Source organism: Perca flavescens, chromosome 18 (assembly GCF_004354835.1).
Source record: "Perca flavescens isolate YP-PL-M2 chromosome 18, PFLA_1.0, whole genome shotgun sequence".
Taxonomy (NCBI): domain Eukaryota; kingdom Metazoa; phylum Chordata; class Actinopteri; order Perciformes; family Percidae; genus Perca; species Perca flavescens.
In genome coordinates, this window is record NC_041348.1 from 2,879,831 (window position 1) to 3,024,009 (window position 144,179).

The following is a 144,179-nucleotide window of genomic DNA, read 5'->3' on the forward strand; positions in this document are numbered from 1 at the left end:
AAGCCTTGCAGAAGGAGAGCAGCAGAGCAGTCATCATGAAGCTACGTCTGCCCGCTCCGCTCGTCGCTCGCGTCGTTGCTAGGTTTCCTGCGTCAAAAGAGGAAGGCGATGGAGGAGTCTTATTTTTTTTTCTTCTTCTTTATTTTTTTTTCAGGATGCCAAAAAAAAAAAAAAAAATGTCGGGACTATCGGGGGAGGGAAGGGGTTTAAAAAAAAAAAAAAAAAAAAAAAAACAGCAAAGAATTTACAAACTGCCATCTTATCTGACAACTGGAATGTAGGTTTAATGTTTGGGGGACGACGACAACCTCAGTGCAAAGAGACTTTTCCAGTTCAATCAGGACGATCCTGGAACAGCCGATTGGGTTCAAAGTTCCCATGTTGCTGTGCGCCTGAATTGTTTTTTTGTTGTTGTTGTGAGGTAACAAAGTGAATATGTTTGTGTTTTAAAGTATTCCTATGATGTAGAAATATTCTTATGGGGTCACAAAAACATGACTGTCCACTTTGTATACTCTTATTTTTATTTGGCTCATTTCATCCTCCTAAGCTTTTATCGATGAGGGTGTCTCTAAAGTTTACTTCTTGTAATTAACTTACCTTAACTGTGGAGTAGTTTCTTTGTTTAGTTTTTTTCCACACTTGTGAAAATGTTGCCTTGCATCATCAGTGCCTTTTTAGAACTATTGAATTTGTATTGATACTCTATTCTGTCACATCCAAGTGCCATTTTTAAAACCTAAATCTTGGTATTGTTTAAACCCATTTAAAAATGAATTCTTGTCTCTTAAGCACTTACGCCATACTTTTTATTTTTTTTCTTCCAATCCAAAGAAATCCGTTTTCAGCTTGATCTGCACCTTGGTGTGAAGAGGCAGTTTATTCATGTTTTATTAAATGGAAACAAAATAATTTGGATATCTAAAGTGTTTTTTTTTTTTTTGATTTTAGCTGGGAAAACTGTCTTTGTAACAGATAAGTTATTTGTAAAAATAATTAAAAAAAAACTCTATTCAGACGTGTTGGGGGTTTGTCTTTGTAATGCTGATGTTTTTACCCACTAGATGGCAGAAGAGACCAACATATGTGGTGACATGGTGGTATTAACACTTAAATGTTCCCTAATCTTTACACTGGCATAATTTTAGTAAGGGATCCAAACTAATTGAGCATACATTTTGATGGTGTCCTAGCATGAAAACTGCAGCTGGAACGAATAGTTCCACTTCCATTTAGGTGTTATCAGTTGCAGGGCTGGCTCACTGGGACACAACAGAATTGTACAATTAATGTTATTCATTTTGCTTGTTTTTCCGTTTATACCAGTCAACATGTCTCCTGTGAACAAGTTATAATGTTAATAATAGATGAAAACACCTGCATCCTAAGAAGTTTGTTTTTTATTTGTTCCTAGGGGGATTTTTCTCTCCTTTTGGGTATTTTCTGCCTTTATTTATAGCTGCATAACAGTAGAGTGATGGAGGAAAAGCTGCAACTAAGATCTACCAGACAAGAAGCAGGGACGTTGAAGCTCATGTTCGGCACCGGGATTTTCGGGAAAGAGACTTCAGATACAGTATTAAAGGACCACTAAGGTCTATATAAAAGAGACTTCAGATACAGTATTAGAGGACCACTAAGGCCTATATAAAAGAGACTTCAGATACAGTATTAGGGGACCACTAAGGTCTATATAAAAGAGACTTCAGATACAGTATTAGGGGACCACTAAGGTCTATATAAAAGAGACTTCAGGTACAGTATTAGGGGACCAAGGTCTATATAAAAGGTCAGATATACTAAATAAAAGAGACTTCAGATACAGTATTAGGGGACCACTAAGGTCTATATAAAAGAGACTTCAGGTACAGTATTAGGGGACCACTAAGGTCTATATAAAAGAGACTTCAGGTACAGTATTAGGGGACCACTAAGGTCTATATAAAAGAGACTTCAGATACAGTATTAGGGGACCACTAAGGTCTATATAAAAGAGACTTCAGATACAGTATTAGGGGACCACTAAGGTCTATATAAAAGAGACTTCAGATACAGTATTAGGGGACCACTAAGGTCTATATAAAAGAGACTTCAGATACAGTATTAGGGGACCACTGAGGTCTATATAAAAGAGACTTCAGATACAGTATTAGGGGACCACTGAGGTCTATATAAAAGAGACTTCAGATACAGTATTAGAGGACCACTGAGGTCTATATAAAAGAGACTTCAGATACAGTATTAGGGGACCACTAAGGCCTATATAAAAGCAGCATGTCATAGGACCTTTAACTGAAATATCTCAAAAACCATCCAATACTGGGGACTAGGTGTCAGGCTATCTGCTGCTGTTTTAAAGTGACTTGCAACTCACGCAAGTCCCCCAAATGTATGCAGGAAAGGCAGTAATAAATCACTGGACTGCCCCTTTTAAATGTTACATAAAGAAACTGCTGCTCCACTGGCCCAGCGCTCCCAGCATGTTGCAGCAGGTTTTTGGTCGTGATAATGAAATACCTGCTGTGTCATTACTGAATGTGCAGAGTTCATCATTGACAAATATCCAGAATGATTTGAGTGCCTTTATTTCACAAGAACTGCAAAAACACAGAATTCATATAAAAACAGATCAATGACATTCAAGTACAGAATAGTATAATAGAGTTCCTCACTTTGAGGCAACATGAGAAAACAACACATGCTGCTTTAATAAAACATTTTCACTGCTACAATAAGTAGCATGTACGGAGCATAGTGCATTGCACTTTTATATTAAAGAAATAGCATTCAGTCTGCTTCAGTCTATGTTTAAGACTTCATCAGATCGAGTCACTTTTTTAATGATTCACGTTTAGGTTGAATTGTGTTCAAGCAAGACTGTTTTGCCACAGTATGATTCATAATAGTTAAGAGAAGTAGAAATGTTCACTATTTTTCACTTTGCCTCTGGGATGAGAAGATGTGGACTCAGTTTGAGTCAAAACTAAGCGTTCTTTCTTGTCTAGAAGGAGATCTGGCTTGTCCTGTAGCTCTGGATGAGCGAGATCAGTTCGGACATGTCTGAGACGTGTGGGTAAGCATTCATGACCTGCTCCACCGTGCTCTGAGGGAAGAGGGTGCTCAGCTGGCTCCTTAGGCCCTTCCTCCGCTCGCCGGATGGGCTATTGTCTCTTCTCTGCACCCACGGGTCCCTTGGTAAGCTGTGGCTCTGTCTGTTGGAGTGCTGTCTCAAGTACTGCTTCTCTGAAAAATGGCCAGGATGCTCCCTGTTATGTGGAGGCAGAGCTGGGCAGGAGTTCCATGCTGGCTGGAGGTGGTGGGACACCCTTGTGTCCTGGTGACCACACCTGCAGTGGCTGCACATGGGGCGTTCACAGGGCACTGAGCCGTTGTGGTGAGAGTAATAGCCTCCTCCGCCCAGGCAGGGCCTCTGGGTGTTCCCGCCAAAGGACCCTGAGAGGGAGTAGTCGTCGTGGCTCATGCTGCAGCTGGCCAATCCGCTGCTGTAGGTGTAGGGAGGACACTCCACGCTGTAGGGCGCATCCTGGATGTAGAGCCTGGACATGGTGCTCTCCATGGAGCCGAAGGCCTCGTCCACATCGGGGCTCGGGCAGAAGTGGAGGCTTGTGTTTGGTTGGCTTCTCGGGCTGCTGGTGTCTCTGTGATACATGAACTGCTCGTTGGGTGAAGCCCTGAGGGACTGGTCCTCTATGCTCAGAGGCGGGGGGGTGGAGGAAGTGTACCTGACCGCCGGCTGATACACAGCTGGGCTGCAGTGTGTGTCCTGCAGGCTCGGTTTGGGCGAGAAGTTCTTGGCTCTGTCTCTCAGAGCCCTCAGTTCATCGGCCACAGACAGCTGGGATTGGTTGGCCCGCTCTGGGTGGTAGAATTTGCACTTGACTCCATAAGTACACTTCTTTCCTAAAAGAAAGAAAGAAGAGGTTGTTGTTTAGCTGTAAACCTGTATCACCTGAAGAAAACTGTTAACTGTGTGGGTGCGATCCCCCTAACCTTAAACACACATATGAAGGCTAATAAATCACCGCTCAGCTGAGTGGCCTTCCGCACGTTTCAAAAAGTCAGGAGTCACCAAGGAGTAAGGGAGGACAAGAAATAAACAGCTACTCGCTCTCCTTTTCTCTGATACCCCGTTTACACGTACATGGTTATTTTAAAAAAACGCAGACATTTCCCTTCGTTTGTGCCCTTCGTTTACACGCAAATGGAGAATTCTCCCTCTGAAAACCATTCTTTTCTGAAAACTCCGGCCAGAGTGGAGATTTTGGAAAACTTCGGTTGCACGAGGTTTAGGCTGCCGAGAGAGAGAGCGAGAGGAAGTGATTCGTTGCTGTTGCTGCTATTTTTGGGATTCTGATTGGCTAACGTGGGCTTGAGCTTTTCGTTACACTGCCATATACAGGTTTGGTTTCTCTTGACGGCATATATACACGGGTTCGTGTTAATAAATGTGTTATGAAAATAGCCGGCCACGTGTAACCGTAGCCTGAGAGCGGCCGGCCTCAGGTCATTTCTCAATTGTCTGAATGCTCTCGACGTAAAGCAAGGACAGAACATCAGCCTCAGCTGTACTTCGTGTTTTGTGCTAATTAGCAAATGTTAGCATGCTAACATGCTAAACTAAGATGCTCATGGTGAACATTATACCTGCAAAACATCAGAATGTTCATTGCGAGCACGCTGACACAGCTGTGCTTTAGGCTGAAAGTGCAGCCTCGCGGGACCATCTCTATGTTCTTAGGGTCCTCATTGGAAAGGTTTGGTAAGGGCTATCTTCGCGAATAAAATTAAAAAAAAAGAACAAAGGGATATGGACGTTTCAAATTCAGTTTGAATGGCAAACATTTGTTCGGCCGCTTTTGTGATATCAACGTCTAAAGTCAAGAAAAGGTTTCAAGGAGCTTATCATCAGTAGGCTGTAGTAGTCTCGCATTGCCAGACCTATCTCCACAGCAACGTGTCAACACTGGAAAATGGTCTGGCTACACCGCTTATCTATTCAGGAATTGGGGGGGGGGTGAAACCGCTCTGGCTTGTTTACATTTGTTCACGATCACAATGTCCTGGGTGGCGCTAAGCCCTGGATGCAGCGACGGAGCTCATGCTAAATGGAGGGGAGGGACATCTGGTGCTGTTGAGCCAGACTAGGAGTCTATAAGCTGTAGGTGATTGTTAACAACTGACAGAGGGAAACATAGACACAAACAAACATATTGAACATCTGACCTGAAAGCATTGCTGGGAACATTAAATCGTTTGAAAGGTGGTTCTCCTTAATGTGTCATATTAAGAGGATATATAGGGAACAAAGCCTCGCCAAGCTGCTATGGCTGTAGACTCTTCTTTCCAAATGGACCACAGGTAGATTAGTCTATATCGAAGGCGTTTCATTCGTTCCGGATGGTTCCGATAGATGTCCCCGCTTTCTTTGTGTTGGCATTCTAAACTCCGGTCGATTCGGAAAAGAAAACAGTCATCCTCCGAGCTAGAACCGACGTAGCACCGCCCAAGACGATTGTGATTGGTTTAAAGAAATGCCAATAAACCAGAGCACGTTTTTTCTCCCATCGAGGAATGTTGTGTGAACTAGCCAGACCCTCCCTCCGCAGCGCTCGTGGCCATACTGTAGGTCTAGCAATGCGAGACTACAGGTAGAGTCATCGGTATGTAAAATGCATTCAGGTGCTCCACCTACGCTGGCTGGTATTGTGCTGTTCTTATCCCACAGGAGAGGACAAGGAAGTGTAACCTGAGCAGCTGTATCGGTCGCTGGGTGAAACAATGAGAGTAAACCAACCGTAAGGACAATGCTGCAGCTTGTTGTCTGGAGTCCACGGCTTCTTCTGCAGAAAATCATCAATGGTGGGACCATTCCGACCCAGAGGATCGTCTGGAGGCATGAACCTGTACCAGCACAGAGACACAGTTAGGATCAGGTGTTAAATGCGTGGGGTTATGTTGGGGGGAAAGGGAACCTTCTCTCTAACTAAGGGCCCTATTTTAACGATCTAAGCGCATGGTGCAGCTGCGTTTAGGGCGTGTCCAAATCCACTTTTTGCTAGTTTGACGGCGGAAAAAAGGGTCCGTGCCCAAGGCGCATGGTTCAAAAGGGTTGTACATAGGTGTGTTTTGGGCGTAACATGCAATAAACCAATCAGAGATCATCACCCATTCCCTTTAAAAGCCAGGCGCGTTTGGACTTTGGAGCATTGCTGTTATGATGGAGGATTTGCACCGTCATATTTTTATTTGTAATCTCTTGCATGTGTGTGTGCTGCTGTGCGTCCGTAGAACAGGTTTTTGTTGGTCAATGGCGCAATCACTTCCTGCTGCCTCAAGATAGCAAAATGCCCAGAATGCACCTTAACGCACCTCCCTGTAAGACCAGCACGCCCATGGGCGCAGGTGCATCTGCCATTTAAACGACGCGGGTGCTGGACGGGAAATTGACAACTGCGTCGGTCTTAAACTAGCGAAGACGCTTGGGTCGGGCTTTGCGCCACGCCGGGTGCGAGATAGGGCCCTTAGGGTGCAGAAGAGGTTCCTCTTACACACTCTGTATGGTGGCCTACAGCCGCCACCGATCTTACTTGTCATTAGCGAAGGTGTACATCAGCAGCCTCTCCTCTATGAACTTCTTCCACTGGGGATTCTCCGTCTGCAGGTCGCGGTAGTTGTCGTTGGACACGATGATGCCGTCCGAGTCGAAGGCCAGCTTGACGATGTAGCGGTCGTCGTAGCACACCACCCTCTTACCGTTGACGCAGCGAGACGGCGTGTACACCAGGATCTTCCTCCTCTCCAGCTCATGGAGAATGTGTTGATCTAGGAAAACACATGGGAACAGCGTTGTTTTATCATTATTATAAGGCTTATTATCAGCCGAATTACCTGGTCCTCCGTGTGTCTAAAACAAATAAATGTCTACGCTTCAGTGTTATCAATCGCTTGTTGGAGCCATAGACTGTAAAAGGTCGGAGCTCATTTTGAGCTGATATCTTGTTAAAAAATGAGTTGGTGAGGGAGGGGGGACCCCCGGTCTATGGTGTTGGAGTGCATTAGGGGCCATATTTCCTTATGGCTGGCCTGGCTGTTGCACCAACACACAGATGGGCAGGTCTGAGGGTTGTGCTGCTATCTATCAGGTCTAGTTTTATTATACATATAAAAATCTTTTAATTGTTTTTAATGTGTATGTTATGTAAGATGTTTTATTGGGTTTTGGACATTGCTCTTGTTTAATTAAAATAGATTTGATTTCATTTTACTGTAAAATGACATCTCAACAATTGGGTAGAAAAACGAAATAATGTTCAAAACACAAATATTTTGCTGTGTGGAGCCATTAAAAGGTCGATGTATGAGTGTGTCCGAGCATCATGTTCCTTAACCAGAATGTAACAGTCAACACTATAACCATGGAAACGTTAATGTAAGAAAAACAAGTGTGCTGAAAGGTTTCCATTGTTCCTCGCCAGGGAACATGTTCCGAGGCCAGTGTGCATGTTGCAGCCCGTACTAACTTTTATTTTGATCTTACATCCTTGTTGAGATAGTGTGTGCTTTACACCATGATCATAAAAGGTATGAAACAAACGGCACTTGGCACCGAGGATGCTTCCTTGTAAACTGCTGATGATCACTTTCGGGGAAGAAACTATTTTAGGTTGAGTCGACCCAACGTGAACAAAAGACTGGATTTCAGTTTTGCTGGTAATACTTCCTTATTGTTTTATAAGTTACCATTAACAGTTTGAACCACTCAACGTGAATCCATGGATGAAGAGAACATGCCAGGTTTAATTATATGTTTAGGTTTATATATATTTTCATGTTTACAGTATATATAGTGTATATATATGTAAAAAATTATATATAATATGATTGATGTTGGTAATAGAAATAGTGTTAATGTTAATACTATGGGCTGATGGATTAACCCTTGTGTTGTCTTCCCGTCCACCATGAACTTGTTGTCTTTCCAGGTCAAAATTGAAAATGAACTTTTTCTGATGTATTTGTCACTTTTTTCATGCTTTTGGCGCTTTTTAAAAAAAGAGTTTCTGTCTCTGTCTTTGAAGATTTGAGTGTCAGCTGGCGCGTCCATAAATTCTGGTCGGTCCTGATCAGCAGTGCCTAAAATACACGAAAGCGTTTGTTGTGTGGCACTACTTCCTCGAGTCTTGTGACACCACATTGATTGGCACATTAATTCATGCCTGTCATAACACAATATGACATCACAGTTGGGTGAGGTACGACTTGAGTCTTACAGGGAAGAAGAACAAAAGTACCACAGGAATTCATCCAGTTGATGGCGTTTCCCTTCATCGGGGGTTTTTATCTCCTCTTTCATGTTTTATGTTGCTGAAATGTGCTGTACAAATAAAGCTGGCTTTTCAGGTCCTCGGGCGGAGACCTTCTAACTGCACCCAGACTAAGATCCAGGTCCAGTGTGGACCTGAGGTCCATCACAACTGTGTCTACATTCAATAGCAAATTCACAATCTTTTTATTTTCTCAGGCATTTGTTTAGTGTGTGTGTGTGTGTGTGTGTATGAATTTGTATGGTCGCACTTGTATGTCTTGTTTTTTATTTTGTTAAGATTATTTTTAGGGCATTTTAGGCCTTTATTTGATAGGACAGCTTGGACATGAAAGGGGAGAGAGAGAGAAGGAGAGAGAGAGAGAGAGAGGGGGGAATGACATGCAGCAAAGGGCCGCAGGGCGGAACCAAACCCACGGCCGCTGAGGTAAGGACCCAGCATCTGTATATGGGCGCATGCTCTACCAGGTGGGCTAACCAAAGAGCCCAGTCCTGTTTGTTTGATGAAAGGTGCTACGCAAATGACCTCACAGCATGTCAATGAATGAGTGGATGAGTGAATGAGTGGATGAGTGAATGAGTGGATGAGTGAATGAGTGGATGAGTGAATGAGTGGATGAGTGAATGAGTGGATGAGTGAATGAGTGGATGAGTGAATGAGTGAATGAGTGGATGAGTGCCCCCTCAGATCAGCCAGGTACCTGTGATGGGAGCCTCGGGCCGCGGCTGCTCCTTCCTCCAGAGGGGGATGAAGACGGTGATGTCTCGCAGCCCTTTGTCCCAGAACCAGTTCACCGCCAGCTGGAGCCCCTGGCACGAAAACACCTTCTTGTCGCCATGGCTACAGAGACACAGAAGCCAGAGTTAACAGTAAAAAAAACAGCTTCTTCTTCTTTAGTGTTTCCGTTCACACTATGCACACACACACACACACACACACACACGCCTCTTCTCCCTTTTTTTCAGGAAGTAGACGGTGTTGCAAGGCGAAATTGAGAGTTCTCTAAAAGCACAGAGAACCGAAACTGTTCACGTGCTCCTACGTCTCAAGGCGTGACCGTAAAACAGTGTTTTTTACTGTAAGTTATTGAGCATTGCAAAACAGCGGCAACATTTCTAAATTAAGAAATGAAATAAAGAAGAAACATTTGTTGGCGTCATCACACCTGAACCCTGATCATAACGTATCAAAGCTCCTGATCAGTGAACACTCACTCAAAGCTTGCTCAATATGTCCTGGATGGATGGTGTAAAAAATTAAATAAAAAAAGGCTTTAATACTACTTTTGAAAATGTCACATCCTGAAGGCAAGATTATTTCATACTGCAGTTTTACACATCATCCTTTATGTGATAAGATCGCGAAACCTCTGTTCATTTTCACCCTGAAACATTTCCCTAAACTATAGCGTGACAATTCAATTCAAGGAATAAATAAATGCGGTGGAAACCTAAAAAAAAATCATTAGCAGCAACAAAGATCTGTTATCTGTAACAGGTCCACCAGCTGTTCTCTGAAACTCAGACATACTATAACATTCCCAGGATGTACTCAAGAGCTACTTAAGTGAACTGGATTGTTTTGCCTACAGGAGAAAGTAAAATGTGTTTGTGTGTTTGTGTGTGTGTGTGTGTGTGTGTGTGTGTGTGTGTGTGTGTGTGTGTGTGCGTGTGACTGGGGGTTCCCCTTCTCTCTGCCAGCAGGAAGTGGTGAGCCACTTTGCATACAACAGGCTCCAAAGACAAAATACAAGAGTTAAGAGGGCTGGTTTATGGATTCTGAATACGTCTACGTGTCTTGCATAATGCTACTTTGAATGCTATTTCCTGGATCATTCACTCTTGCAGCCTTCAACTCTTTCCCGAATATCTACTCTAACAACTGTCCGAGAGTTAGCGTTCAGCAGCTGGTTCATTTGCAGACTTAATACTTCATTGCTTGTGGTCGTGTAGCCTGACTGTTGGCTCAATCAAAGCAGCAGCAGTAATAGCTTTTTTTATTTTATTTTATTTTATTTTTTTAGCCACTTGGGAGCAACACAACAAGCTGTAAACACTGACACATTCGTTGTTAAGTTAGCACATTGCTGCCTAGCTCCACATCCAGCAGTTACAGAGCATTCATTAGGAGTCTTTGGCTACATTCACACCGCAAATCTTAACGCTTAATGCTTAATTCAGATTTTTTTGGCTCAGGCTAACTCCCGCTGGCGCATAATTGTGACAAATATCGATGGAGGTTGACGTGAAAGTCACATCAAATCCGCCTCGGTCTGACCTGGGTCTGATTCAGGACCACATATGGAAGTGGTCTCAATCTGAGTTGAAAAAAAAACAGATCTGGGCAAGATTTGAGTGTTCACACTACTTCTGAAGAAGTCTGACCTGGTCACTTGACCCCCCAAAAAAAAAAAAAAAAAAAAATCAGATTTGGGCCACTTTTGCCTTAGGGCTGTGCAATTAACCGAAATTTTATCATGATTATGATTTTGGCTCTGAATGATCACAAAAACAGAATAATCAAGAAAAACAATTATTTAGCTCATTACGTTTTGCAAGTAAACTCTTACTTTCTCTCGTGTTCTGAATGAAAAAATTAAGTTTCGATAGGACAAGTATTAAGGCAAATTTCACAGCTGTATTTGTTTTTTTACTGTTGATTTATTTATCTTTTGCCACTGATTTTTTAAGTTCAATTAAATCAAAAGTAATTGCAACATCTTTCCAGAAGTCAATCGTGTTAAATTATTGTGATTTCAATATTGACCAAAAATAATCATGATTCTATTTTTTTCCATAATCGAGCAGCCTTATTTTGTTAGTCCAGTGCTCTCTCTCTTTCAGCTGTTGATCAGTCTCCACCAACTGCTGAGGGAAAGATGGGTCTGTTTAGCTGCTAAATGCGCCACCAGCTAGTCTCTAACTGTGTCAGTCTGCTGTTTGCTGCTGAGCGGGGGATGCACGGTGGGTTTGACAGCTTCCTGCCGAGAGACCGAACCCGACTGAATCGCTGTAAAACCAAAACAATGATCTAAAGAGGCCAAGTGCGTCACCGAGCTGAGAGGATGTTGCAAATGGAGCTCGTCGGTACCAGTGACATCTTTCACAGTACAGCGAGCCATTTGATCTGTCGTCACCAAAGATGGTTATTAGTGCAGCTTTAACCCTTAGTGTTGTCTTCCTGTCGACTCTGCAGCTTTCGGTTTTGTTTTGGTCGTCTTTTTTCAACACCTTTGTCGCTTTAACCCCGAGGTTTTTGTCAATTTTTTAAACGTTTGAGTCACTTTTCTCGATTTCAACGTTCTTTTATGATTTTTTTTTCTCCAAATGCTACTTAAATTAAATAAAACGCCCAAATTCAATGAAAGAAGTGAAGTGATCATTTGTTTTACTTGTGAAGAGCGTTGTATAGAACCATCCATGTTACCTTTTTTTTTTAAAGATTTGGTTAAAAGAAACCCAAATTTCTGATATAGAAACTTTCTGAAAATGGGTCCAGGGCACCAGGAGGGTTAAGCTCTCACTTTACGCTCTTATGAACTATTTTAGTCTCTGACCCTCCAGCGTCATTAGTGACTTCAGCTGTCAGATAAATGCAGTGGAGTTAAAGGCAGGGTTGGTAACTATTTCAAATGTAAACTTTTTTTGTATATATTGTTTGAAATGGTCTTTACACCCTGTCAGCAATAAATAAGTTATGGGCTCTGAGAAAGAAGCGAAAAAGATCCGGCATCTGTAGCTGCTGTAATCATGTAAAAACTCCATCCAATCACTGCCTCGCAGTCCGCTTCGAATGAACCAATGAAATGCCTCCTGCTTAGTTGTCAGGAAATGTCTCTTGCACGTCTGTGTGTGGGGTCCTATGAGGAGATGCTACGTTCAACTCTTGCTAGCTTTTCAACAATACCAACCCTGCCTGTAATGTACCATATTTCACTCTTAAATGTTTTAAACAATAGCACAATTCTACAAAATTCTCAACTTCTACAGACATGAAAATTAATAGAAGAATTTGACATGAATCCACGATAATGATTAAGTTGTGTGTACATGCCATATACACACATAATAAATGTGTATTGGATATAAAGACTTACTTTTCTTGCATGTGTTTTTTCGCCCAGCACTTTTCCTCGAATTAGGGGTGGAACCTAAATCATGGTTGCAGCTGTCGCTGTGGGGGGGTTGAAAGATTTGGGCGCTTACCGGGCACGGAGGGGTCAACAAAAAATGATATTGACTTGCATTATGGGAAATGTAGGAGCCAACGTTTTTGGAGGTTGCGCTATACTAGGGCATTTAAGTCGGCATAGCTCAATGTTTTCATTTTCTCACTGGTCTCCCAACTTTATGCTGAATCACTGCAGTTCCCCTTCACCAGCGGAATAAACCAGCGGTGGTACACCGGGTCACAGCAGATGGTGAGCTAACTCTGACTAACTCTGACATACAGGGAAACAGAATAAACACACAGCCTCTGACTTTCATGCCTGAGGCTGGACTACAGTCTGTACTGTCGTAAGTCCTGCCTCACCTGGGAACAAAGGTGTGATCATAAATACTTTGCTCACTCGAACACTCACTGCATGTCCTTACTGGAATAAGGGTTGTGAAAGCATCGCTCTTTTGTTTTCCGTTCACATTGTGTGCTTTCCTCCTACCTGCCGTGTTATTTGTTGGAGTAAATTTTGACTCAGAACTTCCTTGTTACCAGTTTAGGTCGGGTAAAGGTGGTAACCTTGAGATCATACGATGCAGTAACACATATTGCAAGTCATGCTGTATAAGCGTATCGTCTTCAACTGATATAGTCTGATGGGAAATTAATAAATATGTCACTCTGCCCTTCTTGAATTGAGTGGATGAAAAACAAAAAAAGAGAAGACTGTGGGCACACATCACGTTTTCACTTCCCACATCTTTAAAAGAGGAAGTGTGCTGCAATCAATTCTGTGATGTGAAACAAGATTTGACAGAAATAGAGACGCTGCTATACAAACGAAAATTAAACAAAATAGTGCAGTTCTTTTTCGTTTTTTTTAAAGTCAAATATACTACGCATAAATGAACAAAAAAAAAAATAACATTGATGATTCCATACAACGCGCTTCACAAGTACAACAAAAGATCGGATCTCTAATTTCATTGAATTTAGGGTGTTTTTTTACTTTTTTTTTAGCATTTGAAAAAGAAATTGAAACAGTATCCCAACTGAACGTTGACATATACCAGTCTGTGATTGGCCTTCCTTTAATATTAGTCTAAATAGTTCATAATTTCTGCTTTTTTAACTGAAGGATTAGTTATACTTTCCTATAAATTTAAAAAAGGTTTATTGACCATGAATTCCAAAAATAAGTGTAAAACTAGTAATAAGTTGGTGTTATAGGTGTTATACATGGTAGTGAAAAGAAGTGTAAAACGGCAACAACAAAAAAGCGGCAAAAACATTGAAAAAAAAAGTTGAAAAAAGGGACAAAAATGTCCCAATTTTCTTTGTTTTGGCCTGGGAGGACAACAAGTGCATGGTCCAATGGAAGACAACACAAGGGTTAAGAGAGTCAAATCTTAAAGGACCTCAGAGTTAGCAAAGTCATATTGGTACTTTTACTTCTTTCAGCACTGCACCTGGATATAAACATACAAAAGCATTGTTAATGACAGAAGTACTAACTCACCTCATGGCCACGTTGCTTCCATCTATAACCACAGGTCTGAAGCCGGCGAGTGGCTCTCTGTCTGGTCCCGGTCTGGGTTGACTGGGACCAGGGCTGCAGCCCCTGGACACCAGCTTGGGACTGTTTGGGCCACTTGTGTTGCTGCGAGTGCTGCAGGTCTTTATCAGCTCCTCCAGGATGTCATTGGTCTGGGCGTCATGGCGGAGGCTCTCCAGCACCCTCAGGATGTCACTGTGCGAGTACCCCAGCTTGAGAAATCGCTCCACTTTGGCGTGCTGCTGCTGCTGCTGGTCCATCGTAGACGTGTGTTTCCTCTCTGGCTTCTCAGGGCTGTCTGGCTGGTCTGGGGGAATCCTCTTCGCCTCCTTATTCTGGCTGGTCAGCGTCTCCACGGCAACGCCCTGTGTTTAAGAGCGGTTGACAGGTGTCAAAAATGGGGATGGAGGCAGAGTCAACCTCCACTTGTAAACACAGCGAGCACAGCTGCGGTCACACAGGGGTTTTTCGGGACCAATCGGTTTGAGGTTTGGCGCCTCGCTGATAGAATCTGCTCTGGTTACCACAACCTCATGACTGCCAACGCAAGCACAACGGCGGCTGACGTCACGCTGGTGAAGAAAGCCCCCGTCACACACACACCAAGAGAGGAAGCTGAGGGTCACACTGATCCTGTTCTAACTTCACCTCCAGTGTCACTGAGGTCAGTTACCAAAAACAAACATGAATGGAACCGATTGGGAGTGTTATAATGCTGCGAGCCTCGCCCCATTCCACCCGTTTTTTTATTGCTCCTTGTGGAAACCCCCCCCAATGAACTTCACTGATGTAGTTTGACCGTGAAGACGGTTGAATGACTCAAACCCACTTCTTCCACTTTTGCTCCCACCCAGCAGATGAAAACTTGAACAAACGTCTCACACAGTATTACACCTGAAAGAATGAAAACCACGGTAACGGTGACTCAGAAGGTGTGCCGAGTTTAAAAAAATTAATTTAAAAAAAGCCCTGAGCTTCCTCCTTGATCACAGATAAAACATATCCACCATACTTCGTACAAGCTGTTCAATCATCGCTATGCATTTAATGTGTCAACTTGAAATTTGAAGTATGAGGAAAAGTTTTTTTTTTTTTTTTATCTGAGACATCCCCCGCTGTGCACGGGGCTTGGCTCTGCACAAGCTTGCTACAACCTGCACCGAACCACATCCTTTGCTGCCGAATTGACATTCAGTTTATTGACAAAGCCCCGAGACTTCAGTTTTCCTCTGAAACCAACAAGATTATCTATCCATCTCTGAGTGACTGTCCTTACAGACTCCAGCAAACTTTGCCCTTTGCAACGCTGTGTACTCAAGTCAGCACACAGTCTGACCCGTGGCACAGTGTGGAACACAACGAGTCTGAACAAGACAACAAGAATTCACATACAAACACAAACAGAAGAGATACATTGTCCCAGGACACCAAGTTGTCCCAGTCTGTACTTACACATTAAACCAGCGGTGGATCGGAGCCTGAGTCTCTGCTGCTTGTCGCTGTGTGTGAACTGCTCTCAGTCACTCAGCGCTCTTATTACTCACAGGAGGAAGTGTCTGCTCGCTGCTGAGAGAAGAAAAAAAGAACGCTCTGTAAATGTGTGATCACTACTTCCTCATCAGGAGTGAGGGCTGTGTGAAGCCTGAGGGATTCATTTCTCTTGTCTCGTGTGTCGAGCCATTCCTGTGGCGTGGTGAAAAATAAACGCTGACCGTCGGTGACGAAGCATATTAAGCTCCAGGAAGCAAGCCGAGGTCAGGCTGTTTCATTCAGTCAGAGATTTTGTTATAATTCCTATTTTAGTTCATACTGTCACAGCAGGGGAAACAGCTGCTTGGGTCAACATTTTATGACACTCCTGTTGTCCTTCAAAAAGTTTCTATACTAGAAATTTGGTTTCTTTCAACCAAATTGTCAAAGAAATAAAGTGGATGGTTCCATGCAACGCTCTTCACAAGTAAAATAAATGATTGATATTGAGATGAGAAAACATAAAAAAATTGACAAAACAATGCCAAAAAAACTTGTAATAAAGTGACAAAATTTACGTAAAAGCTGCACTTTTCAGATGTTGTCTATTTTGTTGTATTTCTATGAAGCTAAATGTATTCTATTGTATTTTCTCCTTTTATGCCCTCTTAAACATGTAAGATGTCCTTGTGTATCTAGAATGGCATCCACCAAATAAAATGTATTATTATTATTATTTATTATAAAAATGTCAGGGAAAATAACAAAAAACTTTGAATTGAAGGTGACAATCGACAAACATCGGAAATAGTTTAGAAATAATTTTTTATTTTTATTTTGACCCAGAAAAACTAAAAGTTGTATGGTCGTCAGGAAGACAATACAAGGGTTAGACAAGCGAGACGTGACATGTTAGTCAGAGAGCTTTAGAGGAGCTGGTATAGGTGGATGTTGTTACTGTTGGTCTAGTCTATATCCACGACGTTCCACTTCCAGGATTGCTCCGGTGCCGGCAAAAATTTCACGGGATGTCCCTCTTTTCGGTCGGATGTCCGTCACCTTCCTCTGTCTCTGTGTTGGCGTTCTAACCTCCGGTGGATTTGTGAGGACTATGGTTAACTGCTCCTCAGATCTCTGCAGGGTAAATCCAGACAGCTAGCTAGACTATCTGTCCAATCGGAGTTTTTTTCTACTTTTGAACGTACACATGTTCCACCGAAACCAGTTCCTTCCAGAGGCTATTTTGCAGACGCGCCGTGGCTCCGTCCTGGTGCTTAGCGCTGCCCAAGATGATTGTGATTGGTTTAAAGAAATGCCAATAAACCAGAGCACGTTTTTCTCCCGTCCCGGAATGCTGTGTGGACTAGCCAGGCCCTCCTCCGCAGCGCCGTGGAGAAAGTGGTATTGATCTTCACATCTACAGTAGCTGTCTGTCAGAAAGCAAACATAAGTGTATTTCCCAAAATGTCAACCTATTTCTTCAAGTGTGCAAAGATAGTCTAATTGCTGTTTTACACTAAAAACACGCATGCAGCTGATCCAACATGTTTAGATATTCAACATCAATGTGAAGTGTGAGCTATCTCCAGCTTCAGATAACACAACAACAACTTAACAGCAAATCCCAACGTATCAGCATTGATGTTGACGTTCACTAAACCACAAAGTGCCACATTGGAATCTTCACAATCTGAAGTGTGTGAGACATGTCGTTAACCCACTTACAGACATCTGAACGGTGTCAGCTGTCCAACACCTGAGCTCCGTGCAGCTGACTCAACAGGCCATCAACTGTTTGTTTCTACAAGTCCTGAGTTTTTCCCGGAAACATACTTCACTTATGATTCTTCTCTTTATAATAGGCTATTCATAATAGTATGATGGTTTGTGGCGTTTACGTTGATGTCATCATTGTTATGAATGGTAATCTGAAACCACAAACTGAAATAATGGGACCCAGTTTACCTGAACTGCCTTCTGCAGTGATCAAAGGGCACAGATCTCCATACATACACATTTACCAGCTTTTACGTATAAAAAGAGGATGACATCATGATGATATGGAAAGAAAAAGGAAAATATGAGTAAGACTAGGAACAGGAAAAGTTATTATTCCTCACAATGAAACAGCTTTTTGATGCTGCCTCTATTAGTAATGTTTGTCTTTTATCCAACACCAGGATAAACAAATTATAACATATTGCCACAGTATTACGACACAGGAAACTGTTCAGTTTGAACAGAACATATCACTTTATCTTGTTAAATCACAAAGCATTCTTTCTTGCATATTAAGTAAACCAATAATTGCCCAAAAATGTTGTTGTCATAACGTAAGTTGGCATTCAAGATTTGCAATTTTATTTGACATTTGTGCATACACCAAACAGTCCAGGCACATACTGTACGAATTCTTGTGCAGGTTCTTTTGAGTCAAGTAGAAACAGTTACGTTACATTACATGTCATTTAGCTGACGCTTTTATCCAAAGCGACTTACAATTGCTATATATGTCAGAGGTTTCACGCCTCTGGAGCAACTAGGGGTTAAGTGCCTTGCTCAAGGACACATTGGTTGATGTATCGCAGTGGGAATTGAACCCAGATCTCCCACACCAAAAGAATGTATCATATCCACTGCGCCATCACCACCCCATTCAGTTAAAGGTGCCGTAGGTAGGATTGTGAAGATCCAGGACTTTGAACTTCTCAACTTCCCCTTTCTGCTAAAGCCCAAAACGGTCTCCTAAGCCCCTCCCCCCACAAGGGAGAATGAATGTGTGGGCATGAGCAGTGATTGACATGCAGTTAGACACCCCCCCCTGGCCCTGATTGGTGCATCTGAACAGGGAGCGGTGGATTTTTGCAAATTTCACTACAGGCTGTAGCTGGTGACAGAGGAGCTGGATTTTTTTAAATGACCTGCTTCCATGTAGTTCTACTGGAACATAGGGCCAGTTTCAGCAGATATGACAGAAAGGTAGTTTTATAAGTCTTACCTACTGCACCTTCAATGGCAAAGAAAAGCACACTGACTAAAATAGAAAAAGATTATACAAGGGTAAATAAAGCAAAATAAAATAAGACAAAAACATGTAAATACTGTACAAAAGTGTTCCAAAAAATATAATAAATTATAAATTCTGACTTGTCTCTGACTCGGCCATTGGACTTGCCAAATATTCTAGTTGGTCTCGACCGAGTCCAGCACTTTATGCTTTTGTTCTAAAGTAACGTCCTCCTTCAAAACAAAACCATTGATGAAGCACGCTCATTCAGAAGACACGTGTTGGTTTAATTCAAAATCCATCCAGAACGGATGTTGTGATTGGTCGCCTGGTATACACCTGGCTGCATCATATACCTCAATCATCAGGTATCAGTCATTTTCATTCTGGCCACAGACACAATGTCAGCGAGCTTTTTGTACTATGAATTCTTGACGAGTAATAAGTTCAAGAATGGGAACATTTCTATTAAGTAAATAATAATATGGCCTAATTAGTGTGTTAATCTGCACTTTCTTTTTGATTATTGCAAATAATAAAGCAAAATTATCATCTTAAAGTAGACGATAAACTGTCTCTCACATCACGTGAATTATCAACAGGTAAGTAAGTGGTCTTGAAGAGGATTCTTTTTTTTCGGTCTCTCATTTGGACTCGGTTTCGATTATTCCTGGTCTTGGACTTGTCTTGGACTCGAAAAAGGTGGACTTGACTGGAGCCCTGCAACTATGGGGGATATTGCATTTGTAAGGAGAATAAATGTTGCAAATATTGCCCAATAGTTCTATTAGTTCTAGTAAGTATGCAGTCACTGCCAAGGACAAAGGCTGAGCAGGTGATTGGCTGGAATCTGCCGTCCCTCCAGGACCCGTACGACTCCAGGACCTTAAGGCGGGCAGGATTGTGGAAATACTGGGGAGGCTGCAAATCCATCAGGACCAAAACCTCTCTGTTATCCCCATTAACGCACATCTTGGACTATATCTATCTATACTGTGAACTTCTGCACATCTTGCACAAAACTGTACATCTTCCTATTCTATATCATATTCTGTTTATATTGTACATAATTGGTATAGTATTTTAACAGTAGCCTCTTTTTCATATTATTATGGTGTTTTTTTATGTTCTTGACTGTTGTCTATTTCCTTTAAATGTGTTCATTGTACACACCAAACATCAAGGGAAATTCCTTGGATGTGAATACCTGCTTGGTAATAAACTGTTGTTATAACAATAAACCATATATTGTCACGAGGCAAACATCCAGTCAATTGCAAGAGACAGACAGGACTCTGTAGCCTATCTTTGTTAGAAAAATGAACAATGACTGCTTTACATGGTTTGGTTACACTTTACTTGAAGGTATCTACATAAGAGTGACATGACACTGTCATGAACGTGTCGTGAACATTATAAACAAGTCATAAACGTTTATGACATAACGCTAGGGTTAGGGTTCATGTGTCATGACAGTGTCATGTGTTCATGACAGTCATGTCATTCTTATGTACCTTCAAGTAAAGTGTTACCCGTGGTTTTTAAAACTGCATAATTTGGTATGCAATACAAATGAAAAACCTAAAAAATATAGAATGGAAACGTCTTGTTTTAATGTGAAAAGAATCCAGTTATACTGATGAAGAGCTTTTGCCTCTGTAAACTGTAAGTTTATTTCATTTACTCCACTAAATAACAATGTTTAACTACCGGATGAGTCCTCCCCCCATGTTTCTTTTCTCTCTCTTAAGTTGCTCAGTTGCTAATTGCTAATATCAGTGCCCTGCTATGCCATGAACTATTACGACTACTATTTCTAGTCATAGTTCCATTATCTTTAATGTGACTATTATTGCCACTATTCATCACACCCCCAACCGGAAAAATCTGACACCGCCTACCAAGAGCCTGGGTCTGTCCCAGGTTTCTTCCTAAAAGGGAGTTTTTCCTCGCCACTAAATGCTTGCTCTTGGGGGGGAACTGTTGGGTCTTTGTATATTATAGAGTGTGGTTTAGACCTACTCTATCTGTAAATTGTATTGACATAGCTCTTGTTATTATTTGATTTGATTGAATTGAATTATAATATTGTGCATGCCAACACCAGGGTAACCAGAATGGGTGAAGGAAGTATTCAGATCCTCTACTTAAAGCTATAGTGCGTAGTTCCTGCAGCCCCCATGAGGAATTCTAAGTAATGACAACAACGCTGTTGGCGCGTCCACATAATACAAGCCTTCCTTCCGAATTTTTTTAATCTTTCACTCCAACGTAGTGACAGAGCCGGTCTACAGAGAGCCTGTTCACTCCCTATTCAGCCCCATTGTACAGAATTTGGTTGCAGTTCCACCAGAGTTCCACTGGGGGTGATCGCAGGTGAGTGCAAAATGAATGGGACTCTATCTAAATTTGTCTCTTTCGCCTGATTGCCGTTGAGAAATCTCAGATTTGATTGTAGTTTTTGCAAGTTCAACAGGGATTATAGGTCAAAAGTTGAATAAACGAGTACTTATATTCCTTTCGATTTCTTACAGGGTGAGTCGTTGTTGCCCTTAACACGCTAGCATTCTGCTAATGAATGCTGATTGGTCAGTGTATTGCACATTAGTGTATTGACAGGGAGAGCTTAACCTGTCAGCTGTGTTGTCGATGCCTCGAGAGAACAAAGGAAGTGACTCAGAGCTTGCCGTAAAGCAGTATCTCTGCCCATATGATGTGTATGACGTCATTGACATTTAAAAAAAATCTAACACCCAGCAGTGTGTATTTTCTTAGCCTCCCCTTTCGAATGCAACATTCGAATTACTAGACAAAAAATGATATCCTGAGAAAAGTGGATTTTGAGGGGTATAGCTCCATAGACCTCCATTCATTCTGCGGTATGAATATTTTATTTGGCAATACTGTATTGATTTTCAATAAGGAAATATTGATTTTTTTATTATTATTTAAAAAAAAAAAAATTCATGTAAGAAGTGGTTCATGTTTATGTTGTGTTTAAACCACCTACCGCTAGATGGCTACGCTGAGACGCACCACTAGTGTCCTCGCCTATAAGTGCCTATTAGCTTTTTGCTAGAAGCTAACAATGTACAGTCCCCTCCAAAAGTATTGGAAATGCAAGGCAAATTGCTTTTTTTTTTTGTTGTTCAGTGAAGACATTTGGGCTAAGACCAAAAGATGAGTATGAGATAAGGAGATTGGTATTTACACCTAGATGTGTTAAACAACTCAGGACATACCACCCTATGTTTGAACCCACCCATTTTTCAAGTGAGCAAAACTATTGGAACATGTGACTGACAGATGTTTCTTGTTGCCCAGGTGTTGCCTTTTAGGTTGATTGTTCAAACATTAAATAGCTCTGCATGACTAGTCTAAGTTTTTATCCTTGGTTTAAACCTATAAAGACTGCATTTCTTGTTGAAGAGGATAAACCAACATGAAGAGCTGTCTATGGGAGAAAAGCAAGCCATTTTAAGGCTGAGAAAAGAAGGAAAATCGACCAGAGCGATTGGACAAACATTGGGCATAGCAAGCACAACAAATTGGTATGTCCTGAAAAAGAAAGAAACTACTGGTGTACAGAGCAACAGACGTCGAACAGGTCGACCAAGGAAAACGACAGTAGTTGATGACAGAAATATTGTGAGAGCTGTGAAGAAAACATCAGTAAGTGACATCACCAACAACCTCCACAGTGCAAGGGTGAAAGTATCACAGTCCACTGTTCAAAGAAGACTCCGAGAGCAGAAATATAGAGGCCATACCACGAAGGTGCAAACCACTCATCAGCAGTAAGAATCGGAAGGCCAGATTGGAATTTGCAAAGAAGTACAGAGATGAGCTGCAAAAGTTCTGGAACACAATCTTATGGACTGATGAGACCAAGATGAATCTCTACCAAAGTGATGGAAAGGCCAAAGTGTGGAGAAAGAAAGGAACTACTTATGATCCGAAGCATACAAGCTCATCTGTGAAGCAAATGTCATGGCTTGGGCTGCTTCTGGAACAGGCTCATTAATATTTATTGATGATGTAACTGATGATGGTAGCAGCAGAATGAATTCAGAAGTGTACAGAAACATTTTGTCTGCCACTTTACGGAGAAATGCATTTAAACTAATCGGGAGGAAGTTTATCATGCAACAGGACAATGACACAAAGCACACTGCCAACAAAACAAAGGACTTCATGAGGGGGAAAAAGTGGAAGGTTTTAGACTGGCCAAGTCAATCACCTGACCTTAACCCAGTAGAGCATGGATTTCACCTCCTGAAGAGGAGACTGAAGGGAGGTACCCCCCGAAACAAACAAGAACTGAAAGAAGCTGCGGTAAAAGCCTGGAATAGCATCACAAATGAAGAATGCAACAGTTTGGTGATGTCGATGGGTCGCAGGCTTGAGGCAGTTATTGCAAGCAAGGGTTATGCCACCAAATATTAAATGTTATTTACTTTAAGATTATTTGTTCCTTTACTTTTGCTCACCTAAAAATGAGAGACGATCTTATGGAAAGTACCCCATGCCAATCTCTAGGTATGGTGAAGGGTATGTGATGATGTGGGGGGGCTATTTTAATTCCAAAGGCCAAGGGAACTTTATCAGGATGCATAGTATAAGCTTATGTTGACATATTGTACTCAGTATGTTTGATTACTGCAGTAATCAAACATACTGAGTACAATATGTCAACATAAGCTTATTCAATATGATCATATATACATTCAAATATGTGACGTAAATATAATTGCATGGAATGGTCATATATTATACTCTCATATGTAATGAACCTGACAGTTCTCACTGACTTCTACCTTCAGCCCCTTTCAGTGATCACAACGTGACTGACATGTCAAGGGCTTTTATTGTTTACATTTCAATGGACACTTCAAACCCTTTCAGTGCTTTAGTTCAACTGACACCTCGACTCCTTTGGGTGCTTCAGCTTCAGCTGGAACGCGTATGAATTTTACAAGCTGTACAACTACACTATGCATAACTGAATCTATATACTGTAACAATGTCGTAGGTATGTGCGCATGTCTTGGATCGGAATCTGGACCGACAGGAGTGTATGACACATAAGTGCTTCATGTAACCTTCTTGCATTCCTTAACCCTCCTTTTGTCCTCAGGGTCAAAGTTAAATAACTGATCAGTTCACTATTTTCATTGAATCTGGGTATTTTATTTAATTTTATAGCAATTGAAGAAAAAATAATTGATTAAAGAACACTGAAAAAAAGTGACAGAAATGTAGGGGAAAAAAACAACAAAATCGTCCAAAAAAACCGCAGAAAAAAATCGACAAAGACATTGGAAAAAAGTGACAAAGAACTTCGGGAAAAGTGAGATAACGTCAAAAAGTGACAAAAAAATGTTGTTGAAAGCTTCAAAAAAATGTCCAAAAACATCGACAAAGAACTTCGGGAAAAGTGACAAAAGTGTCTGGAGGTTTCAACTTGAAATTCTGACCGAGAAAAAACTAAAAGTTGCATGATCTACGGGAAGACGACCATGGGGGTTAAGTTAACATACTGATGGCATTAATAAGTGAGACAAGCAGCAGAGAACAATGCTGACCTGAGTAAACACGACGCTGCAGAGAAGGAAGTTTGCTTGGGTAAAACGAGTTCCGCTCCCTCAGCCATAACACTTAAATTCTCAGAATCTTTACAAGTCTAATGTCATAGGAAAGAATTGGCAAACACCATAGCATGTGATTGTGCTGAAGGTTAAAGGGGACCTGCAGCGTAGGCGGCTGGGGAAGTCTCTACCCGTGGTTCCACTTGGGGGAGTGAAGCTGTGCAAGCCTTTTTTTCCACGCTGCTGCTCAGTGCTGTCAGCTTTCAGTTTATTCAGCTTCACTCCGGAATACTTATTTCCACTTCTGCTCACCACACATAACTTCACACCCCTCCACCCACAAAACAACTAGGTATTTTCGGGAAGTTCAAAACATTGTGGGGTGACTCTTTCTGAAGAATGACAGAATTCAATCAAAGGACTGTGAATGCGTGTTTTTGGTTAGGTTTGCTCATAATCAGAGATGATTCGGTAACACTTAAAAAAACAACATTGCTAAGAAATGGTAAATTGATAGTTAATTAAACTTAAGTTCAAAGTTATTTTACTGATAACTAACAAGGAAATTATATCTACTAATTATAGGTTATGCTATAATTTATGTTAAGTTTGTTGGTGCCCAGAACATAACATTTTTTTTATATGTTATAAGGATTTGTTAATGATTAGGAAATTGTTTATAAGCCGCCAATTAACATTATGGTGAATATGATACATTGTTACTAGTTAATTGAAGTACTCATATTATGCTCATTGTCAGGTTCATAATTGCATTAAGAGGTTGTACCAGAATAGGTTTATGTGGTTTAATTTTCAGAAAACACCATATATTTGTTTGATGCAGCTCCTCTTTTCACCCTGTGTGTTGAGCTCTCTGTTTTAGCTACAGAGTGAGGCATCTCACTTCTGTTCCATCTTTGATGGGAGTTGCACATGTGCAGTAAGTACTGCTAGCTTGTCAGAAGCAGAGTATGAGGGCGTGCCCTGACAGTAGCTAGGTAAGGACTACTAGCCAGTCAGAAGCAGAGTATGAGGGCGTGCCCTGACAGTACCTAGGTAAGGACTACTAGCCAGTCAGAAGCAGAGTATGAGGGCGTGCCCTGACAGTACCTAGGTAAGGACTACTAGCCAGTCAGAAGCAGAGTATGAGGGCGTGCCATACTAGCAGCTAGGCGAGCATTATAACATGTGTTCCAAAGTGATCAAATAATCACCTACTCTGTAGATCGCCAAAAAAGATGCAATGGGGCCAAATTAATGTTACTTGATGCTTTTATAAACCACTTATTAATCATTAACTTGCATGCGTAGCAACTTTATAATAGCCATCCAAATGTTTAAGGATGGTTTACAAAATGGTTTACTACATTTATGAACTTATTTTATATTACACTAAACTAATCATAAAATAACAAACTCTATCACTGATAATTAGTAAACATTATAAATCATAATTTCATTAACAGCAAAAAACTATTAACTAAAGTTTAATTAAAGGTCCTGTGTGTAACGTGTTTAGTTGTTCATTATCAAAATCTGTGTTGCCCGTTCTCAAACATGTCCTTTTTCATAAATATTTACCGCCCCCATCAATTCCAAGTATTCCTTTTGGCTTGAAATTTTACATTTGCATGAACTGTAGACGCTCCATATTCATGCGCCATCTTGAAATACGTTAGCCGGTAAGGGACATACAGGACATACTGCTCCACCTTTCGCATTTACGCTGTCACATGATAAACTCACAGCTGCTGCTAATGCTGCTAATGGGTATCGTAGCTTCCCGGCCCCGGCAAGTTTGAAGAAGGAAACATGGAGGACAACACGTATTCTGGAGTCTTCTTCTTCGCCCAGAAAAAGAAAAAGGATATTAAAAAGAGCAAGAGACCGGCTTTTTGAAGCGTGAAGGCTACCGTAGCTGTAATACGTACTTTGAACTGCGTGGTGCGAGAGTTGATTGCGATATATGATCTCAATGCTAGACTGGAGGTAATTCCTACACATTGGACCTTTAACTATCAATTTACCATTTATTAGTGATGGTTATTATAAAGTGTTACGGATAATTCTAATCTAATCTACATCCTATATTACCTTATTAAGTCTTATTTCCTCATCATGGATATGTTCTTAATGTCTAGTGCATAACATTTCCATGTTACTGAGCCTGACATGTTTGTATCTGTGGATTTCTTTGGAACTGGACTGAAACTTAAAACATTGCCCATTGTTACAACATGAGGGTTGAAAAAGAAAAGAATCTTTCCCAGACAGACATTGCTTTTTTTTTTTTTTTTATCAGTAACCGTTTAAAGTTGAGATCGGTTGTAAGATTACTTTGTTGTATTTTATCTGATCATCTCACCCCTTTACATTCCTCTAACCATTTGCCTTCAACTTGCAGCCAGAGACATTTGAGCTTCATGCGCTCTATGAAGTGGGCGGAGGGAGACACCAGTGAATTCCCTGTGTTGTGGAGACACACTCCACCCCGGCCATTTTCCATACCGACACATTATACATGTGAAAACCCCACCTGTAGAAACTAAAGTCAAAAGGTGAGGTATGAATCATCGACCACTTTTGTTCTAAATTGGGCAGTGTGAATGAGGAAGGTGCAGCCGATGTAAATACCAGAAAAGGAAGTCTGTTGTGGAATTCAAAAAAGAAGTACTCAGATCATTTACTTCCGCAAAAGTAGTAATACCATAGTGTAGAAATACTATGTTAGAAGTCCTGTATTTCAAATGTTACTTGAGTAAAACTTCATAAGCATTAGAATATATTACCAAAGTACCAAAAGTAAAAGTACTCATTATGCTGAATAAACAGTAATTGAGTGGGAATAAATAAATGATGAAAATCAAAAGACAACCAGTCACATTTTGGAGGATTTTTTTTAATATACATATAAAAAAGCATTTCTCAAACAATGTTTTTTCTTCAAGACAATGGGACCTGATCATCACTCAATTAGTTTTCTCAAACTTCAGATCAGGTGATATTAAAGACAGCAGTAGTTAGGACAGCTTGTGAACATGTAGATGCCGTATAATTGATGCTGAATACAGTGGAGCTCTCTGTGGCGCCACTCTCCAGGTCAGGTGAAGCCCCTCCCCTCCCCTCACCTGTACCTACTCCTCTCTTTATCATTGGACTTCTTGGAGGAGCTGCTGTGGCTCCGGTCCTTGCGGCTGTGGCCTTTATCACGGCCCTCTTTTCCATATTTGAGCTGGGACTTGCTGCGTTTGTGGTCCCTGTCTCTGGAGCGGGAACGGGAGCGGGACCGAGAGTGCTGGCGCCCCATCTTTCTGTCTTGCCGGCTATCCTCGCTGTCCTGGAGATGACACAGAAGATGTGAGAGTGAGACAGACAGCGGTGGAAAGTAAGTACATTTACCCAAGTACAAATTTGAGGTACATTCAATTTATGTCAGTATTTCCACGTTCTGCTACTTTCTACTTGTATCTCTACTACATCTCAGAAGGCAAATATTGTAATTTTTATTCCACTATATTTGTCGGACAGCTTTAGTTACTTTTCAGCTGATTTTTTCATCTCCCATTTCCAGTAAAAACTCCATGCATCTCCAGATGTGTTGATGTCAAATGTTTGATAAATTCAAACACAAATTCTATGTGTTGAGAAAGTTCTCCTACTTCTTGAACTAAATGAAGTCTTTAAAATCCCATTGGATCAGCTGGAAAATGCATCATCACAAAGCTGAAAATGGCTGTTTTTCTGACACCATGAAAAGTGGACTTTTTTTAGAGATACATGGTTCTCACAGGACAGCGACACTACAAACATATGATCTTATAGAATATGATGCATTGCTGAAGATCAAACTAACAAACCGTATATAAAAGGAGGTAAAATGATCTAGGGCTGGGCAATATCTCGATATTATATCGATATCGTGATAGGAGACTAGATATTGTCTTAGATTTTGGATATTGTAACATGGTAATATGGCATAAGGTGTTGTCTTTCTGTTTTGAAAAGCTGCATTACAAGAAAGTGATGTCCTTACCTGAATGTTCTAGCTGTTCTATTATTTGTCAGTTTCATTTTATTTATTATTTGAAGGCTACATGCGACTGTGTTTTTATAATGTTCAAATGTTTAAATAAATTAATTACTGAATAATGTGTGAAGCTATAGTGCGTAGTTTCTGTACCTGAAGATAGTCACACTGAGAAATCCAGAGAGTTGTGTGGAGCTGATAGTCTTAATTAGCTTTGTAGCAACTCATTTGGCAACGGCTTGAATGTAACGGATGTTCATTAATATCAAAAAGTTACACACTAAAGCTTTAAGTATTATTGTATTGTATATTTTACATGCCGTGGTATCGACTTTGGTACCGACTATCATGTACTTTTTTGGTGGTATCGGAACTGACTACTAGATTTTTAGTATCGTGACATCCCTAGAGTGAGCATGTGCAAACTATCAGTGGCACACTTACCACAGCACATGCTTAGAATATAATGCATTAAATGATCTGTACTTCCTGTAAACAATGCATCTGCAGTGGAAACCTCATAGTGCGAGGTGTAACTAAAATAATGACTAAACCCCATCATTAATTTTTAAACACCAGAACAGCCAGAGCCCACGCCCACTGGATGTTGCAATTACATTTTTTAAATTATTCTGTCATTGTTATTGTCGTTTCCCTCCTGTCGGGACTTTTCCTAAATACCAATTCTGCACATTCCTCTCCACCACAGCCAGATTGGAGCATTGCATGATTGGCTGTACAGCACATTGGGACAATGAATGCAACATGGAAACTCATTTGCACGCCAATATATACCAACATACATTTATAATCACATACATAATATCAGAAGTAAAAGTGAAACTAATCACACCTTCTGTCTTGACTATGAAAGTTGTGTCCGGATACGGGAATCCCCGTGTGCACTATAAGCTATGATAATATCAGGTTATTTATAGGACTCATTTTAACAAAACACTTTTAAACACTAAAACTATTTGAAACAATATGTGTGTAATGTGTATTGCAACTGTATAGTGTATATTAATAGCTAGGTTCTGTGGTTTTGTATGTGTTATAATTTGTATGACATGTAATCAGGGTGGCATTGGAAATGAGAGCTCGCTCTCAACTGACACTCCCTGAATAAATAAAAGGTGATATATGTAAATAGTTCTTTCGTTACACAAAATGTGATGTTATCATTTGCACCGTGATTATATTTAACATTTAGTTTACTTAGCAAAATAAAAAAGCTGAAATGAATTACAATGTTTCAGCATTTATTTCATGCCTTTTAAGGTTTTACGCTGGCATTAGATGGAACCAAATAAATGTGTTTTTTGCAGGTGTTGCTCACAATAACTTCTGAGACTTTGTGTTGACCAAACTGAACATCACACAGCGCAAATGACAGGAATATATATATATATTTGCTATCTAAATATAGATAGCAAAATAGCGTGTGTGTGTGTGTGTGTGTGTGTGTGTGTGTGTGTGTGTGTGTGTGTGTGTGGGGTGTGTGTGTGTGTGCACAAGGGCCAGTTCAAAGGATCAGGTTTGCGGAGTTATCTGGAATCAGTCATTGTGCCAGGTGAGAGAGAGTTACTCAACAATAATCCAGACACATGATTAAACCTGCTTCTTGGAAGACATTGGAAGTTCTGGTCTGTCTGTCTGTCCAGTTATGGCGCTTTTCCATTACATGGTACCTACAAGCCTCGACTCTACTCGCCTTTTTTGGTTTTCCATTACGAAAAAAAAGTACCTGGTACCTGCTAACAGATACTTTTTTTAGTACCTGCTCAGTCGAGGTTCCAAGTGAGCTGAGGCTAGCCGAGAAGGTGACGTGAAACCCTGCAGGCTGCTGATTGGTCGGAAAGAAGAGTCACTGATCACTGCATTGCTAGACGGCATTTTTAAATAGTTTAGCCAGCGGTGTTTTTTTGCTGCCGGAGGCTCCACGCAGAGCTTTCTCCGTAGCATACAAGTGGCCTGATGGTTATACTGGTGTGCTGGTGTGTGCATGTCGAGTCGCCGTGTGTGTGTGGGGAGCTAGTGAGCGAGGGAGAAGTGAGAGAGTGACGGCGATTATCTCCGCAGCGAGTAGCGACTCTAGAGTCATATATATGTGACCACGGTGGGAAATCTGGAGCAGTAAACGTTAACTATCTCTTTGATATCATGTTGTTTACGGAGAAGGAGAACCAGGAAATGAGTCAGGAGAAATGCGACGCCACTAAGCCACGCCCACAGCAGTTGCTATGACGACCAGCCACGCTGAGGCGATACTAAAATCTGCAATGGGAAACGGACGCACAGCGAGTCGAGCAGGTACCATGTAATGGAAAAACGCCATTACTGTCACCATAATGATTAACTCAAAACACTTAGCTAAACAAGCTTAAACTACTACATCACTATACGATTAATAGCAAACTTGCAATTAACGTCTGATGTTATGTAGAAAACCGGCTTCAATTCAGGTAGAATTGTTTACAGACTGCTGAAGGCTAAAGAGGAGAGAAGCTTAATGAAGGTTGTGCTACATTAACAAGTATATGCAATGCATATCAGAATGCCCCTACCACGCTAGTGTCAAAGGATTTGTGCAAGGTGAGGATTTGCACAGTATACCACTTGTATTCCGACATATATATTTACATCAGATTCCTTGTAAGATAAAACCACTTTTCTGCAGTAAAAGCAGAAATAAAAATGCAGCAGCAGCAGAAACGGCATGTAGTTCTCTGCTCCACCGCACAGGGAAAGTATAACACAATATAACAATACTGTTGTGTTGGCTTGAAGATACCTTTTGCTTTTTGGACTTCCTGCTGTCCTCGTCATCTGAATGATGATGGTGCCTCTTCTCCTTGTGTTTCTTCTCAGAGTGTCGATGGCTTGTCGCCTCCTCTTCCTCCTCGATTAGCAGGTCATACTTGGAACTTTTGGGAAAGTTAGGGAAAGCTCCAGGATGTTGAGAAAGTCAGTGCTGTAATTGTGCAGTTTTGCCAAATCAAACAGCCACCACAACAGAGGCTGTACAGTTCAATATTGCAGACATGTTGTGACATGTGATGTGGGAAAACTGGAAAATGAATCCCAGCCTATTAAACACACAAGGATACTCTTGTTTAGGCTTTGCTTGATCTTTGAGAGCCAGTTTGGATCGGCTGTCCACATCCTTCTCGTAGGCTTTGAAGTCGTCTTTAGTATACTTCCCACCTAGGAGACAGACACAACTATGATCTCTGCTGTGGACACGAGGACATACAGCAACACTGAATATAGAAACTAGGTTTAGATTAGATTTGTAACTACAGTTCGGTCCAGGAATATCTGGACAGTGATTTTCATAATTTTAGCCCTGTGCGCTAACACAATGGATTTGAAATGAATCATTGAGATGGAATTGTAGTGCAGACTTTCAGCTTTATTTTGAGGGTATTTACATCAAAATTGGAGGAAGAGTTTAGGAATTACACACATTTTCATACATAGTCCCCTTATTTCAAGGGACCTAAAATAATTGGACAAATTTATATAATCATGAATAAAATGTCCATTTTTAATAATTTGTTGAGAATCCTTTGCAGGCGATAACTGCCTGAAGTCTGGAACCCATAGACATCACCAAACGTTGGGTTTCCTCCTTTGTGATCCTTTGCCAGGCCTTGACTGCAGCTGTCTTCAGCTGTTTATTTGCAGGTCTTTCTGCCTTAAGTTTGTCTTAAGCAAGTGGAATGAATGCTCGATCGGACTGAGATCAGGTGATTGACTCGGCCATTGTAGAATATTTCACTTCTTTGCCTTGAAAAACTCCTGGGTTGCTTTTGCAGTATGTTTTGGGTCATTGTTCATCTGTACTGTGAAGTGCCATCCAATCAACTTTGTTGAATTTGGCTGAATATGAACAGACATAATGTTCCTATAGACTTCAGAATTCATGCGGCTGCTTCCATCTTCTGTCATATCATCAATAAACACTAGTGACCCAGTGCCACTGGAAGCCGTGCATGCCCATGCCATTACACTGCCTCCACCACGTTTTATAGATGATGTGGTGTGCTTCAAATCAAGAGTTGTCCCAAGCCTTCTCCATACTTTTCTCTTCCCATCATTCTGGTACAGGTTGATCTTAGTTTCATCAGTCCAAAGAATGCTGTTCCAGAACTGGGCTGGCTTTTTTAGATGTCTTCTGGCAAACTCTAATCTGGCTTTTCTATTCTTGAGGCTTATGAATGGTTTGCACCTTGTGGTGAACCCTCTGCATTTGCTCTCGTGAAGTCTTCTCTTTATGGCAGACTTGGATAATTATACGCCTACTTCCTGGAGAGTCTACTTCACGTCACTAGATGTTGTGAAAGGGTTCTTCTTTCCATGGAAAGGATCCTGTGATCATCAACCACTGTTGTCTTCCGTGGACGTCCGGGCCTTTTGGTATTGCTGAGCTCAGCGGTGCGTTCCTTTTTTCTCAGAATGTACCAAACTGTTGATTTGGCCACTCCTAATGTTTCTGCCATCTCTCTGATAGATTTTTTATTTTTCCGCAGCCTAAGGCCGGTTACACACTGCCTGTGTGGCGTGAGCGTGGCGTTTCTGTTGCATGTCAGCTGCATGGATTTTTCTGTCTTTACACACCAGAAACGTGTCTGACGCGATGCTGCTGCTGCTAGCCTTGTCTGGACACATGTATGTTTCCCATTGATAAAATGAAATGCCATGTTTAACATAAATATATACTGCTTTGATTACAGCAAAGACAACAACGGCAAAATAGGCTACTGAATATTTTGTTCTGTATTGACAGGTGCAATATTAGAAAATTTCTTTCTTTCTTTTTTAATTACATTTATATCAAAACCTAGAGACTTTCAAACATCAACATGTCATTTATTAATATGTATTCGTGTCTAAACGACATAGACATCTTTTCCTATTCTATTTCGCCTGGAAACACTTCCAACACGCTTGTGTGTGGTGTGAAAAATAGGCGTTTGTTCTATTTCTAGCAGGCACGCGTATTCGGCGCGGCTCGTAGGCAGTGTGTAAGCTCTAACCTGTTAACATGGGAGCCAAAATATAAACGGACACGCCACGCAGCTGACACGCTCGCGCAACGCATCCAGTGTGTAACCGGCCTAAGGATGGCCTGCTTACTTGCAGTGAGAGCTCCTTTGACCGCATGTTGTGGATTCGCAGCAACAGCTTCCAAATGAAAATGTCACACCTGAAATCAACTCCAGACCTTTTATCTGCCTAATTGATGTTGAAATAATGAGGGAATAGCCCACACCTGCTCATGAAACAGCTTTTGACTCAATTGTCCAATTAATTTAGGTCTCTTGAAATAAGGGGAATATGTATGAAAATTTTTGCAATTCCTAAACCCTTCCTTCCAATTTTGAAAGTCTGCACTAAAATTTTATCTCAAGGATTTCATTTCAAATCCATTGTGTTAGCGCACAGGGCCAAAATTATGAAAATTGTGTCACTGTCCAAATATTTCCAGACCTAACTGTATATGCAGTATCAAGCAGTCCAGTTCAATTTGCTACACATTCAAACTGTATTTTTGTTTGTTTGCATTGTCAAAAGTTGTGGATGGTACCAATAGCACCGCTTCAATCCGTCCCGTTTTTTTATATACCTCAAGCACACTGATCCAATACTAAAAAGGTGCAGCTAGAAACACAGCAGTCCACTGATTGTAATAACTAAAAACGACACGCTATATACGCAGAAGACACAGCTTTCACCATCCAGTAATAATCCCACCTACATTTTAGAGAAATTTCTGCAGTGGAAACACAAAACAGATCTAGTGTTTAGGTACACGTCCATAAATGCTTCGCACGGCTCTTAGGGTACTATCCTAAAAAGTAGGGATAGCCCGATTATCAGCCCTGGACGATTATTGGGCTGTTTTTTGGCAGTTTGCAGATTATCTGTATCGCGTTTTATTTGCCCGATAACCAATAAAGTTAATTAATTAAAAAGGTCCCTACTTTGGCTCGGCTACAGCTCTGTGTCTGTCCCTCTGCTTCGGTTTCACTCACCACTGAGTCTGACTTCATGTCCCGCCCACAACACTACCTGACTTTCTTTTACTGGGGATTATGTTGAAAGTTTCTCATTCATTAAAGAATTGCTTAAAGCATTTAAACAGAGTTTTGTGTTGGAGTTTGTAACTTAATTTTGACTTTAAATTTTTAATTTTCACTGTAAATGCATATCTGTTCCAAATATTGGTTATCGGTTTCATTACCTACTAATAATCGGTATTGGCCTTGAAAAAACATTATCGGTCTATCCCTACTAAAAAGTGTTGGAAACTCGGCTAAAGGCTTCAGTACAAGTACCTTTGCCTTTCCATTTGATCTTTGAAACGGACTGGCTGAAGTCTACGTGAATGCGTCGATCATCAATGAGCACGTTGTCCATTTTAAAGTAGGCCTTTTCACAGTCTTCTTGCTGTGGAGACAGAAAGCATAAAAAGAGGTAAGAGAGGAACTGTAATAGAAGTCAACGTGAGATAATGTAAACATGGCATTACTGAATAAAAAAAGTTACTCTGAATGGGTGGAAAGATGTTTAGGTCATGAATTGAATTGAACGGAAATATGATCTTTAGATGGTAGTTATTTCTGTGAGAGCTCCAACTGACAATTATTTTCATTATTGATTAATCTGCAGATTTTCTTCTCAAAACCTTGTGTTGATGCTTATACTGTATTCATGCTTTGTTTTAAAGTTTGCTGTTTTTAATGTAAAGCACTTTGGGTTTACTTGTAATGAAAGGTGCTATACAAATAAAAGTGACATTGATAACCGTTTAGTCTACAAAAAAGTGAATTAGTATGTATCGTAATATATATATACACATACATACATATATACACACACACACGTTATTAAGCTATTATATATCACTGTTATTAAGACAGAGGAGATTTGCGTGTGCCGAGTACCTTATGCAAGTAGCCACACAGTGGGACATTGAACATAAAGTCAGAGGATATGCCTTGCGTTGCACATAGCCTCCACCAAGCCATCACGGTGTCTCTCACACTTTATCTACGGTTTGTTTCAATTTATTTTTTGTATCAACCTGATTTAATCCCACTTAATAAAAGGGGATGTTTTTGTGAGCCTTTATTATCCCACATGTGAGGTTAAACACAATTACTTTTAGCTGACCAATGTACTTGTACACTGCGTGTTGCTGTAATGCACAAGGTCCATTGTTTTGTGTTGAGCCACTTTTAAAAAAAAAAGGGGATGTTTAGATAATCTTTACAAATGTAAAGTGGGACGCTACATTGTGTTAGTATGAGCAGGTAATGTTATATTCAGGTCAATGTGCCAATCTGTTGTTGCTTGATGGGCTTGAGTTTGCCATATTATGCTTTCATATTTTTTTTAACATACTGTATTTTATTGAACTGTGTCTTTCCACATATATTGCACCTCATGTGGAAAGACAGCTGGCTGACGCTTATCTTTCATATTCATAATGACTCATTTACAAGAACAATGTATTCCATTACATAAAATGACTTTATTATGTTACTGGAAGTCACTGGTAGAAGTCTGAGTGAAAACACATTTTATCTACAACAAACTGCCCAGCACCCTCTAATGGTTCAAATGTTCATTGCACTTCACCATGTCCAGCATCATCATTCATTAAACTACTTGCTGCTTTGGCCCATTTTAGATGTCCTCTGCTTTGATATACACTCCATGGTTAAAGCTGTTCAGCACTGAAGCACAACCTTTCTGACCAAGTTCACAAGTTTTAACACTTTTATTCCACAATGGACAGCTAGGCAATAATGTACCAGGTTCATGGTAAATATAGTATATTTATGTAACTTTCACATCTCCAGCAGCCCATGTGATCAATATCAACAGGTCACAACAAGAACAAAAAAATGGAGTTTATGACTTCCATTATTCATATCCTTTTTGTGTTTTCATGTTTTACGTTCTATGTATTTCTAACAATACGCCCCTACAGGACAAGGTGACATATTGTAAGTCTATGCATGACAGTCTACTGGGGTTTAGTCAAGTTACACTCATCATACATACTCTAGTAATTCAACTGTTTTGGAAATGCACTTACTCCATTTTTTAGAGTGTGAAATAAGGAGATCAAAATCAATCTAGTGGCATCATACAGTCGGCTAGTACAGGTACAAGTCTCTGTAACCTGGCCAGCTGGGACAACAAAACTCAATCATTCAGTTTATAAGCATATCTCCCTAAATGTGTAACAGTTTCTTTAAACTGTAAACACATACTTTGTAAACACAAGTGCACATTCACAGTTTACTTAGATATTATACATTACATAGACACATAAGATGCTCACCTTTTCAAACTCAATAAAAGCGTAACAGAGGGAATCTCCACTTTTCCAGTCTCTGATGATTTCACAGCTACACACAGCAGAGTAACATGAGAAAAGTTTTATACACACACATACATTTTCCACATTAGGGATGTCACGAGAACCAAGTTGGTTCCAAAATTCTGAAAACAGGACGGTACCCGTTTTTCTACAGTACCATCGGTACCGGGGGGATGCAATTCTTTCGGACCTGACGGGGGCAGTATACGCCTACAGGTGTTTTAGTTTGCTGTGAAATGCTGAAGAATAAGAAGACGACCAGCACAGAACCAGCCATTGTCTGTCACATAGAGCCTCAAGTTAGCTACGACAGCTGACATTAGTTAACTTTAGCGCTTGTTTGAGCGGACCTCTATAACGTCAGTTAAGTTAACTTTGGTTTATTTACATGACGTTCCTCTTCCGGGATTGCTCCTGTGCCGGCGGAAATTCAGCCGGAAATTCCACCGGATGTCCTTCATTTAGGCCAGATGTCTGCTACCTTGGGCTTTCTTTGTGTTGGCATTTTAAACTCCGGTGGATTTGTGAGGACTATGGTTAACTGCTCCTCAGATCTCTGCAGGGTAAATCCAGACAGCTAGCTAGACTATCTGTCCAATCTGAGTTTTCTGTTGCACGACTAAAACAACTTTTGAACGTACACACGTTCCACCAAAACAAGTTCATTCCCGAGGCTATTTTGCAGAGGCACTGTTGCTCCGTCCGGCGCTTAGCACCGCCCAAGACGATTGTGATTGGTTTAAACAAATGCCAATAAACCAGAGCACGTTTTTCTCTGCTGCTGTGGAGGAAGGTCTGGCAAAGCGAGACTTATGGCGCTTACCCACTGCTAGTACCCAGTCCTCATTTTTCCATTGCAGATTTAGTACCGCCTCATGCGTGAGGCAAGCGTGGCTGGTTGTCATAGCGACGCCACAGGAAACTGCCGTGACCTAACGCGACACACACACACAGAACGTGGAAGGTGTGTTGATTTTGATTCTCTGCATGTGGCTTGACACATTTTGTTTCAAAAGAAGCCAGAGACAGAAAAAAAAAAAAAAACACCACTGGCTTAACTATTTAAAAATGGAGGGTTTGTTCAGGTCACCCCCGTCTGCCGCTACCAATGATGACGCAGTGATTAGTGACGATTCTCTCTGACCAATCAGTAATCTGCAGGTTTTCACGTGACCTTTTGGTATCGCCTCAGCTCGCTTGGATCCTCGACGGAGGGGATAAATAAATCTAATCATTATAAAAATATAAAAATAGCACCCGTTAGCTAGTACCAGGGACTTTTTTATAATGGAAAAACAAAAAAGGCAAGTAGAGTAGAGGCAAGTTGAGCAGGTGAATTCATGAAAGACGTTACCATACGCCGGCTGTGTGGTGATGCCATGCTGCTCAGAGCAGCGGGTTGTGGGGTCAGGAAGACGTTTTCTCCAGATTATATGTAAAAAAGGCTTGTCCTTGTTATACCAAAATACTAGTTAAAGGAGCAGGACATAGGATTTTTTGTTTTGTTCTTGTTTTATCAAATTGGGGATCAAGAATCATGAAATTTCACTGGTATTGGTATCGATGACAACATTTGTCTTTTTTGAAACACACCGTGGTTTCGACTTTGGTATAGAGTATTGTGTATTTTTGGTGGTATCGGTACAGACTACTAGATTTTTGGTATCGTGACATCCCTATTCCACATGTACAAATCATTTCTACAAACTAGCAATCTGTCAAGCTTGAAAGTTAGCATCACCTTTTTATGGTCCCAAAGCGAGAAAAGATGATTTCCAGGTCCTCGTCTGTGGTCACTGGGTTTAGTTTACACACAAACAGCACGTTCTCTGGAGGCCTCATATCTGCATCAGGGAGGTCACCCACCTGAAGGAATGTATGACAGAAGAGTGTATAAATGTCCCAGACTGCATCTTTCCTATCTTCAGTTAAAGGCTGAGAACAAATGTTGTTCCTCTTACCATCTCCAGCAGGATGGCCTGAGTTTTGGCTTCTTTCTCCTTCAACCTCTCCTCCAACTCCTCGGCTTCTTTTCCATCCGCATCGTCGATCACTTCATCCGCGCCAATTCGGCCGCTCTGCACACAGTAACAGCTGGAGTTATTAGCAGTATATGCTGTTTTTACATATAGTGTATACATTCTTTCATGTTTATTCTTCCACATAAGGTTTGCTGGACATGGATCACTTGTTCTTAAAATCTGTTTCTGGGTTATCTTAAGTCAAGAAAGTTTTGGCATTACATTTTTGTCTAAAAAGGAAAAAAAACACTATTTCCTTAATAAAATAACAATGGCACTTCACTCACGTCCAGCTGCTCTTTGGTGGGCTCAGGTGATCGATCGGGCACTGGCAAATCAGGAGGGTCATCAAAAGGGTCTTCTAGGATCACAGTGTGGTTTATCCTGCAGCAAAAGGACACTCATATCATGACTGTAACTGGCACACTTTGCCCTGACTTTAAAAAAGATAATTAATACAGTCTTTTTGGACCCACAGGATACTACTACATAGACTACATAGGCAATTTGTCTCATTCACCTTAGAAGTGTAATGGTTTGTGTATGTGCCAAGAAGTCACAATAAAAATAATAAAACATTATTGTTAACTGAAATAAAAATAAAAACGACGCATTACTAACTAAAACTGTAATGTCTGTTTGCAAACCTAACTAAAACAACATAATTGAGTAAATGTCCTTAGTTTTCGTCTTTGTCAATGTCTTTTTGTTAATGTTTTATACAGACTATACCATAGACATATTTACAGTGGGTTAATATGTGTATTAATACTGGGATGTCTACACAACTGTGGGAGTCGATTGACTTCAAAAAGTTCGCCACTTTACTCAAACCAAAGTTCAAAACACCTGTTCACGTCTGTCTTCTTTAGTCTGTTGGCTATTTAGGGGTTTTCCTGGAACACGTCACTTACACATTTTGCTCTTACTGCAGCGTCTTGTGTAGACCGTTTACTTATCTGTGCTCATCATATGTACATTTTATGTACCGGTGTTATTGTTGAATAATATGTGAATACATATTTCTAAAATAGACCTTTTTCACGACAGACATGTTGACATTTCATAGTAGGAAAAAGCACAGGTGTATTCAAAACCATTAATGATGGCTGCAATCCACTTAGGAGAGACCCTGGTATTAATACATTACTGATGGCTGCATTCCATTTAGGAGAGACCCTGGTATTAAACCATTACTGATGGCTGCATTCCACTTAGGAGAGGCCCTGGTATTAATATATTACTGATGGCTGCATTCCATTTAGGAGAGACCCTGGTATTAATACATTACTGATGGCTGCATTCCATTTAGGAGAGGCCCTGGTATTAATACATTACTGATGGCTGCATTCCATTTAGGAGAGGCCCTGGTATTGCGCATGCTGAGTCACTGAAATATCTTACTGGGACACTTGATGGAATTGAGCCATCGAATTGAGCCAGGTTATCAATTTCAGCTGTGCTTTTCCTACTATGACAAGTCAATATGTCTGCTGTGAAAAAGATCTATTGTATGTTTTTGTTGAGTTATTATTACACAATAGTTTTTCTGACCTTTTTGAATCTTGGCCCTGACAAATAACCCATATTACAAAAAAAGACAAACTAAACTAAAACTATGCATTTTCAAAAAATAAAAAAACAAAAAGTCAAAACGAAATAAAAATAAGAACTAATGAATGAAAAATGCAAAACTAGAATAACCTTGGCACTGTTACACCTCTTGTTCACCTGATATCCTGAAATGGGACAAAGTCTTTGTCCACAAAGGTCTCATTGATTTTGGCCAAGATGTCCATGCCTTCCGTCACTTCCCCAAACACAGTATGGACTCCATTCAGGTAGTCCAAGTTCTCACCCATGGTAATAAGGAACTGAGGAAAAGAATAACACATTACGCACATTATGCGAGTCATGTCAGTATATCGACTTTTTAAGGTATAGCGATACATTTTCAAATGAGATATGGGATGAGACAATACTGCTTAGTGCTTATATCAATATAATTTGATGTTACGCTACTCTCACTTCTTCTGTAAAGCCGTGCCTATGTTCGCATCTCTCCTCTAACACTTGCCACGCAACCCTACCCCTACTCGCTTACAGGCCCTCCTGCAACATGAAGGGAGACACAGCGCCCGATTTTCCTACAGTTTTAATTGGAATTTGCACAGCTGAATATTTTGTTAAGCAGGAAAGCCTGTAATTGTACCAGTGTTTTTTAGATTTAACATTAACTTCAGTTCTATGAGTTCAGTACTAAGAGTAAGTGAGACAGCACCTTGACCCGGGAGAGAGATGTGACCCGTGACCAAATTGCCATAGTTCATATAAATGCAGCGCAGCAACAATACAGACATTTCATTAACGAGAAGTATGTAAAGTCGGTGACCTCAACAGCATTCAACCAGTGCTGGACCCGTTCGTCATGAGTCAGCCATCACTCTGTAGTAGAGAATCCAGTCTGCAGTGTAGTTCAGACACTTAACTGATAAACCAGAGATCGATATCGATCTCTCTCTTTGAATTTGACATTTATCCTGCTTTGTAGAAAACACAGAGATACATATTGTGTATCGCCATTCAGTTAAAAACAATTCTTTGGTCCATATTGCCCAGCAAAAAAAAAAAAAAAAAAAAAAAGCAAAAACCCTCTACACAGCTTGTCACAACATTTTTGTCACACCAAAAATAGCTACATTATTAAGGCCAGTGAAATGCAAAATATTGTATTCTATAGTAGACATGATGATTTCTGTATGAAACTATAGTATGGGGTTCTTCAACTAATCAGCTGATTTATATACTAAATATATAAGTTATTTGTAACATGGATGATCAAGTGAAACCATCATTAAACCTAGTATCAGGAATCTTCTGCTCTGGAAGCTTTTTGCAACTTGCAGGGCAAACGACAGTGTGACTGTACATCTTATTCACCTGAGAACCATGCTGATCATTTCCATTGTTCACCATGGACACCGTCCCCTTCTTCCTGTGTTTGATACGTGGCGTTTTCTCTGCTTCAAAAAAGCGGGCCTGGTCCCCATAGAGTTTGCTAAACACACAAGAGAACATTTCTCACAGTGTTCAACTTGAGGTGTCAAAAAAAAAAAAAAAAAAAAAAAAAAAAAGAAATGAAAATGACTGACCTGTAGACAGATTCTCCACCACGCCCTGTCCCGGTGGGATCTCCAGTCTGCAGAATGAAGTCTCTCTGAAGAGGAGGCAAACACATTGTTACGGCATCTGTCCAACTTCAAAGATGGATGAACAATTAGGAGAGCCCAGAGGTTGTGCATTAACATAAAGCAAACTTCACATCACTTTTAAGACTGCCTGCTGCTTTTGTCTACTAAATTTAGACAGTTCATAAAAAGATTTTGAGAAAAGGACCACAATATTTAATTTAGGGCTTTTGTTACATTATAAGGACAGATATTCAAATGTATTCTTTATTGATCCCCAGGGGGGAAATTACAATCACTCGGTTGTTATAACTCACTACAAACAGGCCTTATAGACAGACACACACATGCTCAGGTCCTATACATGCACAAATGGAGAGATGTCAGAGCGAGGGGGCTGCGACTGCTGGACAGGCACCCCCCGAGCAGTTGGGGGTTTGGTGCCTTGCTCAAGAGCACATTGGCAGTGCCCAAGAGGTGAACTGGCACCTCTCCATCTCTTCAGAAGTAGTATGTCCCAAATGTCAGCATACTGCATGCAACCGTACATACTGTATTAAGGGAAGCTGCAGGAGTACTACAAGTTGAAAGCAGAAGTTTGGAACGCAGCCTGCCTGGGACTGACGTTATATCGCCCCCCTCAGGCAAGTTCAAATGAGTTCAGCAGAGATTGATTCATAGCTCATTTACATTTAGTGTACCTACCTGCACATTGTGGATGAGGCAGTAGTTGTAGTACTTTATCTTGCATAGTTTCAGAAAGTTGAGGCAAGCTGCAGAAGAAAAAAAGCACAGAGGTTAAACAGACACATAAAACGACAGTCAAACATGACCATACCCTTAATAACAAAAGCGTCTATTTAGCTAGCGTAAATACATGAATGCCAAATAAGGCTGTGTGTTGGTTTATTCCAACTGTGTTGTTTTTGCCCGGTTATCTATTTGCTAATAGTGCTATTAACGCTGAATAAACACATGAATAGGACGCGAGCAAGCTAACAGCCTTTGCTAGCACCCACTAATGCTGTGTTTCAGCTGGTCAATAACCTAACGTTACTCAAGTAGCAACCAGTTGCTCGCGGTATGAGCTGCAGTTAAGCGCAAACGGCTTAATTTTCTTACTTTTAGGCCTTTCTTCTGTAAACAAATCAATTACGACATCGCCCAACGTCGTTTCAAGGAGCACCGCCATGCTGCTGACGTTCCTGATCTCGCGAGAAGAGTGTTTGGATATTCGGGAAATTCCGCGAGCGTGCGCAGTTGATATGTGTTGCTCAATGTTTTTGTTTTAGCCTAGCTAGCTCTCTTGCTGTTCCTGGCAGGCGAAGTGAATACAAAATGGAAATGTCAGCTCTGTTAGTTAATGTTATATCTCTTCTTTTTGCCTCAGTAACGTGCACAGAGTCGTCGCCTAGGCAACTGAATACGGTAACATGTCAGCAACAGCGCACATTGAGCCAACTGATGATGTTGATGTTAGCTTAGCTAGCGTTAGCTCAACGATCAGCCTGACTGGCAGACATTGTGTTATTAACGTCACGTCTGTCTGTGCTTTCTTTTCTTTTTAATGATTGATCCCCACAGGAAAACATCCTGATTAATGTGACGGCAGGGACACTGGCGGACACACAGCTGCAGGACTCCAACAACTTGCAGGTAACGTTATCGTTATACAGTTACTTAACGTTAGTAAACGAAAGTAACGTTACAGAGGCGGGGCGACCAATCCGCCAAGCCTTACCGTTGTTGTTGATATTTCTTCTTTCAGATCAATTTAAACATATCGGTGGGCGAAGAGCAGGTGCTGGTCAATGATGTCCCAGTCGAGCTATCAGGGGTCACCAGGTTCAACTGCCAAGCACTTCTCTGTGAGTTTTCCTAAACCTATAAATACTGAAATCATAACAACACTAACCAGAAGAAAGTACAAAATCTTATCCTGAATAAAATACATTCTTAGAATGAATTATTCTTGTTACAAAATGTCAAAATTAGACGGGTTGCTCTGTTTTCTTTAGCTATATCATGTTACAGGCGGGACACAAAACAGAGTGTCTGGGGGTCCTCTGCCATTTGAATCGCATTTCCTGCATTTCTACATACATTTAGGGACTATGATGATACAAAGTCCAGGAAATGATTAAGTTGATCATAATAGCCTCTTTCCGACCAAGTAGTTAAAGGAACGTAGTGATAGGAACAGTCCACTTCTAAACAGTTCTACTAACTACTTTCCCCCAAAACCCATTTTTTCCATTTGCATTCACACTAGCCAAGTGGCCTTAGGAACTGACTTTTTGTTATTATAACACAGCCATCTAACCACCACTATGCGGAAAAGAGAAAAGACACTGCCCTGAAGTAGGAACTGAAAGAGTTATAAGGAACTGAAATAAAACGATGCCAATCGTGAGAAATGGTGAAGGGTATGTGATGATGTGGGGCTATTTTTATTCCAAAGACCAAGGGAACTTTATCAGGATGCATAGTATCCTGGATCCATGAAATAACTGGCCTTTAAAAATAAAAATCTGCCTGCCTCTATGGGAATTTAACATAGTGGTGTCTATACTTATGCCCCCTGTATTTTAAGGAAGAAAATTCATTTATTTACGATACATTATTCATTAACAAAGAAAATTGGTGTCCTTGAAGGTTGGATTTTTCCTCATTTTTTAAATCAATTTTTTAAATCAATTTCCAAAAGATTATTTTTTTACTCCTTTTTTTAGTCAACTTCAGCATGGGTGTCTAAACTTATGCATACCACTGTATGTTGGTGTTGCTGGCTCCAATGCTGCTCCCCTAGCCGACAACAGCGAAGTACAGTGCACTGGCACCAACAGACTGATGGAAGATTTCCACCATCTTGCTGCACACTTTGAAGGATAGAAGTTTCTTCAGGAAATAGAGTCTGCTCATCCCCTTCTTATATACAAACCTCGGTAGACCTGTAACAATTCCAAATTTTGCTGTACAATTAATTGTCTCATAAATAATTGCGATTAACAATAGAATTGTATCTTTAAGTCAAATTTAAAAAATATTTATGAATGTATTCCTTTTTTAAACAAATTCAAGTTTTGAATGAATTCCAGGATACATCTTTTGGTTATATTACTGACATGTGACCCAGATGATGTAGTAACAAAAGTACACAGCCTGTGAAGTAAACAAGGCCTCTTTATTATCATAAAACAAATTATCTATCGCTATCTCTACCCCCCCGGGGGTAACAGTCTGTTACAATATATAGTCCGACCAATAATCACCTATATAATTACAATTTGGCATATCTAAACAAAATCAACAATTACCAATCATACTTAGCTAATGTCAGCAATTGAGTGCAGTTTATTAAAGAAACCGGGATTATTTAAATAAATGGACGACGGCGAGGCGTGAACCGCGGTTGCCTCCGCCGAAGTCCATTAATACCTGACAATGGACACCTCGAAGGGCATTAACCCGCTTATACCATGGTCACTTGCCAAATAACATATTTTTAAAACATTAGTTTATATTTTAATTAGTTTTACAATCGAAATCTAAAGTTTATCCAAACAATAACTCCGTTTCCCTGGTTACGCCTGACGGTTTGACTAATACCTGGAACAATCATTCCCATCCATCAGGTTCTTATGCAATGCAAACGTTGTTCTCTCCACCAGGAATTAGAAAGAACCTTAGATACGACTTGCCTCCCTTAGCAACCGGAGATATTTATATAGTCCGCTCAGCTGATAGAACCTTTCAGTTTAGCTACGAGCCAGAAAGCTAACTCTATGCTAGCAAGATCCAAAGTCAATAACATTGTGTACAGTTGGCAATCAGTAAAAATAATTTGACAGTATGTTGAATAACAAGACAAGCTAACTATCCAGCCATGTCATTGTCCCCAAAACAATTTAACGACTTTTAAGAAGAATTTGATCCGCGATGTGTAACGTTACCGTCGGCTGCAGCGGCGCAGCCTGAAGCAGCGAGCTGAACAGTGAACGGGATGTGAGATAACGTTATTCGCTGTGAAACAAAGTCAGTCCAGAGGGCCAGGAGAACTTATTTCTTGCAGACTGTGTGTTTTAGCGCCATCCTGTGGTGTTCAGAGGACGATTTGGAAATAATAAATCTACATTTCCTTATTGATTTAATGTAGCGCATTCATTTAGAACAGTAAACAGTCAGTTTCACCGAACTCCTTTAGTAGGTGTCCTACATCACTTTTTAATGGACACCCTGCAGCCAATCAGAATCGAGTATTCACCCAGACCATGGTATAATAATTAATAATGGGTTTCTGTGGCCCTAAGAAACACCTCTCAACTAGGGCTTCAACTAACGATAATTTTCATTGTCGATTTGATCTAATGAATATTTTCTTGATCAATCAATTAGCTATTCGGTCTCTAAAATGTCATAAAATGGTGAAAAATGTAATTCAGTGTTTTTCCTTGTTTTGTCCACAACTCAAAGATATTCAGTTTACTGTCCCAGAGGAGAGAAGAAACCAGGAAGCTGGAATCTGAGAACAGATGGCTCACACTTAATCAAGATTAATCGATTATCAAAATAGTTGCCAATTAATTGAATATTTTGCAACTAATCGAATAATCGATTCATCTTTGCAGCTCTACTCTCAACTCTCCAGTGTATGGTTTTTCTGTTAAGCATATTTTGTTCCTCTTGTCTGCCCCACGCATCTGTTTCAAACGAGAGTTTTCAGTTATATCTGCTGCACTACGACACACAAGCAATCTGAAGCAGGTTTCCCTGCGGGGTCTTAAAAAGTCTAACATTTCAAAATCAAAATGTCAGGTCTTAAAGTAGTCTTAAATTGTGTTTTTAGATGTTAAATCATTAAACAGGTGTTAATTTTCCTATGTCCATGTAACGCTGCCTCATATGCTCTCTTTTTTTAAATTCCGTGGTGTTGTAGTTCTTTCTCTCTCTAGTCCAAATATAATTTTGCTGCATTATGACTACAAATGAGACCAACATGTAACGCATGTATATTGCAGCCAATCAGCTTTGGTGTTATTGCCGCGAGTCTCTTTCAGATTGTACCACAGACATAAAACTTTATTATTCTTAAGCCATGGGGAAATGCAAGTTTAGTGATACTGAACTGAACTTAATTTAGGGCCTGAGTTGATGTTATGATAAAGGTCTTAAAGGAACACGCCGACTTATTGGGAATTTAGCTTATTCACTGTAACCCCCAGAGTAAGACAAGTCGATACATACCCTTCTCATCTCTGTGCGTGCTGTAACGCTGTCTGACGGCTCCAGCATTAGCTTAGCCTAGCACAGATCCTTCAGGTAACTGGTTCCAACTAGACTACTGCTCCAAATTGTGACAAAAGTGACAAAATAACGCCAACATGTTCCTATTTACATGTTGTGATTTGTAGAGTCACAGCGTGGACAAAAAACAACGTAACATGAGACACAGCCATCTTCTAACAGTAAACAAACCTGGAACTATATTCTCAGACAAGCTTGCTGCGAGCATATCACTCCGCCCAAGTACTATATTCTTCCGCCTGAGAATATAGTTCCCGGTTTGTTTACAGTTAGAAGACGGCTGTGTCTCATGTTACGTTGTTTGTTGTACACGCTGTGACTCTATAAATCACAACATGTAAATAGGAACATGTTGGTGTTATTTTGTCACTTATTCGGAGCAGTGGGATTACTGGAACCATTCACCTGCAGGATCTGTGCTGGCCTGATGCCGCTGGAGCCGTCAGACAGCATTACAGCACGCACAGAGATGAGAAGGGTATGTATCGACTTGTCTTACTCTGGGGGTTACGGTGAATAAGCTAAATTCCCAATAAGTCGGCGTGTTCCTTTAAATTTCCTTCATAATAGTCTTAAAAAGTCTTACATTAGTTTGATTTGGTGAAACCTGCTAAACTGTGTAAAAGGAGTCTGAAAAAAATGGATGTGTTCAAATTGTCAAATATATTTAATTTACATATATTCAAATGTGTATTCCATTTCCAGTAGACGGCATCAATGGAAGCAGTGAGTTTGAATCTGGGGACTTGGTGTCCACTATCACCCGTGTGATGGTGAGCCAGAACCGGCTATACAGCGACTCAGAGGAGGTGGTGGCTCTGCAGGTGTTCAGTGAAGTAATTGAGATGGAGGGCAAACAGGTAAATATCTCCTGACCATGACAATTGGAGAGAATATACCAACAGAACCTTGTTTGTTCTTTTACCCTCAAAACTTACAACCTTACCAATCATATAATGTATGATCAGAACTGATAAAATACAGTAATAGGCTTTGTTCACACTTGGTGTCTTTTTTTGACAAGAAAACGATGACTAGGGCGCTTTTGTAGTGAAAAACAAAAAGCTGGCAGCTTTGGTTCCAAAAAGCAGCCGTGAACGTCTTTTCTTGCTATAGCAACAACTACTGCTACAGTATGCTAGCTAGAGCGCTATGTGTAGCGGTGCTAATGTTAGATAAAACAAAGTGGCGGAGTGAGCTACAGAAAGAACAGAGAGAGAGAGAGGTGCTAACGTTAGATAAAACAAAACGGTAGAGCGAGCTAGGGAAAGAACAGAGAGAGAGAGAGAGAGAGAGAGAGAAAGAGAGAGGCGCTAACGTTAGATAAAACTAAGTGAGTTCCCTGAACAGGGAGCATCAGTCATATCTTATAACTCGCTGTGCTCAGACTCCATTTTTTTTTTTTATGGAAACGGCAGGTCTGGCTACTCCGCTTGTCATTGGTCGGCTGTCAAAAAAGCGCATGACGTGGGGCGTTTTTTTCAGAAAAGTTTAATCTATTTCAATTTTAAAAAGACGAAGCTGCCGAAAAAAAAGTTGGCGGTGGCGTTTAAAAAAGCCCTCAGGACTTTTTTGAAAACACGGTTTACTCCATACAGGATTAAAATGTAAAACAGACGCTGGCAGCTTCAAAAAAGACACGGAGCGCAAATATAGCCTTACACTGTGTAAAACATGATTTGGAATAGCAGTATTTGGGGTTTGTATCATTTAGGTCCAGCAGCCTGACATGTGTGAGGTGAAAATACTGATGAGCCCAGATTTCCAGAAGCTGGCTCAGTTTACCAACATCTACCCCATCGGACACAGTGAGATCTTCAGGGTTCCCCGGGAGAACGATGTGGTGGTCACTGACCCACCAAATCCTAGGAAAGGTATGAAATCCTCTGATCCTCCTTATTTTTTTTTATCATGCAGATACTTTATAGCAGTCCAGTTTAGGGCCTTCTCACTCCTGAAAGTCCAAACCAAGGGTCCGGACCAAGGCTCATGTTTTTGTGACATTGTATACATTTGATCCGGTAAGTTTTGGTTTCACACTGCACTTATGCAAGCGCACTAAAGAACTATACATTACATAACTGCACCCTGTCATCATCACGTACGTGAGCCGCGTCTCCCGATACTTTTTGATTGGTTTGGAGACGGGCTTCCCCGTCCTCTCGTATCCCCTCTATGCATCAGAGTTTTTTCGACTGACTCCTGCTCTCCCTGTGCTACTCTTTCTGTTTTGTTGCGCTGACACAAGACACGGGAACTTTACTTGGGTTTTGAGGAGTGTCGTGTTTTCAGATTTTGAGAAAAGGGAGGCTTTGTCCGATGAAGATTAACAAAAAGATTTAATAACAAAATGGCATGACAAAAACAGTTTTTTACGCTGCAGCGGGCTGAAAAGCTGACTTTCCTAACGCAGCCACATCTTTTCAGTCCCTCTCCTTCCCTCTGCTGAATGAATGAACCGGACCATGGTTCAGTGTGATCCTCTTTTGGTCGGCCCAAATTTCGGCTGCATGGTTCGGATCAAACTGAAAAGTCGGAAAGTCTGGACCAAACGAGGTAGGTGTGTAAGGCCCCTTCGTGTGTATTCTTAACTTTCCCACTATTTTTTTTTTTTTTAAATCAGACGAAGAACAGCTGATGTCCCAGACCACTAGCCAGTACCCCCTGAAGCACACAGAGACCACCCAGGAGGAGATCGCAGCCCCGGGAAAGCTCCCAGAGACTCCACTTCGTATGGACCCCGATCTCCTGTACGATGTCAGATACGATGATGAGTTTGATGTCAGAGAGCCGAGCCAGCCGGATCAGATTCAGATGGAAACGCCGCCCAAAGAATTGTTATCATCGTACTCTGTAAGCCCCGTCTAATGCTAACCTGGTACTGCAACAGAGGTGTCAGTGGTAGGTGTGGTTTGTTATGTAGGAGGAAGAGGGTGAGAAATCACGCCGTTAGGGGTCTCTTGAAACATTGAATGGAAAGTCATTTTATTCAAAGGTACGTACGTTTACATGCACATCAGTAACCGGGGTTAAGTGAATAACCGGGTTATGCGAGTTCTCCCCGTATACATAAGCTGGGGAGAATGACATTTCTACCTCCGAAATAGTAGGTGGCGCTCTGCTAACACACAAGGCTTTTTCTTCCGGTTGACCTATGTCAACATGACACAGACCGATCACTAAATTAGTAAAATTTAACAACTTAATGTTTAATTTACACATTATTTAAAAACAATAATATTATAAATATTAGAACAAAGCATACGCAGAAATAAGAACAGTATATAATGTAGAATATTAGCTGTGTGCAGTCATATACCAAGCTGTTTACTTGGCTAATGAAAGTGAATATTCCACTAATATTCCCGTTTACATGTGGACGTGCAAAATACGATTTTTTTTTTCAAAGTTTTCCAGCTGTGGCAGGCTTGTTGGAGCGTGCAAACCTTCCTTCAACCAGCTTCTTGAAAAGGTCAGCATAGCAATGTGTGCGCATATCCAAAAACCTGTTGATGTCCAAGTCTTTGAAAATGTTTGAAAGTAGCTGTGTTTCTCCTTATCAGGTTTGCAGCCTTGCAAACTGTTGGCTGGTTTGTGTACAGAAACCATAGCAACGCACAGAGCTGGCCGTAAAATGTAAACGGACAAGAGGCCGTAAACTGGGTGTAAAAACCCTGATTGAGACGCATATTCAGAATGGGCTGTATAGATCTAGACTGCCTCTAAATCCGGAATAATACCGAAATATCCCACATCTTATGCGGAAAATACTATATTCAGAAGGCCTTATTTGGAATATCCAATCGGAATATGCTGTTTACATGACCCGTATAAAATTTGGAATAATGGTGTAATATTGGTGTGAATGTAAATGTACTCAATGTAAAACTCTGCAAATGGGTCTTATAGACATCTATCATCGTAGTTTTTTAGCCTTCACCTGTGCACATCGCTCAGACACCCTTCTATAGCATGTAGTACTGGTAGAGCCTGGTACCAGCAGGAAAAGCTAGGGCTGGGCGATAGGGAGAAAATCAGATATCACGATATTCTTGACCAAATACCTCGATATCGATATTGCGGCGATATTCTAGGGTTGACAATTGGTGCTTTAACAAAATATCTTCACACTTAGATTTTAAATAAATAATCAGCAGTCATGTTGACATAATGTCTAAGTGGGGAAAAGGCGAATAATAGAACAGCTAGAACAGTCTGGTAAGTTCAGAAAAGTACATCACTTTACTGTAATGCAGCCTTTAAAACCAAGAAAAGACAACACTTATGTCATATCACCATATTACGATATCCAAAATCTAAGACGATATCTAGTCTCCTATCAGGATATCGATATACTGTCGATATGAAAAGCTCATGTCTCCATGTCCATCCTCTCCTCAGGCCATGTGTCAGTGGGTGGAGGAAGTGAGAGAGCGTCTCCGGCGCTTCAGCGCCGAGTCGCTGCCTCTTTTCTTCCTGGTCATGTGGGTGGTGGTGATCGGCGTTGTCGGGTCAGCGGTCATCGTCAAGATCTTGGACATGTTCTTCCCAACTTGTGAACACAAGTGAGTTTTTTTTTTTTTTCACGGTGTTTATGATTGAACAAATGGCACTGGCAATGGCAATTTTATTTATATAGCATCACAAGTTTACCCAAAGTGCTTTACATTAAAAACAGCATAAATATTAGAACAAAGCATACGCAGAAATAAGAACACAGTATAATGTAGAATATTAGCTGCGTGCAGTCATTGAGGAACTGGTTCAAGGAAATGTCTCTGACACATAGAAGGTTAAGCCTAAGCCTTTAATTATAGTTTAAGCCTTTTATGACATAAGAATGCATTGTGTACCAGACAGATAAGCAAAAGAACAGGAAGTTGCACCACACAGAGGCCCCGACCTTGGTGTGTGTGAAACTAGGAGACACCTCCATGTGAAGAGAGAATAAAGACATAGGGAAAAGCCTTTTTAACATTAATGTGAGTTCCCCCAGCCTGCCTATGTCCCCCCAGTGGCTAGAAATGGTGATAGGTGTAAACCGAGCCCTGGGTATCCTGCTCTGCCTTTGAGAAAATGAAAGCTCAGATGGACCAATCTGGAATCTTCTCCTTATGAGGTCATAAGCGAAGCATGGCAGTTGGTCAAGACCACACCCCCACCCTCCACCTTGCCCCCCCCTCTCTCCTCCTCAATAGCTACAGACACAGAAATGGCACATACTAAGGAAAGCTCATTGTGGGACTGGCTCTAGTGGCTGTAATTCTGCACCAAGGCTGAATTTGGGGAAAGAGACTTCAGATCCAGTATTAGGGGACCACTAAGGTCTATATAAAAGAGACTTCAGATACAGTATTAGGGGACCACTAAGGTCTATATAAAAGAGACTTCAGATACAGTATTAGGGGACCACTAAGGTCTATATAAAAGAGACTTCAGATACAGTATTAGGGGACCACTAAGGTCTATATAAAAGAGACTTCAGATACAGTATTAGGGGACCACTAAGGTCTATATAAAAGCAGCATGTCATTTGACCTTTTAACTGAACTCTTTGTCTCAGATTAATCCTTGTGTTCTGGTAAACTTAAGTCCGATGAAAGAAGGCGCAGGAATTAATAAATTGGAGTCAGATTTGACAGGCCTTAGGGCCTTCTTTATTACAAATCCCACTACAATAAGCATCAACACAACAAGACAATTCATAAAAACTAATAAAATACAAATCCCCTCCACACACAGAGATTTTATATCCAGAAGATCTACTTTACCGTGTCATCAGTGACCGGTGACCTCCCTTACCTGATTATCTCTTTTTCTTTTTTCACAGACACATTTTTCACCTAAACCCTGTCACTCTAATGCCCGAGGATGAGAAGCACACTCTGCTGGAGAACGTAGAAATCGAGGCAGAAGAAGAAGAGGAAGAGAAGAAGCCTTGAATGAGCAGTTGAGTTAGCAAGCTCCTTTTTATTTTCAGTTGGTTCTTATTTGTTTTTCAACCTTGGTTACCCGGTTACGTTTTCAGCATGGCCTGGTTTTGTTGTTAGCTTATATTCAAAAATGTGTGAAGCAGTAGGTCGCGTTTCACTTCAGTTGACCCTTTTAAGCACAGCGGCCATGCAGCAGGAGGTCCTTTAATGGTCCACCTCAAATTTAGTGGCATGATCAAAATGGGAACGAAATTACGTTATTCATAGTGCTGAATCTCAACTTCCCGTGTTGTGATGTCAGCTGTGAAGGTGTTGGTTAGCGGTCAGTCAGCGTGTTAACCTAACTCTGTGCAATCCAACTCTTTGCTCCTGTGATTGGTCGGATAGAGTTTATGAAAAGTCACTTTTATCCAGTCCCAAATGCCTGTGCTTTTACGGTAACGAGTTACTAGAAATGACCTCATTGTAACATTGTAACAAGTTACTAGAAATGACCTCATTGGGTACTTTTGCTTTACCCGGGGTCACGTCAGACAGCTAGCCTGCATAATATATATCTTGTTTGTTTAATATGCACCAAAAACAAAGTGCAAAAAGGATTACGTTCCAGACTATACCTGGCACAGTGACTTCCTCTGAGGCTTACCATGAGGTTGCCAGGCATCCTGCAAAGACTTCAGGAAGTCACTGATTGATCCTTTTCATCCAACGTTGGGCAAAAAGAAGGAAATAAGCATATTTCCTAAACTGTCACACTATTCCTTTAAGCCATTCTTAAAGTGCCGAGGAACAGACGGTAAGGATCAGAGGACACCGAAGACGAGCAGATATAACTATACTGTAGGCTTAACTAATAAATATGAACAAACTGAACATTTGAGGGACTGCATCTAATGATTTAGAGTCTGTAAGTCCACTGGAAAGACTTTCTACATGTAGCAGTTCTTCACAGGTCACACTTTCTTTTCACACTGAAAATGATATGATACCCCACTGCAAGAAAACTAAAATGACTTTATTCAGTATATGTATAATGTATGTAATATTCCTTTTAAGTGAAGAGAAGGATAAATAATTATAATTGAGTTGTTGTTACAGATAGGTCGGATGACGTAAGGTAAAACGATGCAGATAACTGTCACTGTAAAAAAGTTATTACCAATCTCGTGTCTGCACATTTTGTGAATACTGCCCCCCCGACCCCCCACCCCCTTTAAGGCCTGCTTTCCACTATTGAGGCTCATATATTAATATTGATTGTCTTCTTTCACAGTGCCTCGGTGACTCTTTCTGGGACTTTATCAGTAAACGGGGGGTTATAATTGATTTTCTTTAAGTGTGTGTGTGTGTGTGTGTGTGTGTGTGTGTGTGTGTGTGTGTGTGTGTGTGTGTGTGTGTGTGTGTGTGTGTGTGTGTGTGTGTGTGTGTGTGTGTGTGTGTGTGTGTGTGTGTGTGTGTGTGTGTGTGTGTGTGTGTGTGTGTGTGTGTGTGTGTGTGTGTTCCTGTCACTCATAATGGAGAATGTAAATTAGGTTGTTGCGATTGTCTGTGCACTCTAAACGTAAACTGAGACTGATGTAAAACCGCTTGTGCACCAAACATTCATTGTGTAAATTATTGTTCAAGGAAACAATCTGCACTTAGTTTAGAATCATGGAGTGAAAACTGGACTTTACTGCATTTCTTTTTTTTTTTTTTTGGTGAATCGTATGATTTATGGGCACGAATGACTTAGATATCAAACACCACTATCACTCCCGATGTTTTTCACGAGGCTGTGCGTGAGGGACCAAGCAGCTGGACACAAAGGCCGGTTATTGGTAAAAAAAAGTGGGTTTAATTAATCAAGTAACAATTGTTATTTTAAACACCCTTAAAACATCAGCTTGTACAGCTGAGGTGGTGATTTTGTCTCCCCGGGGCTCAGTTAGTCTGCAGAATGCATGATGTACTGCCCAGAAGGTGCATGTGTAGTCTAGCTAGCGAATGCAGTTTTGCTGTTCTATTAGCAAGTCATACATTAAAACAAGGAAACCGCATGACAACTTTAAAACAGCTCAGCCTGTCGGGTTCAGTCTCAAATTCCAAATTGATTAAATCAATCCAACATGTCAGGCATGGATCCATATGTAAAACAACAACAATGTATTTTGATTTGCTCTTTGTTTGAATGGCGGCAGACCCAGGTGTTACTATTTTGAGCCATTCGGTGCATAAATTACAGCTGGACTGTGTATTTGGGTCTAAACTCCTGCTGATGAATTAAATGCTTTCCTTCAAGCCTGTGTGTTGTGTGATGATTATGGTAGTGTATGCTGAGAGAAATAAGAAAAAAACACTAATCTGGAGTGAACACACACTATAAGTAACATTTACTCTGAGTAAATTTTAAATGAACTACTTTTAACTTTTACTTGAGTAGATTTTTTTTTATACTGGTAATTTTACTTGTACTGTCAGATTTCATCAAAAATAATTGTACTTTTACTTAAAGTGCTCATTATGCTCATTTTCAGGTTCATAATTGTATTTAGAGGTTGTACCAGAATAGGTTTACATCACGTGTGTCAAACTCAAGGCCCATGGGCCAAATCCGGCCCCTCACAGATTTGTTACTTTTTTTCAAAGTTTTTGGCCGCTTTCTTCTATGATGGCTAAGAACATCTTGGCTGACTTTTTTAGGACTTTATGTCGACCAAACTGTGAGTAAGAAGACTATATGAGACATGCAGTAATACAGTTAAAGATATGTGACTTTTTAGATTAATTAAAAGCATGTCATTAAACCCGTACATGTCTGGCCCTTGATGTGAGTCTCATTTTCCAGTGTGGCCCTTAGTGGAATTGAGTTTGACACCCCTGGTTTAATTTATTTTTTCAACACCATATTTTTGTTGTACTGCACATTGCTGCAGCTCCTCTTTTCACCCTGTGTGTTGAGCTCTCTGTTTTAGCTACAAAGTGAGACATGTCACTTCCGTTCCATTGTTGTTGGGAGTCGCTATTTTTGTACTCTTTCCACCTCTGCTTCCATCCCCAAAAGTTTGATGTCTGGGCTACAGACACGTTCCTTGACAGTAATCTGTCCCGGGTTGCACCAGCTCCTTAAAAGAGAAACAAGCGTCCCTCCTTTCCTCCCGTTTGTCCATCCATACATACTCAAATAAAAAATCTGCCGCCTTGCCATCTATGGTTCAACAGTAGTTCAGCCACAGTTCTAAATGAAAGGGAATCCTTCAGCAGGTCCCCTGAGCAGTGACGGACTGGCCATCTGTTATTTGGGCAAATGCCAGAAGGGCTGCCCTCTATGGGCCACCACTGATAACAATAATCTTAGTCTTAAATAGTCTTAGGTTTATTTTGATAAGTTATTTTATGCATGCAGCCAAAAATATTCAAGATAGTCTTGCAGCGAGCTGCATCGGAGGGTTTCTCTCATTAGGCAGAGTTACTAATTTGTGAGATTGCTCCCTCTTAGTCAATTAGTCGACTAATCAGTCGTTTTGATGTTAGTCAACTTAGATTTCTTTAGTCAATTAGTCATGTTTGATGCTTTTTTCATGCTGGGGGGCTTTTTATCTCAATGTTTGGGTGAGGTTGGTGTAGTTTGAAAATAGGGCCAGTGTGTTGCAACTTGCAAATGCCAGGGCCGTTTTTTGATCCCAGTCCGTCACTGCCTCTGAGTGCAGTAGTTTTTACCCCAAGCAGACATATTGCTTATTGAATAAACTTACACGCAAGACAATGTTAATATCCATAATCATTGTTAACTTTAATTATATATCTCGTTAGTGTCATCTACAAAAATGTGAAAAAAAACCACAGTTCTAAATAAAATCAAGTGCTTTAAAAAAACTAAAAACCAAACAGGAGTAACATTTGATTGGCAGTTAGCTTAGTATGTCACGGTCAGGTACAAGGCACAATATGATGACACTTGGGAACGCAAAGCAGCAGTAATGAACTCTTCTGTCAGTGTGTTGCAGGAAAATTTGGGTCCTCACATTTGTCAGTTTCTCTCCTCCATCAATTATCAAAATTGATGTCATAATTTGTGAGAAGAATCAACTATTTTCCCACATCAAATTGACTCGAGTCACCTTTTCAGATTAAGACGTCTGCGTAACATTAACATAATGTACAAGAGGAAGAGGTGCACATATTTACCTCAAGTATAAGCTTACTCTTCAGTATGAGTAGAACGACACAGACACACACAGTCAGTACTTCAACTCGGCGTTACCCCATAACAATAGTTAAATATTTGTATAAATAGGACTCGGGTGATGGTGGTTTTCAGCAGGACCCAAACTCTTCGATCCACTTTTCGTACTTCTCCAGGTCAGATTTGGACACAGATTTGGACACTTTCTTCAGAGAAGACTCAAAGTCCTCCATGGTGGTGGGCATGTGCATCTCGTCCCGGGAAATGTTACGGATCTCCTCCGGGGTGAGGCCCTCGATTCTTCGCCTCATGGCCATCAGAGAGGCATCCCTGCGGCATAACACAACCGGTTTCATTTGAAAATTTTCAGAGGCTTTTAATTTTTTTTTTTTTAAATCACATGAATTACTCAAATTACTACAATAATCCTTTCAGCACTCGCTTTTATTGTGCTCTTCTGCAATCGTAAGTGAATTTACAGTCTGCAATTACAAACAAAAGAGAGAAATACTTTTTATTCCGCTCATATGGTGCTTCTAAATAACTTCAATCACCACTATCTCTTCCTAAAACTATACTATACTAACAAAGTCTCTCCTGATTGAATTATATTTCTTTTTCAGCAAGTGGCGTAGAAAGCAACACACACGCACCACTTGCTTTGTCTCCTTTGTACCGCAGGGAATTCATCCCCCCGAAGATCCATCCAAAAAGGAAAAGAAAAAAAAAAAATCTTGCACACATTTGTCACCTTGGCATCGGTTTATTTGTTCGGTCGATGTTTCAGTCACAAGGACGTTTGTGTACTATGTGTCTTGCGGTGGCGGGACCTGGGCCTTCAGACCTATCCTACAGTAATAAAACCACCTTCTAATGACCTCACCATGACACCAGGACATATAAGCTGGGCAATATATCGATATCGTGATATGAGACTAGATATCGTCTTAGATTATGGATATTGTAATATGACATAAGTATTGTCTTTTCCTGGTTTTAAAGGCTGCATTACAGTAAAGTGATGTCATTTTCTGAACTTACCAGACTGTTCTAGCTGTTCTATTATTTGCCTTTACCCCACTTAGTCTTTATATCCACTTTACTGATGATTATTTGTCAAAAATCTCATTGTGTAAATATTTTGTGAAAGCACCAATAGTCAACACTACAATATTGTTGCGGTATCGATATCGAGGTATTTGGTCAAAAATATCGTGATATTTGATTTTCTCCATATCGCCCAGCCCTAATACAAAGCAATCAAAAACAAAAAAATAACACAATCAGTGATCAACAGGCTTCCCCACAAACTCCAGCCAAGGTGGCCACCACGCACACACAACTGCAGAGCGGCCAGTGACACTGCTCAAACCTTCATCATTTTTGCTAAGAATCAACTCAAAAAATTACACAAAGTAGGTTTAAGAGACACCAGTCCTTAAGAAAAAGTATTTCAATTGAGGTAAGGTAATGGCACATGACTCCCGTTCTCTCAAAAAAGCTACCGTATTTTAGGTTTTAGAACCAGGAAGTTTGTACTTATATGGTAAGTGTCAATAGCAAACCTTATTTAGTTTTATGTATTGTAGCAATGATCATATTCGGTGCATATGTTTGTCGTCTAAAATAGAAACTACTGAAAAGATCAACATTGGTTTGAAGGAAGGAAAACAGCGGAGAGGCTGACCTGCACACATTGGTAATGTCGGCTCCTGAGTAACCCTCCATCTGCTCCGAGATCTTGTCCAAGTCCACGTCGCTGGCCACCTCCAGCTCCTTCAGGTTGATCCGGAGCAGCTCCACCCGCCCTTCCGCTGCAGACACAAATGCAACCGTGAGTGGAGCAGAGCTGGAACAATTCCAAATTTGGCTGTACAATTATTTGTCTCAGAATGAATTGCGATTAACAATATAATTGTCTCTTTCAGTCAAATTTAAAAACAATAATTAATGTAATACTTTTTTTAAACTAACATGTGACCCAAATGACGTGGTAACAAAAGTACACAGCCTATATGGTTAACACTTTTGCAAGGCACTGTATCCGTGTCACATTCTCATTAGGGGCTGAGCCCCCCTAAAGGTCTGATCCTAGAATCGCCCCTGGTCACGAGCCAAAGCATTAACAGTTTGTTGTAGCAACCAATGTGATAATAACTTAGATTAATATAGCGCATTCCATGAAACCCACGGACGCTTTACACAAGTACAGGGGGAAAAAAAAATAGTAGGCCAACACAAACACGGACTAAAAGGAATAACACTTCCACGCTAAATGGAAGGGGGACGTAATTTTATTTTATTAATGAAATAGACAGATTACATACCCGAGGGCCAATTCGGGGAGGGTTTGGAATCATTTACAATCCTGTAATTGTCTCCATCTGTTAAAGCCCAACTGAGTGTGACTCACGTTATTGCCATGGTCTTTCCCTTTAATCTTTTAGTTGTTCTTCATTTACATTTCCTTCTTTCCTGTGATGGTCCTGCCCCAGTATCAGCCATAACTATAACAGATTACATCTAAAATAACATTAAAATACAATTAGGCCTATATAAAGACATCTCCTGCTTCCTTTTACCTGGCTCCGCTGGCATACACTAACACAGGGTTTTCTGGTGTTACAGAGAAATCTGTGACCCGTCAGAATGTGTTACCGTAGCGGCGTCTACCTGCCGTAAATCATTCTGTGACTTCACAAAAAAAAAAAAAAAAAAAACCTGGGCAGATGCCTTTCTAAAAACTGCATAAAACTAGCGTTCTTTTCACTGTAAGCCTCGTTTGCTGTTACAGGTCATTTAAGACCACTGTATGAAAAATGACAGAGCTTCAGGAACATTAAAAAGTTACATATATACACTTTAAACACAATTATTATTATTTAATAATTGTTACAGGCCAAGAAGGGACTACAGCAGCCTATAGTAGGTTCAACATCTCCTTCAACCAGTTAACACGTGTGAAGGGCTCAAGGTTGGCTGGACTACCACACAACTGCTCTGGGGTCCCAGAAAGACCTGGGTCCTGTGTCCTGGGTCTTTCCAGGTCCTGATAATAATGAAATGATGTTCAATGTTTTTCGCCGTGGCGGCGGCTGCTACAACAGAACGTTTCCAGCGGAAACACTGATACAATTACAGCTTTCCTTCTCCTGCTTAACAAAATATTCAGCTATACAAAAAACAACAACCTGTCTTGTAGAGGGGCCCTGTGTCAATATCTAGTTTTAAGACTTTAAGACAAGTATTGTGCTCACGTGTTGCTCTTTCCTAAATGTATCTGTGTTAAGGTAAATTACCAGAAACTGATGTATAACAAACCTAGAACCAGGCAGTATTCCAGCTAACGCTTATTGGTGCTCAAAACTAAATATGACGCTGCATGCGTGTCTACTGTGTGCACTGTACTTGACGGTGACAGGATACAGAATGCAAAAAATGCAGGGGGCTCATTTTTGCCCCAGGGCCTCCCAAGGGGGTTAATCTGGTATGAGCAATTATTAACAAGGCTGCAATGAATGGAGAGATTATGCAGTTTTTCAGTGTGAAGCTTTGTAGTCTAATATGTTTTCTAGGTGTTGAACAGTAAAAGCTTATAGGTCACATTAGTCTGCATTCGATCACTTTCATTGAATTCAATTTTCCATGAGACTTATGGAGGCTATACTCTCATGCAGCGAAGAAAAGAGTGTACTTGAAGGCAGAGGGATGTAGATCCTCTTCTCCAGCCGTCTTCTCAGAGCCTCATCGATGTCCCATGGGAAGTTGGTGGCAGCCAACACCATCACCATCTTTGATGGATCATCGTTTTCCGATGCTCCACCGACACCTACACAAAACAGTCCCAATAAGTGAAAAATCCTCAGAATGGAATGAATTGGGTTTGTTTTGCAGTTAAAACACACAGTATATGTAGAATGCTGGGAAATAGGCTATACTACAGAAAACTACAGTAATGCTAGCTTGTTGAAACCATTTTAGAGAGTGAATATAAGATAACTGTGGTTGTGTTATTGCCAGTGTACAAGAACATCTCATAGGCATCATACCATCCATCTGCACCAGCAGCTCTGCCTTGACTCTCCGGCTGGCCTCATGTTCCTCTGAAGTCCCTCTGCGGCTGCACATGGAGTCAATTTCATCAATGAAGATCGTAGTGGGAGCGTAAAAACGTGCCTGAGCAAGACAACAATATATCATCAATATACAAGTATATTAATTATCACTGTCCAAACTAATTTAAATTAGGTCTGCACAATTTATTGTAAACTAATCATGATCTACAAATTCACATCCAAATTTATAAAAAAAGGTGTATTAGGCCATTTCTTACCACTAAAAGGCAGAAAGATTAACTTGACATCCCGTCAACTTCTAGTTAAGTTAAGTTATGGCTATGACATCAAATTTGCTACGTAACAAAAGTTAAGTCCAATTCTACTCTCCTGTCAGCTATGGTTTTATCCACAAACTCTGGAGAGAAAAATATCTTGAGTTATCAGCTTTCTAGATACTTTGCTTTCTTCGCCAGACACCTGTTTACTTCAGCTCTTTGCCATTTCATGCTAAGCAGGCAGTGTACATTTGACTTCTCTCAGCTTGTTTGCTGGAAACTGGGATTTGATTTGCGCCAGGAGCCTAAACCATACAGTATATGTGAGCGAGAAAGTCAACAGTGAGCTAAAAGAGGCCATTAGCTGCACAGAGAGTGGCCCTCTCACTTTTCATAATCATTTGATTAAATGCTGATATCAAAAAAGTCAGGTGTGATACTGAGGGTAATCAGGCAGCCTACTTAAATAAAATGCTCCCCATGGACACATTAACTGTGACTTGTAGTACCTTTTTCCCACCAAATTAAGCAGGTTAGTGTTTTTTTTTGACGCAGGTAAACCCGCTAAAAATAGGCTATAGCCTTCTTTCCCATTTCCAGTAAATAGTCTGGGAAATGCTTAAGCTTTTCGGTTTTTATTCTGGTGTGATGTGAGGAACGCCCTGGAAACAAGAAGTAAACGGTAGAAAGCAGCATGGAGGCAAGTGACAATATTACAGTGGTTGCTTCTATTTTTTTTTATATCTCTTGATTCAGTCTCTCTCAAACTTGGTGCCAACTAATTTGGAACAATGTTCGAGCGATTCTTGGGCAGAGACGGATGGGATTTGTGGCTGAGATGACAGAAGTAACCAAGGGAGGCATCAGGTGTCATAGCATCGCACCGGAAAAAGGGCTAAAATGACTAGGGCTGGGGGTAAACGATTATTTATTAAACGATTAATCGGGCGATTATTTTATCAATTAGTCGACTAATCTAACGACTAATTGGACGATTAATATAACTATTATTTTTCTGTTGCTCGATTAATAAAAACCATAAATATTTCAAATAAATACCCCAAAAAATCTTAATAATATACTTTATTAAACAGTTTTGCACAGCAAAAAAATCTCCTGCTTTACACAAAATAAAATAAAAAATATTTTACTGTTATACAAAATGAAAGGCCAGCCTGTTTACTCTTTTACAGTACAAACATAACTCTTGTAGTGCAAAAAAAAAAAAAAAAACAGTACAGCACAGTATAGACATTCCTGAGAGTGTTTAACACAATATAAAATTCCTGTTTTCAGTTTTACAGTCCCAACATAAATCTCTCCTGTACAAAGCTACTGCAATCTGCTTGCTACCGCTAGATCTAGCAGCTGTGCACTTTGGTGGTGCTAGGCTAACCAACGAATCTTAGCTCTCTGTGCAGTTTGTTCATGCTAGGTTAGTAGCTAACGTTCACGTTAGCTAACGTTAGCTACTGATAGCTGTGTTCTGCAGCCGTAAGCTAGCTACGATTCAAGCCAACATTAGATGATAACTAACGTTAGCTAAACACAGCTGTCTAGGTGCCAGTAGCTAGCTAACGTTAATGTTAGCTACTAACCTAGCACGAACAAACTGCACGGAGAGCTAAGATAGTTAGCTAGCACCACCGAAGTGCGCAGAGCACAAGCTACACAACACACTACGCAAACATGAAATTAATTTAGCCAACGTTAGTACTACTTGTTATTGTCTCCTTCACGAGTGACAATGGGGGGCCTCCGTTTCAGATGCTCCCACATTGCTGTTGTGCTGGTGTGGTATGCCAACTCCATTTGGCAAAGAGCGCAAATAACGACACCTTTAAATTTGGGATGAAATTTGAAGTATTCCCATACCTTCGATGATTTAGGGCGAGTTGTTTTTTAGGACTTTTTCTTTTATTGGGGCTTTTTTGCAGGGCTTTGTTGGGAATTATGTGAGGAGGTTGCTGTTTTGTCCTCCATTCTGCAATGTTTTGGTCTCCCACGTGTGTGTGGTGAGCTGTGCCGAAGCGTCGACGCAAAAAATATGACATCGACGTCATCGACGCGTCGTTACGCATGGTCGCTACAGGCCTAAAGTTAGGCTCGTTCGACATGAGCCAGATCTGCGCAGAATCGATCACCGGCGATCGCCGCCCAATGCAGGCCGGTTAGATTTGTGTCCGACTTGATCCCGACTTGCTCTGACGTCATGCACACGTGGGCAACGATAATCTCACGAGACCAAGGCGGCCGCAGTTCTGAGACGCAGGTAGCACAGTTGCTTTTCACCAACTGCAAGAGCCAGGCGGATGCAGGTGGACCCACTGCATGCTGGGAAATGCCGGCCTCTCATCTGATCGAACAGCTGATTGGTTCAGAATCGACTTAACATGATGACGTTTTATATAAACTTTTTTATTGATTTTGGATCGGAGGGATTTTAACTGCGATTTGTCTGATTTAAAAGCTTATCCTGTACAGAACACATGTAGTGAGGCTTATAGTTATGTTTAGAAAACAGAGAGACTAAATCTGTTCAGATTACAGATCATCTACAGTCTTTTGTTAATTAAAAACAGCAACAGATCACATGTAGAGAATTTTGACAGCTACTCTGTCATAATAAAATCAACTTGAGACAGTGTAGGAGCTGATATATGGGTCTGATAACATTTTATTAAATCGGAATCGAACCACAGTGTTTGTGTCAATTCCTGTTCATCCTGAATGCTGCTGGAATCAGCTGGAAAACTGTCCGACTTGAGAGCGGACTTTTGTCACCGCCCCCGGCTGCTGCCGCCTGCTCTCGTCTACTTTACAGGCGAGGCGCAGTACATTTCGAACGAGCCTAATGACTGTGTCCACGCTATGGTGGAAACCTGGTGCCATATCCTATAACGACCGAGTGTCAAAACAGGTTTCCAATAGGCAATTAACAAGCTGTTCTTTAATGTTGTTCTTGTCTTTTTAGCATTTGCTCAGGCACTGGCACGATTTCTTTTTAAGTATCGTTTTAGCAATGGTATCGAAAAAAACAAAACAAAACCCAATCTTAATCCACCAATATCATGTTTAATAACTTTGCTGAATAAAATAAATTCAATCCTGCTGGTACTTGACTTTCCCTAAAAGTGTTTGTATTTTCATTTAAAAAAGGTTTTTAAAATAAATTACACAAAAGGCAAAGAAAATATGATCAATTTAACCTATTTTGGCCATACACGGCCAAAATAGGTTTTTGCGGCATTCTTTATGTAATTTTTCACGCGGTTGAAGATGCATCTTGGTTGCTTAGTAATTATCATTGTCTCGGATAGAGAAACGTCACTAGCGTCACCTAGCCTATTTGTATTTACCGGTAGCCTATTTGATTACGGTAGGCTACACTGCTTTTTATTTCAGTAGCCTATTTAGAAAAGAATTTGTAGGAAAAATGTCCAGAAAGAATGAGCGAATGAAGAGGAATATGAGTGTTGAAATGGCCTTGGAGATGCTTCAGAACATGGGAAGTGATGATTCTGATTCTGGGGCTCTATCGGAGTCGGGGGAGGAAAGGGACAGCGATCATTCCTGGGTGAATGATAGGTCCAACACTTCATCCTCATCAGAGAGTGAGTCCGTAGGCCAACAGCAGAAAAAGAGGCGACAACTTTTACCTAAGACTTCGAATCCAAATGTTCATGTTACAGTTGGTCCCTTTGACGGCGTTGAGCCGATCACGGCTGATGTTCCTGGTGAGCAGGTCACGGCTGATGTTCCCGGTGAGCAGGTCACGGCTGATGTTCCCGGTGAGCAGGTCACGGCTGATGTTCCCGGTGAGCAGGTCACGGCTGATGTTCCCGGTGAGCAGGTCATGGCTGATGTTCCTGGTGAGCAGGTCATGGCTGATGTTCCCGGTGAGCAGGTCACGGCTGATGTTCCTGGTGAGCAGGTCATGGCTGATGTTCCCGGTGAGCAGGTCACGGCTGATGTTCCCGGTGAGCAGGTCACGGCTGATGTTCCCGGTGAGCAGGTCACGGCTGATGTTCCTGGTGAGCAGGTCACGGCTGATGTTCCCGGTGAGCAGGTCACGGCTGATGTTCCCGGTGAGCAGGTCACGGCTGATGTTCCCGGTGAGCAGGTCACGGCTGATGTTCCCAGTGAACAGGTCGCAACTGAGGTTCCCTGTGTGCAGGTCACGGCTGATGTTCCCGGTAAGTTCCGCTGCATAGCTATTCTGGTCATATTTGCAATTGTAGGCTATCATTATTATAATCATTGGTCTATTCTAGTTATGGTTGTTTTAGGCCTTCCCGAACCAGTACCCCTCGAGCCAACTGAATACAGCCCGCCTGACTCATCACGGCCAGAGGTGGCGGTGGAAAAGGAGAAGGATGGGACGGCGTGGACGGTGCTTCAGCCGACTGAACGTCCGGGGAGAAAGCAGAGCCAAAATGTCCTGACGGGAGCTGCTGGCCCCACAGAGCACACAAAGCGCAACATTGAATATGCACTCACAGCCTTTGTGTGTCTATTCGATAATGGCATGCTGAAGCACATCAGCGACTGCACTGTGACTGAGGCCCATCGGCACCGTGGTGACAGCTCCTGGGACCTGACAGTGGCTGAACTAAAAGCATTTATAGCCCTGCTGTATATCCGCGGGGCAAAGGGTGCAAAAAGCATAGATTTGGAATTGGATCAATTTCTGTGGTCGAAAAAATTGGGCTTCCCCTTTTTTTACAGAAACGATGGCCAGAAACTGATTTAGAGAGGTCATGGAATTCCTGCAGTTCGATAAGAAAGAAACCAGACGCGTTCATCTGCAGGATGACAAGTTTGCCCTGGTGTCGGCAACCTGGAACAAGTTTGTGCAGAACAGCATAGCTTGTTACAAGCCTGGTGCCGACATTACAATTGATGAGCAGCTGTTCCCCACCAAGGCCCGGCCAGTTTTTTTTTTTTTTTTTTTTTTTTTAAATACATCCTAACACAATAAATGCATTAATCTCACAATTTGGTATTTATCCTATTTAATTATAAAGTTTAGAATCTCACGGTCAAAATGACCACTTACGGTAATTCTAGTAGTTATGGAATTCCGGCACTTCTAGTTACCCAAGTTCTTTCACTAAAGAGTTTTACTGTGAAATACAATGCCATATACTGTGTTTTTTCCGACTTTGTTGACATTTGAGAACGCCATTTTGTTATCATCGGTATCAATCACACATCTGAAGTCTTACCATTTCAAAGAGAAGTCGAACTAGCTTCTCAGACTCCCCTCTGTACTTGGAGGTGAGAGTAGATGAGGAGACGTTGAAGAATGTGGTTCTGCACTCGGTAGCAACTGCTTTAGCCAAAAGTGTTTTCCCCGTGCCTGGAGGTCCCACCATAAGCACTCCCTAAAATTAAAGACATGATTTCTGTGCATTGATATAAGTGATATATGTCATCACAAAACAAATAAATTAAAATCTCTTTACATACACACCTTCCATGGTCTTCGTATGCCTTTGAAAAATGCTGGCATCCACATCGGCAACACAACCGCTTCTTTCAGGAGTTTTTTTGCATCTTCCAAGTCTGCAATGTTGTCCCTAAGAAACAGATTAGACAGTGCTTACACCTGGTATATCTCTGGAAGCGCTGCGGATCATCCCAAGAAACACACACACTACCCATGATTCTTAAAATGTGTGTTTTGTCTTTCTTTTAGCCATACTTAGAAAGGGCAGTGAAATCAAAACAACTGTCCAAACAGCAGTCCTTACTGGCAGAAATGAATGATAGTTTGCTGCCGGCGTTAGTCTACGTATTTAGCTTTGCGTCTTTTCCCAAGATCACTTCATGTTGTTGTTTCAGTGTAAGGTAGCTTCATGTTAACTAGTTATAGAATGACAAAAGTTCTTAGTTTTTTTACCTAAAAAAAAAAAAAAAACGGATGAACACATACCATTTAACATTTGGATTCTCAGATATAATATCTCTCTCCAAAGCTTCCACGAGGTCTTTATCATATCCTGTCCCGTCAAACTTTTTCACTTCTTTCTCCTGGACATCTGCTTTGTTCTGGGAGGCAGACAAGTAAGGGTTAATTCCTGACGAGGTGTAAATGTAAATTAATGTGTTTTTATATAGCGCTTTTCTAGTCTCAACGACTACTCAAAGCGCATTTACATAGTACAGGAACTATTCACCATTCACACACATTCATACAATGTGGCCCAGGCTGCCGTAAAAGGTGCCACCTGCTCAACAGATAAACATTCACACACATTTACACTTTTACAAGAACACTTGAAGAACACGACATGGGACTGCAGGGCCAGGGATCGAACTGGCAGGCGACCGCTCTACCACTGAGCCATAGCCGTCCCCATTGTTGTCCATTGTTATGCGACGGAGGCTGTGCATCGGATGGTTCCGGACTTCTCTGCCGTCCATTAATTCTTGACAATAGACACCTCGTAGGGCATAGGGCTGGGCTATATGGTTGAAAACTGTATCACGATATAAGTTTTTCATATCGGTCGATATCGATAATTATTGATATTTTTTATGACCTATTTAAAATAAGGACCAGGAGAAAAATATATTAAATTTAAACATTTTTATTTTAAACTTAACCCTGCTCTGATTATAATCCCCTCAGTTATAAAAGCCGAAATGTCAACACAACCATGGAAAACACTCAAATAATTAAAATGTAAACAGGTCTAAAATCACAATGAACACTTAACAATTATCTCTTAACATTAAGGTGCAAAATTAAAGAATAAGTAAGAAATGCTTAATAAAGTGTCATACAATAGTGCAAAGTGTTAGCTAAATATAAGAAACCTGAGAAGGAACTATTTTCTGCAGGTTTAGTGCTAGGTTGGTAACCTGGCTTCTGGACAGTGCTCAGCATGTCTGCCTTCGTTATTTCTTTGTAGTGTTTAGTAAGGCGCTGATGCAGAGTACCTCTCCATGGTGGTCTGCTGCTTGTAGCATTTAGTAAGGCGCTGATGCAGAGTACCTCTCCATGGTGGTCTGCTGCTTGTAGTGTTTAGTAAGGCGCTGATGCAGAGTACCTCTCCATGGTGGTCTGCTGCTTGTAGTGTTTAGTAAGGAGCTGATGCAGAGTACCTCTCCATGGTGGTCTGCTGCTTGTAGGGTTTAGTAAGGCGCTGATGCAGAGTACCTCTCCATGGTGGTCTGCTGCTTGTAGCGTTTAGTAAGGCGCTGATGCAGAATACCTCTCCATGGTGGTCTGCTGCTTGTAGTGTTTAGTAAGGCGCTGATGCAGAGTACCTCTCCATGGCGGTCTGCTGTTTGTGCCGTGTTGCAGCTGCAGATGTTGTTGGACGTTGATGGCGAATACGGTGGTAAGCTCCAAAGTGTGAGCGCGGCTAAAGTGGTAAAACAAGTTTATGGTAGTACCAGTGTTGGTGGGGACGACGGTCTGACGACATTGGTCTGACTACGGTCAGACTTATAAAATCCCCAAAACTGCCATACTGACTTTTCCTGTTTTATCAATGATTTCCTCGCTCGCTGCGGCACTCACTTTCCACTCACTTTCCACTCCACGCCGGTTCTGTTATTGAAGAACACGAGACAGCGATGTGGCGCAACCAAACATGATACTGTTACATGATTGGCTGTTAGAGTGTCACTCCCCACGTCGCTAGGTTGCCAGAGAGTGAGGGCCTTTGTTCATGCAACCAAACTTGATTCACAACCTCTGGTTTCTTCTGATGAAGAAAAACAAGTTATCGAACGTTTTATCGACCGCATTTTCTATTGATATTGATTATGTGTCTATCGCGATACATATCGTTATTGTTTTATCGCCCAGCCCTAGTAGGGCATTAACCCGCAAATACCATGGTCATATGCCGAAAAACATTTTTTAAGAGCATGAATTTATATTTTAATGCGTTTACAATCAATATCCAGTAAATAGGACGGACCTTAGATACGACTTGCCAGGCTTAGCAATGGAAGGTATCTCTAGTTCATCTCACAGAATCCTTCAGCTCAGACAGCTATGAGGCTAAGTCATGCTAGCAAGGTTTAAAGTCAATAATATTGTGTACGGTTGACAATCAGTAAATATAATGCGACAGTATGTTTACTAACAAGATAAGCTAGCTATCCAGCCATGTCACTGTCCCCAAAACAATATCAAGACTTTCACAAACAAATGATCCGCCATGTGTACTGTCGACCACAGCCTGAAGTAGTGAGCTAACGGGGAACGGGATGAGAGATGATCGCTGTGAAACAAAGTGAGTTCAGAGGGGCAGTGTAACTTATAGTGTGTTCCATTTGTACTCGGAGGTCGACATTTTTTTTCAAGGTCAAAGTCGGAAACACGCCCCCACCCCCCCCAAACTTGGATTTCCGAAGTTTGACAACCTCGCAGTACCCCAAGCTCAAAATCCAACATAGATGCTCCGTGCATCCACAGCAGTAAAAGCTGTAGTAACATACGGTTATTAGGACTTTGGTCTTATTTGTGTCTCACTAAATCACTCGTACACACAGTACTGTCCAATTTATATCTGTGGACATGTTGTTACGCTGTTTGTAAAAAACAACAAAAATAACAAACAACAAAAAACTGCATATTGCGTCAATATCACCAGGCAGAGCTAACAATGGCTAACCTGGCTAGAGCTAACTCCACACACTCAACTCTTCTTGCAGCTTGTGTGTTAGCCCCATCCTGTGATGTTCAGCGGACTAGGCACTGAGGGACTACAATCAGTGTTGAGGGACTACACTCCGTGTTGAGAAATAACATATTCACATTTTCTTTTTCTTTCAATCTAACGCATTCATTTAGAAAAGTAAACAGTCAGTATCACCGGGACTAGGGTTGTGCCGATGGACGATATCATCGTCCATCGTGATGGTTGACCAGAATCACGATGGAGAGCCACCATCGTCAACAAGCTACGTGCAACTTATTTGTAGTTATACAATCTTTCTCTCTCCCTGTCAGTATAGTAGCTCGCTCTACCTGGACTAGTAACGTATCAGCATGCGGTAACCATGCTCTGCGCCTCGGCTTGGACAGAGCTGTCTCGAGCGAGAGAGAAAAAAGCGTTTTTTTTATCCCCTCATTGGACTAACTTTGTGGATACTACTGTGTGCGTGCATGAATAAGTAAGTCTGATGACGATGTTCTGTAGGATTTATGAATGTACGTTAGCAACAGTAGGCTAATTCACAAGGGTGCTATTTAATGTGTGAGCTAATACTACGCATCTGTTCATGTGCAGAGTTAGGTTTCGGTTTATTGAATGCGTTATTCAGTAATAATATAACCGAGAATGTAGTTTAAACTCAGTAATGGTATATTAGGTTATTACTGTCGCTCTGTTAAAGGCAAACGTTCCACTTTCCTGTCGTTAAGCAGATCACGGACATCTGATTGAGTCTAGACTTTACGGCACATGTAGTTAAGTGAAAGTAGGTAAAGTTGTTATTTACTGCCCCTACCAGCGCCAGCATTTAATACTGTCTATTTACAGAGGGCATTTAAATGTATGTCAGATTGTTTCTATGTTAATTGTTAGCCCATAGTAGTAGAAACAAATATTTATATAAAAAAGCACCGGACTTCCGGTTTGGGCCATGCTGGAGTAGGAAGCACGAGAGACGAGCTCCAACCAAACTTGCTTAGAACTTTCCTTTAAGGTGTTTTTAACGCCGTAGAACTGAACAACGACGGATATTAAAGTGTTACTTAGCCACAAACGTATAATGAGCACCTCTAGACACAAACAATCGACGACGCGGAACACCATTGCTAACAAGCTAGCTACTATGGCCTCCCCTGCTAACAAATGCTCCTCCAACAACGACGATGGAATCTCCATGGGCCAGCTGGTGGAGGAGCTGTCCAAGCAGCGTGCAAGTTTAAGAGAGGACATTTCCATCCTCATTCAGGAATCTATTGGGCCTTTACGGTCTTCTGTGAACGCTATAAAAGAGACTGTGGATACATTTCAACGCCGCTTGACTGCAACGGAATGATTAGCGGGAGAGAATTTTGAAAAGATATTCGCAGCAGATGCACCCATCAAGTCACTGCAAGCACAGAATACAAAGCTCCTGGATCGCATTGAGGACTTAGAAAACCGCTCTCGCAGATCTAATCTGAGAATTGTAAATGTTCCGGAAGGCAGTGAAGGGGACGAGGATCCTGTAGCGTTCATGTCAAACATGCTGATGGAGATTATGGGCAGAGAGGCGTTTGACTCTGCTCCAACTTTGGAGAGGTCGCATAGAGTGGGCAAAAAGCCTGAACACACTGGAAGGTCCCCTCGGCCGTTTGTGGTATGCTTCCAACGATTCCAGGAAAAGGAGCGAGTGCTGCGATGGGCCAGACGACATGACCTGAAATACAAGAATTCTACCCTGAGAATATACCCAGATTTCAGCGTCAGTCTGTCAAGAAGACGTGCGGAATTCAACGACATCAAGCAAGCACTTTACAAAAAGGGAATAAAATTTCAGCTGCTTTACCCAGCCTGCCTGCGAGTCTCTTTCGGAAGAAATACACATAAATTTGACACACTGGAGGACGCCAAGGCGTTCTACAATCAACAGGTGATGACCCCAGAGTGACCCGACAGTTTGCTTGACAGCTTTGCTCTGAACTTGTTACAAAGTGGCTGTGTGGCTACTTTGGCTAACTGCCAGCGGCTATTTTTATCGGTGTTAATTTTTTTGGACCGAACTGTGCTTGAGGAGACGGGTTGTCTTAACCAACTGTTATAAAAGGACTTAAGCGAACATTTTGAGGTAAATCTGTGTTACGTGAATTTGTTTGTTTGGGACTATACTGGGACTTATGTTATAATGGTGGTGGCTAATGTTACACTAAGCAATATATTAATGTTAGCTAAATGTTACTGTTTAACATTACTATCGTTGCCCAAGCCCGATTAGCCCGTGACAATGTGGCGAATGTTAGACGGCGATATTGATTATCTTGAAACTGTTTCTAGTTTAACTTTTAGACGGTCAAAGGCTCTCCCGTAGGTTAACGGTTTAGTTAAGACACAATGCATCCCCGGAAGATTCAGGATCCAGTAGGGGACCAGCTGTCGGCCTATGTTCTGGAGGCAGACATTGGATAATTTTTGTTCACTCTGTGTTAAAATGGGTTTTTATACTGCCAAAGGGGATTTTTGTACATTTTGTATGACTATTATTTTGGATGAGTTGTTGACGAACGGCCGCCTTTCTGCTATGGGGTGTACTCTCCACCCCCTCCCACTCTTCCCTCTCAAGACACATGTCTGATGACACAAATGCAAATGATAGTAGAGCAGAAGTAAGCGTGTCTTCCACCCGATGTATAAGCTGGAATGTTAAGGGCTTGAACGGGCCGATTAAAAGAGCACGATATTTTCCCACCTGAAAAAATTAAATGTAGGTGTAGCATTTTTACAAGAAACCCACCTTACCATAGCAGATCAAGTTAGGCTCCGGAAAAACTGGGTTGGACAAACTTTCCATTCTGCGTTTAACACCAAGGCACGGGGAGCGGCAATATTGATCCATAAAAAAATATTGTTTACGCCTTCAAAAACGATCCCTGATCCTCAGGGACGGTTCATAATAGTGTCAGGTTCCCTCTTTAATACCCCAGTCGTACTTATAAGTGTATATGCCTCTAACTGGGATTATGTTGGCTTCATTAACAAATTCATCTCCCTGATTCCGAATCTAGATTCACATAGGCTCATTCTTGCTGGGGATCTGAATACTGTGACTGACCCAGCTATAGATTGCTCCAATCCTAAAACTTTAGCACGTTCCAAAATGTCCCAGGCTCTTTGTGATTTCATGGATCAAACTGGCTGTGTGGACCCATGGAGGTTTTTCTACCCACATAAAAAGGAATTCTCTTTCTTTTCACACGTCCATCATACATACAGTAGAATAGATTACTTTTTTATTGATAAAACGCTCCTTCCTTCTGTAAAAAATGTGGAGTACACTGCCATAGTAGAATCAGACCATGCACCTGTGGTTCTTGATTTTCTTTTCTCTCAAAACCTAGCACAGCGCAATAACTGGAGACTGAACACAGCCTTATTGGCAGACAAACAGTTTTGTGAATTTGTATCTAAGGCAATTGATGAGTTTTTGTTGTTCAACAGATCAGACTTAATCTCACCATCTACTTTATGGGAGACATTGAAAGTTGTCATAAGGGGAGAAATTATTTCATTCTCCATATCACGTAATAAAGCAAGAAAACAGAGGGAGCAAGAACTTATCAACTCTATAAGAAAAATAGACCACCAGTATTCCTCGGCCCAAACTCCGGAACTATATAAAGACAAAATTGCTCTGAAAACGCAGTACGAGTTATTATCGACACAAAAAACAGAGAGACACCTCCTCTGGTCAAAAGGGCGCTACTATGAGCATGGGGAAAAAGCAGGCCGCTTGTTAGCTTACCAGTTGAAATGTAATTCAGCATCTCGTATGATCCCACAGATTCGCAGTGGTTCACAGTCAACAATAGATCCAGTGGAAATAAACAATGCTTTTAAAGCATTTTACTTTTACTACTATTATTTTTTGTATACATCTAAATTTCCACGAGATACATCAAACATGTCAGTTTTTCAATGATCTAGATATCCCTAAAATAGATGTGGCTGTTAGAACTGACTTGGACAAACCCTTGCGACTTCAAGAAATCTCTGATTCCATCCAGAAAATGCAAAGTGGCAAAACCCCAGGGCCAGGCGGCTACCCTGTGGAATTCTACAAAAAATTCTCATCCCGGCTAGCTCCCATCCTTCTGGAAATGTTCAATCATTCATTGATTCAAGCAAACCTACCACAGAGCTTAACAGAGGCTTCTATCTCACTCATTTTGAAACCCGGTAAGGACCCGCTTGAGTGTGGGTCGTATCGGCCAATTTCACTCCTAAACACAGATGTAAAGATATTAGCTAAACTCCTTGCCTCAAGATTGGATACTGTAATGCCCCATATAATCTCAAATGACCAAACCGGATTTATGAAGGACCGCCACTCTTTCATAAATATTCGCAAACTCCTGAATGTTGTGCACTCTCCAGCGTCCGGGGAGATTCCAGAGGTGGTTATCTCCCTGGATGCGGAGAAGGCATTTAACAGAATCGAGTGGGGTTATCTGTTTGCCGTCCTTGAAAGATTTGGCTTCGGTTCTAATTTTATTTCTTATATCCGCCTGTTATATACTTCCCCAAAAGCATCAGTGATAACTAACAAATTAGCTTCCCAGCTTTTCCCTCTGTCGAGGGGCACCAGGCAGGGCTGTCCCCTCAGCCCACTGTTCGCGTTAGCTATAGAGCCTCAGTCGATTAAGTTGAGAACATCAAACGTCATACGCGGGCTCCACAGGATGGGAGTTGAACATAGAATTTCCCTATATGCAGACGATTTATGGCTGTATATATCTGACCCAGTGACCTGTGTCCCTAATATTGTGGAATAGTTACATATTTTTGGGTTTTTCCCCCCGGTTACAAATTGAACCTGTCTAAAAGTGAATGTTTTCCACTCAATAATTTGGCTCTTCAGATTTCAGATAATGAACTCCCCTTCCGTATTTCCAAATCTGGCTTTAAATACTTAGGCGTACAGATCACCCGTAACTTCTCTGATCTTTACAAAAAGAATTTCAAACCTCTCATGAGAAAATTAGAATCAGACCTTCAGAGATGGTCAGCCCTATACCTCTCTCTCACAGGTAGAGTTAATTGTATAAAAATGAATGTTTTACCTAGATTTTTGTATTTGTTTCAGTGTCTCCCTATAGTTTTGCCCAAATCCTGTTTTCAGTCTTTAAATAAATTGATCTTTTCCTTTCTGTGGGATGGTAAAAATCCTAGAATCCGAAAAGAATTCCTAGAGAGACCCAAGAGCCAGGGTGGTCTAGCACTTCCCAATCTAAGGAATTATTATTGGGCGTCAAACATACAAAAAGTTATTTACTGGTTTCAGTTTCCAAAAAGGTAATGGCAGTATGTGGGTGGGATGGGATTCATTTTCAAACGAAAAAAAGAAATCAAGACACTGTAACCAAATGGTCAGATCTGTATTGTTTTGCCTTTCTTGAATAAAAACATGGTTTAAAAAAAAAAAAAAGCCCGACAGAATTCGGCCCGAGCCAGACATTATTCAAATGTGCGCACACACACAGATCTTTTGACTTTTCTCAAGAATGAGTAATTTATACATTTTTTTAACATCATTTATTCATGACTAATGTAGGCTATAGGCCACTTGGAAGTTGGAACAAAGAAATAAAATAAGTCCTCCAGAGGCCAGCCTCCCTTTCACCTCCTCAGCATCCATTTTCGCGCTAAATGAAATGCATCACCTGACCGCTCATTTGTAAAATGATAGAAATTAAGACCCGTCGGGAAAAGATCTTCAGCTCTACTCCTTAGTAGGGGTTCTATATCACGTTTTTATGGACACACTGCAGGCAATCAAAATTGAGTGTTCACCAAGACCATGGTATAAACAACATTAGTGCCCTTCCCTGTTCCCTGAATGGAACACGCTGGGTCTGGCAAAAAACTGGATATACAGGCTTGGAATGGCTGTAGGTAAACAAGCAGCATGTGGATACTGTTTAATCAATGCAAATAGTTGTGTCTGAATACAGGCCATGCAGTATTATGAAGGAGAAGGTGGTGTGTTGAAACCCCCAACATGTTTACCTTATCATCCTTCGCTTTGCCGGCAGCCTCCTTTGGCTCTTTGGACTCCTTCTTTTCTTTGCCCTTGGATAATTTGCTCCTGTCCCCATTGGCCCCACGAGACGAGTGCCTCTGCTGGGCCCTCACAGCCACGCTCAGCCTGTTGTTGGGAGGTTTGCTGTCTTTATAGGGGTTAGCAGGCCGCCTGACAGGACAAGGAGAATGTCTGTGCAAAAACAGAAGATGAAGCCATTAACAAAAACCATCAGCCTTCCAAGTCATGCATTTCATCATTCCAATTTTCATCATGATATCTGTTTAGTGGTGGTTTTATTCATGCCAGGGCACTAATTAGTGAGGTTATTAGATTTGGACTGGACTAAGACAAAAAAAACCAAAAAACACTAGAAAGACCAAGGCAATAAAAGATCTGCCTGTAGCATATTAGTTATAGCATTGTCAGTTTAAAAACCATTTAATTAATTAAATCACTAATACATTCTTATTTCTTATAAATTATCTGGAGGACACACATACCGTATGAGACAGTACCAGACTGTGCAAGTGAAGAAAGAAAAAGATCAAACAAAGAGGCAACTTGAGGTTTACAGGCCACTTTCTTAGAGGGCAGAGCAGGAACAAAACAGGCTCACAACTGGGACTCAAATGTACTAATCTCAATCATATGACTACATCAGGGCTATTGTTTACAGACAGAGAGCTTATACAACTCCGATCACAAATCTTGTTGCGAGGTGAACGGTGGATTAGGTCTACAGTTTCCACATTGGTATCACAGTGAACATAAAAAAAAAAAAAAAAAAAAAAAGTACATATGCCAGGATCAGACTACATAATTTTTTTTTATCTTTCACGACAGTCACTATGTCATACTAGACAGACACATAACCAAAAAATCTTGCTCTGTCTTGGACACACTACAAGTATGACACCGACCAGCCCCCAGACCGATAATCGTGTGCTGTCGTGAAGATCACGCGTAAGTTCATAGGTCGACCGTTTTGGTGGAGCAGCAGCCTCTCGAAAACTCACAAAAAATCTTTTAAACTGACCGATTAGCAACTGCATAGCTTATTTCTCGCTTAAAATGTTTTCAGAAACACGTTTCAGTGAACTATTTTCGTAAAATAAGAGATTGTATTCCGAACAAGCCATCATTTATGGTCTGTTTTGAAATCCGGGAGCCCCACATTTTGCGTTTGTCCAATCAGGTGCGGCCATCATGGTTGTAGGAGGGTGGAGCCTGTTTTCTTTGCTTGTCAGTGGTCAAAGTGAAGAGGAACAGATAACTGCTACAGTAGTGGCGAGCTCACTAGCGTGCGATGATGGGAAGCGGGGCGAAAACAAAGCCTATATGGGCACTGTGTGTATCTTTCCCCCACCAGACAGCAGCCGTAGCATTTCTGCTTCTTTTCGCCATGTTTACATATGTTCGCCAGAGAGCGCTCTCTCTTCCTATTGGTCAATGTCAAGGAACACGTCAGAAAAAAATTCTGACATGCTAGACTTTCTGCATCGTGGTCGTGAAGCGTCCCAGACGTTAGATTGCTGATCTTTGATCATGTCACATTACAAGAGGTGACACACATTTGTCGGTCCTGACCCTCATTATAGGACACAACTTTAAACGTTTGTCTGCGACGTGTCTGTCGGGTCCAAATCGGGCTGAATGATCTTGGCAATAAAGGCCGAGTCCATCGGTGTTCTTTTCCGGGTTTTTCAAATGTAAACGCCCACTCAGTCTTAGCGAAAAGCAGTGACGCGGGCTACCACAGTAAGCTAATCAATAAGGTTACGAATAATGTGAATGCTAGCACTAGCTGAACATTAGCTTTGCTAAGTTTAGAAATAATGGCACAGAAGCAAAGCAAACATACTGCTGTGGAAGACACATTAGGCAGCAGTAGACCAGCAGTTCCCGTGTTCTGCAAGTTGAAATAACTGTTTTTGTCAAAGGAGCCTGGTGACTTTGAAAAGAGCGATATAATGGCTTCAGTTCCCCGTCATAAAGGGCTGTCTGATGGCAAGGTAAAGCAGTGAAAATATATTTTTTTTAAATTCTGTAAACCTAAACTGATCATTTTTTTTTAGGTTATCCTTTTTCTAAGGGGGTAAAATAAGTTTAGCTGCAGCACCCACCCACCGCTGTAAATATTTTGCTCACCAGCTTCCTTTGACAAAAACAGTAATTTCACCTCACGGAACACAGGAATTGCTACTGCTGCCTCAATTGGTTAAGTTTGTTTGTGTTATGGTGTGACTTTTGGATCCGACCTAACGAGGCGTCCACAGCAGTACATTGCTTAGCTACCCGTCTGCTTCTCCAAACTGGGGCTGTGCCGACTGCCATCTAAGTTGTACTGTACTGCAAAGTTTTTGAAGGGCTTGGGAAAACTAACCTGACTCCGCCAGATGGATTGCTTCGCATTTGCTCGGCATATCCATCTGGGAACTTTCCGTTGGAGAACTTTTGGGAAGGGGCGAAAATACTGATTGATAAACCATCTGTCTATCACCACCTATGTTGGTGATAGACGGGCCAAATCAACCAATCAGATCAACGAAGCGTATGAAAATACAACCACAAGCCAGGCTACCCCTGCTGCTGCAGCAGGCAAAGCATATCTTGTTAGCTCAGCAAGCAAGCACAATGTCGGTAAAGGATATTTGCCGTTTGTGTAAGAATTTACGAATAAAAGGCCCCATTTCAGGTTCCCGGTCCATATTCCAAAAGAAGGATCCAAGAGGAAAAAGCATTAGCGAGCGGCTAACAGAATTAGGGCTACTGCTGTCTGAAAATACTGGTTAGCCAATTGGATAAACCATCTGTCGCTTCTTGTTGCGTCACACCTAAACCCACCTCAAAACCAACGCTGATTGGTCGGTCGTTTGGCGAACGGCTCCAAATTTTCTCTATCTCAAGATGCCAGACTGATCTGCGAGTGGAAAACTGGAGCTCGCCAGATCAGGACGGTCTCATAAAGCTATGGGAAAACAGCGTTTTGACGGGAAAACAGCGTTTTGACGCAAAAACATACTTTGACCAAAATGTGATTGTTTGGATTTGAATACATAAGGAACACTACTGGGAACCTACAGAATGATATAAAAACCTCTAAAAAAACAATTGGACTGGCCCTTGACTTAAGCAAAGAATGAGAAAGCAGATAAAAAATGTGTATGTTATGTGTTATGTGAATAACTAACTGCAGTACCTCTGTTCCACATGTCCCACTGTCCTTATTTCACAGTCATCATGGTTACTGGGTTTAGCAGGCGTCGTGTCCAGCTGAAAGTTCTCCAGAGTCGACATTATATCCTGAACTTGCCGATTCTCTTCACTGATTTCTTGCCACAACTAAGAAACAAACAGAGATAATCCAGAAAATCTAGATTCTTTTTTTTTTTTTTGTTACCATCGGTTAAGTTTTGTCTGCTATGTTTTTAATGCCATATTTACCTGCTGCCATCTCTGCTGAACACTGCTGTCCCGAACAGTGTACACATACTTTTTGATTTGATCTAGTAATCCATGATAGAGAACACTGGCCGAGCTGTAGTTTCCCAGCAAGGCATATTCGCGGGCCAGCTTCACGTTCTCGTTGATTTCTCTTAGACTCATGGTGCTGTGGAAACATAGACAGCAAGTTCATGCACAAAGGATTATTGCAGCTATCTTGCGAACATTGGCAAAAAAAAAAATTGGGAAGCAGAGGGTGTCTATAAGAGCTTTCCATTGCTAGACAACAGCCAGGTCCCTTGTTAACTTCCTATTAGTTGATTAGGGCTGGGTACTGAATTCAATACTTTTTAGGCACTGACCGAATCGCTTCTAAATTACAGAGTATCAAAAAATGCCTTGTCATTCATTACCCAATTGCAATACCTAAGGAGTATGACTATTTTTTAACAATACCCAGCCCTACAGTTGATGCAACAGGAAATCCACTTGGGGCCATGTGAAATTGTGAAATGTCTATGTCGAACTCAGAAAAGTTCTGATAGGCCTAAAGCCCAATTCAAGCCGCCTACACATGATCCACAGCAAAACTGCGAGGTAGGGCGCAGAGCAAAGAGGCAAAGCCCAGCGCAGGAATGTTCTGGAATTGGTTGCGCCTTGAAAAAGGTCAGCGGCAACGAGGGCAAAGTTGAAATAATTTTAACTTTTGAGCGCAGCGCGCGGCAGCAATTCTGATCGGTGCACGATGCAAAGGGTAGCGCTGCGCCTAGTTGGGCGGCACTGCTCTCCCCATAGGAAAACAATGGAACAGCCAGCGCAGAGCGCTTTACCGCAGATCCGCTTCAGGCTAAACATTCGTGACAAGATGAGTTGAAACTTGCAAATACATTGTGCCAGCCTGCAACGTTCTGAAAACTGCCAGTTTACACCAACGTGACGGTGTATCATCTTCCGACTTTCCAGGCTTTTTTGGAGCTAGGTATAATTTGTTGCATCTTAATATATGAATGAGGATAGTGAGATACGCCACTCCCTCTCTACAGTCACTCGCTCGACCACTTGCTCGCGGGCGCGCCTCGAGCCTCCGTCCAAAACTCTGCCATTTCGACGGGTTAACAGTCTGCAACTGGCTTGACGTGATCAGGCCGTGATTTTTGTAAAAAAATGTAATAATTATAAATTATATTCATTGAGTGACAGCAGGCCACCGACTACATTTTTACTGCCACAGGAATCCTTGATGCATTTTTAATATTACTTCTATTTACCAATATCTAACAGGTGTCAGATCAGTAGGTTACTCGGTAGTTTAGGTCAGTGGTTCTCAAACTTTTTCATATCAAGGACCCCCTAAACTGATGCAAATTAGACCACGGACCCCCATCTGATAAGACTTTGTTCCAGGGTCCCCTAACTAATAGAATTTTTGCTTTTAGATGTTTTATTACCGAAAGTGAATGAAACCCATGAACAAAATAGTCATACAATCTCTCATTATGTTACTTATGGATGAAAATTATATTAATATATATTATATTATGAACATAAATTATTCCCCCTTTTGTTGTGGACCCCCTTCAAGGACCCCTGGACTTTGAGAACCGCTGGTTTAGGTATTTTGTATTAGGGGAGAGTGTGCATCCCTGGTTTTCCGGATTCTTCCAACAACAAAAACGTGGTTATTGGGATTGAAAATCCAAATGTAGCAGAATGACCCAGCCTTATCTCAAAATATGCAGACCTGGAATGTCAATTTCCAGTTTTAAAACTTTTTGTGAAAATGAGAGGTTGTATTGTTTCAAATTTAACCATAACAAAGTTTTGAAAAAAAAAAAAAAGGGATTAGAAACCAGGTTCAAAATTTACTTTTTGTCCACCAGTCAAATGGCTAGTGAAGGTTTAAATTTGACCAGCCTCTCAATAGATTACCATTATTTTTTTTGGCTGGCGAGTAAAGCAAAACTACCAGCCACTTTTTTACCAGCATTTGGCTGGTTATTGGTGTCAATTTTTAACCCTGGTTATAAACATCTTAATTATTAATGGAACTCTTTAATTACCCTCTTGTTGACCTGCTATTTTGACTCTGAAGCTGTGCTGCTGTCAGCTCATCCAGCCAGAGAAAGACAGACCAAAACGTTCAGTGTTATTTAGACAGGCTTTCACGTTACCTTAACACAATATCTACAAGCTATTCATTTACAGTTTTAAGGCATTTTCCACATTCAGTAACATGTAAACTAACAGGGTGGCCATTGTTCCGTGGATTAGCACGGAGCCTCGCCCAACTGTTTGTGGCTAAATGCGACACAGAAGTTTCAGATATGGGACATAACGTCATTGTTTCTGAAAAAAATATAACTTACAACGATTTACTTAACACGGTAACGTTGCGTGTTGGCGTTACTAGCAACATCCTTCACTTTGAATTTCAAGCCGGGTGCTTGGTTTCCTCACTCGTCCAGACAAAGTTTAAAAGCACTGCTAAAGGGTAGCTTTACAAAACTCGACGTTATTAATATCAGCCAGAATTCCTAGAACAATAATTGTCCTGGTTTTATACATACAGTTTATGGTTTATACTCAACTTTTTAGATGAACACACGCAGAGTCCTCGCAGACAGCAGCTATTATGACAAGTTCCGCTATGGCAGTTCAAAGAGAGGCGACTTCAAGAAGCCAACCCGCCGAAACACAACGCAACAAAACGTGGACACGTTTGTAGTTCACTTTACATCACGGAAGTCAGCGACAAATATATACTGTCTATGGATGTATATGATGATCATAGGCAGCAGAGCACAGTCGATGCTTCCTTGTTAAAAGAAAGCCAACTGGAGTAACGTTAAAAGTTTTAACTTCCGCCCATGCACTTCAAAATAAAACCAAGTAGGCTAACGTTAACTTTCAAATGTTAGACAAATATGTAAAGTATTTTACAAAGGTCTTCTGGCAATATGGCCGTTTGGAGCACGGATGTATGGTTTAGAGCAGAGATCTTCAACAGGGGGTCCTCAGAGTCATTGCAGGGGGGCCTCCAAATAATTGGAAATTTTTGAGTCTTTAAAAAAAAATATATATATATATATATGCCTCCAACATATTATTAGCAAATATAAATTCCCACTGATGATAGGCTTACTGGCCTATAGGTAAGGTAGTCACTAATATCACCCCACAGATACAGTTAATCCTAGATTCACTGTGCCACATGTGTAACATTAAAATATGATTTATAAAATTATGCCAACAATTAATATTTTAATAGCTTATGAAAAAAAAGGTATGTAAGAAGGCTTTAGGTTGCCCTAACAGTTATTGTCAAAAATCAGCAAATTCTGTCAACAACACCTACTTTCTTCAGAAGCTATAACAACTTCAGTCAATTCTTGAGTCATTTTACAACTGTTTCATTCATTTCACCCTCCCCTTAAGCATACTGGCATGGTTTGGTTCCCTCAATGAAGTTAACAAACATGTCCCCTCAACAGAATCAATAAAGATGAGCGGGAAGATCATTGGACTACCTCCGACCACTCTCACAACCATATTTGACAAACAGACCATCAGGAAAAATAGACTTATCATACTGGACCCCACCCATAACCTCCAGTGTGCCAGGTTGTAATTAATCTCGTAATTAGAAGAAAATATCTCATAATTATGAGAAAATATCTCATAATTACGAGATAATTTTAAACACCTGGAAGGCGGCATGTCTAGGAAAACACTTAACGTTAAAAAGCTTAACATGGTTTAATGTATCTAAACAATGATCAATCATCATCAGATTTCTCTCGCATATTACCCCTCATAACCACGGAAAACTGTCAAATAATCTAACCCAAAGTCCAATTATTATAGACGTTATCTGACATAAAGCGTTTCTGCTTCACAGCAGGGCAGCGGAGCAACTGGGGGTTGACTCTCCACGGTTCTCATTGGCTTTATAAGTCCTAATGTGAAAAAGCTTAACGTGGTTTAATGTACCTAAACAACGATCAATCATCACCAAACTCCTCTCCTATATTGCTCATGATAACCACTTAAAACTTTCAAAAATCTATTCCAAAGTCCAAATATTATGGACGTTATCTGACACTAAGCGTTGCTACTCCATTAAGGGTGAAAAAACTTAATGTAAAAAACTTAACGTGGTTTAATGTACCTAAACAACGATCAATCATCTCCAAAACCCTCTCCTATATGGTAATTGATCGTTGTTTGTACATTAAACCACGTTAAGCTTTTTAATGTAATTTTTTTTCCTTACAATAGGCTACCCTTAATGGAGCAGCAACGCATAGTGTCAGATAACGTCCATAATATTTGGACTTTGGAATAGATTTTTGACAGTTTTAAGTGGTTATGATGAGTAATATAGGAGAGGAGTTTGGTGATGATTGATCGTTGTTTAGGTACATTAAACCATAGATATAGAACAATAGATATGACATGTAATTCTGACTTGCCACTCCAGGATGGAACCACTTGGTGGCCATCTTACCAGGGTTAAGTTTTAGAATTGCTTCAAATGGAATCAATGGGGAAAGAGGCTCATGTTGTCTTTATAATCCTTATATTTTTCTACCAATACATCAATAGTGGTTTTAATTCAAAGTAATGACTGTAAGACAACTGTGCCTTTCTAGAAAGAAACAAAAAAATACAGATTTGGGTGGAATTTTGATTGCTATAGCTCCAAGAAAACAAGAAATTCGTTCAATTATAAAGCTAATATCATAATTTTGCATTTATATTGCAGGTAATAATTTTATTTTTTCAATCTTTGGTATTCTGAAAGGCTAATATACATTAAACAATATTTTTTAATGTAGAAATCCTCCATAGATTCAGTATTATGGTCTATAGAGCGGTAGTTACGATAAGACATACGAGAGGAACATCCAACTGTAATTTATTAATACATTTATTTATGTTTGTAGATTTTATCTCAACTATAAGACCACATTTCCCATCAACCCCGCTACTTCCTGTTTAGCGCTTGTTTTCTTACTGTCAACCGGCCGGCATGGAGTTTGTTTAGACGATGAGCAGAGTAGTTGGAGAGCTTTGCTAGCTTCAATGAGTTTTTGTTGATAAAGACTATAATGTAGGGATGGCGAACTGAAGCTTTCTGAAGCAGTGAAGCTTTCAAGCCAATTGTATCGAAAAAAGGTTCACTACTCGAAGCTTCAGAACTCTTTGAGGACATCTGGTGGTGAAGTTAGGGATAGCATTGTGTCAACCTGTTTCACAGTTATTAGCCATGAATGTCTTTAGAGTAAGCCCGACCCAACCCGAGCCCGTGCGCGTTGTGTCCAAGCCCGGCCCGACACATTAACTGGAATCATGAGCCCGATTTTAACCCGACACTTTTTTAATACGTCTGACGTTCTCATACAATTCAGAGTTGTTTGAACTGAAAATCTGAAATCTGTTTAAAATGATCTTAATGAATAATGCAACAAGGACGAAGCATGTAAACTGCGCTGTTTGTTTATTCAGAATGGAACGGATCGCAAATGGATCTGAATGAAGAAAAAAAAAAAAAAAAAAACGTATTTCTCTGTGAGGGCTTGCCTCGCCCTCACGCTTGGAGAAGTAAGAGGACGTTGAAGGCTGACTATCATCTTTTCTGCCACGGCAAGCCTGCTTCATGTGTCTGTTCATCATCCAAGTCCCCGTTTTATTTGCTGTTGTAGGCGACAGCGTGCCGCACTTAATGCATTCAACAAAGCCGACACATATTGTCACTGCCCACGACTTGTTTAAAATGGTTCCATACCTCCGACTTTCCTCCAAACTTGCTCAAAGGTAATTCTCCTATTTCTGATTACAACATAGCTTTCTCCCCACCCAATTAGGCTATAGGCCTAGTAAAAAACACAAAAGCTTGATCAAGGGCCCGGCCTGGCCCGGCTCGGCCCAGGATAGTGGCGGAAAATAACGGCCCGGCCCGAAAGTCTGGCGTGCTCGGGCTTGGGCAGAGAATCTAAACTCTACTTTAGAGTTGAAGATGAACACATTTTGAGTATGAATTCATTGATAAATAAATAATGACATAAATAACTAAGCCTATATGTGGGACCTTGCATAAATAAAAATGTAATTGCCTTCTCCGCCAAAAAAAAAAGAACTATAAAGTTAGGATTTTGGTTGTGAACTGTCTTGTGTTTGAAAACAAATACATCAATTTGGGAGGGAAATGAATGAAGAACACATTGCACACTCATTTCTGTGATTAAGTCTATGTAGCCTAGAGCAACATTGTCTCCTCAGCCAAATACTAGGTGAGATAGGCATGTGCAAGGCACTCTAAACTCTCTTTTATAAACTCTCTACTCACTATAAACTAGGCTACTCGCTATGAACTTTCTATTGGCTATACACTTTCTTACTGGCTATAATAATCTCTCTATTAACTAACTCTCCTGACTCTGTTGACTCTCTACTGCAACAACCCCAGCCCCGTGTCGCGCTGTTCGCGCAGCTTTTGAATTGAACTTCGAAGCAGTGACGTGGGTGTGTGTGAAACGAAGCTTCGGACGTCACTGGTCACGTGATTATCTCCAAACGAATCGAGCTCCGATACAAAGCTTCATTCCAAATTGGTTCATGTTTTCGGTACATGCCTCGAAGCAGAGGGTTCACGGGTAACGTCACTACTATAATGACTTCACCAGAACTGCTGATGGACTTTTCGCAATTGTCTTTGATTTTAAGTGCGCTAACGTTATGGAAATTACATTTACGATAGTAATGCGGAGAATTTGCTACTGAAGTAGGAATCCTTTCTGGATTGACGTTATTTTACCTCATCAAGACATATGGATTATTAAGTTTTAATTTGCTTTACTGAAAGGAAAATCGTGTAAAAGCATGAGGTAAGCTGACAACAATAGATGTAAATATATGATGACTGACAGGATTAAACATGGCTAATGTTTGGGGAGCTAACGTTAGCTGGTGAAAATGTAACGTTAGGGAAAATGGTCGGTTAGGGCCCCGTGTTGCTGGATGTGGCTAATGTTGATTTGTGTAACATAACTTTACTCTGTGTGTAACGTTACATTTTAACGTACCGTTCAAGAGTTGTCTTGAGATATTATAAAATGACATTTAGGAGTAAAGAAGAGTACTTGTCGTTAACTTTAATTTAACTGAAAACTTAACACAGATTGAGTGAAATCAGCTGCATAGCAGTCAATGTAGGGGTAATATTAATGACGTGTTAAAAAAAAACTGTTATAATGTTAACGTTACTAAGTGTCTTATTTGAGGTCAAAAATCAATCAACTGAAACAATATTTGCTGTTCATAAATGGTGTTAAGAGCTAGCTAGCAATCACCAATAACTGAAATCTCAGCAGGTCCGTTAACAGTTGCTAGGTAACGTAACTAGCTAGCTAGCTAGTTCACCAACTTTTCTGTATTTAAAGTTTAAAAAAGAAGTCCTACTGACATGTGGAAAGTGATGGCAGCCTCCTGGGTCTCTTTGGTCCTTCTGGTAAAGCAGTTAGGTGCTGCACAGCTGACAACCATACTGGCTACCATAGGTGACAATTGTAAACAGTACCCTAGTAAGATGGCGGACAGTTATACCATTAGTTATGACGTCATATCATATCTATTGTTCTATATCTATGCATTAAACCACGTTAAGCTTTTTCACGTAAAGCGTTTTAGAATGTTCCTATGTTGCCTTCCAGGTGTTTAAAATGATCTCATAATTACGAGATCTTTTCTCGTAATTACGAGATGAGGATCTCGTAATTATGTGATCTTTTCTCAAAATTACGAGATCAGGATCTCGTAATTATGAGATATTTTCTCGTAATTACGAGATAAGGTGTCTACATTTTTTTTTTCTATGGTGAATGCAATACGCTTCCGTACGATTCCCTGACGGGGAGAATGTTCTACCTGTTAATTATTTACCAAGGCTACATTGACAATACTGTTAGCCGCAGTAGTGTGGATACGAGCCCTAAACATAGCATAAAATGTGCGTTATAAAAAATAAAATGTTAGAATGGATAAAGACCAAGAAAGACAGCAGCATGGAGCATGTTCCTTCTATCAAAGAGAGCTCTGAGCTGCTTACACACCAACCAGACGGCCAACCGTTGACAGAAAAGGCAGTTGGACCGATCAGCCTCCCCGAGTTGGTCAAAAAAAATGCCTCAGAACACAACGAGACGAGACGTAATACGTCTCCATAACAGCAGGCGGCATGCAAATGTGTATTGTTGCCCAAAAAATGAAAACCGGCAGCTGATTGGACGGACGCGTCACGTGGGTTTTCTCCAGAAATTCAAAGACAAACTGATGGCTTGTTCAGAATACGATCTCATATTGTACTAAAATAGTTCACCGAAACGTGTTTCTGAAAACATTTTGAATCAAAAATGAAGGCCGACGACTCCTCAGACGGACGACGGCACAGAACGCACCGAACAGACTCGAGTCACTGACCTCGCCAAACTGTCCAACGGCCGATTATCAGCTCTATGTGTCCAGGCCTTTACAATGACTATATGATCACCTACCTCCGGATCCAGGAACATAGGATCAAGGAAGGTCAAACAATGAGGCGAAGAGGTTGAGGCTAACGAAAGGTAAGCCCAATAAGGCTAAGAACAAAAATGAGAGCAAAAGAATTACATAAACATTTCAATATTATTCATTGAAATATGCTCAATTACGTTAGTCAAATGCTGTTAATAATTTGGAGAAAGAACAAGGGCGAAAAGTAAGCCCAGGGATTTATTTGCTTGGACCAACCATGAGGTGGAACTGCTACTGAAAGGCATGCAAGCTAACCGATAAGACTGACTGACGTAGGTGTCTGCATTCGCTTCCAAAGTTCTCCGTTTCTGCCTGTACAGACTACAACGCAACCCTGCAAGTTTCAAACTTAAACGGGTTGATCGACGTTTCCAAATGTCTTTGTGTAAGGGTCGCGGAAATGCCCGAGTAGTGTGGATACAAGGCTTAAACATAGCAAAAGATATGCGTTTTTAAGGAAAACACTATTAAAGTGGATATAGTCCAAGAAAGACAACAGTTTTACAGCAGCATTGAGCATGTTCCTGCTATCAAAGAGAGCTTTACAGTGACGATATGATCACCTACCTCAGGATCCAGGAACGTAGGAAGGAAGCAGGAACGTAAGAAGGATCCAGGAACGTCAAACATCAACAATTTGACGGCGAAGAGGTTGAGGCTCACGAAAGGTAAGAACAATGAAGTTATGAACAATGAGAGCAAAAGAATTACCTAAACATTTAAAATAAAATTATTAAAATATGCTCAATTATGTTATTCAAATACTGATCATAATTTGGGGAAAGAACAACGATGGCTAAAAGTAAGCCCAGGGATTTATTTGCTTGGACCAACAATGAGGTGGAACTGCTACTGAAAGGCATGCGAGCTTACCTAACCGACAAGACTGACTGACGTGGGTGTCTGCATTCGTTTCCAAAGTTCTCTGTTTCTGCCCGTACAGACTACAACGCAACCCTGGCTGTGGCTGACGATTTGACTGAATCATTTGATTTCATTACTCAGTGTAATAAAATAGAAAACAAATATACTTTGTACTACTATTTTACTTAAAATGTTCAAAATGCCGTTTGACATGTCTATTTTTGACACATAGATATGTTAAACAGGATTCAGTCACAGCTGCTCTGTCATGGACATGAGTGACAGTGAATATATAGTAAACCTAAATGTTTCCACATGTATTCACTGTCGCCTAGATGCTGTAATAGCGCCACCTAGCGAGTGACGTGCCAAATCCAGTGCTTGGGCGTTCCTCGTTAGTATAGTGGACAGTATCTCTACCTGTCACGCAGAAGACCGGGGTTTGATTCCCCGACGGGGAGAACGTTTTACCTGTTAATTATTTACCAATGACGATATGATCACCTACCTCCAGGAAGGAACGTAGGAAGGAAGCAGGAACGTATGACGGATCCAGGAACGTCAAACAATGAGGCGAATAGGTTGAGGCTCACGAAAGGTTTAAATCAGCAGAGTTTGATTGTGCAAAGTAAACTCAAACAAATGTGTTTCCTCCCAGTTTAGAACTGGGGACCTTTCGCGTTCGCGTGTTAGGCGAACTTGACAACCACTACACTACGGAAACTGATGAAAAGCATTTTTTCACGTTTTTTGGGAAATGCACCATTCTTATTTTACTGCAAATGTTCAAAATAGACTGCAATGGCTGGGAATCGGGTAGCACTGCATATTACGACTCTGTAATAAGATGGTAATAGTGGGGTAATAGTGAGATAATAAAGAGGTAATATATAGGTAATAACATGTAATTACGAAAGTAATAACGTGGTACTACATCACAGTAATAAGATGTAATACTGGGGTAATAAGGTGATAAGGTAACAGATGTAATAACATGCAATTACCAATGTAATAAGTAAGAAAGGGTTTGACAATAACCATATGTATATCTAGGTAATGGTAATATACTTATATTGATATTCTAATAATGTGCTAATAATGGGGTAATACATGTTGATGTTTTCACACTATTATAGGCTACTATCAGCGTAATACCTTCCAAATTAGAGAAAACTTCTTGGAATTTAAAATTGGTAATTACCATATTATAATGCTGAAATGTATCCACCCTTTATGTTCCAAACATTTCCCTTTTGTTTCAAGGTAATACTTTATGTTAATTTATGTTAATGATGTTTAATCTTACCTGGAAACGCTTCTGGTAGTTTCTGTGTAACAACCATGAATCAGTACCGTAAAATGCAAAACTGCCTGTTTCTATTGTATTACATGGTAATATTAGAATAACAGAGGTGTAGCTATTACCTCGAAATTCTTCTGGTAGTTTCTGTGTAACATCCATGAATCAGTACCGTAAAATGCAAAACTGCCTGTTTCTATTGTATTACATGGTAATATTAGAATAACAAAGGTGTAGCTATTACCTGGAAACGCTTCTCGTAGTTTCTGTGTAACAACCATGAATCAGTACCGTAAAATGCAAAACTGCCTGTTTCTACTGTATTACATGGTAATATTAGAATAACAGAGGTGTAGAGATTACCTTGAAACGCTTCTGGTAGTTTCGGTGTAACAACCATGAATCAGTACCGTAAAATGCAAAACTGACTTTTTCCATTGTATTACATGGTAATATTAGAATAACAGAGGTGTAGATATTACCTGGAAACGCTTCTGGTAGTGTCTGTGTAACAACCATGAATCAGTACCGCAAAATGCAAAACTGACTTTTTCTATGGTATTACATGGTAATATTAGAATAACAGAGGTGTAGAGATTACCTGGATATGCTTCTGGTAGTTTCTGTGTAAAAACCATGAATCAGTACCGCAAAATGCAACATTGCCTTCTTCTATTGTATTACATGGTAATATTAGAATAACAGAGGTGCAGAGATTACCTTGAAATGCTCCTGGTAGTTTCCAGGTAATCTCTGCACCTCTGTTATTCTAATATTACCATGAAATGTTTCTTTTCCTGCATGCATGTAACCCTGTGCAATCTGACCAGCAGCTAAACACCATCCACCAGTTCTTAAAGGAACACACACACATGTGGAACAAACTACTGCCAGCAATGGGAGAAGAAAAACATGTAAGTGAACTAATGTCCTGATGGGGACAGAACAAAATTAAATAGAAAGAGGTAATTATTTTGCAGCACCGATTCATGATTGTTACACAAAAACTACCAGACATGTTTCCAGGTAAGAAGTCACAAGATTAAATATATCATTTGTAAAGTATTACCTTGAAACAAAAGGGAAATATTTGGAAAATAAAGGGTGGATGAATTTCAGCATAATAATATTATATACTGTAACTATTTTAAATTCATATATATATAAATTCAAATATTTAAATTAATACTGTAAAAACAACATATATTTCCCCATTATTATCATATTACAATATTAATATAACTATATTACCATTATACTGATATATAGTTTATATTTTGTTCCACAAGTGTGTGCGTTCCTTTAAGAACTGTAGTACATTTGCACCATGGGACTTCAGTCAGAGCAAGACAGCCTCATGTGTTATCTCTCCATACAATCCGCTTCAATCTTCAACGTTCCATGCCTTTGGTAGCATTCTCGGTATGTGAAACAGATGCTGACATACTGTTCTGATATCTTTGTTAATTATTGTCAGAAAGTTTGATGTGCAATATGTATATTTTTGATGATGATAGATAGCTCATATTAGACTATCAGTACGCTTCATTAAGCTAGTTTGCCACTGTTATCTTGGGTTGTGCTACGTGTAAGTGTATTTTAGTTTATTTAGATAAACAATATAGGTTATTCTATGTACACTGTATAACAAGACATTACGTATTTCCTTTATTTCAGGTTACATGTTAGCTACTGTATATACTGCTGCATTACAGTGTTGTGTAGTTATATTGTTTTTACAATTATGATTGTATAATGTTTGTGACTCATCACTACGTAAGCAACTGGTCATTGTGTTTCATTTCCCAGTTTCACCCTTTCTAAATAAACTGAGTTACGACAATCCCAGTCTCCAGTGCTTGATGGTGGATGGTGTTTAGCTGCTGGTCAGATTGCACATGGTTACATGCATGCAGGAAAAGAAACATTTCATGGTAATATTAGAATAACAGAGGTGCAGAGATTACCTGTAAACTACCAGAAGCATTTTAAGGTAATCTCTGCACCTCTGTTATTCTAATATTACCATGTAATACAATAGAAGAACGCAGTTTTGCATTTTACGGTACTGATTCATGGTTGTTACACAGAAACTACCAGAAGTGTTTCCAGGTAATAGCTACACCTCTGTTATTCTAATATTACCATGTAATACAATAGAAACAGGCAGTTTTGCATTTTGCGGTACTGATTCATGGTTGTTACACAGAAACTACCAGAAGCATATGCAGGTAATCTCTAAATCTCTGTTATTATAATATTACCATGTAATACAATAGAAAAAGGCAATTTTGCATTTTACGGTACTGATTCATGGTTGTTACACAGAAACTACCAGAAGCGTTTCCAGGTAATATCTACACCTCTGTTATTCTAATATTACCATGTAATACAATAGAAACAGGCAGTTTTGCATTTTGCGGTACTGATTCATGGATGTTACACAGAAACTACCAGAAGCGTTTCCAGGTAAGAAGCCACAAGATTAAACATCATTAAGATAAATTAACATAAAGTATTACCTTGAAACAAAAGGGAAATGTTTGGAACATAAAGGGTGGATACATTTCAGCATTATAATATGGTTATTACCAATTTTAAATTCCAAGAAGTTTTATCTAATTTGGAAGGTATTACGCTGATAGTAGCCCATAATACTGTGAAAACATCAACATATATTACCCCATTATTACCACGTTATTAGAATATAAATATAAGTATATTACCATTAACTACAGTAGATATGCATATGGTTATTGTCAAACCCTTTCTTACTTATTACATTGGTAATTGCATGTTATTACATCTGTTACCTTATCACCTTATTACCCCAGTATTACATCTTATTACTGTGATGTATTACTACGTTATTACTTTGGTAATTACATGTTATTACCTATGTATTACCTCTTTATTATCTCACTGTTACCCCACTATTACCATCTTATTACCAAGTCGTAATATATGCAGTGCTACCGGGAATCGAACCCAGGTAAACTGCTTGGAAGGCAGCTATGCTCATCACTATACCACCATCGCAGGACGAAAAAAGAATATTCACTGCAAATCATGCAACTCATCTGGGTTTTGAGACTGACAAAAAATGCTAATAGATGTATTGGTGAAGACAGGTGGCTTCCGGTGCCTATGAGATAATATATCTGCACTCTGGTATAGTGTGATGTGTCATTGGTTTGCTACCACCTGCAAAGGAAGCCTTTTGTTGTAGGCAGGATTTGAACATGCACGGGGAGACCCCAATGGATTTTTAGTCCATCACCTTAACCACTCGGCCATGACAACCCCAGAAGAAGTGCCATACCATATTGCTCATGTGTATAACAGTATGTATAACGTCAGAGTATAACATCACAGGAAGAAATTGACTGCGATGGCTGGGAATCAAACCCATGTCAACTCCTTGGAAGGCAGCTATTACCTGTAAATGCAACTGCACTGGTCGAAATTCAAACCTGGGCAAAATGCTTGCACTGCTATGTCATCTATCATAGTGGAAAAGTAGCAAATATGTTGCCTTTCTGCTTACTTCTTGACAAATAAAGCACACACCAGCAAGAAATTGACTGCGATGGCTGGGAATCTAACCCAGGTCAACTGCTTGGAAGGCAGCTATGCTCACCACTATACCACCATCACAGGACGAAAAAAAAATATTCACTGCAAATCATGCAACTCATCTGGGTTTTGAGACCGACAAAAAATGCTAATAGATGTATTGGTGAAGACAGGTCGCTTCCAGTGCCTATGAGATAATACATCTAATGTTTTATCAAACCAGGTTGGGCAAGTAACTTAATAATAAAAGTTATTTAAGGAATTTTCTAGGAACACATGATTACAATTTAAAAATAAGGAGTTTGGGTGTTGTGGGAAAGTTGACTGTGATTTTTGCATTAATCCCCATTAATGCAAGGAGGTCTGGACAACCCACTGTGCTACACAAATTTGCTCAAATGTTCAGATCCTTCTCAATTGCTGAATAAAGCAGGACATGGGTAAAGTACACAGAGATGTCACCGTACTTGTTAAATTCTTCCATTTTCTCTGTCAGTGTATTGTTTGCAGCTCTTTTACAGACTACACCATAATACCTGCTGGAGATGCCGGGGATTGAACCTGGGGCCTCACACATGCGAAGCATGCGCTCTACCACCGAGCTACATCCCCTGTAGGGCTGTAGATTATTTTGACTTTTTTCTGAGATCCCTGAATAAAAGAAGAAACCTGGGTAAAACATGTCATGTCAATGTAACCCTGTACATTTTGCCCCAATAAAGCCCTGAAATTATCTTTAATGCAAACTCTTTAACCTAGAATAAAGTGCAATATCTTGTTTGCCACTAAGTGGCAGTGCACAATGAAACGTTCTTCTTCTGCTGTTTCCTGGCATTCGTACTTCTTCTGCTGTTCCTGGCATTCGTTTTGCCTTGAATAAAGCCTGAAAAACGGGAGCTCGAGCAGAAGTAAATATTACGATTAAAATTGATCTAGAAGCTGAAATATATCCTCGAGGTTGAACTACATTGAACATTACACAACATCTGTTGTAAACAAAGTTATTTCGGTGAGTGAAACTGTTATTTTGTGTTGATTAGCTTGAAGCTAAAATAGTGAAATGACTAAAAGTTTGCATTTCAACGTTACAGTGAATTTCAGTGGATTAAAAGCCAGTCTGGCTATCGACAATAGCAGTGGATGTTACCCCACAGGTACGTTTTGTTGTATATTCTAATGTTTAGTACAATGAAAAATGTATTTTGAAAGGAAATAATTTTGTTTTGAGTCAAGTATGCCAATTTTGAGATACTATGCTATACTGTACTTTTGTTTGTCCAATTCCATTTTATTGAATTTTATTTTAAGTTGTATTATTGAACACATGGACTTTTAAATGATTAAAAGATGAAAAAAGGACATTTAGTTGAACATTAGTTAATTTTCTGCACATTTTTGTGTAGACTGTTTTTTTTTTTGAGGCTTCTTCTGGTCCCGGATCCCTGATGTTCTTTCCATTGAAGCTGGATTCTTCTCTGTTCGCCCTGGTGCATGGTTCCTTGGTCCACTGCCTCATCTAACAGCGCTGCAACGGTCCCATTGGGTGGTTTGATATAGACGCTAAGTATTGAAGGGGTGGTTGGACAGTTAAAATATTTGAGTGCACTCAAGGGTAACTGTTTTTCTTTGGAAAGATTTTCCTCTTGTTTTTTGTTTCATGAGATCTCAAAAAAAAAAAAAAAATTGTGAATATTAATGGTAGTGATGCTGTGTGAACTGAACTAAATATTGAATTTTGAATAAGAAAATAATCAAAATAATTTTAATAAGAACCTCATTCAAACTTTAATCTTTTGTGCTGTGCTTCATTTGGGGTGGAATCTGTGAGTTTTCTGCCCATATGATTAGTACAAAACCAACCTCCTCATCGAATCTAGATTTAGATAACTCTTACAATAGATTGTTAGCCTGCTTATGAACAGAACTACCACCGTAGGGTTACATCAATGTTGTATATGGCCTTAAAACCTGTAAATGCAACTGCACTAGTTGGAAATCAAACCTGGGCAAAATGCTATGTCATCAATCATAGTGGAAAAGTAGCAAATATTTTGCCTTTCTGCTTACTTCTTGACAAATAAAGCACACAACAGCAAGAAATTGACTGCGATGGCTGGGAATCGAACCCAGGTCAACTGCTTGGAAGGAAGCTATTACCTTCAAACCCAGGTCAACTGCTCAAATGTGTATAACAGTATGTATAACGTCAGAGTACAACGTCACAGGAAGAAATTGACATTTTTGACCAAGGGTTCTTCTTTTATTCAGGGATCTCAGAAAAAAATCAAAATAATCTGAAAATATTCGGGGGATGTAGCTCAGTGGTAGAGCGCATGCTTTGCATGGGTTCAATCCCCGGCATCTCCAGCAGGTATTATGGTACAGTCTGTAAAAGAGCTGCTAAAGATACACTGACAAAGAAAATTAAAGAATGTAACAAGTACAGTGACATCTCTGTGTACTTCACCCATGTCCTGCTTTATTCAGCAATTGAGAAGGATCTGGACATTTGAGCAAATTTGTATAGCACAGGGGGTTGTCCAGACCTCCTTGCATTAATGGGGATTAATGCAAAAATCACAGTCAACTTTCCCACAACACCCAAACTCCTTATTTTTAAATTGTAATCATGTGTTCCTAGAAAATTCCTTAAATAACTTTTATTATTAAGTTACTTGGCCAACCTGGTTTGATAAAACATTAGATCTCTGTTACGGTACAAATAAGGGAGCATATCAACCAATCAAGCGGCCTCCACTAGGGTCCGCAGACACAGCCAGTGCACTGCAGTTTTTTAACTAATTGAGAAGGTTATAGCTTCCTTCCAAGCAGTTGACCTGGGTTTGATTCCCATCCATCGCAGTCAATTTCTTGCTGTTGTGTGCTTTATTTGTCAAGAAGTAAGCAGAAAGGCAAAATATGTGCTACTTTTCCACTATGATTGATGACATAGCAGTGCAAGCATTTTGCCCAGGTTTGATTTTCAACCAGTGCAGTTGCATTTACAGGTAATAGCTGCCTTCCAAGCAGTTGACATGGGTTCGATTCCCAGCCATCCCAGTCAATTTCTTCCTATTACGTTATACATACTGTTATACACATTCAAGCAATATGGTAGCACTACTTCCGGGGTTGTTGTGGCCGAGTGGTTAAGGCGATGGACTAGAAATCCATTGGGGTCTCCCTGTGCAGATTCAAATCCTGCCGACAACAAAAGGCTTCCTTTATAGGTGGTACACTGTAAAAAAATAAATAATTGTTGACTCAACTTAAAAATACGTGTAACCTGGTTGCCTTGAAATTACAAGTTGTTTGGAAATCAGATATTACAGTTTTTCTCAATTGCTTAAACACATTTGCCCACTCTGACATTACATTTTCAAAATAGTTAACACCAGTGGTGGGCTGTCAGGGCCATCAGGGCCTTCTCTGCTGGCCCTGTCAAAATCAAAAATATATTTTTTTCATAATTAAATTAATGTGTGTCTAAAAATCAATTACTTTTTCATTACGTTACTATATTTCCAGAAACAATAGGTTATTGTTGAGTAGCTGGATTTTTCATGTCATCCAAATGCATCACAGCTCTGTGGACCAGCACTAGTAGCATTGCTAGCCTTTCGTTGAAACTGCCATTTCCCATTTGATTATAACTTTGACTGACGTGTGTCATCAGCCAATCAAATTTTGATGTGTAGTGACAGAACGCCCCAGGGGCCCAGCGTTGTGTCGACGCTAGCCCCCGCTGATGTCATCAACAAAGTTTGAACCTTTTAGTGGGTTGTGAGTGAACCAGGAGTGAACTATGGCCGCTGCCTTCATATCTCCTAACGATCCTGTTTCCGATCTCCTTCATGTGCCTTTTTCAAGGCGATCTTTGGAGAGAAGAAAGAAATAATTTTAAGAGGAAGAACTACACCTAAGCTGGATGGGTTGACCAAGGCTGGCAAAGGTTTTGTGCGGCACTTCACTGAGGGTAACTACAACCGCTATGACTGGCTAACAGCTAGCACCGAGCGGAACAAGCTATTTTGCTGGCCGTGTTTACTTTTTAATACTAGTGAGGGAACATGGAACACCACAGGTTTTAACAGCCTTAATAGCTTCACCAAGGCAGCTATCAAACATCAGGCATCCGAGCGACACCTCACAGCGGTGGTACATTTGAAGACCTTTGGTGAGTCCAGGGTGGATTTGCAACTGGATGAACAGCGGAGAGAAGAGACAAGCCTGCACAATGAGAGAGTGAGAAAAAACCGGGACATACTGAAGCGCCTTGTTGATTGTGTCATCTTTTTGGGACAGCAAGAATTGTCTTTCAGGGGACATGACGAGGGGAAAGAGTCCCTGAATCGAGGTAATTATTTGGAGCTATTATCTCTGCTATCAGAATATGATGCTGACTTGCGACACCACCTTGCCACGGCCACCGTTTTTACGGGAACATCTGGGAAAATTCAAAATGACATCATAAATGCTGTTGCTGAGGTGCTAAATGATGCCATCAAAAAAGAGATCAACAACACCAAGTTTGTCGCAGTTATGGTGGATGAGACCACAGATTTCAGCAACACTGCACAGCTGTCATTTGTACTTCGGTACGTTACTGACACCGGAGTAAAAGGTCTCTCAGGTGAGATGGAACTTCAACTCCAGGTTGGTGGGCACGGTCCACGACAAAAGAGCTGAGCTGGTCGAGCTTTTCCAGCACATCCTCAATCACGCGGAGGATTTTGACCGTGAAACGGTACATTGTGCATCAGGACACTTGTCACAGTTGAAAAGCTTTGAGTTCTGTTTTTTTCTCTTTGCTTTCATCGGAATTTTTGACTTTGCTGATGTGCTCTTCGGAATACTGCAAAATAAGAGCTTAGACGTGTAGTTCAGTCTCGCCAGAATTGGGGATTTTTGCCAGAGTCTTGAAGGTGAGCGTGGAAAATTTGATGCCATCTATGAGAGGACCAAGGAGGCCGCGGGACTGCCGAGCACAGCTAGAGGCCGAACAGACCCGCACGCGCACTACAGACAGCTACACACAGCGCTAATCGACAGCATCATCACGCAAATCAGGAATCGATTTGAGGATCACAAGCGACTACTGTTTGTTGCATTGCTGGACGCACAGCTGTTTACAAAGTTCAAGCAGACATTTCCCGAAACAGAGCTGAGGAGCCTGGATGAGAGCTACGGCGCACAGTTTGACCTGGGCAGACTCAGAGCAGAGCTCAAAGTGATGTACAGCATGACTAACTTTCAGGGAAAGAGTCCAAGTGACCTACTGACATTTCTGAGGAGCATGGGGGTTGCAGTCAGCATGCCACAGCTTTACGCCCTCACATGCTTGATCGTGACAATACCAGTGTCCACCGCATCAGTTGAGCGATCTTTCTCAGCTCTCGAGCGTATCAAAACATATTCACGGAATGCAACCGGACAAACACGACTCTCTGCACTGGCATCTATTGCCATAGAGAAGGAGCTGCTCATTCACCTTTAAACAGGACCCGCAACTGCATGAGGAGGTCATTGAACGTTTCATCAGAAAGGATCGGAGGATGGATTTCATTTACAAGTAGCCTAATGGGTGAGTGTTGCTGTTTAGGAGAGATAAAGTTATTGCGGTATTTATTTATATACATTTGTATTACTATTGTTTAGGTATAGATGGTGATGCTGTGTTGATGTGCCTAAAACTGTTTTATGCACAGTGGTGTGCGTGTGTGGGGTTTTTCTTTTTTTTTTGGGGGGGGGGCTACGGAAGGCCCTGTCTGAAAGCCCACGGTACGCTACTGGTTAACACACAGGATAAAACTGAAGCTCAATGGCCAAAATGACTCATTTTGTTAGCAAAATGCTCTAACACTCACAAAACATTAAAAGCATGCAACATAAGCAAATATTTCCATCAAACACCACAACTTGTGGTCAAATTAATTTATTCTTTCAATCAATCATTACACAATGGACAACAAAATACAAAATACAGCCATCAATATGACACTTTACAAACTCAAATGGATACTGAAAAAAAAGAAAAAAAAAGCTACCAAAGTAAACTTTCCTTAAAAAAAAAAAAAAAAAAAAAAAATATTTTATCTTTCACATTTAGTCCATTCGTTCTTGGCGATTATGCCACAGGTTCTTTAGAATAATAGAGTACTATACTAAATCCTTATAACTGATATATTATATAGAAAACAGAGTAAATATTGTATAGTATAAAGTTAATGTATATAAAATGATGAGAATATAGAAAAACATGGAGTAATGGATAAAATATGAAAGAAATATCACACATCAGTATGACAGATAAAAACTTTCCACTACACTTCCCCCCCTTTTGATTATTCATTAATCATTATTACAAAACACTTCACAGTTTGCAAACATCAAGCCAAAAAATTCACAAAGATTAAATTTTAGCCATCATTAATGTGAGTGTGTGAAGGCAACTGCTGATTGTTTCTGTGTGGACATATATGTACATCTTAAGGAGTAGAGTAGACTAAGAGGTGTGATCTGCTAGAAAAGCCACTCCATACCATGGTAAAAGCCCTATGCCCCATTTTCCCCTAGAGAGATACGCCAGTGATAGGACTCCAAGTCATGAAACTGTGCCATATCACGCTTTACACGGTGATTGTGGTCAGGGGATAGTTTAGTGGCTAGTACTTTAACATTAGCTATAGAATGGTTCAACAGAGTACAACATCCCCACCAACTCCGTGCCAAAAACATGTAGAGACTAGAGCCGCAACGCCACAGTTGTTTAAAGGATGATCCCGTGCCTGGAGAAATTTCAAAAGACTCATCGGAGACTATAAGGTCGATACCTGGTATACGAACAGAAATATGATCGGTATAATACTTTTCACATAATGTCATACTCCTATTCTGTCCCCGACCATTGTTACAGAAGCATATCTCAAATCGCTCGGTTTTAGTCTTGAGGATAGGGATGGACAACCAACATTACTGATGAGTCAGGAAATGTTGAGTGTAAAGACCACTTTAAAAAAGACCACCATGAGTTATGTTCTGGGTTATATGGGGACAACTCATCTTCGTCCCAATACCATGGCTTCCAAGGTGTGTCAACAAACAGTTCACGCTTTTGCCTGAATATTTGGGTCGATGCCTGAGTGGGTGCTGTCGGCAGAATAGAGATCTCACGTGAGACTGGTGTGGGATTGGTAGTAGTAGTCTGGGATTTGCCTGTGACCCAAAAACCATTGTATGGGTACTACTATGACGATCGTGAGGGTAAATAGAAACAATGTTGTACCACGTAGGCCACACATGCCTGGTTGTCTAAATGGATGCCAGGGTCTATTTCTAGGCATCATAGAGTCACGGATGGGCTTCTGGTACACTCTGCTGCTGATGGCCGCCGTTTGCTTCTTTAGGTGTGGGCACTTTCTTACAGTGGCTGGCATGTATCCATGTAGCTTTTTCAGCAACCTTCACTGCCGTGTGTGTCGTCAAAAGAACCTGGAAGGGCCCCTGCCACTGTTCGGATCTCCAGTTCTTCCTCTTGAAGTTCTTTACCACCACGTAGTCGCCTGGCTCGATCTTATGAAGAGGTATCTGGGCTGGCTGAGGCAGGGCAGCTACTATCTGTTGTCTTATGTTTTTCAGAGCAGAAGAGAGGTTAGTGCAATAGGTTATTATGGCATCTTCACACAGAGTTGTGGAGGGAGGGAGCTCCCTGGGGTGGCTCAGTCCTACGTGGGGAGGTGCTGCAAAAAGAATTTCATATGGACTTAGATAAGATTTCGATCTTTTCCTCATATTTGAAGCACCCCTAAATATCATCTCAGCACCCCTGAAAATAAAGTCCTTATTGTGATAATGTGAGATCGTTTAGTGCTCAAAGTAGTGGCGGTTTTTGGCACGGGCGAACCGGGCAGCCACTTAACTTAAAAAAATATATAAATAATCCTCTGTGCTGCGAAGCGTTTTTCTGTTTTCTATCATTTCACTGTGTGGGGAATTGGCAGATCAGCGCCCCCAGCAGCTGCAGGCGCCCTGCTTGCTGAGAGAGGTCAGCCCCCCCTACTTTCACAATGAAATGGACTAGTCCGTCCCACAGTGCGCCGCCAAAGATAAACAAACGGTGACAGGAGAAATGGGAAGTACACGGAGACGGAGAAAGACGAGTCTAAACGCTCTAAACCTTTCTGTTATGTCAATGGTCTAAACGCCAAAATGAAAAAAAAAAAAAAAAGTTACCCAAGCGGCTCAAATAAAAGAAAAAAGCGAAAAAGACATGTTTTCGGGAGTAGCAGGACCTTCATCAGCTCTACTTTGGTAGCCTACACAATGCATTCTCTGTTGATTAGTTGATTACATTTGCCTTCTGGTTGACAGCACAAAGGAGCGAGGAGAATAGAGAGGGAGAAGGGCAGAGAGAGCAAGATGAACAAGGTGAGAAAATGGCTAGGTAGCCTATAAGACATGTATATAGTAGGACTACTGTGTTTTATTTTCTCTTTTATTTGAAGATTATTTTCTAGTTGATTACAAAATGTTTTGTATGTGATTGTCAGTGATAAGACGGATGGAAGGAGATAGAGGGAGAGAGGAGGATGGGGAGAGAGAGAGAAGGATGGAGAGAGAGTGGACAAAGAGAGGGACCTGGAAGAACCAGGTGAGAAAGTGGACATATATTATACGGGCAAAAACACTTAAAACATTCCATTCACATTATATTTACATATGCGTTTCATGGAGGACTAGGCTCTTAAGAAAAAGAGATGTTGTGTTTTCCCCATCTGGTTCAGAGGCATTATTAGATTAGATGAAAAAGTTGAAAATCAACAGCAGAAAAAAACATGAATAATCTTGTCTAAAAATATGTTAAGGCTTATTTTACCATTTAAGGTATGTGCAGGGGTGTAACTCCAAATTCTGGGCCCTGTGAAAGGCATTTTCTATGGGCCCCTCCTGCTAAAAGCTATGAATTCTAGCATATTTTTGGGCCCTCCTCACATGAGGGCCCTGGGCACTCAGTCCCCTCCCCCAGTCCAACACCCCTGGGTATGTGTGCTGCAATAATCATGCTTTGTAGTTTCCATCTTTTTTCACAGCAGATGCCTTAAATCTGTTGATAGTTTGTCATAATTGCATGTCTCAATCTGTCTATTTCTTTCCCCAAAACTCACAAGAAGTCATGATTTAAGGGTTTAAAACAAAAAAAATCTTACGGGAGCATGCCCCCAAACCCCCCTAGCTTAACTGCTATCAACTTTTCATTAGGGGCTGAGCACCCCCAAAGGTCAGATCCTAGAATCGCCCCTGTTACTGACTAAACGTTTTACTTATGGATTTCCCAAACTCTTACCATATAAAAATAAAAAATAAAACCCTGTGGCCACTATTATAGACTAACTCCAGATGAGCAGACAAACTGTTTTAACCTTTTTGGTCTGTCTTACAGTATCTTGTACTTCAGAATTTTACTTACTGTACAAGAAAGCTGTATAGAAAAAAACTCAACTTTGAATTATAATTAAATTTCCTGATAGAAAAAATGAATAATAAAATGGAATTTCAACTTCTAACCAAATTTAGGAGATTATTTCCATTTGTCTGGATCGGTGTGGAGTCGATTGGTGATCGTCAGGCGTCAATCCTCTCTTCTCTGAATCTTGTTTGACGAGGTAGAGGAAGAGTCAGTCTTGACTCCAGTGATCAGCCTCTGACAACCCTCCGTATCCCCGACGGACTCACACCCGATCCCATCCTCGTCACCAAAATTGTTGTGGAGAATCTCTTTGGTGTTCGGTGATGAAGCTGGAAAATAAATTAGTCTGACACGCTGGAGTTCTCGAAGTTATTTTCTTTATTCTTTTGCAAAAGAAGAAGACAGTTTAACAGACTGACAAGCAATCTGAGAATGTGTGTCAGTGAACAAAGAAACTTCAGAGTTTTTATAGCTGAGCATGAGATGGGAGGGACTGTTTTCCTGCTGACACTGCTTCTTTTACTGCTTGAGCTTGAGGTGCAAGGTTTCCTCGAGTTGCGGAAAGACTACTCGTATAGAGCTGAGCCCTGAGGCTTTCTGTGGGAGAGGTTTCCTCTAGTTGCGGAAAACTCAGCCCTCTGCTTCATGTAGAGTGTGCCTGAGGGAGACAGAGGGGACTGCATAGGCTTGCATGACAGATACAGGAGAAGCTATGATCACTTTTTTTTTAGAATAATAGAGTCCTATACTAAATCCTTATAACTGATAATATAACTGATATAAACAGAGTAAATATTGTATAGTATAAAGTTAATGTATATAAAATGATGAGAATATAGAAAAATATGGAGTAATGGATAAAATATGAAAGAAATATCACACATCAGTAGGACAGATAAAAACTTTCCGCTACAGTTCTCATCAACATCGCATTGAATGTTTTCCCTTGTAATGCACCGAGGGAAATACCTCCTTGCATGGCGCATCCATCCCTGGCAGTCCTCTGCACCTATTGCCAGGCAACCAGCATTCATTGCCTCCAGGAGGGGCATCTGCTCATATGGCCGGTGATCATACACCTTCCACCTCCAAGCAGAGAAGAACTCCTCGATTGGGTTCAGAAAAGGGGAGTACGCAGGAAGGAATTGCATCATAATACGAGGCTGTGCTGCAAACCATTCGTTCACAAGGCGAGAGTGATGGAAAGCCACATTGTCCCAAATTATGACATACAGAGTCATGCCAGGCCTCAACAGCCCTCTCTCAATGAATCAAGAAATGTGATGAGGCGTTCTGTATTGTATGGGCCAATGGTTGGTATGTGGCAAAGGACCCCATCAGTGGAGATGGCAGCACACATGGTGACATTGGCACCCCTCTGACCTGGCACTGTGACAGTGGCCCGCTGCCCAATGATGTTCCTCCCGTGTCTCCTCACTTTACAGAGGTTGAAGCTGGCTTCATCCACAAATTTGTGATGTGCCCCTTCAGCTTCAAGCTCCATTATTCTCTAAGAAAAAGAGCAAATTCATAAAGCAAATTATAGTATTCCAGTCGCATGTAACTATGGGAAACAAGGTATTACAATAACAAAATCTGTACCTGCACATACTGGAATCGTGCCTCCTTTACGATGTCAGTTTCTTTGAAATGGAACTCGGTACAGCTGCTTCATTCTGACATGGTTTCGTTTAAGGACTCGATCTATAGTTGCCAAACTCACACTGTTTATATTTCTAAATGCTCCCTGATCTGCAATTACTGCTGCCTGGATTTCACGCAGTCTGATTGCATTGTTTGCCACTCCTGTTCAATACTAAATATCTTTCCTCTGCCACCAGTGTGTGGTAATGTGTGGATCCTATAAAGTAAAAGCAAAAAGCATGTCAAAACTGACATTACTGTATGACAGTCACATAAATGGGATTGATAAAACATCTGCATTACTGTAGACACAGTTTGTTCTGCTAACAGGGCAATACAGTAAAGCTGAAATACACAGTGGTATACATTACAGTAACACTGTCAATTACCTGTTCCCATTCCGAAAAAGCCTGACAATAGATGCCACAGTGCTCCGAGTCAGAATGGCCTGAACCCTTTGTCCAGCCTCTCTAAAGGACAAGCCATGATTGATGACATGGTCAATAATTGTTGCCCGAATTTCATTTGAAACTTGAGCTCGATTTTGCCCTCTTGCTGCTGCAGCTCCTCCACCACGCATACGGGCTCCTCTTCCTCTGGCCCCTCTGGCCCCTCTGCCATGGCCTCTTACTCTATGGCCTCTTTGATCCATGCTTGCAAATAGCAACACACAGGTGGCATCTTTTATAGATGGATGAGGACTGATTGCTGATTGAAGAGTTGTGCAAATGAGTTTCACACAGGTGCATAGAGTTTTATAATTATGCAAGTACTTTCTATCAGCTGTGAATAGAGGTTTTCCTTTTGTTCAACACAGTGAATCCAATAGAGTTTGGGGTCTTTCAATGAGATCTGTGGTAACTGTTTTGACAAAGGGTGTGAAAAATGTGTGAAACAAATGAAAAAGTGTTAAAACATTTGCAAGAGAAGACTTCTGCTGTGCTAATAATGTAATGATGAAGATAAAGCGGATCCCAGTTTCATTTAGTGTGTCTTAGCAAATGAGAAAAACTGTAAGTTGGCACAAAGAGGCTATTCAGTTCTCTCAACTTAAGTTGCAAGTTCACTGTACTAATGACATGTTTATTCAAGTAAGCTTTCTTTGTAAACACAACATTTAATTTAGTGGATCCAACTTCTAATTATGCATTATATGAACTAATGATTGTGTGGAGTCAACTCCAATCTGCATCAATTCAACAACATTATGTAGTGGAGGTAATATGCATTTTCAAGTTGTCTTGACTAAGCTTTGTATTTGTGTTGACTTCATTGTGTTTGTTGTATTAACATATCAAGTAAGTTGATTCGGTTGCCTTGGAAATCTAAGTTCTACCAACTTATTTTTTAAAGTTTACACAAGACGAGTGTGAGCCAAGATTAACAAAAACATTTATTTCACACATTCAAGTGTTTCATACAATACAAAACATTGGTAAGACACAGCATCAACATTTTTTTCCTATTCCACTCTGTTAAATATCTATCTGCCTTTCACACATGGTTTTTTTCTGCCATTACAAATCATAAGCCTTACTGTTACAGCGGCTGTGTGTGTGTGTGTATATGAGTATGTATATTTTTTGTTTCACAGGCTCTTGGATATGAGCTTGTTCCGGAGTCCATTAACTCTTGAAGAGCAAAGGTCTCCACCAATGTTCATTATTACCTTTTGTATTACCTCGAACATGTACTTGAGCCCTTTTGGGTAATGGATGTTGAAGACGTAGAGCAGACCAATCAGCAGGACGAATGTGTTGGGCACATCCTTCAGGTCCCGAAGAACGATATGCTTCTCCAGAATCAGTGCAATATCAATCATCTCCTTGGGGACAGGGCGTTGAGGATCCTCCTCTGTAACCACCAAGATTCCAACGTTCATTCCTTTCACTGCCTCACTCTCTTCGTTTGGCTAATGACACAACAAAGTAATAAGAATAGATTGCAAATCAGCATTAACTCCTCAAGACATGCTTAATCAAGATGCATAGAAAACTTGGGTATGAAAATGTCTGATGCAAACTAATGTAAACTAGGGGTGGTACGGTTCATGAAAAAACATCCGAACCGTTCGGTCCGCTTGTCTCGGTTCGGAACGCGCGTGTGCCGCACGGTTCAACGCATGTGCAATGTGGCCTCGTGCCCGTCAGGTGCCCCGTATGTGACCTCAGTGTGTTTCCCTTTCGCGCGAAAGAAGAGGTGTGAACAAGTTACCAACAAAACGTACAGCGAAAGACCGTGCAAAACATTTCAGGTCGTCATGCCAACCTGTAGACATTTTAACATCAATGTGCGCTGTAACGTTTTTTCACTCGCTGAAGCGGCTGCAGTTTAGATCCTGTCGGGCGGGGCTGCTCAGTTCTCCCCGCGACTGACGCGCGCACACACACAAACACACACAAACAAACACAAACACTGTGGTGGCAAATTTTATTTTAACCATTTGTTTAATGATATTAACCATTTGTTTAAAGATTGTTTTATAACGCCACAAGACGTTAGCTTCTTCATGTGTAGATTCAAAAGACTCCAAGTGAAAGCTACAGGCGTCAACTATAGCCTAGAGAGTTATTTAGTTTTACTAGCTTGAAGCTCCTCACATTGTTGACTTTTTGCTTAGATAGAAGTGGAGAAGGCCGATGACTACGTACTTTCTGTCTCCTGAGATAAAACTGTTGTTTAGGCTAATGTTAAGAACAGAGAGCAGAGGGGAAGGTGAGACAATGGTTTGACTGTTAATTATGTCCTCTCTTCAACTATGAGCATGCTAAAGACATTTAGAGGGGTGGCTTAACGGAGGTCTTCACTATATGATGTTTTGAGGTTTAGATTTTAGGTTAAGGAAGACCCTTTCAGATGTGCCGTGGTACTTGTGAAACTGTTTTCTCTGCGTTTGCAAATGTAAATAAATACTCAAAGACCAAACTTTGGTTTAATTCTCAAACGCACACAAACAAAGACAAAAGTCGTTATTCGTTTTGATTTTATCATGAATATCACTAACGCCATTGCTTCAAGGAAAACTTCCACCACAACACACACACACGGTGGATCCAGGAAAAAATGGAGAGGAGACGTATACAGGAGGGCCTGACAGCTACGCTCATTATTGTAAGTGCAGTGATAAGTCCAATAAGTACTTTATCAAATGTAATATGTAACAGCACACAAGCACACAACAGCAAGAAATTGACTGCGATGGATGGGAATCAAACCCAGGTCAACTGCTTGAAAGGAAGCTATAACCTTCTCAATTAGTTAAAAAACTGCAGTGCACTGGCTGTGTCTGCATACCCTAGTGGAGGCCGCTTGATTGGTTGATATGCTCCCTTATTTGTACCGTAACAGAGATCTAATGTTTTATCAAACCAGGTTGGCCAAGTAACTTAATAATAAAAGTTATTTAAGGAATTTTCTAGGAACACATGATTACAATTTAAAAATGAGTTTGGGTGTTGTGGGAAAGTTGACTGTGATTTTTGCATTAATCCCCATTAATGCAAGGAGGTCTGGACAACCAACTGTGCTAATCAAATTTGCTCAAATGTTCAGATCCTTCTCAATTGCTGAATAAAGCAGGACATGGGTAAAGTTCATAGAGATGTCACTGTACTTGGTACATTCTTTAATTTTCTCTGTCAGTGTATCATTTGCAGCTCTTTTACAGACTGTACCATAATACCTGCTGGAGATGCCGGGGATTGAACCCAGGGCCTCATACATGCGAAGCATGCGCATGAGCTACGTCCCCCGAAAGTTTTCAGATTATTTTGACTTTTTTCTGAGATCCCTGAATAAAAGAAGAAACCTGGGTAAAACATGTCATGTCAATGTTGTACATGGCCTTAAAACCTGTAAATGCAAGTGCACTGGTTAAAAATCAAACCTGGGCAAAATGCTTGCACTGCTATGTCATCAATCATAGTGGTTTCTGCTTACTTCTTGACAAATAAAGCACACAACAGCAAGAAATTGACTGCAATGGCTGGGAATCAAACCCAGGTCAACTGCTTGGAAGAGAGCTATAACCTTCTCAATTAGTTAAAAAAACTTCAGTGCCCTGGCTGTGTCTGCAGACTCTAGTGGAGGCCGCTTGATTGGTTGATATGCTCCCTTATTTGTACCGTAACAGATCTAATAAGCATGGAAACTAAATGCACACTGCCTGCATTACTGTAGTACTTCAAATACTAAGTTACTCCTCTAGTAAACTAGTATTCACATAAAATAAATCAATATAACATTGAAACCATTCAGCAAGGCACTCTGGGTAACATTCAACACGCAAACTGGTTGCTATGGACTCGTCACTAGGCTTCCTCCACTTCGCCGTTTAAACAAAGTGGAATAAACGTATAAAAGTCCAAATCTACACAAAACCAGCAATCAATTCGTAAGCTGACATTAAATGTGGCATTTAGGAAACCTTTATTGCAACCTTGGCACGGTAAGATGTCCAGACTAGCAGCATTCATTTTTGTTTTTTGCGTCCTGCTGCTCCCATCGTCAGCCAGGAAATATTGTTTTTACTAAAGCAGTATATGAAATCAGATGTATTACCTACCATCATTTAATTGTTTGTGTTATTTAGCTATGATATTTATAAAATATCTGGTCATGCCAGACATCATTATTCCACTCATTTTTTAAACAATGCAATTATCCGTTTCAACCACCAGGAGGGCAGTGCTCCCTGTGCCACACAGCCAAACTCATGGGTCAGACCCATCTAAGGAGGCCCGAGACTAAGAGCTACATGGAAAAATATGCACCAGATAAGCCATTTTGAAATGTTGCTCTTTCTATGAATACAAAAATTGGGATTACCCCTCCCTCTGGACTAAAAAATGTTGGATGACTCTCCCCTCAACAAAGAATAAAAAGACATGACCCTCCCCGGATGTGGTCCGTTGTGGCAACACTGCAGAATATCCAGAAGTTAAATCCCGAGCAAGAACAGTCTTTGAGTTTTGTTGGTGACCATGATGTTGTGGCCCTCCTCCCCACGGGGTTCGGGAAAAGTTTGATTTTACTTACCACTGCCAGGGTTGCAACTGACATAATAGGCTAAAGCAACGACAGTTTATGGAAAGCACAGGTGTAATTATGGTCAGATCTTGTGCCTGACTGATGGGGAAGCGATATTGATAAGTGTTGTGATTGACGCATTTACAGCGTTGGCTATATTTTTGCCAGCTTTCCTTCCTGTTTTAGGAAGCGGCGACTGTATTGCGTTTTGCCTTTAAAACCGTGTCCATGTTCTTCATATTTATGTAGAATTATAGTTTGCTCTTATGTAAAATATGCGGCTCTGGTAGATGTTTTCGATTGGTCATGCTGTGCAAACACCGTCTCTTTTATGTGACCGCGTGTTTCGCTGGATTGGGAAATCCTGGGTTGATTGAACTAGATGATAATCAGACACTTAGAACAATCATATGCGCACGCGAGTGGCAAAACAAGCACTTTTGGTGGACGTAAATTGAAGGTGCGCAAATTAAAGAAATTGTTGTTCCCATCATTCATTTAGATAGAAAACATTGGACAATATGTCCAGAGTTCTATTTCACAAAACCAGGATAAGGGATTAAGCTGGGATTTCCCAGTTATCCTGGCTCAATTTAGCCTTGACCACGTGGAGTCGGCTTACGTTTGTACAGAGCTAACACATGACCTAGCATACAGGCTAGGCTAAGCGTGCGTGTTGCCCTGCAACCCCCCCTCGGCCTCTTCAGCCCCTCCTCGTGCACCCAGTACCACTACCGCCCTCTTGAGGCAAAATAGTTATGTGCAGCTCACAGGAGTAGCCATTTTGGTAGTTTTGTGTTAGACTACATTTCGACACTGCCCCCTCCACTTTCACTCACTCTCACACAGACACACACACACACACACACACACACACATGCCACACAGACACAGATGTGTCCATGACACATGCTGCTTTGTTTTTGCTTTGTTTGGTTGGGATATCGTAAAAGGGTATATAAGTTTATTATTGAAGGATTATTGATTAGCTACTGATAATTGTGACGTTAATAAATCTTATTATACTTGAATAGCAGTTGCTTGTGATTATTTGTGTACTTATTGTGATAATTGCTGGCTGAACAGGTCCGTGCTCGAAATCACCCCTTCCTTTGTTTCCTTTAAAGGATTACCACAGATATGACACTGTTCCACAGTTTGATTATTGGTCCCTGACTTGCAGGGTGGTGCCCCGTTTTGATTGTTTGTCGATTTGATAAAGTTATTAATAACCATATTCATAACTTTATTAATAATGATAAAACATCTTTGATAATTTGCCAATGATCAAATCTGTATCCTACGAGTATCCAACAGGAGATGCTCATGAATCTGTTAAGTAAGTAAGTAAACTTTATTTATATAGCACCTTTCACAGACAAAATGGGTCACAAAGTGCTTTACAGTAAAATAAAAACAGAGCAATAACAACACATACAAAGCTATATGGCTAATAAAATGCTTGTCTAAAAAGATGAGTCTTCAGATGTTTTTTAAAGGTTTCCACAGAATCCAAAGCTCTCAAGGCTAAAGGGAGAGAGTTCCAGAGCCCTGGGGCCACCACCGAAAATGCACGATCACCTCTTGTTTTAAAACGTGTTCTAGGAACAATTAAGAGTTCCTGACTTGAAGACCTCAGAGAGTGACCAGGAGTGTGTGCGTGCAGTAGATCCTGGATGTACGAGGGCGCTTGGCCATGTAAGGCTCTATAGGTAATAGTTAAAATTTTAAAATGCACTTTAAAACCAATCGGTAGCCAGTGAAGAGCCTTAAGCACAGGAGTAATGTGCGACCTCCTGCCGGTCTTAGATAAAAGTCTTGCTGCTGCATTCTGTACGACTTGCAGTTTGTCCAAGGATGATTTTTTTAAGCAGGTGTACAGTACATTGCAATAATCCAAGAAGAGAAAATCCGAGAAGAAACAAAAGCATGAACAAGCATCTCCATCTCTCTTTGAGAAACCACAGATCTAATTTTAGCAATGTTCCTGAGATGGAAGAAACAGGAACGAACCACAGACTTCACATGACTGTTAAAACACATAGATTTGTCAAAAATGACACCCAGATTACGCACAGCATTGCAGTCAGATACTGATAGTCCCAATAGCCTGCTTAATCCTAGGGGTAATATTGTCTGGGGCAAAGATCATCACCTCAGTTTTGTCAAAGTTTAATTGCAGGAAATTGTCAGCCATCCATTCGTTAATGGAGGCTAAACAATTATGCAATAATGACAGTTTGTCTAGCTTATCAGGGCCGAAAGATAAATATAATTGGATATCATCAGCATAACAATGGTAAGATATACCTTCAAAACTACCAATAATCTTACCAAGAGGAAGCATATAAAGACTGAATAGCAAAGGGCCAAGCACAGAACCTTGGGGCACACCACAAGACAAAGGAGCAGAGTCTGACATGTAAGTTCCCATAGCTACAGAAAAACTCCTGTCTGAAAGATAGGAAGAAAACCAGTCCAGGGCTGATCCAGTAATGCCCACCGTTGTTTTCAGTCTGTCAATCAGAGTGCAATGATCCACAGTATCGAACGCTGCACTCAGATCCAGAAGGACTAGAACAGAACATTTACCCCCATCAGCAGCCATCAGATTAACATTAGAGACTTTTAGGAGAGTAGTCTCAGTTGAATGGTTTTTTCGAAAGCCAGACTGAAATTTGTCAAATATATCATTGGAATCCAGAACTTTATTTAGCTGGCTCGCAACTACCTTTTCTACAATTTTTGAAATAAAAGGCAATTTAGAAATAGGCCTGTAGTTTATAAACGAAGCTGCTTCAAGATTATTCTTTTTCAATATAGGCTCGACAACAGCATGCTTAAAACAGCTAGGGACCTGGCCCAGCTGAAGAGATAAATTTAAAATTGAAACCAAACATGGTCCAAGCAGATGTATGGATTTTAAAAGTAAAGATGTTGGTAAAATATCAACTGGACTTTGGGAAGGTTTCATCGAGCCCACTAGCTTAATAAAATCATTCAGGGACAAGGGGCAAAAGGAGTCCAGTACTGAAAGTCTCTGATGAGTAACAACATGGGGGCTTACGGATGGAATTATGCCTGCCCTGATAGCACTAACCTTGTCCACAAAATGAGACAAAAAAATGGTTGCAATCCACATTTGAAAACACAGGGACAGTACACTCTCTCAAACAGTCTCAAACAGAGCTTTAGGATTGTTTTTACAGGAAGAAATCAGCTTAGTAAAATAAGAGGCTCTAGCCTCCTTGATTGTTTCATTTAGGTCAATTAAGAGCTCTTTAAGATACAAGCGATGGAGTTACTTTCCATAAACGCTCAGTTCTCCGACAGATACGCCTCAAGCTGCGAATGGCGTCATTCATCCACGGGGTTGTATTAACAGAGGGTAATTCTCTAATTTTAAGAGGCGCCACTTTATTCAGCAGCAGGGTGCAATGATCCAGAAACGACTGTGCACAAGCATCGACATCATTCGAACTAAAAACCAAGCTTAAATCAAATGCAGCTGAAAATTTCTCAACAGTGAGCTGGTTAATAAAACGTGAGCTGGACGCCCGTTTAGCAGGCACAGGATCCTCATAACGAACAAGATCAAATGAGATGTATTTGTGATCACTAACATATACATCATCGATGCAAACATTATTAATGTTCAAACCATGAGAAAAAACAAGATCTAGCGTATGTCCCTTGCTGTGCGTAGGACCGAAGACATGCTGAGTAAAATTAAAAGATTCAGTGATATTTACGAATTCAACAGCATTTTTGCAAGTATCATCATCCACATGAATATTAAAATCAATGCAAAGCAATAATCACTTTTTCCAGCTTAATGGTGGATGAAAAGAAATCAGAAAAATCCTTAAGAAAAGATGCCACTGGCCCAGGTGGCTGATAAATTAAAATACAATAAAATATACTAGAACAGCCAACTTTAGTAATCTGTAGTTCAAAGGAAGAGTACGCGCCAGCGCTCATTGACTGGCAGATGAAATGTTTTTTAAACACCACAGCAAGACCTCCACCTCGGCCCGTGAGTCTTGGGGTGCTGATAAAAGTACAGTCCGCAGGACAGAGCTCATTCAAGTGATAATATTCCAAATCCCGTTGCCATGTTTCCGTAAGCAACATAAAGTCCATGTTTTTGGTAAGTAAATAAATCACAGAGCAAAAGTATGGAGCTAAATCGGGGCCAAATGTTTTGTTCATTCGAAAAAAATATATATAGTTGAAAAAATAAAGCTTGAAATTGAAAATTTAAGTTTTGGTCAAAACTTGGAAAAAATAAAACCATGTATTTGAACTAAAAATAAGTGTACCAATTTTTATTTCAGTCTGAATAAAATATAGATTCAATTCTGGAATTATTTTGAATAAATTATAAATTTTCATTTTTCACTTTTATATTTGTTTTCAGTTCCACATTTCATGTTTTCAGATTCAAAAGTTATTTTTTTTAACGGCTTCAAATCTTTTTTTTAAGTCTTCAAATCTTTTTTTTAGGTTCAAATCTTTTTTTACGGCTTCAAATCTTTTTTTTTTTTTTTTTGACTTCAAATCTTTTTTTTTTTCGGTTTCAGATCTGTTTTCACTTTCAGATATTTTTTTTTCGCGTTTTGAGACTTTTGGCCCTGATTTGGCGTGGGGGGCGTGGCTTCAACTCAGAGGGGCGTGGCATTATGAGTGACAGCCTATCAAAGAAGGCAGAAGACTCCTCTGTCATGTTGACTTCAGGAAATGGTGTTACTGTGAGAACTATGACTGAATGCTTTCTATCCACTATATACATGTGATTTTTACTTAAACTGATGCCAGTGACAAAGTTCCATTTAAAAAAAATTTTTGGACAACAAATGGTACCAATTACATTATAAGAGCAATAAACTGTGCCAGATTGTGCAGTTCAGCAGGAACAATGACTTCTCCCACTTCCATGTATGACTTATAGCACCACAGTATTCACTGGCACCAGCCCACAGGTAGGACATGTGAAAGATATTAGCATTTTTGAATAGATACTGTGCGACGTTATCCCCTCAGTGGCATTTTTTTTGTGATTAACACATAAAAGGAAAATAGGTGGACAGCTGGACAAAGCTGGCAATCAAGCATCGCTAGCACTAAAGTTAGCATTAACTAACGTTAGCTTCACACTAGCTGGTGTTTTTACACTAATTTCAGTGTCCAGCTCAAGTTTTTTTTTTTAACGTGTATTGGTCTTTGTTAACCTCTGTTTGTCAGAATGACCATAACTTGACACTGGCTGCAGTGAAGAAGGTCTCCTTTTATAGAGTAGACAAATATGACTTTACATTAATGCTCTGGCCTGATAAATTACGTTTTACACTATAACGTTACATGTAACAGCATGACAGTTATGCCTTACAAAATATGCCAAGTGGGCAAACTTTGAAGGCTTCTACCACAGCCTAACTTAAGTATCAGAATACACTAACTTGTCTTTTTGTATTTGTATGTCTTACTGTCTGTTTTCTGGACCGTGTGTGTCCGTAATAAAAGCTTTAATTGATTGATTGATTAACAAAGCGGACCAGGACAAGTTATGTTGTTTAAACTAACCATGAAAAGGTAACACTAGCAATGTTAGTTATCTATAATGTTTTACATTTATAAGGCTGTACGGCTGCAGGCAGCCACTGTCGAGTTATGGTCATTCTGACAAACAGAGGTTAACAAAGACCACTACACGTTAAAGTAAAAAAAACTTGAGCTGGACACAAATTGGTGTAAAAACACCAGCTAGTGTGAAGCTAACGTTAGTTAATGCTAACTTTTGTGCTAGCGATGCTTCATTTCCAGCTGTCCACCTATTTTCCCTTTATGTGTTAATGACAAAAAAAATGCCACTGCGGGGATAATGTCCCAAAGTATCTATTCAAAAAGGATAATATCTTTCACATGTCTTACCTGTGGGCTGCGCCAGCAGGTTGCCTTGGCGGAGCGGACGCTATGCTGACTGCCGAGTGAATACTGTGGTGCTACATTCAATGTCATACATGGAAGTGGGAGAAGTCATTGTTCCCTGCCGAACTGCACAATCAGTTTATTGCTCTTATAGTGTAATTGGTACCATGTGTTGTCCAATACAATTTTTAAATGGAACTTTGTCACTTGCATCAGTTTATTAAGTAAACATTACATGTATATAGTGGATAGAAAGCATTCAGTCATAGTTCTCACAGTAACACCATTTCCTGAAGTCAACATGACAGAGGAGTCTTCTGCCTTCGTTGTTAGGCTGTCACTCATAATACCACGCCCCTCTGAGTTGAAGCCACGCCCCCCACGCAAAATCAGGGCCAAAAGTCTGAAAAAAAATTATCTGAAAGTGAAAAACAGATCTGAAAACGAAAAAAAAAGATTTGAAACCGAAAAAAAAAAAATTTGAAGGCGTAAAAAAAATAAGTTTTGAATCTGAAAACATGAAATGTGGAACTGAAAACAAATCTTAAAGTGAAAAATGAAAATTTATAATTTATTCAAAATAATTCCAGAATTTAATCTATATTTTATTCAAACTGAAAGAAAAATTGGTACACTTATTTTAAGTTTGAATACATGGTTTTATTTTTTCCAAGTTTTGACCAAAACTTAAATTTTCAATTTCAAGCTTTATTTTTTCAACTATATATATTTTTTTCAAATGAACAAAACATTTGGCCCTGATTTAGCTCCATACAAAAGAGACTTATTTGCAATTGAACGGGCATTTATTAAACCCATCCTGAGCGATGTAGGAGCACCTGAAGCAGAGAGAGAGGCTCGCGACAGCGACTTCAGATGCACGGAACACACACTGCGGCCAGAGGCAGGTTTTCTCCGGGACACCCGAACCAGAGCACTGGGGGTGTCGGGGAAGACAGAAAGAAGACATGACGGCCTGGAGTCGCAGTCAAAGACCCCCAGCTTCCGGAGCTTTTTCAGGGGAACTTGTCTCCCTGCCCTTTTTCCTCGCTTTCTCTGCCGTTTACGAGTGGGTTGTATTTGGCCCTCTCCATGCCGCATACAGACAGCCGATGCAGACGGACTGACAAACGGGGCTATAAACTCACCCGTAACACTCCAAGTACATCCACCACCGCACTCCCCCATAGAGGATCGGATCAGCAGCAGTGTTTGCCGATTGTACACCCACGCCGTTGACACATTTGTTGACAAACTCAGTAGCAATATAGCGCAGGAAACAAACAAAACAAGACGGGAAGAGCAACCAGCAGCAGCGGCGAAGCCAAACACAGGCGCCATGCCGGAAGTTGTGTGTTGACAACACTGTGCTAACATCTGTAGTGTGGAACTAACTCAAAGTTCTGTGCTGCTAACAGTTGCAGATGGATGTCATGATATTGATCGGTTGAAATTGGTTGACACTACTGTAGCTTACGTCATCACAGGTCATGTTGTGTTTTACAGGAAGAAAACATAATTTGATTTTAATCAGTTTTTATATAAAAATAAAAAAAAGGATTCTTTGCAATACTTTTGGCATATATTGTTAAATAGGTGCACAGTATGACCGGGAATGTGATTTAAAAGGGTTTAAAAGGCCATTTTTATTGCAAAGGAAGAGGCCATAATTGAAAGAGTGGCATTCCAAGCTCAGACAATAAAACAACGTGGAATACTGGATGGAAATATGGCGATTATGTTTCATGTATGTGTTTTTGCGAAGAAGTTTACAATCTCCTCATCATTCCATACACATCTGATGTTTTCGCCTTTCTTCCGACATGTTTCTGGAGAGGATATTATTTTCAAGACCACAAGAGGGTGCTGCCATCATACGAGTGAATATGTAGGCTTCTTGTCCTAATTTGTATGTTGTGTTTTCATTTAGATGCACCTGTGAATCTACTTCCTGTACATTACAGTTATACTGATTATTGTATGCAGCCCAAGAGCTTGTCTTTTTTTGCTTCCTGTTTGAAAGGTGTTATTAGAAGCAAAGTTGTGTGATTCAGCATTGAACTCTTGATTCTCAGCAGACAGAGGGAGAAAGACACTACACACAGGGTTTCGTCTGTCCATTCACACCCTTATGTCTAGACTCTAGACATTAAAGCACACCTGCTAAGGGTGAAAGAATAAGGGATGTGTTATGCCGCATTTTAACTTCATGCACTTATTGACTCATTCAGTCATCTCTTTCCAGCCTGACAAGCTATGGGGCAGGAGTCTCTCCCAGTTCCTAGTGTGTTTCCCCATTTCCTTAGCTGAGTTCAAAAGCATTCCCTCATTCACTCACTCACTATTCCCTATATATTGTTTATGAAATAGTAAACTATAAAGGGAACAACCAAACAAGATTTCAGACACTCGCTGAAAACATTGTTGCGTCAGTAGATGGGCCGGTTATTTGTGTGACGGAGGCGCGCGCCCCAAGCATCATGTTAACAAACCGGAACAAAATTACTTTTAATACGTCCCTGAAACAAACTGAGCACTCATATGTTGCATGTTACATTTCCAAAGTTTAGAAACGAAAGCCCGCTCCATTTTTCCTTTTCATTTTTCGTGGGTGTTTCTGCTTCTTCTTCTCCCCCGGGAAAACACAGCCACGTTGCATTGTGGTATACAGGAGTAAAATGTAGGGTACATCGTATGTACACTCATTTGGCACTGGCTTAAATGTAACTTATGTTCATTACGATAAAAAAGTTACGCACTAAAGCCTTTAGATGAATCCAACATATTATTAGTAAATCCCCACTGATGATAGGTTTACTGGCCTATAGTTGGTAGTCACTAAGGTAGCCACAGATACAGTTAATAAGGATTCACTGTACCATAGGTATGTGAAATATGTAAAATTAAAAGGTGATTTATAAAATCATGTCAACAATTATTATTTTAATAGCTGCACCTGTGAATCTACTTCCTGTACATTACAGTAATACTGATTATTCTATGCAGCCCAAAAGCTTGTCTTTTTTTGCTTCCTGTTTGAAAGGTGTTATTAGAAGCAAAGTTGTGTGATTCAGCATTGAACTCTTGATTCTCAGCAGACAGAGGGAGAAAGACACTACACACAGGGTTTCGTCTGTCCATTCACACCCTTATGTCTAGACTCTAGACATTAAAACACACCTGCTAGGCACAAAAATTATGTGATTAAGTTTAGAAGAAGATCATAGTTTGAGCAAATATCATACGTTACTTTGCTTCCGGCTATCCCCACTACAACCAAATGTCAGCCACCTTTTGGATGCTGTGACACGTGTGACAAAACTGTGCTTTACTGTACTACACAATCAACCAGTGTATCTAACCTTAAAGTCACTTAACTTGCCAGGCAGGTGTGTGACAAAGTATTCCAGGAAGTTGACTGCTGGAATGTATGACTAGTGGTCCATGTACCTGGAGGCAAGCATTAAAATGATTCTTCACTTCTGACAGGAGTCCCTTTTTGGAAGCTGGAAGACATCAAGAGGTAAACAAATACAATTACCATTTCAAAACTTCACTTTTATCTTATACTGTATAGGTGGTTAGAACTTGTTATGCTTTCAGGCAAACTGTAGCTACATATGGCAGAAATAGCACAGATTTAATGTGGCTTTAATTACTGCAAAAGTATATTTAACTAAAAGCTATTTTACATTCAACCCATTTTTACCAAACAAATGAAAGATTTTTTTTATATTTTCTTACAAAAAATACTACAGATATGCTCTTAGAGTAGATTTTATAAGAGGAGCTTGAGCACAGTTTGCCTCTTGTCATTATGTTGTGATACTTAGCAATCAGTTTGGTATCAAAATCTCCTGGGAGCTGTAGTTGCTGAATGCTAACAGACATTTGTTTTATCTTTGTTACAATGTTGAGATGCTCTCAGATTGTATTATATTTTAAATACCCAACGAATGTAGAATATGAAGGAAAAAACCCATGTGTCATGTTTTGGTTTCTTACGAAGATTGGTGAAATAACCCTTTCGTTGGACATGCATCATAGCTGAGGCTAGTGAAACAAAGACTAGCTTGAACAATGTATTACTCACTAGGATTTCACATGTGTGCTTTTCAAACTTCAGCTTAACTCAATTCATAAAGTAAAACAATAAAAACAATGACATTGGTAAAAAAAAATAATCTTTATTTATATGGCACTCCAATAAAATGGGTTCACAATGGACTTAATAAACAAAACCAGGAATGCCAATAGGAAGCAAAGTTATATGTACAGAATACATGGTTGGAAAATAGCCATGATGTTTAATGTCTAATCTTTGCTCTGCTTTAGTGTCCAATGTAAAGTAATTACATCACAATGGCATCTCATGTCAAGTCCGTTCAATTTCTGTGGTTCAATGACACAAATTTGATAGTTGATGGAAATTCAAGTCTCCTTTTTTTCAGTAGTGATATGTTACAGCTAAAAATCTAAAACTGAAATGATTTTTATTTTAATCAGTTTTTTAACCTGGTTTTAGTTTTTATTTAATTTGACTTAAAGTGCTCATGTTATGCTTTTGGGCTTTTTCCCTTTCCTTTATTGTGTATCTTTTTTGTGCATGTTATAGGTTTACAAAGTGAAAAAGCCCAAAGTCCCCCCCAAAGGGACTTACCATCTCCAACAGAAAACACTGTTCACAAACTGCTCCAAACAGCTCTATTGTACTCCAGCCTTTTACTTCCGTGACAAACATGCGTCGAACAACAAATGAAAAATCTAAAACCTAGAAACCTCCCTGAATATTTTCTGCTTGCATGTTCAGTAGATGACATTACGTGTCCCCAAAAACTTAACACGACTTAATACTGTACATAAATAGTTGCCTATGAAGTGCCAGGGTTATTTAAGTAAACGAAAATGAAAACAAGCAGTGATAAATATTTTTAGTAAACTGAAACTAAATTAGAACTAAAACCTTCAAGAAAAACTAAGCGGAAACTTTATTGCCATATGTTAAAAAGCTAATAAAAATAAAAATGATTTCAGTTTTAGATTTTTAGCTTTAATATTTCACTACTGAAATAAGGTGACAGCACTTCTCGTGACACTGAACCACGGACTTGACATAAGATGATGCTGTACAGTGGTGGAAGAAGTAATCAGATCCTTACTTCAATCCATACTTATGTAAAAGTACTAATACCACACTGTAAAAATACTCTGCTACAAGTAAAAGTACTAAATGCAGAAAAATCTAAACAGTTCTGTCAATCAACTAAGTGTTTCATGGGCTAATCATTTCAGCTGGACTTGTAGGCATATATATTGTTGGGCATTTTAATTTCTAATAAAACATTGTATTTTATTAAATACATGTGTTTTGTCTGCATAAATCTTAATGTGTAAAGTAACTAGTAACTAAAGCTGTCAGATGAATGTAGTGGAGTATATAATATTTATCTCTGAAATGTAGCAGAGTAGAAGCAGAAAGTGGCATGAAAAGAAATGACTCAAGTAAAGTACCAGTACCTCTAATTGTACTTAAGTAGAGTACTTCACACTAAAGTAGTGCAAAGATTAAACATTAAACATCATTGCCATTCTTCAACAATGTATTTTATATATATATATGTAGGTACATACTTCTGAGAACATAACAAAAACAAACTAAAAATAAATAAATAAAAAATAAAACTGAAAATTAACTAAAACAAAACTAAAATGAAATAAAAACCAACTAAACCTAAAAAAAAAGCTACTATCTATTATTTATTGACATAAAAGTCAAAAGCTAATGGACAATATCTCCTCAAATGCCCTTGCTTTGTCATACATCAAAGCCAACACAATTGTTCTTATTCAGAGGGCAGCATTTGATAATACACTCATCCATCACACGCTGTACAATGGAAGCCAAAAAACAGCATTTTAAATACCAAAATAAAACTATTATAACCTTGCTATGAACTTATTCCTAAGAAGCTGTATAATCACTTAGAGAGAGGTTCTTCCTTATATGACGATGCATGATTGGGCCTTACATAAATGATCCCTGCATTTTCATTTCATATGCGAGAAAAGTCTTGAAAAACTGATTATTTAGAATTATTGAGTGTATTGGCCTGTTTGGGCCTGTTGGTCATCATTGAAATAATATAAATAATACATGTTCAAAGACATGTGAAGGTAAATCAACCACCTTAGAGGTTTGGATTGGATACAAACAAGTCAACAAGCTAATCAGGTTGAAAAGCCCTGATTTGAGATAAGTTTTAGTTTGTAAGCTGATAAGCGGAACAATACATACTAAAGTTGGGAAATATCAGATAGTAGCATGCCATTCAACTTGACTAACAACCACGAGTTTTAGTTCTCTGGAAGGTTCTACATTTTTAAGATTTTTGGCTTCATGGTAGCATTTTGAAGAAAGCTTGTGTACCAGGAATCTCACATAACACCTTGTACTTTCAAGCATCTATGCTATCGTCAGATATAAATTTATATTACAAGGAATGCATGTATACATGTCTTCTGATCCTTCATAATGAGAAATCATTGTGTCGCTTGTATTCTCTCTCTAGTTGGGATGGCGTTACTGAAGGCAGTAAGATACCTGGTTGTTCTTCTGGTTATATACTACAGCGTGGAGGATCACAGATACAGAGAGTCTCTGAATCTATTCTTTGAGGTAAGAATAAGAATTATTTTATAAAGATTTATTTTTTTTTGGCATTTAAGGCCTTTATTGGATAGGACAGCTTAGACATGAAAGGGGAGAGAGAGGGGGGAATGACATGCAGCAAAGGGCCGCAGGTCAGAACTAAACCTCAAGGACTGAGTCTCTGCACATGGGCGCGTGCTCTACCAGGTGAGCTACCCAGGCACCCAAGAATAAGAATTATTAAGGAGTAACACTCAAGTTTGTGTTGCTATACCATGAGATACTGCTATTGGTGTGATTTGGCTACATCGCAAAGGATTGCTGCAGCCATGGAGCGTGGGCCTCCAAACGCACCACCTGCTCCTGTTGTGCCCCTTCCTCCTCCTCCCGCTCCATCTCTGTCTACCTGCTCCACCAGGAGCCCATCACGCATTACCACTCCCGGACCCTCAAGTGTCCAATCCCGCCATAGTTCAACATCACGTCTCCTTAAGTCCTCTAATATTTCCTCATTTATGTCATCAACACATCCATGATTCATGGAAATGTTGTGTTAATCACAAGCCACAAAGAATGCTGCGACCTTTTGAGGATAATAATATAATATTTATCTCTGAAATGTAGCAGAGTAGAAGCAGAAAGTGGCATGAAAAGAAATGACTCAAGTAAAGTACCAGTACCTCTAATTGTACTTAAGTAGAGTACTTCACACTAAAGTAGTGCAAAGATTAAACATTAAACATCATTGCCATTCTTCAACAATGTATTTTATATATTTATGTAGGTACATACTTCTGAGAACATAACAAAAACAAACTAAAAATAAATAAATAAAAAATAAAACTGAAAATTAACTAAAACAAAACTAAAATGAAATAAAAAGTACTGTACTGTAAAGTGCCTCCTGACCGATCCAAACAGTAATATCTTTCCTTGTAATTATGTATGGTTTGCAAAAATGGGAGCTGCTGCGTCCGTGTAGATGAGAGAAGCAAAGTATAGGCGCATTGTGTTCACGTGGCCAAGCATGCACCCCTAAAATAGCATCTGAATAACACGCCACTGACTTTAGAGTAGCGCCAATGACTTTAGACCAGGTTTTTCCTGGTCTGTGGCGGAATTGTTTTCTGAAACTGGAAAATAGCATTAGGGAATGTTTGTGCCTGAACACACCTCCTTTTTTCGCTGAACCGCCCTCTGGAGCACAAATACATTCCTTAATTTACCGACGTGCGTCTGTGGAGGGAAAATTCCACTGTGCATCAGATACAAAATAGGAATGATACATGCGTCGGTGTACAAAGGGAATTGCGCTGCGTGCGAGATAGGGCCCTAAATTAGATTAAATAAGATTAGATTACATTGTATTGTCATTGCACATGTCACAGGTACATAGCAACAAAATGCAGTTAGCGTCTAACCAGAAGTGCTTTAAACAGTGACTGAATAACATGCTACAGTATATAAAGAGTGCAAGGTAGGAATGATATATATATATATATATATATATATATATAAAGTTTTATCACCAACCGCACCACTCCAACATCATACTCGCCGCTTCACACTCTTAAACATCTGCAGTCAATAAATACGCAGAATCCATATGAATTACAGTGCATTACTTTTTGTAGCTATATGTACAAATGGTTCATGAGAACAGCCTGTAAAATGACAATAAATGAAAAAACAAAGGTTTTGCCCGACAGTGACATACACATATATCATTGTAGTATAACTTTAGTTAATATAGTGTATAATCAGTATATAGTTACAGTTTTTGATTTATATAGACAAACTGTATAGACTAAAGTTTAAAATTTTTTTAACTGATCAGATGGACATTCATTTTTCCAGGAATTGATGGGTACAAAAGCATCAGAGATTCATGCCAGAGAAAAAAGACAGGGTGAGTCCCATTTTGTTAGTATCAACAGCATTTTTCACCCGTGAATCTTTTCATATCACTGAAGTATCAATTCAATATTTGATTATGTCTGTTTCATGTCTTCCTAGCTCCCTTGAGTTCCACTGATTATGTAGTCGAAATTGTTATCAATACGTCTGACCCGGCACTTCTCGAAAAGGTTTTGCGTGAACTTCCTTCAGGGATCAACCTGAACACTTCTGTAATTACCAGCGTCAACATCACAACAGGTATAACGTCTTTGCATTTGGTTGTCCTATTGTTAATTTGATTTTGTAAAACATGTCATTAAACCTTGATGTTGAGTGCTGCTTTTTCTTCACAGTGTGTTCCCTAAATATGTCTGCATACCAGTGCAGATGTGTAGAGAACTATGCTTGGTCGTATAACACCTGCATTGCCCTAAATGCCTGCGATGCCATCATTGATAACACCTGTGGCTGCATTAATTTCCTTCCAGCTGATGGCCATTACTGTGAGCTAAACACCAGTCAAACAGGTAGGCCTGAGTTGTACAGCTATAGTTACTTTCAGATTCATTACATATAAAACACATGATCAGTTTTTAGAATATTATCATTTGTTGTACTTGAGCTGGACATACAACAATAAAATGCTTCTTAGTACTACTATGTACATATAGTGCATTGGTGTACGATCTGATAATAAGAAACACAACACACTTTAAAGAAACTCCAAAGTAAGCATTTGGAATATTCAAGTTAAAGGGTAACTTTAGTTGTTTCAACCTGGACCCTATTATGCTATGCTTTTGTGTCAAAGTGACTGATGGGAACAATCTTTGAAATTAGTCCAGTATTAAAGGGTAACTACTGTTTTTTTTTCAACCCGTTTTCCTATATGTTTGTGTCTAAGTGACTAATGGGAACAAACATCTTTGTAAGTTAATAGGGCAATTGTCCAGCTTGTATTTACCTTCACAAAAGTGCTGACAGGCTCAGATTAATATTTTAAGTCTCTGACAACATTATGGAAAGGATCCCTTCAGAGATGGACCTTTAAAACCTCTTTGAGACCTTTCTGTTTAACCAGAAACAGCTCTGAAGTCGCTAGCTCTAAACCTAAAGATGATCTTAAAAAAGGATCTTACTCTTTAACAAAACGGTCTATCTCTGTAGGGATCCTTACCATAATGTTGTCAGAATGCATTAACTAAAAAACTGATGCTGGACTTTTATTTTATTTGTGAGTATTTTTACAGTTTTTTATATTTTTATAGTATGACCATTAGGTGCTTTGTATGCATATAATCCTCTAATCCAATCCTAAATGCTCTGTCTGCAGTAGTTTCACTGTGCTCTGAAAAAGCCTTATCATTTTAAAATTTTTCATTTGTTTTTATTGGTAAATGGTGGACACACTTGGTTTTACTCTCTTGAAATAAGAAACCACCTACTGTATCACAAGTGTTCTTTTGTATGGGCTGATGCCAGTTCAAGATCCAGAAGATAAAAACCGGTTGACTGGCATGCAGACAGATACCGTAAAACCTCCACGAGGTTTCTTTGTGAAATTGTTCCCACAGTTTTGATTGAAAAGATTACAACTGCTCCACATTCAATGAAGGCCACCTCTTGGGATAAGAAACAAATGTGTCTTTGCTGTGTATGGATAACGTATTTGACTTTCTAGTTGTGGCATAAAATATTGTTAACATGTGAAAGAAATTATTAAAAACCTCAGTCATGTTTCCTTGGAAAACATTGGCAGTGTAAAATCCTCTAGTCTATATCCATGGCGTTCTACTTCCGGGATTGTTCAGGTGGGTCCTTCTTTTCGGCCGGATGTCCATCCCCTTCCTCTTTCTTTGTGTTGGCATTTTAAACTCGGGTGGATTTGTGAGGACTATGGTTACCTGCTCCTCAGATCTCTGCAGGGTAAATCCAGACAGCTAGCTAGACTATCTGTCCAATCTGAGTTTTCTGTTGCACGACTAAAACTACTTTTTAACGTACACACCTTCCACCAAAACAAGTTCTTTCCCGAGGCTATTTAGCAGAGGCGCCGTTGCTCCGTCCGACGCTTAGCGCCGCCCAAGACGATTGTGATTGGTTTAAAGAAATGCCAATAAACCAGAGCACGTTTTTCTCCCATCCCGGAATGCTGTGTGGACTAGCCAGACCCTCCTCCGCAGCGCTGTGGAGGAAGGTCTGGCAATGCAATGCAATGCTGGGTCCATGTTTCATTTCAATGATGTTGTTACATCTAGGGAATAACAGGCTTAGATCCCAAAGTGCAGAGTGTGGAGGCGAGGAGGCAGTGAGAAGTTTAGAAGGATTATTAAAATAAAAAGTAAAGACAGCACCTGCAATAGAATGTGATGGATTTTCTCATGTTCTCCCCCTTCACAGGCCTGGTGGACTTTGATTTGGTCCTGGATTTGCGCGTCCCAGTCTCCAGTGTGCCATCAAATTTCATTGATATATTCAGGCAAAGACTGACAGCCTTAACGTTTCCCCTTCTCTCTGGATCTTTAAATATAATAGACATAACTTTCACCACAGGTAAGAACTTATACTACTTTTCCCCCGTCCAATTTGTATGTCTAATTTAATGCTCCTTAGTGTCTGTTTTGTATACCATGGCTTGATTGTTTTATGTTACTTTCTTTCTTTAAAAGGGTGCTATCCAAACTCCACTGGAGGACTGCAGTGTCAGTGTGAGAACACGTTTGCTTGGTCATGTGACTTGTGTAACAGCTACGGTGCGTGCAGTAATGCTAGCAGTCAAACCTGTGAGTGCATTAATGGACTTCCTGATGGAAAGTTCTGTGAACCAATCACAAGTAAGCTTTGCTATTTTGTAGCGGTTGAAATAAAAGCAATGCTATCTGCAAAAAAAAAGTTAACAAAACTATTATCGGCTGTATCTGCTTGACCGTCCTACATCGGTTGACATTAACATGGTTTGGGTTGTGTTTAACTATCTGTTAAACATTGAGTCGCTTTAGTGTTCAGATGTTGATTATAATTGAAGGTTAAGCAGAAAAATGTGGTGTAATAATTGATTCTCCAATGTTGCTTTACAGATGTCACTCAATGTCCAACCCCTGGTATGGGAACGTTTTTTTGCCTTGTTCAACAGAATCTGTAGTAGTTAAAGCATTCATCGAAATGGATAGTGATGCAGATTTTGTTTTTACAGTGACACCGACAACACCAAGCACAACAACCCGAAACACGACGACGTCAAACACAACAGCAGAGGGTACGACATATAATAATAAGTATTACCATTTTATAATTTTGTTTGTTTTTATTGGTAATTGGTGGACACACTTGTTTTTACTCTCTTGAAATAAGAAACCACCTACTGTATCACAAGTGTTCTGATCCAGAAGATAAAAAGGGCCGTTGCTCCGTCCCGCGCTTAGCGCCGCCCCAAGACAACTGTGATTGGTTTAAAGAAATGCCAATAAACCAGAGCACGTTTCTCTCCCATCCCAAGGGCGTAAATCCCAGGGGGGTCGGGGGTTAGGGGGGTCTAAGGGTTGTCCCCCCCTCTAGAAATATCATTAAAACAATGCTGCGTATTGTAAATCACATATGATGTATACTTAAAATATCTAAAACAATACAAACCCTAAAAAATGCTTTTTAAGGTTAGAAACATTTTGAGTTCCCCCTCCCTTGCCTCACAGTGGTTTGGTCCACTACATGCCATAGTTAGGATCTGTACCTGACTCACAGTCACATCAGGTAGTGACATGAATGTAGTAATGCCTGTGGTCAGAGAAATGATGGAGAAATACCTCTCCAACACAGGTGTGACAATAGATTATCCATACAAGGACCACGTCTGTGAACTGGTCAGATTTAGTCTGTGAACTATAGGTCAATAAGAAAGACAACGTCTGTGAACTTGTCAGATATTTCTGTGAACTTATCAAGAGAGAGACTGTGAACTGTCCCGGATTTAGCAAGGTTTACCGAGATTAAACTAAGCTTTGTCGCGACGGCTACATCGTAGTGAAAAGTAGAACTACTGCAATCTTGTAATGGGTAACGAAAACACCAAGTCACTTCTTTTTCTTTTTTTTTTTTTTTTTAATAATTTCTACCTGCACTTTAATGTTTTAATTTGTTTTTTAATTGTTTTTAACTGCTCTTTAATTTCTTATGTAAAGCACTTTGAATTGCCCTGTTACTGAAATGTGCCTTGCCTTGCCTAATGCTGCTAAAAATATTTATGTGCAGGGAGACCAGGGACAGTCAGGTGGAGAGTCTCAGGGAGACCAGGGACAGTCAGGTGGAGAGTCTCAGGGAGACCAGGGACAGTCAGGTGGAGAGTCTCAGGGAGACCAAGGACAGTCAGGTGGATAGTCTCAGGGAGCAGGGAGACCAGGGACAGTCAGGTGGAGAGTCTCAGGGAGACCAGGGAGACCAGGGACAGTCAGGTGGAGAGTCTCAGGGAGCAGGGAGACCTGGGACAGTCAGGTGGAGAGTCTCAGGGAGCAGGGAGACCTGGGACAGTCAGGTGGAGAGTCTCAGGGAGCAGGGAGACCAGGGACAGTCAGGTGGAGAGTCTCAGGGAGACCAGGGACAGTCAGGTGGAGAGTCTCTTGTACGTGTGTTGAGCTTAGTTCATAATGTTGGAGGTGTGTGGCTGTCAGGGTTAGCAGATGAGCTTTACTAGTGGCTCACTAATTTACATTATGATCTGCTAAGTATTTTATTTCTTTTATATTTTTTTTATATTATTATTTTTCAAAATAAGTCATTATGTTTTAAGGTATTTTTGTGGCTTGATTGTAAACAACTTAAAAATAAATACATGGTTTTAAAGAAGAATATTTTGGTCTTAGCCAGCTTTTTCATTGAATCAAGTGAACACTGAAAAGAAAGATAATGGTACAGTCTGCATGCTACACTAATGATAGCATTAAGGCTTTCCTCTGTGTACATGTCCTCTACCAGTATAATTGTGGCTGTATTATTTGTGTCCCTTTCAAAAATTGCGCTTCAGAAAGCTGTTAGATCAGATTTACGTCCATGGCCAGACCCTCCTTTGCAGCGTTGTGGAGGAAGGTCTGGCAATGCGAGACTAATAATCCTCTAACTCTGCTGGGTCCATGTTTCATTTCAATGATGTTGTTACATCTAGAGAATAACAGGCTTAGATCCGAAAATGAAGAGTGTGGAGGCGAGGAGGCAGTGAGAAGTTTAGAAGGATTATTAAAATAAAAAGTAAAGACAGCACCTGCAATAGAATGTGATGGATTTTCTCATGTTCTCCCCCTTCACAGGCCTGGTGGACTTTGATTTGGTCCTGGATTTGCGCGTCCCAGTCTCCAGTGTGCCATCAAATTTCATTGATATATTCAGGCAAAGACTGACAGCCTTAACGTTTCCCCTTCTCTCTGGATCTTTAAATATAATAGACATAACTTTCACCACAGGTAAGAACTTATACTACTTTTCCCCCGTCCAATTTGTATGTCTAATTTAATGCTCCTTAGTGTCTGTTTTGTATACCATGGCTTGATTGTTTTATGTTACTTTCTTTCTTTAAAAGGGTGCTATCCAAACTCCACTGGAGGACTGCAGTGTCAGTGTGAGAACACGTTTGCTTGGCCATGTAGCATGTGTAACAGCTACGGTGCGTGCAGTAATGCTAGCAGTCCAACCTGTGAGTGCATTAATGGGCTTCCTGATGGAGAGTTCTGTAAACCAATCTCAAGTAAGCGTTGCTATTTTGTAGCAGTTGAAATAAAAGCAATGCCATCTAAAAGAAAAGGTTGACATTAACATGGTTTGGGTTGTGTTTAACTATCTGTTAAACATTGAGTCGCTATAGTGTTCAGATGTTGATTATAATTGAAGGTTAAGCAGAAAAATGTGGTGTAATAATTGATTCTCCAATGTTGCTTTACAGATGTCACTCAATGTTCACCTCCGACTGGTATGGTTTTGCTTTGTTTTGCATGGATAAGTTGAAGTATATGTATATATGTAGTAGTTGAAAACACATGTTGCAAAAAAAGAGAGCATTCATCGAAATGGATAGTGATGCAGATTTTTTTTTTTACAGTGACACCAACAACACCAATCACAACAACCCGAAACGTGACGACGTCAAACACAACACAGGCAACCCCAACAACCTCTATGCCAAACAACACAACACACATGGCAACACCATCAACCCCAATAACAGCAAACACAACATCAACGACCCAAAAAATCACAACATCAATCACAACAGCAGCGGGTACGACATATAATGTTGAGAATAAAAAAACGTGTTTCTCATGAAATAGCTTCTTTGTGATAACAACCGTTTCTGTTGTAGTAAGCAACTTCTTTACCATGGCTATACCTTTTAAGGATTCATACAATGATCCAAGCAGCAACATTTACCAAGACTCTATAAACGCTGTAAGTCTTATCATTCAGTTTACTCACAATGTTGATGCAATAAATGTATGTGATATTTGATCCTGGTTTGACTGTAGAACATATAACAAGCAAGTCATTGTCTCAAACAGATTACAACCCAAAGTGCTAAGTACATCTCAGCTTCTAATGTAACACTAAAGTTCCGGTAAGTCGATTTTTGTTTTCAGGTTCATTACGTATATTACATTAGCACAGTGCCAGGGTATTTAATATGTACATACAATGAACGTAAATAAGTCTTGATACCTTAGTATGCTATTTTAAGGGGTTTGCTAAATTGGAAATCAGAGTTCTTTACATTATTTTGACATCATATACTAGCATGGCTCTATCGAGGGCAATGTCGGTCCACTACTTTTGGTCCAGTCTGATATATCTTAACTGTTAAATTGATTTGCTGAAAATTGCCATTTGTGGTGAGACTAGTGATCTCCTGACTATACCTTTAGCACTGCCAGCATGTTGACATTTTTCGATTTTAGTGAAATGTCCTGACAATTTGTGCATAGATTTCGTTAAAATATATTCTTTTTGGGAATGATTGTAAACAATGACAAAGAATGTGTTTACGGCATTAACTATCTAACTGGGACATTTTGGAACCGATTGGTGGGGATTGCTACGATGTACACACAGCGATCACTGGCAAGAGCAAATTACGTTTAACCATGTATCCAGATAATTTTAATTTTAAAATAGCTCACATTACTGTGTTGTGTGAACAGTTAACTTCATGTAATACTGTATGTGGCGTTTTCTTTTGCAGAATGCAAATGTTCATCAAAAACAAGTTCTATCCTGAGACTATTTTGCAGAGTCACCGTCGCTGCGTCCAGAGCTTAGCGCCGCTCAAAACATTTTTTCTCCTATCGTAGAATGTAGCCAGACCTTACTCTACAGCGCTGTGGAGCTAGGTCTGGCAATGTGAGACTAGCATGGCTCTAGACTCTTTCTGGATTTATCACAGTGTTGATACGGTTTACAAAAAGCTGCTGTGTATTTTGTCTCATCTCAAACTTACCTTGGCTGAGCTGTCCTCATACCACTAAGAGCAGCTAAGTTAAATATGCCAACAGTCAAATGTGGCACCGTATAAAAATGTTTGCAGTCTCACTTTGGCCTAGTATTGTTCAGTTACTTACTCCAGTCAATTTGTTTCATTGATCCAAAAAAATGTATATTCTCTAACAAGTACAGCAAACGCATTAGCAAAAGCTATCTTGTTTTCAAAAGTGAGTGAAGTGAACTGTAAATAATAATTTTTTCATTTGCTTTTTCCTGCTTGTGATTGATTGAATTCTGCATTACAGGAGCGGAAGCACCATCGGTGACTATACTATAACAGCAAGTTCTGTTTCAACAGCTGTTATAGACACTGTGAATATAGGGATACTTACAGAGCTGGCAAAGAAATACTCAATGCTATACACAAGTAATACAACATTTTTGAAAGAAACATTTGCTATGATTTTTCTATCATAACTATCACATAAGCATTGTCTTTCATATGAGGAATATCTGATCATTTTGTGTACTGTAGATAGTTGTATAGTAATTGTCTGACCTGTGTGTCTTTTTTCTTAAAGGCCAAACATTCTTACGGCTAGACCCACCTGAAGTATTTTCGGGGGGAAGAGTAACTATAACATGTGGCCCACCACCAGCAAATCTCAATTTAAGTAGCGGCTGGACTGCAGCGTGGACACTGAATGGAACAGGAATACCCGGAGATAAGCTACACGTGTTAGCACAACAGAATGCGATGGCAACGCTAACTTTGTCAAAAGCTTTTCTCACTGACAGTGGTAAGAATTAGATCAAGTCAATGTGCAATGTTGCAGTTAATAAATTATTTTTATTTTAGTTTCAATTGGCATTTCCAAATTTACAATGCTAGTGCGGTGTAGGACTTTCCTCTTTGCGCTCTACACCAGCATGATTGCATAACTAGTCACTCTTTGCATTTCTCCCTACTCATTTCCTGGTTCTCCTTCTCCATAAACAACATGAAATCAAGGAGAGGGTTAAATTTTCCTGCTACAGATTTCTCCAAACACTTTGTTTCTCTCACTATGGGCGCTTTCACACCTGCCTTGTTTAGTCCGGTTGAATCGAACTAGAGTTTGTTTGCCCCGCTGGTGCGGTTCGTTTGGGCAGTCGAACTCTGGTGCGCACCAAAAGAGGACCAAACAAGTATACCGAGACCTGCTTGAAGAGGTGGTCTCGATACGCTTTCAAGTGAAGCGGTTCGCTTGTGGTGAGAACGTGATCCGTACTCGAACCGCACCAACTATACATACTTCGCAAGTCTGAGCTGATGTCTCCTGTAGTCAGGTGTGTTTAGCGATCTGTGATGCTGCAGAGCAGCAAACTGTAGCAGCTTTCAGTGTTTCTCTCACAGAAACAGACTGCGGTCAAGCTTGCCGTCCGTCACTCGCTTCTCCATGGTCAAACCAGCTGCCGCTAAATTTGGAGACAGGCGCCGGCAGAGCCAACCCAGTCTCACGTCAGTTCGTGATGGCATTACGAAATTAAATCAGAGCGAAGGCTCGGTGACCAGAGCAGAGGTAGTAACGTCTCTTGCGGAACAATGTCTGATCACTTTAATGCAGTGGCGGATCTAGAAAATTTTACATGGGGGGGGGCAAAGGGGTAGCGAGAGATCTTGGTAGGGTGGCAGGGAAGGCGGTACATGGAAACCCCCATACGTAAACTGCTATGCCCTACTACGCCCCGCAACGCCCTGCTATGCCCTAAACTGCTACAACTATTATTTCTAGTCATAGTTCCATTATCTTTTTTGTTACTATAATTACCATTATTATGAATCATAATTCTCTATATCTGTATATCTGTATCCATCTGTATCTAACCGGCAGCGGCCACCAAGACCCTGGATCTGTCTGATGTTTCTGCCCAAAATGAAGTTTTTCCTCGCCACTGTTGCACCAAATGCTTGCTCTTTGGAGAATTGTTGGGTCTTTGTAACTTAAAGAGTGTGGTCTAGACCTACTCTATCTGTAAAGTGTCTTGAATATATATATATCTTGTATATGTAAATATTTACATATCTAACCCTATAACATATACAACAGAATGGAAATAGCCAAAAACAAAAAAAAAAAGTTCATGTCACGACATGTTATGTTACTGTACTGCAATTTATATGTAAGGAGAATATAAACCAACCATATGGTCCAGGGGTAACTGCAGCCTCCTCTTCCTCTCTGTCATCTTCATCTGCCTCCTCCTGATCACTCTCTGCCTCTGTCCCTCTCTCTGAACCTGCAGACTCCTCTTCATCCCTCACAGTCAATTCTTCCTTTCCCTCTTCTCTTTCACTCATTTCTGCAACCCCTTCTGCATGCGCGGAGTTTGCGGGGGGGGGGCAGGGGAGCACTGCCCCCCTGGTAGCTGAAACGGGTAATTGCATTGTTTCAAAAATGAGTGGAATAATTACTTCTGACATAACCAGATATTTTATAAATACTTTAAAAACACAAAACAACTAAATGGGGATAGGTAATACATCTGATTTCATATACTGCTTTAGTAAAAATAATATTTTTTCAGGGCTCTGCCTCTCACCTGAGACCATTGTCGACGCATATGCAGGACGCAAAAAACAATAATTTGTTGCACTAGTCGGGACATCTTACCGTGCCAACGTTACAATAAAGGTTGCCTAAATGCCATGTATATAAATTTGCTGTCAGCTTACTAATTGAATGCGCTTTTTGTGTAGATTTGGACTTTGATACGTTTTATTCCACTTTGTTTAAACGGCGAAGTTCACCTCGTTCACCTGTTTGGAGCTGACTGGTGAATGTGACGCTTGTATAGGCCTTGCTGGATACACCGTGACTCTGTTTGGGAATCTACTGATCGCTGTGGATGACTTGTTTTCATGTCATTGGATTACGGCAAAATACTGATCTTTTTTCTTAACGTGTCTTAACATTTTATGGTGCGATTGCGCTTGGTTTCTGCGTTTGGAGAGGTATCTCAACAGACTGGAGGTCCAACACTGATTGTTCACTGTTAACCTACATGTTAGTTGAATTTAAGTGTCGGGGCATTCTGCCACCGTCTGTCTATTGTGCTCCAACACAGCCGTGCCCACGGGCGTCAGTTTGGTTTGAAATGTGCTGGGGACAGAGACGCATCAGGAGGTACATTTCCAGAAGTGCTGGGTACAATGACGCATACGTTTTTTTCTCTTTCGCGCAGGTCAGGTTTAATGTACGTAAACAATGACCAATGATTACCAAATTTCTCTCTAATATTGCTGCTCATAACCATGGAAAACTGTCAAAAATAGAACCCAAAGTCCAATTATTATGGACGTTATCTGACATTTAGCGTTTCTGCTTCACATTTTCAGCAGGGCAGCGGAGCAGCTGTTGGTTGACTCCCCACGGTTCTCATGGGCTTTATAAGTCCTAACATGAAAAAGCTTAACGTGGTTTAATATACCTAAACAACCATCAATCATCACCACATTTCTGGTTAGATTTTTTTGACAGTTTTCAGTGGTTATGAGGAGCAATATGAGAGAAATTTGGTAATCATTGTTTAGGTACAAGCTTTTTCCTCGCCATAACCTGTCAAGTTCTTTTGACAGGCATAAGTGTTCATTTTAAGATATGGCCATGATAAATTTGGTGATCGTTGTTGCGATTTGACTTTTGGCTAACGTAATGGACGCGCTGTTGTTGATGCTGACTCGCCTTTAGCAGATATTATAATTATTACAAATTTAACTTTACATGAAACGTGTGTTTTAACTTCACCTGGGGAAACTGACTTCACTTTCCGAGGCTCGGCTCGGTCGCTCCAGTCTTTGCCGGGATGCAGGGCCACCGCGCCGCAGCAGACTCGCTGTGTGTGTGTGTGTGTGTGTGTGTGTGTGTGTGTGTGTGTGTGTGTGTGTGTGTGTGTGTGTGTGTGTGTGTGTGTGTGTGTGTGTGTGTGTGTGCGAGCCAGAATGTGCGAACGCCGCTCTGCACGTTTGATGCAGGGACGTAGCTGAGTATTTGAGGGGCAGGGGCTAAGATCTACAATTATTATTTATTATGAATTAATATAAATTAATTGTTTGTTTCAATGTTTTAAGAAGCCTGTGCACATAGTGGCAGTTTGTTTTTACAAGCAAAGTTTTTTGAACACCAAAGTTAGGGGGGCAGCTGGGGGGGCAAGGCCCTACAGTGGGGGGTCAGCTGCCCCCCCCTTTCCCCCCTGTAGATCCGCCCCTGCTTTAATGTAATTTAAATATAATTTATATTATGGTTAATTACTTTTGCTGTTATGTAATTACATATTTTTCAATTTAATTTCACGTCAATTACTTACTTACATTACAGTATTTTTTTTTTGCACTATGGCCACCTCACTTTACTTAAATACTTTTTATATAATGCCACTTTACATACATTCAGTGTTTTTTTTTTTTTTTTTTTTTTGCACATTGTCTGTTGTTTGCCTGTTGTTTGTTTGTTTGGTTGTTTGTTGGTTTGTTTTTATTGTGGAAAAACTGCTGCTGTAATAAGTGAATTTCCCCATTGTGGGATAAATAAAGTATTATCTAATCTAATCTAATGAAATGAGCTGGTTTGACCATGGAGATGCAAGAAATGTGCACTAGTCCAGAATACAGGACCTTCCTCCTGTATTTACTTTCTCGCTCCCGCCCCCAGACACATCCGACCAATAAGAGGAGTGGACGTTCTTGCGTGATTTGTAATACCGCATTTTGGTACGATTGGATTTTTCCATGTGTGAAACCAAACCGAACCGAGGGCAAATCGCTCCAAGTTTACAAACTCACCAACTGATTCGGACCAAAGCAAAGAAACTACAGGTGTGAAAACGCCCTATGAGTCTAGAGTCGGTACTCACTCTGGAGATAATCGCTGTCACTCTCTTACTTTCTCTACCACACACACACACACACACACGCCAGACCTGCTATTCTCTTAAAGAGATCGACGCACACACCACCGCGCAAGTATAAACTTCAGGCCACTTACGTAGGCTACAGCGAAAGCTCTGCGCGGAGCCTGCGCACAACCATAAATCACGCTTTATACTTACTCCTTACATCTCCTTACTTCCTGCTTTGCTCCCGTCATAACTACTACGGCCACTAGAGGACGCCGCCACTATAAACCATCATATGCGTTGTAATTGCGGCTTGAACAAACAACTTATGTTGGTATATTTCAGGGGAGGGACAGTGTCCATTGTTTAGCTTGATTCAGCAATGTATCTGGTCATGGTTAGGTAGTTTTTTGTTTTTGATTATTTTTGGGGATTTTTTTAATTTTATTTTATTAGACAGTGGTAGATAGACAGGAAAGAGGGGAGAGAAAGGGGATGACACAAATCAAAGTTTAGCAGCTTGGATTAAAACCCAGGCCACTGCAAAGGTCGCCCCATATCGCCAGTAGTTTGACCAAAAATGTTAAAAAATATATATATAATAATTATGTAGACATGAGTTGACTCCACACAGCTAAAGGGAAGTATAGAGAACATATTTTCCTACTGACAGAATCCTTAATATGCAGCCTGAGCCTGTCAATGTTCCATTCTGAATAAAGAGGAACAGCCATTAATAGACACGGCCAGTAATAGTTGGTTGTTATGTTACCATATATTTGAATTCAGAATCCCCTTCTTATATTTTTTTCATTAGAAAAGTAATTATCATGTGCTCTACACAGACCAAAGGGACATTTGCAGTTAGGGATGTGCTCTTTAACCTGCAGCTGAGCAGCTAATCTCAAACACTTTTCCCCACTGAATGTTTGTGTTTTCGCTAAAGAAGCTAAAGTGGAGCAGAAGACAAGTGTACATGTTTAGGAGTTAGATAAGAAGGAAACTTTTCCCAATCATAAAGCTAAAAACTGAAGAAAAAAAAAAAGAATTTTCTCCCTTTGGCAGCAAAAAGAAAAAAAACGATTTATTTCAGTTGGACTATTAATGCAAGTATCCTACATCAAAACTTACAGCACAACAAATTTAGAAATTGTAGACTATATATATATATATATATATATATATATATATATATATATATATATATAATCTCTATCTGCTACATAAATGCTTACTTAGGTTTTTTTTGCCCCTCTTTTCCCTGATGGTGCTATTATCCCATGTATTTTTTTTATATTTGTTTGGCAACACTAGCTTCACGTTGATTTCATGTCAATTGATGATCACCTTTCTTTTCAGGATTTTATGTATGTACGCTAAACAACAACAACATAGCGTTCATACAGAATGTAAGATTCAACGTACAAACACCACCCGTGATCCAAGTGACACCAACCGCACAAAGGATTAAATGTGCATCAACAGTAGACCTGACATGCTCTGTCAGCCCCCCCTATCAGGTGTCGTTTATAGACATACCCGCAGCAGGTAAACCTGAAACAAATAAAACCCCAAAATGGAAATCAGCTATTGAGAATTATTTGCATATTAATCTAGTTCTCACATAACTATTTGAGATAATGTGTAGAAAGATGTATATTAATTTTTTTAACAAGTGAATGTTGGTTGTGTTTATCCAAGTTGATTTGTTGTTTTTTGTAGGTACAGGACAAAGTATCAGCTATACTGCAAACATTACATCATGTACAGAGGTTTCTTTCACTTGTCAAGTGACAAACCAAACCTTTACTAAAATTATAACACTGTCTTTCATCACAGGCGGTAAGTATTGATCCAGACATTACAGAGCATTGAATACAATTCAGGTCAAGATATTTTTTCCTGTAAAAATCGTACTTAAAATCACTGAGGTCAAACCCTTTTTCTTTCTCTCTAGCCATTGTATGTGACAGTAAAGAATTTGGTGTTGGAAATACAAATGACCAGGCTGTAGGTTCCTGCCCAAACGGTACGGTTGGAAACAGGATAGCAGTTTGTTTGACAAATGGTACATGGCAAATACAGACAGACAACTGCATCCTACAACGGCTTCAACAGCTGCTTGAGCAGTCTCAGGTAACCTACTTCTCAAGTTGTTCCTGACACTGCATCAACAGGGGCAGATTGTGATATGGGGGCTGCATGCAAACTCAGGCATGGTGCCTCCGTCATACCTTACTGTATTTCCCCCCTTTCTTTTTTTTGAGAATGTTGGTCGCGGCAGTGGTAGAATAAGTACTCCGATCATAAAGCTACAGTGCGTAGTTTCTGTCCCCCCCATGAGGAATTCTAAGCATTGACAACAACACTGTCGGCGCGTCCACATGATACAAGCCTTACGTGATCGCGCACCCCCCATCCCTCCTCCATGCAGTTGCTAGAAGCCAAGGAGGACATGGAGGATTAAAAAAACATGATGGACTCTTCAGAAGAGGTAATATCTTCGCTCGAGTTTCTGCGCGGGGAAAGTCACCAGACGACACAATCTTCTGAACATAGCCATACTGAGAAATCCAGAGAGAGTTGTGTGGAGCTGGTAGTCTTAATTAGCTTTGTAGCAACTCATTTGGCAATGGCTTGAATGTAACAGACATTCATTAATATCAAAAACGCTTTAAATGAAACTATTTTATATATTTTTTTAAGATAATTGTTTGGGCATTTCCGCCTTTATTCACAGCTCAGACATGAAAGGGAGAGAGGGGGACGACGTGCAGGAATTTTAACTCTGTCAAGGAATAAACCTCTTTCCATGGGTGCTGGCTCTACCAAATGAGCAACCCAGGCACACTAGTAGGATTTTGCAGTCTTTTTTTGAGATTGTAGCGGCCCAAAATGCCTGATTTTGCGGGAGCTTTTGTAAAAAATTACGATAAAAGTTGTTATTTTTGTTGCAATTAAGTTGCGAGAGACAGTGAAAATTGCCAAAAATAGTAATAGTACACGTTTTTTGGTATTTTTGGTATAAAATAAAAAGGAAACTTGTCTCGGGGAGCATAAAATCATTCTGGGCTGAGTTTCCTAGTCACCTTACCAAAAAGGCTCATGATGCTGCAAATGTTGGTATAATATGTTAAGACAAAAAATAAAAAATGTACTGAATGAATTAAATTTGAACATATCTGTGGCTTGTTGATCTTTACATTGTTAGTTAATTTCCTATCCTGGCCTGGTACTCACATTCATACGATGTGATAAAGTACTTATTGGACTTTAACTTAATGCGCTTAAAATAACGAGCGTAGCTGTCCTCAATTTAGGCCATCCTGTACGTCTCATCTCCGTTTTTTTCCTGGATCCACTGTGTGTGTTTGTGTGTGTGCGCACGGTACTTTAATGGGACACATAAGGAACATTTAAAAAGTAAAGTGGTGAAGAACCTTAGTGATCTGGCTGAAACATTAAATGAAAGAAAATCACTTGATATGTATTTCTTTTTTGTATCTAAACATAATTTTTGATCCATAGCTGTTAGGGTCGGGGGGCCTAAGGCAGTTATCCACCTTGCCTAATGGTCCTGGGCATTAACATTTTCACAAGAACCCGAGTCAGCTATAGGCAGGAAGGGAAAGACATTTACACAAGGAAATAAAATGATACACTGAGTTGAAAAGCATGCATTTCCTGGTTGCAAGTTTCAAACCTGTTTCACCTCTGACCACACCAAGAACACTCACTGTGTGCACCTGTAAGCACAACCAGCACTGATGTCACACTTGTCACTTCTAGTATATCACTGTAGTAGGGTGAGTGTGTGGAGTGCAATAAGTGAGGAGACAAGAGATGGAGATGCGTTGAGTCAGCTTTACTCTCCACTTCAATAAGAATATAACACTGTACAGCTAGTGAGAACAACAGCGGCCACCAGTGTTGCCACAGTTACTTTGAAAAAGTAACTTTGTTACTTTACAGATTACTTGATTTTAAAACATACAAAGTTAGATTACAAGTTACTTTATTAGTTACATGCAGCAGCTGCCGACAACACCCCTACAGCCTCAACATAAAAATGACAACCGGTTTACTGTGAGGCAGCTCGGCGTTGCCAGTAGTTGGATCTGGTTTATTATGGCACGAAAGAGAGCGAGTCAACCGTGTTTAAGGGCAGCATTTCCGCTACAACGTAGGCCTACTGCCCGACCAACTTCTTCAACTCTCCCCCACTTACTGGTTTTGCACCGAAGTCCAGCTTTTGTTGTTTGGGTGGTGGGGGACCTCCTGCTCTCTGCTTCGCTCCACCTGCTGGGACTTACTCTGTAAGTTTGACTGCAGCGCTGCGACTCCAAATGGTTCTTCAAATTTGACGTAGTCGCCACCAGCACAGAGTGTACTGCGGACCTTAATATTGCCGTCTTTAGCTGACACAAACTCTAAATAGTGACTGTATTTCCAGCTAGAAAACGCGCATCTCTCTCCTCCCTCCTTTGTTGTTTAGGCTACGTATGTTGCTGCGTGGTACACGTGAACTGTCCACATACTGAAAACTTGACTTGTCGCATAGGCCTACGTGACTTCACTCCCGAGACGCAAGAAGAAAGCAAAAATATATATTTTTACTAGGGCTGTCAATCGATCAAAAAATGTAATCGAATGAATTACATACTCTGTGATTAATTAATCGAAATTAATCGCATACATAATTAACGGTGCCTGAACCGATACTTTTTAAGAGAGTAAAAAAAGAAAAGAAAAAAGAAGGGTACTAAACAACAGTTGGTGACATTAAAGAAGGGCTTGTTTATTGCTAAGGCCATATGGTCAAAATTAAATAATTTGATAATAATCTATAACAATAACAATAACTTATTTCACTAGTAAATTGCTGTTAAACGACAAAAACAACCACCAGATGGAAAAAGGACATTTACAATAACTTCAAATGCACCACGAGGCTGTAGTTTACCAGTTTTATTGAACGCACCGTCTGTGTTGTTTTTCCGACGGCAGCTGCAGATTGTTAGCCTAGAAATCTAGACGCAGCCTAGTGGCAGCTGGCTTGTCAGGCTAGCACACTGTTACATACCGGTGTTGAATCCTCTACAGTAAAACACAGTCAAACTTTACACCGTTTAGCGTTAGCTGTCAGCATTTTAACAGTGTTTAATCCAGCTACTAGCTAGCGGTAGGCTAACGTTAGCTGCTGTCGAGTATAGTGTTAACTAGCGTCACGTGCAGCGGTGTTTGTGTTGCCTGTATCGTCCGTCTCAGAGCATCAGAGAGAAGAGCAGACATATCAGGGGCACCAGATTTCGGTAGCCAGGGTTGGCAGGAAGAAGTAACAAGTAGCTAAATGTTCCAATCAATGATCCAGGCAGCACGTTCTCCTCTCCCTCCTTCATTTTACAGTCGAATAGTGGCTAGAACGGCTCCGGGTCAAACGTCAATATGGAATGGATTAATCTGCGTTATTTTTTTTTACGCATTATTTTTTCTCATATTAATTAATCGAAATTAACGCGTTATTTTGACAGCTCTAATTTTTACTAAGGAAAATGACAAACAGTAACGCACATGACTTGGATACGTAACTTTAATCTGATTACTGGTTTGGAAATAGTAACGCGTTAGATTACTCGTTACTGAAAAAAGTGCTCAGATTAGAGTAACGCGTTACTAGTAACGCGTTACGTGGCATCACTGGCGGCCACTCACTAAATTAATCCAGAACTCGTATATCATAACACCTCTTCCTTAAAGGTACAGTCCCTTGGTGAATGTCTCTTTCAGTCTTACTTGTGGGTCACCACAAGTGGACCACTGGAGGTCAGCCAAAGCAAGAGTATTCCTCTTAAACTGCTTAGTGGGGCCATTTTAGGCATCATTTATTTTATTAGGTGGAGTTTTTACTAGAAAGTAGTTCCATGATTTGTTAGACATCTAGCTAATACAGCGGGGCGACCTCTAGCTCACCCAGTAAGAGTGTGCAACCCATGCAGGCTTAATCTGATTCTCCACTGGGCGTGTGTGCTGCATTCCGGTTTTGTTCCGTTCTCCGTCACGCGCCATACCACACCAGGAACGTCTCAGAAGCGGAGCATCTTGCCTGCCCGATTGGCAGATTTTATTGTCTCTACAAGTACTTTACAGAACAATCATGTGTTTATTAAGCTAGTATCGACCTTCCACTCCAAGCACTCCTGCAATTAAACTCCATGCCTTCTCTTTTCTGGTGTTGTCCTTAAAAAAAGATCTTTGGTGTCTATTATGCTTTTGTTTTTTTCAAGATTAATCTCTCATTGTCCATGGTGTTGTAAAGTAGACATAAATGATATGGGGGGGTGGGGGGGTGTCTTTTAGTAAATTGACTGGATGCTCTCACTGTTTCACTTCTTGCGCGGCTGTCTGAATGGCCCGCAGCTCGCATGCAAATAGACCAAGCACATATATTTAGCGGCTTCACGCATGCTTCTGGGACGCACTGTGGGGCTGGTGGAATATCAAGCATTGACTTGAATGTGCGATTCCTTGCAGGGGTTGCGGTACCTCCCGGAAAGCACCGCAGACGCGCCTGGTGGAACATAGTGGTTAGTCCTTTGCAACTGCCTGGGTTTGAATCCAGCCTGTGGCTCTTTACTGCGTGTCATCACCCATCTCTCTCCCACCTTTCACTTTCACCTTAAGTGGTTGTATGTTTTCTTACAAAAGGAGATTTACACACAACCTGAACAAGCTGAAAATTTCATTAGAGTGTTAGAGCCCATATTTTATGTAGTCTTAATTTGGGTGGTCATTTACATTTAAAAAGGTTGCAAATCTAGTTCTTCAAGTAAATTGTAGCACACCACAGTCAACTTTAATCAAATCAAATAAAATATAATAATAATTAAAGCTGCAAGCAGCGTTGGACGGGCCCTCACTCCTCCCTGCACGTCGGGGTTACTGGCGGAAGCCGCTCCTTGCGGCCGTGCATTTGCACAGCACTCAGACACACAGCAAATCATCACCAATGGAAAGGGAACTCTCTGCTGAGTTCAATGATATCTCACACAAGACTCTTCCTTAAATGGGTCACCAGTTATGAAAAGGGGGGTGGCTAAAGCATAGGGGGTGGGTCAAACCATGGCCAATCAAAAAGGAACTATCTGCTGAGTTCAGTGATACCTCACACAAAAGTCTACCTTAAACGGTGCAAAAGTCATAAAAGGGGGATGTAGCCTGAGTAAGTGGGCGTGGTTAAAGTATAGGGGGGCTC

At 40.4% G+C, this 144,179-nt stretch overlaps 4 protein-coding genes, 1 long non-coding RNA gene and 4 other non-coding genes across 11 annotated transcripts; 4 read left to right on the forward strand and 5 right to left on the reverse strand.

Annotated features, from left to right (window-relative positions):
* Positions 1-2,569: 2,569 nt before the first annotated feature.
* Positions 2,570-15,756, reverse strand: LOC114572716 (probable ribonuclease ZC3H12D). The gene is made up of 6 exons (XM_028604438.1): positions 15,511-15,756; positions 14,023-14,423; positions 9,046-9,185; positions 6,609-6,843; positions 5,816-5,922; positions 2,570-3,921 (listed from the first exon to the last, which is right to left on the reverse strand). Exons 2-6 carry the CDS (start codon positions 14,316-14,318, stop codon positions 3,002-3,004), a joined length of 1,698 nt encoding a protein of 565 aa, XP_028460239.1. The 5' UTR covers positions 14,319-14,423; positions 15,511-15,756; the 3' UTR covers positions 2,570-3,001.
* An 11,245-nt stretch (positions 15,757-27,001) lies between these two features.
* On the reverse strand, positions 27,002-43,010 carry ppil4 (peptidylprolyl isomerase (cyclophilin)-like 4). The gene is made up of 13 exons (XM_028604928.1): positions 42,883-43,010; positions 42,466-42,533; positions 41,725-41,789; positions 41,513-41,630; positions 40,304-40,446; positions 38,860-38,956; positions 38,513-38,629; positions 38,293-38,417; positions 36,513-36,579; positions 34,495-34,606; positions 31,261-31,357; positions 30,945-31,077; positions 27,002-27,460 (listed from the first exon to the last, which is right to left on the reverse strand). Exons 1-13 carry the CDS (start codon positions 42,950-42,952, stop codon positions 27,248-27,250), a joined length of 1,425 nt encoding a protein of 474 aa, XP_028460729.1. The 5' UTR covers positions 42,953-43,010; the 3' UTR covers positions 27,002-27,247.
* Positions 42,977-53,815, forward strand: ginm1 (glycoprotein integral membrane 1). Of its 2 annotated transcripts, none has more exons than XM_028604929.1 (8): positions 42,977-43,188; positions 43,345-43,416; positions 43,529-43,628; positions 47,770-47,924; positions 48,779-48,938; positions 49,688-49,917; positions 51,466-51,629; positions 52,895-53,815. In XM_028604929.1, exons 1-8 carry the CDS (start codon positions 43,099-43,101, stop codon positions 53,004-53,006), a joined length of 1,083 nt encoding a protein of 360 aa, XP_028460730.1. In that variant the 5' UTR covers positions 42,977-43,098; the 3' UTR covers positions 53,007-53,815. The 2 variants fall into 2 exon arrangements, with proteins under 2 accessions (XP_028460730.1, XP_028460733.1); XM_028604932.1 differs by having other exon boundaries at positions 47,773-47,924.
* A 2,935-nt stretch (positions 53,816-56,750) lies between these two features.
* Positions 56,751-82,538, reverse strand: katna1 (katanin p60 (ATPase containing) subunit A 1). 2 transcript variants are annotated; one of them, XM_028605361.1, is made up of 11 exons: positions 82,264-82,538; positions 79,676-79,841; positions 79,431-79,573; positions 76,216-76,420; positions 67,434-67,549; positions 66,972-67,077; positions 66,724-66,882; positions 61,212-61,338; positions 60,857-60,991; positions 58,850-58,976; positions 56,751-57,492 (listed from the first exon to the last, which is right to left on the reverse strand). In XM_028605361.1, the coding sequence occupies exons 2-11, from the start codon at positions 79,835-79,837 to the stop codon at positions 57,294-57,296; spliced, it is 1,479 nt and encodes a 492-aa protein (XP_028461162.1). In that variant the 5' UTR covers positions 79,838-79,841; positions 82,264-82,538; the 3' UTR covers positions 56,751-57,293. The 2 variants fall into 2 exon arrangements, with proteins under 2 accessions (XP_028461162.1, XP_028461161.1); XM_028605360.1 differs by lacking the exon at positions 82,264-82,538 and adding an exon at positions 82,042-82,250.
* A 6,961-nt stretch (positions 82,539-89,499) lies between these two features.
* On the forward strand, positions 89,500-89,571 carry trnad-guc (transfer RNA aspartic acid (anticodon GUC)). Its single transcript has one exon. It is a non-coding gene; the product is annotated as a tRNA-Asp (tRNA).
* A 4,060-nt stretch (positions 89,572-93,631) lies between these two features.
* On the reverse strand, positions 93,632-93,713 carry trnaf-aaa (transfer RNA phenylalanine (anticodon AAA)). Its single transcript has one exon. It is a non-coding gene; the product is annotated as a tRNA-Phe (tRNA).
* Positions 93,714-93,995: 282 nt separating this feature from the next.
* trnag-ucc (transfer RNA glycine (anticodon UCC)) lies at positions 93,996-94,067 on the reverse strand. Its single transcript has one exon. It is a non-coding gene; the product is annotated as a tRNA-Gly (tRNA).
* A 785-nt stretch (positions 94,068-94,852) lies between these two features.
* On the forward strand, positions 94,853-95,910 carry LOC114573544 (uncharacterized). Its single transcript, XR_003694910.1, has 3 exons — positions 94,853-94,995; positions 95,078-95,140; positions 95,390-95,910. It is a non-coding gene; the product is annotated as an uncharacterized LOC114573544 (long non-coding RNA).
* A 1,207-nt stretch (positions 95,911-97,117) lies between these two features.
* On the forward strand, positions 97,118-97,199 carry trnas-aga (transfer RNA serine (anticodon AGA)). Its single transcript has one exon. It is a non-coding gene; the product is annotated as a tRNA-Ser (tRNA).
* The last annotated feature ends 46,980 nt before the right edge of the window (positions 97,200-144,179 follow it).

Bases quoted from the DNA above. Each gene is read 5' to 3' on its own strand.
- LOC114572716 (XM_028604438.1), bottom strand. From the start codon at position 14,318: ATGGACCAGCAGCAGCAGCAGCACGCCAAAGTGGAGCGATTTCTCAAG. The intron at 6,844-9,045 runs GTACCTGGCTGA...GTGTTTTCCTAG, and splicing joins GCCCGAGGCTCCCATCACAG to ATCAACACATTCTCCATGAG. The intron at 5,923-6,608 runs GTAAGATCGGTG...GTGCTGGTACAG, and splicing joins TACACCTTCGCTAATGACAA to GTTCATGCCTCCAGACGATC.
- ppil4 (XM_028604928.1), bottom strand. From the start codon at position 42,952: ATGGCGGTGCTCCTTGAAACGACGTTGGGCGATGTCGTAATTGATTTG. The intron at 41,790-42,465 runs GTAGGTACACTA...CCTCCTCTTCAG, and splicing joins GCCTCATCCACAATGTGCAG to AGAGACTTCATTCTGCAGAC. The intron at 31,358-34,494 runs GTACTTGTACTG...TCTGTCTCCTAG, and splicing joins GATCAAATGGAAAGGCAAAG to GTGGGAAGTATACTAAAGAC.
- ginm1 (XM_028604929.1), top strand. From the start codon at position 43,099: ATGGAAATGTCAGCTCTGTTAGTTAATGTTATATCTCTTCTTTTTGCC. The intron at 47,925-48,778 runs GTAAATATCTCC...TGTATCATTTAG, and splicing joins TTGAGATGGAGGGCAAACAG to GTCCAGCAGCCTGACATGTG. The intron at 51,630-52,894 runs GTGAGTTTTTTT...CTTTTTTCACAG, and splicing joins TTCCCAACTTGTGAACACAA to ACACATTTTTCACCTAAACC.
- katna1 (XM_028605360.1), bottom strand. From the start codon at position 82,091: ATGTTGCTAGTAACGCCAACACGCAACGTTACCGTGTTAAGTAAATCG. The intron at 79,842-82,041 runs GTAAGTTATATT...ATGTTTCCACAG, and splicing joins ACCGTGTTAAGTAAATCGTT to CACCATGAGTCTAAGAGAAA. The intron at 76,421-79,430 runs GTACTGCAGTTA...GTTTTTGCACAG, and splicing joins GTGGGACATGTGGAACAGAG to ACATTCTCCTTGTCCTGTCA.